Here is a 126054-nt window from a genome sequence, read left to right on the forward strand (position 1 = left end):
GATGATTAGGATAATAACATTTCTATGGGTGGGCTCACCTCTTCATACACCTCTCTGACTGCTGCTCCACACGGCTCCTCCTCAGGCTCCATCCCTCCTCCTGGGACAATCCACTGGTCTGGGTGCCGACTGCTGCTCACCAGCAACACCTGCAAAGGCCAAAGGGTAAAGTAAGCCAATGATACTCAAATAGTAGGTCACATCTGTCCCACAAGCCTCTAGTTTCTGGCCAGTGGAGTTACCTAACTACACTATCTCACAGTCCAAACAAGATGCATGAGGGATAAACTGGATGTGTGGAAGTCTAAACATATTCCCCCTTACTAGCAATGACTTTGCTGATAGCTACTTTGAGAAAACATTTACTTCCTATAACTGATGTGTGGTTGCCCCACCTAGCTATCTTAAAATGAATGCACTAACTGTAAATCAAATCAAATGTATTGGTCACATACACGTCTTTATCAGATGTTATTGCGGGTGTAGCAAAATGCTTGTGCTTCTAGCTCCGACAGTGCAGTAGTATCTAACAAGTAAAATCGAACAGTTTCACAACATATACCCAAAATACATGTAAATCTAAGTAAGGAATGGATTAAGAATATATACACTACTGTTCAAAAGTTTGGGGTCACTTAGAAATGTCCTTGTTTTTGAAAGAAACAATTTTTGTCCATTAAAATAACATCAAATTGATCATAAATTCAGTGTAGACATTGTTAATGTTGTAAATGACTATTGTAGCTGGAAAAGGCTGATTTTTAAATGGAATATCTATAGTTGAAGTCAGAAGTTTACATACACCTTTAAAATAGTTTAAAATACATTTAAACTCAGTTTTTCACAATTTCTGACATTTAATCGTAGTAAAGATTCAATGTCTTAGGTCAGTTAGGATCACCACTTTATTTTAAGAATGTGAAATGTCAGAATAATAGTTGAGAGAATTATTTCAGCTATTATTTCTTTCATCACATTCCCAGTGGATCAGAAGTTAACATACACTCAATTAGTATTTGGTAGCATTGCCTTTAAATTGTTTAACTTGGGTCAAACGTTGAGTAGCCTTCCACAAGCTTCCCACAATAAGTTGGGTAAATTTCGGTCCATTCCTCCTGACAGAGCTGGTGTAACTCAGTCAGGTTTGTAGGCCTCCTTGCTCGCACACGCTTTTTCAGTTCTGCCCACAATTTTTCTATGGGATTGAGGTCAGGGCTTTGCAATGGCCATTCCAATAACTTGACTTTGTTGTCCTTAAGCCATTTTGCCACAACTTTGGAAGTGTGTGCTTGGGGTCATTGTCCATTTGGAAGACCCATTTGTGACCAAGCTTTAACTTCCTGACTGATGTCTTGAGATGCTGCTTCAATATATCCACATCATTTTCATCACATCGACTGTGTGAAGTGCACCAGTCCCTCATTGCACCAGATATTATTTAGGGGCTTCATAGCAAAGGGGGTGAAGGGGGTGAATGCACCACTTTTCGTTTTTTTTTTTTAAATTTTAAACAAGTATTTTTTTTCATCTCACTTCACCAATTTGGACTATTTTGTATATGTCCATTACATGAAATCTAAATAAAAAATTATTTAAATTACAGGTTGTAATGCAACAAAATAGGAAAAATGCCAAGGAGGATGATTTCTTTTGCAAGGCACTGTATATTAACCAACACACTGATCAGCAGTACAGCCTTCATCTGGGTATCTGTCCATTGAAAAATACAGTATGTCGTATAGTATATCTGACACCAGCAGAAGTACCTTCCAGGGTGAGGGGGGTCCGTGATGGGCAAAGCTGCCAGCAGAAGAACCCCCCAGCTCAGCTCTGTGCCAATCACATGCCCACCCATGCCCAGGTCTATAAACATGGCATTTAATAACAGGTGGCTGAGAGTCAGATGGCAGCAGGGTACAGGTAAGGGGATCTACCCACAGTGTCTGGATCCCACATTAATATATTTCTGGTGAAACAGATGGAAATGGGTCTTAGAAAACATCTACCAGAAAGTCTTAAAAGGAATTAGAAATACACTAACTATACAAAACATTAAGGACATCTGCTCTTTCCATGACAGACTGACCAGGTGACTGCAGGTGAAAGCTATGATCCTTTACGGATGTCACTTGTTAAATCCACTTCAATCAGTGTAGGGGAGGAGACAGGTTAAAGGATTTTTAAGCCTTGAGACAATTGAAATTGGATTGTGTATGTGTACCATTCAGAGGATGAATGGGCGAGACAAAATATTTGAACAGGGTATGGTAGTAGGTGCCTGGCGCACCGGTTTGTGTCAAGAACTGCAATGTTTTTCAGGCTCAACAGTTTCCCATGTGTATCAAGAATGGTCCACCACCCAAAGGACATCCAGCCAACTTGACACAACATTGGGAAGCATTGGAGTCAACATGGGCCAGCATCCCTGTGGAACATCAGTTTGTCTCTGTGAATGGTTTGTCCTCTGACAAATCAACTGTAAATTTCGGTGTTCCTCAAGGTTCCGTTTTGGGACCACTATTGTTTTCACTATATATTTTACCTCTTGGGGATGTTATTCAAAAACATAATGTTAACTTTCACTGCTATGCGGATGACACACAGCTGTACATTTCAAATGAAACATGGTGAAGCCCCAAAATTGCCCTTGCTAGAAGCATGTGTTTCAGACATAAGGAAGTGGATGGCTGCAAACTTTCTACTTTTAAACTCGGACAAAACAGAGATGCTTGTTCTAGGTCCCAAGAAACAAAGAGATCTTCTGTTGAATCTGACAATTAATCTTAATGGTTGTACAGTCGTCTCAAATAAAACTATGAAGGACCTCGGCGTTACTCTGGACCCTGATCTCTCTTTTGAAGAACATATCAAGACCATTTCAAGGACAGCTTTTTTCCATCTACGTAACATTGCAAAAATCAGAAACTTTCTGTCCAAAATGATGCAGAAAAATTAATCCATGCTTTTGTCACTTCTAGGTTAGACTACTGCAATGCTCTACTTTCCGGCTACCCAGATAAAGCACTAAATAAACTTCAGTTAGTGCTAAATACGGCTGCTAGAGTCCTGACTAGAACCAAAAAATTTGATCATATTACGCCAGTGCTAGCCTCTCTACACTGGCTTCCTGTCAAAGCAAGGGCTGATTTCAAGGTTTTACTGCTAACATACAAAGCCTTACATGGGCTTGCTCCTACCTATCTCTCTGATTTGGTCCTGCCGTACATACCTACACGTACGCTACGGTCACAAGACGCAGGCCTCCTAATTGTCCCTAGAATTTCTAAGCAAACAGCTGGAGGCAGGGCTTTCTCCTATAGAGCTCAATTTTTATGGAACGGTCTGCCTACCCATGTCAGAGACGCAAACTCGGTCTCAACCTTTAAGTCTTTACTGAAAACTCATCACTTCAGTGGGTCATATGATTGAGTGTAGTCTGGCCCAGGAGTGGGAAGGTGAACGGAAAGGCTCTGGAGCAAAGAACCGCCCTTGCTGTCTCTGCCTGGCCGGTTCCCCTCTTTCCACTGGGATTCTCTGCCTCTAACCCTATTACAGGGGCTGAGTCACTGGCTTACTGGGGCTCTCTCATGCCGTCCCTGGAAGGGGTGCGTCACCTGAGTGGGTTGATTCACTGATGTGGTCATCCTGTCTGGGTTGGCGCCCCCTTGGGTTGTGCCATGGGGAGATCTTTGTGGGCTATACTCAGCCTTGTCTCAGGATGGTAAGTTGGTGGTTGAAGATATCCCTCTAGTGGTGTGGGGGCTGTGCTTTGGTAAAGTGGGTGGGGTTATATCCTTCCTGTTTGGCCCTGTCCGGGGGTGTCCTCGGATGGAGCCACAGTGTCTCCTGACCCCTCCTGTCTCAGCCTCCAGTATTTATGCTGCAGTAGTTTATGTGTCGGGGGGCTAGGGTCAGTTTGTTATATCTGGAGTACTTCTCCTGTCCTATTCGGTGTCCTGTGTGAATCTAAGTGTGCGTTCTCTAATTCTTTCCTTCTCTCTGTCTTTCTCTCTCTCGGAGGACCTGAGCCCTAGGACCATGCCCCAGGACTACCTGACATGATGACTCCTTGCTGTCCCCAGTCCACCTGGCCGTGCTGCTGCTCCAGTTTCAACTGTTCTGCCTTATTATTATTCGACCATGCTAGTCATTTATGAACATTTGAACATCTTGGCCATGTTCTGTTATAATCTCCACCCGGCACAGCCAGAAGAGGACTGGCCACCCCACATAGCCTGGTTCCTCTCTAGGTTTCTTCCTAGGTTTTGGCCTTTCTAGGGAGTTTTTCCTAGCCACCGTGCTTCTACACCTGCATTGCTTGCTGTTTGGGGTTTTAGGCTGGGTTTCTGTACAGCACTTTGAGATATCAGCTGATGTACGAAGGGCTATATAAATACATTTGATTTGATTTGAACACTTTCGAGTCCATTCTAAGACGAATTGAGGCTGTTCTGAGGGCAAAAGGCAGTGGTGCAACTCAATATTAGGAAGGTGTTCCTAATGCTTGGAATACTCAGTCTACATCAAAACAGAATAATGTTGAAGACCCCTGCCAACTAACATCAGCCCTTATATTTAGTTCTGGAGAAATTGTTCTGCCTTCTGTAAGTTTAAGAAACATTGCCAAACCCCCATATTTCTTTGATATTTTCGAATCACTCAGCCTCATGAGAGAGGATAATGAAAGTTCACGGAAGTAACAAGTAAAAGGTAGGCCTATCAACTAGTTTGTTTCAGTTCAGTAAAGAAAAGTAGAGTATAGTTAAGTACAGTGCAATAGAGTTCAGTACACAGTAAAGCCCACTAGAGTTGAGCACCCTCAAAACAACACAAAAAAACAAAGGAGATTTTAACAAAATTCTGTTCCTGTACTTAGCATCTGCACAGTTCTTCCAATAAAAGTGTTTTGGTAAAAATGTTAGATAGGCCTTGTACATAGTTGGATGATTTGTTCAACTTTAATATCAATGGTTTTTGTCTCAGCGCAATTCCGTTACTGTAGAATTGCCCTTATATAGAATAACCCGCAATCTCAGAATTTCTAGGTGTTATCGGGCAACCAAAATAGAACCAGTGAACATTGGAAAGATTAAACTGTGAATTGGTCAACTTTAAGATTACAACCCAAAAGAGCACAAGGAGTGACTGTTTATAGGCTGGGATTATTGAAGTAAATACTTATCATGCAACAGGGTGTGTAACACTACCTTTGAGAATTGGCACAGAAAGAGGAGTCTCACCCACAGTAACTATGTTTAAATACACAGCCCAAGATGTTTGTAGAAACAATGGCAGCAGCACTCCTACACCCAACTCCAAAGCATACACTCTGTCAAGAATTCACATGAACGCAGCGCAGAACACACTCTCTCTCTCTCTCTCTCTCTCTCTCTGGTGCACTCACAACCAAACAGGTTTTTGCAAAAGCACTGGATCAGCAGTTGCCTTTCTGCATGAAAACCACAACAGTTTAGCAGAGCAGCTGAATAACTCTGACCAGTGACCAGTCCTGATCCAACATACCAGTGTGAGGGCCTTGTCAAGACGTTTCTTGACAAGGCCCTCACACTGGGCGTTTCAGTGGTGAGAAAAACATAAACAAGGCGTTTCAAGACGTTTCAGTGGTGAGAAAAACATAAACAAGCTCACATTACTGCATCTACTTATGAGCCTGGCATCCACTGATTTTGCTATGTTTCATGCTGTTCCACTTGAACAGAAACAATGGTGAGTGAAGCGTTCAGTCTGGTTTAACCAGGCTACCTACTAATGGTACACCAGCTCAACTTGGCAGAGTGATTCAATTTAATTCATTGCATAGATTTTCATCATAGCCTTCTTTAATGCAAAAAATTGTGGCTGGGACTGTTTTTTTCTCCTGATAATCAAATGCAATGCACCATTATTTAACACCAAACTGTCGCTGTGTCTGTTTTTTAAAGAAGTGAAAAATCCATTCTATGCGGGAAGCTACAAATCTAATGTACCCATCTCTGAATGAAAATGACTCCTCAGATGCATGTATGACCGATATTTCTTACAGAATGGAGATCTATGCCACTGATGGGGGATTTCCTGTGTTCACACCTCTTCATTGTATTTCTGTGAGTAATATACGCACTCTGTCACCCTGCCAACTTGCAAACACGTCTCAGCTAAGGTTAAGTTCAGTTAAGTTCGGGGAAGGAATCTGAGGATCCTGTTGTCTGGATCCAACAACAACTCTAACTTCCTCCTCTTGTCTAGAGCCTGTTCCCAGAACTGTTCCTGTCCACCTGGTCTGCTGGGCCATATTCATGAGGGAACAATGTAGCAAAACCTTTTGTAGGGAAGACAAAAATTAGCATTTCTCATTGGACAACATTAGTCCCTCCCCGTTTCAGTCAGTTTTCTTACATTTGGTGCCTAATGAATATGACCTCTGGCCTCATCTCTGGAGAGTTTACTGGGGAAGGGAATGTAAAGCAGGCATGCAGACTGGCTGGATAGCCTACCACAGAGTGTGAGAAACACAAATCAAAGACAATATAACCTACTAGAGACGAGTACCATAGCTTACGAGAGAAAGAATGGGTGAGAGAGTGAGACTGTGTGTAGGTGAGAGAGTGGAGAGGTGGGAAAGTGAATCTGGGGGGGTCATTCCATGTCATTTCAGCAAGCCATGAAATCCGTCATCTCAGATTGTTCTGAAAGTTAGAAACAGATAAGGTAAGCATTCCAGAAACACTATTTTGTGAAAATATAATTTCATCTCTGATAAATTAAGCTAATTGATTGCACCCAAATTGGCCATTTAATTTATTGGATTCATATAATATTCTTTAATGATAGTACCTAACATCCGATTTGGACAAAACACTTTTTTCTAACAATGAGTAAGACAGGACATAGGGTGTGGGTGGTAATACATCCTCGTCCATACCCTGTAAAGAGAAATGTATCACTGAAGTTGTTGGGTTTATGTCCATCCTACATCCTGGTATTACCAGGTTCTGAACACTAGATGGTGCTGTTCTTGCTATTAGGTGATTGTTTTTGAAGAATCATGACAGCAATCCATTAATTTGCAGGTGAAGACCGTCGCTAAGAGGGCACGACAACACCTTTCCCCCATCAGGAGACTGAAAAGATTTGGCATGGGTCCCCAGACATTCAAAAAGTTCTACAGCTGCACCATCGAGAGCATCCTGACAGGTTGCATCACCGCCTGGTATGGAAACTGATCAGCATCTCACCGTATTTTCTTAACTCTTTCTTGAATTGCACTGTTGGTTAAGGGCTTGTAAGTAAGTATTTCACGGTAAGGTCTACATTTGTTTGATTTGATGCACACTTTTGAGTTGATGCACACTTACTCACACACATCCTTATAATCACAAACACACACATTATAGAGACATTGAACCACTGGACCCCTCCCGTTTCACACTGTGCATTTAAATACCGTATTCCCGACATCGCTCATTCTAAAATTTCTACTACTGTACATTGTATTTTAGTTACACTGTTTAACCACACCGCCTATTTATTTAAATAATGGGTTCTTGGTATACAGTGCCTTCAGAAGGTATTTTACAACCCTTGACTTTTTCCACATTAGTGTCGCCACGATACCAGATTTTCAAAAAAAGAAACAGCACAACAAAACTTTATGCAAAATTGTGGGTGCTACAGCTTGCAAAATAAACAATTGTGACTCTAGGTGAAAACATAATGCTTTTTGTTTATAACATAAGGACTGTTTTCCTCAAGAAATTCAAATCGGCTTCCTAGCCATGGTACTTCAGAGTGTCGCGATACTCATGACAGCCCTATATTAAACAGGATGAAGAAACAATGCTCCGAGCCACAGCGCCATACTACTTGTCAAACATACAGAACTGATACTACAGTGCCTTTGGAAAGTATTCCGTCCCCTTGACTTTTTCACATTTTGTTACGTTAGACTTATTTTAAAGTTGCTTAAATTAAAAGAAAATCCTCAGCAATCTACACACAATAACCCTGAATTTTTGCAAATGTATATAAGAAACTAAAACAGAAATACCTTATTTACATAAGTATTTGGACCCTTTGCTATGAGACTCAAAATTGAACTCAGGTGCATCCTGTTTCCATTGATCATCCTTGAGATGTTTCTACAACTTGATTGGAGTCCACCTGTGGTAAATTCAATTGATTGGACATGATTTGCAAACAAAGCAATCAGGGGAGAAGGGCCTTGGTCAGAGAGGTGACCAAGAACCCGATGGTCACTCTGAAACAGCTCTAGAGTTCCACTGTGGAGATGGGAGAAACTTCCAGAAGGACAACCATCTCTGCAGTACTCCACCAATCATTCCTTTATGGTAGAGTGGCCATATGGAAGACACTCCTCAGTAAAAGGCACATGACAGCCCGCTTGTAGATTGTCAAAAGGCACCTAAAGGACTCTGACCATGAACAACAAGATTCTTTGGTCTGATGAAATCAACATTGAACTCTTTGGTCTGAATGCCAAGTGTCACGTCTGGAGGAAACCTGGCACCATCCCTACGGTGAAGAATGGTGTTGGCAGCATCATGCTGCTGGGGTGTTTTTCAGCGGCAGGGACTGGGAGACTAGTCAGGATCGAGGCAAAGATGAATGGCGCAAAGTACAGAGAGATTCTTGATGAAAACCTACTCCAGAGCACTCAGGACCTCCGACTGGGGCGAAGGTTCAACCTTCCAAAAGAACAACGACCCTAAGTACACAGCCAAGACATGGCAGGAGTGGCTTTGGGACAAATCTCTGAATGTCCTTGAGTGGCCCAGCCAGAACCCGATCAAACATCTCTGGAGAGACCTGAAAATAGCTGTGCAGCGTCACTCCCCATCCAACCTGACAGAGCTTGAGAGGATCTGCAGAGAAGAAGTGGAGAAACTCCCCAAATACAGGTGTGCCAAGCTTGTAGCGTCATACCCAAGAAGACTCAAGGCAGTAATCGCTGACAAAGTTGCTTCAACAAAGTACTGAGTAAATGGTCTGAATACTTATGTAAATGTAATATTTCAGTTTTTTTATTTTTTATAAATGAGCAAAAAATGATAACCTGTTTCTGCTTTGTCATTATGGGGTACTGGGTGAAGATTGAGGGGGAAAAAACAATTTAATCAATTTTAGAAGGCTGTAACGTAACAAAATGTTGAAAAGGTCAAGGGGTCTGAATACTTTCCAAATGCACTTGTTGTTGGTTGTGGGATTGGCGTGGTGTGTGTGTTTGTGTGTGTGTGTGTGTGTGTGTGTGTGTTCATGTATAACTCATTGGTTGGGTCCAAATTGGCTGTTAAGTACAATATTTATTAAATATATGAATCCTCTAAATAGAAAATGGGCAATTTGGGTGATCTATTAGCTTATTTTCTCAGATATCAAATTCTATTTCAACAAAATGTTGCAGGAATGCTAATCTTATCTGTTTTATCAACAGAAACGACTTAAGAACAATCTGAGATGGTGGGGGTCAATCCTCATTCTTGTGATTTTTGAGATAGGGGATAGCTATTGCCCCTGCCCAGCGTTTCTATAAATTGCACCTGATAGGGTGTTTAGCACATAGTGTAACCCTCGCCCCCCTGGCTCTCACAATCACATGCAGGCCTGAGAGATGGAGTCTTGTCACCAGGCAGAGCAGTCATTATCCAAGATGCCCCCTCTCTTACCACTTCAGTCCCATGTTAAGTCCGAAACAGTGTGTGTGTGTACTGCATACAGGAGACCTTTAACTTTGTGGTGCCTCAGCATAGTTAGTAATCACATTAATACATGTGGTGACCAGTAGCGTTGTGTGGGCAATATCACTGAAGCTAAGCCAAGCCAGTAAAATAGCCATATTACAACCTGTTGCGTCATTTGCTCTGTAACCCATTTGTTCATAAACCACTGTGATATACAATGAGGCAGTGACAACAAAAAGACAACAGTCACACAGTAGCTGAATAAATTCAACTACACATATGTTCGTTTCATCACAAAGTCGGAGAGCAACATCTGTCCGGTGAAGTCCACAAAGCAAATATTGCATGTAAAAAACAGTTATCACCTGCAGCATGGTCAAGCAAGTTAATGTTTTGACAGTTTACTAAACAACTACTGATTTAGAACCATGGCATTACCCCAAGTCAGCACAAAGACAACAGGAGATCTGCCTCTGCTATTCCAGCACCATTTCAACTTAAACATTTAAACATCATCAAATCAACAAGGCTATAAATGCTTAGTTTAATATACTGAAAACCAACTTAAAGATACCAACAACTATTTAGTCCAATCAGTGTTGCTAAATATCATGTCCCTTGGCATCCATGAATACACGCCACTGGTGGTGACTGTTGTGTATTGGGGTTGTGCCGCATAGAATCATGGGTGTTGTATATTGTAGACAGAACTCGTTCTAGATCAGTGGTCACCAAACCTTTCTGAGTCAAGATCACTTTGAGTCAAAATGCAAGAAATGCCGAGATCTGCCACTCTGATTTTTTTTTTAACATGACTTAAAAAAAATAATCTTATTCAACATTAACTTATTAAAAACAGTACTGTAGCAATGGAGGTTTGTGCAGTAGGCTATAGGCCCAATACATTAACACCACATATTGGATTTGCTTGAATTGCCCTGCCAATGCATTGTTGTTCGGACCATTTAAAAAAAAAAAATATTCAGCTGCATTGCTGGTTGTATCGGGAGTGGTAGGAAGAATGAGCATTTCATGGCTTATAAAGGTGTTGACAGTGCTGAGTAAAAACATGAACTCACTCATGAAAACAGCAGCTCTTTGCTGTATTTGTTGACAGTCTCTCTAGACATGGTTTTAAATCTTTTGAAATCTCAACTTTGCTTTAGCTTTTTTTCATGCCTGCTACGTTACTGCAGATACGGTATTCTGAGCCATCCGATTCGCCAGCGCTGGGCCTATAGTGCACTTTACTTGCTCTCCGGGCCCCCGGAAAGGAAGAATTTGTACCTTCAGACACATGAAATGGTTCAAAATGGGAACACTTCGCCTACCTGGCACGCAGGGCAGCTGAAATCAGGGTACCTACCTCCAACAGCGCGAGACTAATACATTAAAATAGGAACGCAAGGCTTTATCGTTGTTGTTTTTTACAGAAATGTTTGGCAATCGACAAGGAATGCGATCGACCGGTGGGTGACTACTGTTCTAGATAAATGGTTGGACTAATTCCTGTCCACCTTGTGTATCATCATTAGTGAATTGTTATATAGACGTGGTCATGAAGTCCACGTGACCTAACAAAAGATGGGCGATGAATAAGTCTGAATCTACAGTGACTATTTTGTTCTTAAAAATGTGTCATTATGAAATGGTCACCTAAAGTCATCAGGGCGTTGTGTCATGGTTCGCTGGAGGTTTTGTCTAGTTCCCTGTTGGTCCCGGGGGATGCCCCCGAGGACGTTTTTAGGACTTTCTTGGTCCCCTGAACATTCTTGGGATGTTGTCTTGGACCCCTGGAGGTTTTTGTCTATTGCCCGGTTTGTCCCGAGGACGTCCCCTGATGGTCACAAAGAACCCCCCCCCCAAAAAAAGTTTTACCCAGGGCACTAGCACCATAGGTTCATTACACATCACCCCTTGTTACTGTTGCCAACCCCATCAAGGCTCTGATTCGTGAACCCCTGATCCAGTCACAGCACTTTGTCTTTTGGCAATGCTAGGGACACACACAAAAACAGTGCTTTTTGACACACTTTGACATACATGACTACATTGTGTATGTTTATTCATACAGTAGTTATTATTTACCATGTCCTCACCTAGGATTTCAACTCACAACTTCTTAGTTCACGGCATTACGATCTGCCTGCTACGCCACCATGTCTGTATCAATGGCCTGTTCCTACACTTTGCACTTCAAAGTAAATCTCAGCTCTGTTAAAAATGAATTATATCAGTGATTCAGGAGTAACATTAAAACAGAAAATTCCCCAATAACATTAGACAAATATACTGAAAACAAACTCAAAATTGCTGAAATAAGTAAATGAAATCAGTGAGAGAATAGTCATATTAACTGATAGCTAAAATAGCAGTGCAGATGGCACTCTTTTGCTAAGAGCAGAGGTGTATTGTAGGTTATGAATGTGTAGGTGACTTCTGAAGTTCTACAGACTTAGTGGCATAGCAGAAAGATTAAAATACAAAGTCCAGAGGTTGTGAGTTCAAATCCCAGGTGGGGACATATTGAAAAGTCAGTACTAAGTGATCATGTCAAATGTAATCATATTGTCACTGATTAAAGATTGTTACACTAATTTAGCTGAACAGCAAACAGTTTACCATACAACCCTCATACCATTTCATTACTTTACTTATAATGGTTTGGGACACCTGGGACCATCACGTCACAAAAACCTCCAGGGGACCATGATATAATGTCCCAAAAATGTTCAGGGGACCATAAACAGCGTCTCAAGAACGTCCTTGCGGACGTCCCCGGGATAAACAGGGAACTACTCAAAACCTCCAGGTGACTATAATACAACGTCCCAAGAACGTTCAGTGGGAATGTAAAGGGAACTAAACAAAGGTTCCCCAGAGAATGTTCCCTTGGGACCATCATGCAACATTCTTAGAACGTTTTCAGTATGTCAGTGGGATAATGTCACACCAAAACCCTCAAGGGAGAAAATGGATAACGTTGCCGAATGTCCTCAAGATGTCCCCTGTTTGCTGAGTAGGCTAATGTTAGCACAATGTATTGCTAAAAGAGGCAAGTGTGCATAGTTGAGCTAGCTAAGAGAACGTGAGTTAGCATCGTAATGGATGGTAGAAAAGGATTTAAGACGGACATCGGAGCGGGAAAACAACTTGAGAATCACGTGGCTGTGGAAAATATTGCCATGGTTGAAGACAATATTGAAGTGAGTGACAATCAGGACTCTATTGACAAATGGAAAATGTCTGGAATTGTTATAAACAAACAGTTTGGTGAAAGTATTGAGCAGTGGAGATCATATACACAGTGGTTTGAATATTTAGTTCTTGCAAATGACATTGATGAGGATAAAAAGTGTGTTATGGACCAAAGTAGGCTTGGGCGATATACCATTTATACGGGGTTATTTAAAAAATTGACGGTATGATTTTCAATACCCAGCTGGGGCTGCAGGGTAGCGTGCTACGCCACTGCGTATAACTGGAAGCTAAGTATAACTAGCAATGCTGTAAAGAGGGCTTCGAACTCGACCAAAACAATGGAATTGTTCTTGAAAACGTGAGGGGGGCCGTGAGGGAAAGATCCCGGGTCTCCTCATTGCCCCGCAGCAAAATTAGTCTATATTCAGGCTATTGTTTGTATGTGTATTTCATACTATTTTGAGGTAAAAATCAGTATAACGATTGTATAGATGTCAACCCCAACACACGTTCATGTCATCGTTAACAATAAACTGCATTACAGTTACAAATGACTGACTACCATCAACGACTTCTCTATGCCTGCTATGTTAACCAGCTTATACGAACTTGAGTTAGCATTTAGCAGTCACTTCTTCTAAACTTGAAAAGGGACAACTTCCACATGTTATGCAGTGAAAACAGCCAACTATATCAAAATCGGACTTAAGTAAGCACATTGTGGGCCTGTTACAATACATAAATCATGATTGATTTGACAAATATCGCCTTTGTTAGACCAGATTTGTTGAATGTGCGCCAATCTAGACAATGGGATGTCTGAGTTTCATTGACTCCTTTACTGCATAGACCCAGTCGGTATTAGATAGAATGTCGCGGCCCCACCCGCCTGTTGGGAAAACAACATGTGGTTACCTACAGTGTAGGTTACCCCACAAATACTTGGCTTTTTTAAACGCAGTTTTATTTTTGTCTGCAAAACTACATTGAAGCAAAGTACATCATGTCTAAAGATTACTTTTCAACATTGCTTGCTTCCGAGTGTTCTCACTACTTAAGAAAACATAATATTGTAGGGCTTCCCTCATGCCTCTTTTCATGCTAGCTACCAGCCACCCGGACACATTGAATGCTGTTGAGCAAGAGAAAACAGAGGTGAGTGATAGACAAGGAAGTCAAACTGAATATAGCTGCTGCTAGCTCCTAGGCAACTTTGCAGTATTTAGTTTTGTTGTGTGCTATTTCTTACATTATTAGCCCAGAATGTTTTTTGTGTTATTACATAAAGCTGGAAAGATCTTTTGGATATCAGAGCAGTGGTAACTCACCAACATTACAACCAGAAATACGACTTTCCGGAATTGGATCCTTTGTTCCTACCCCCCAAGGCAATTAAAAAAGTATCCCAGAAGCTGCTCCAAGATGCCGCCGGTGGAAAGTGCTATTCGGAGTGAACGTCTAATCCAACTCAGGAGGCGTGCACCCCATCCACTGCTTCCGAGTATATTACCTGCTAATGTTCAGTCTCTGGACAATAAAGTAGCTCAGGGCGAGGATCTCCATCCACAGAGACATCAGGGATTGTAACACCACTTTTCACACAATCATGGCTCTCTCCGGATTTTCTGTCCCCATCCACATAACCAGCTGGGTACTCTGTGCATTCCAGAATAAAAAACTCTCCAGGAAGAAGAAAGGCAGAGGTGTATGTTTCATGATTAACTACTCATGGTGTGATTGTGATAACTTACAGGAACTCAAGTCATTTTGTTCACCCGACCTAGAACACCTCACAATCAAATGCTGACCGTATTACCCCCCAAGACAATTATTTTCGGTTACACTCACAGCTGTGTATATCCCCCCTCAAGCCGATACCACGACGGCCCACAAGGAACTACACTGGACATTGTGCAAACTGGAAACCACATATCCTGAGGTTGCATTTATTGTAGCTAGGGATTTTAACAAAGCAAATTTGAGGACAACTCTATCGAAGTTCTATAAACACATTGCTTGTTGTAATCGCACTTCAAAAACTCTCAACCATTGTTACTATCCCTCCGGGATGGCTACAAGGCCATCCCCTGCGCTCCCTTTGGCCAATCAGAACACGACTCCATTCTGCTCCGCCCTTCCTATAGGTAGAAACTCAAATAGGAAGTACCCATGCTAAGGTCTATTCAATGCTGGTCTGACCAATCAGAATCCATGCTTCAAGATTATTTTTATCACACGGACTGGGATATGTTCCAGGTTGCCTGGGAGAATAACAATGACATATAGATGGAGACTCAGTTCATCAGGAAGTGTATAGGGGTTGTTGTTCGCACTGCGATTATTAAAACCTACCCAGACCAAAAACCGTGGATAGATGGCAGCATTCGTGCAAAACCATGGCAAGGTAACTGGGAATATGGTTGAATACAAACAGTGTAGTTATTCCCTCCGTTATGCAATCAAACATGCAAAACGTCAGTATAAAGACAAAGTGGAGTCGCAATTCAACAGCTCACACACGAGACGTATGTGGCAAGGTCTACAGACAATCAAGGATTACAAAGGGAACATCGACGTCTTTCTCCTGGACAAGTTAAACACCTACTTCGCCCAATTTGAGGATAACAACGGCCCGCTCTCAAGAACTGTGGTCTCTCGTTCTCTGTTGCCGACGTTAGAAAGACATTTACGCGTGTTAACCCTTGCAGGGCTGCTGGCCCAGAGCGCAGCCCTAGCCGCGTCCTCAGATCATGCGCAGACCAACTGTTTACGGACACTCCAGCCCAGTCTGCTGTCCCCACTTGCTTCAAGATGTTCACCATTGTTCCCGTACCCACGAAAGCAAAGGTAACTGACCTAAATGACTATCGCCCCGTAGCACTCACTTCTGTCATCATGAAGTGCTTTGAAAGGCTAGTTAAGGATCATATCACCTCCAACTTACCTGACACCCTAGACCCAATTCAATTTGCATACCACCCCAATAGATCCAGAGATGATGCAATCGCCATCACACTGCACACTGCCCTATCCCATCTGGACAAGAGGAATACCTATGTAAGAATGCTGTTCATTGACTATAGCTCAGCCTTCAACACCATACTACCTTCCAAGCTCATCATTAAGCTCAGGGCCCTGGCTTTGAACCCCGCCCTGTGTAACTGGGTCCTGGACTTCCTGAATGGCTGCAGCCAGGTGGTGAAGGTAGGAAACAACACCTCCACTATGCTGATCCTCAACACAGGGGCCCCACAAGGGTGCCTGCTCAGCCCCCACATGCACTCCCTGTTCACCCATGACTGCGTGGCCACGCACGCCTCCAACTCAATCATCAAGTTTGCAGATGACACAAAAGTAGTAGGCCTGATTGCCAACATTGACAAGACAGCCTACAGGAAGGAGGTGAGGGCCCTGGTGGAGCGGTGCCAGGAATATAAACTCTCCCTCAACGTCAACAAAACAAAGGAGCAGATTGTGGATTTCAGGAGACAGCAGAGGGATCTCGCCACTATCCACATCGATGGGACAGCAGTGGAGAAGGTGAAAAACGTCAAGTTCCTCGGCGTACACATCACTGACAATCTGAAATTGTCCTCCCACACAGACAGTGTGGTGAAGGCGGAGCAACAGCGCCTCTTCAACCTCAGGAGGCTGAAGAAATTTGGCTTGGCCTCGAAGACCCTCAAACTTTTACAGATGCACCATTGAGAGCATCTGTCGGGCTGTATCATCACCTGGTACGGTAACTCCATTGCCCGCAACCACAGGGCTTTACAGAGGGTGGTGCGGTCTGAGGACAGCCACGGCCTGTTCACTCCGCTATCATCCAGAAGACGAAGTCAGTACAGGTGCATCAAAGCTGGGACCGAGAGACAGAACAACAGCTTCTATCTCAAGGCCATCAGACTGTTATATAGCCATCACTAGCCAGCTCCCACCCGGTTACTCAACTCTTAGAGGCTGCTGCCCTATGTACATAGACATGGAACACTAGTCACGTTGATAATGTTAAACACCATTTTACTCATTTCATATATACTGTATTTTAGTCAATGCCACTCCGACATTGCTCGTACTAATATTTATATATTTCTTAATTCCTTTATTTAACTTTTCGATGTGTGTATTGTTGTGAAGGTAAATACTACTGCACTGTTGGAGCTAGGAACACAATAATTTCGCTACACATGCAATAACATCTACTAAATATGTGTATGTGACCAATAAAATGTTATTTGATTTTGATAGCTAGGTTTCCATCCAATTTGTGAGATTTTCATGCGAATATTCTAAAATCTGCATAAAGCAATATTCACATATTCCATCAAATGTTTCCATCAAACTGAATTTTTGCTGATAAAAGGCTGTGCATGACAACATAGTTATTTTTATGTGCACTTTTACAGTTAAATTTCCAAATACCAATGAAAAAAATACAGGTTAAATGGGTTTCAATTGCATTTTCAAATCTGATGGGTTTTTTTCACGAGCCAGGTAATTCATCTGCATGAAATGGATGGAAACGTGATTATAGGTCCAAAAAGGTGGTAAACTATATGTCCAAATACAGTAGCCTAATTCTCACTCTGCATCCAATTGGGGGTAGTTGTTTTTGTATATGTGTTTATTAAAACTATGGCCCGAGAAAACACGGCTTATCCATGTCAATGAAACTTTGATGTTGAAAAAAACTATAAAACGTAAGAGGCATCAAAACATGCATTATTCCTCTCTCTGTATCACTGGAAATTACATGACTGCGATGACAAACGGACCAGTGTTGTTATGGCCACTTTCTGGCTGAGTCAGAGAGCGACTGCCAGGATGTACATGAGCTCTCATAAGCATATCCTTTTATAGGTCAGATGTTGGTGCATTTATAGCTGATTCCCATTAAGCTGGACTTCCATGAATCAATAACTGCCTTTCTTCCTCCCTGTATTTCTTACTTTCTCTCTCTTGCGCACACACACTGTTTATCAACAGACCGAACACACCCACCCACCCACCCTGTAAAGTTCCCTCCCATGACATCCCATGATTAATGCCACGTACGAATTTGTCAGAGGTAGACAAAATATATTTACATGGAAAGTTTACTGAAGGTTTTCGTTATCTGAAAGATAATAAAGAACGTGGTAAAATAGGCAAATATGTTGGGATGCGTCAGTCATGTGAATATCTATACAATGTTAATGGTCGGAAAACTAAACACCTAGACCAACCATACCTCGTCCTCTTTTTCATTCTTGAAACATAAACATGCCGCTCTTCTCTTGAAACCTTCGCCATCATAAATCCTCGTCTGGTTGGGTTTAAACTTCATCATATATTCACAACCTTCGTGCTCCAAGGATATCAAGCTGGAGTGCATAAGGATCCAACCAGATCAAGTCAAGTGCCTACTTGGTCAAGAGAGGAGCAAGAAACTACGCACAGAATCTCAAAATAAACCTTCAGGCAATCAAACTTCAACGTCGTTCATCTATTCATTCACAGCAATTAAGCACCCCATATCCCCGGTGTGTTGATGAATCTGCATAACATCCTGTCTAGTTGCCGCTGTCAAACTGCATGTTCCCTACGCCAACTAGCACCATCTGTGGTCCGTGAGCACCGCATCTTGCTGACCTCACTACAACGCAGCGACCACATATCAGCGCCAGCCCCTGCGACGTTACATGCCACGATTAGACGTTCAATAACTTGGCGTTTCCCAAATTGAAACACCCTCGGTTGTCATAATCCTAGCCTACTCAATCTAATTTCAAGTTGTTTACGGTGCTACTCTTACCTGCAAGTATACTATTTAAAACTTTACATTCTGGCATAAGTGAAAGCAAAGTCCCCATTTCGAGGTCCATAAGAAAACATCACCGTTTATTTGAGCTAAAGATGCAAGCAAGTAGGCTACTGCACTCAATGCAGTGTTCAACACCAATATATTTACCTTGTAGCCAGCTCAGTCAAACCTGCACCATTGTACCTAAAATTATATCGATCTTCACTTTACTATGCTGTCCTATAATGGTGAAATGGTGAACTGAAGCACCTGGCCATCATGTGTTTTGGATGATGGAATATGTGAGCAAATTCATCTCTTTATATCACCAGGTGGTGCCTGACTTTCACACCATCAATTGAAGGATAGACTAACTAAAAATCTAGGATCAGAGTGAAGATTAAGACTGTCTGGAACTAAGCAAGTGTTACTATTTTTTCTCTACTCATCTGAGGGCAGTCATTGTTCAGTTTAATCTGACCCGTTGAGTTCAATGTATTCAATGACAGAATTGAGGATATGCCAAAAATCCTAACCTACTGTCCTTACTTCAAAAACAAAGGCTTACAATATTTTCTTATTAATCAACAGATTTTATTTACAGAAAAAAAGAATACCGGTGGACTGTTTTCATACCATTCAGAGAGCAGGTAACCATTTTTCCCCTCAATAGAAATAATTAATATACATGGAACTGAAAAGACTTTTCAAACCAAAAACAAATATTGTTCAGTAATCTCCCCATTCCCCTACCCACCCATTCCCTTACCCACCCATTCCCTTACCCCCAATCTCCCCTCACCCTCTACCTCCCCTTCGAACACAATTCCCCTCAGCACACACTACTGAACTGACAACTCCAACGCGCCCCCTATTATTTTCTGAAATAAATGCCATGGGGAGGAAGTCAACCATTGTGTCTTATAACATTAGATTGTGACAAACAGGAAGAAAAATAAGCTAAAAGAGCCATGTAGCCAGAGAGCCAGTAGTAGTAGAGACATGGTTTACATATGTTTGATACGTTCCATTGATTCCATTCCAATGATACTGTCCTCCTATAGCTCCTCCCACCAGCCTCCACTGTAGTAGGCTGATGTCAGGAAAACATTCAAATAAGGTAAGACATGAGAATAAAATATATCCCTAAAACTATAGAAAATTATGGAATTCCTGTCCCCGCCATCCCTACCGCTCTCCCACACAAAGGTTCCAAGCCTACTTTAGGGTCTCTACATCGACAGCGGTTGCAACAGTTAAACGTGATGGCAGGCTTATATTAATTGTTTATTCATTATATTGTTACTTGTATTTAATGTTCAAGTCAGAGATGTGGTTTAGCAGGAGCTAGGTTGTTGTTTTGCTAGTAGGCCTTCTATAGAGGAATGAGTCCATCTATAGTCTGTCTCAAAGGGTGTGTCTACCTGGGGTTAATCAGCTGCTTTCAATAAACAACCAGCATCACGAGCGACAACAAAGTTAAAAGAAAAGTAAAAAGTTAGGCAATCTTGGACAATAAATCTTACCCTCCCCCACGACATGGGATCAACACTTATTTTTTTTGTACGAAGCTCATTAAAGCGGATGTTGCTGGTTTCCTCCAAAATGAATGGAAAAAGAACCAGGTGGTGAGTCAGATCTGCCGATGTATCTGAACAGTAGTGAATTATGACAAAGACGACAAGTCAGGCTTTTCAATATCTCTTATGAGCATTTATATCAAATTCACTGGTCTTTTTTTCACTTTTTTTTTATTTATTACATCCCCCCCTCCAATATGGTGTCCTTTAAATGCACATGAATTAGGTAGAAGAAGAGGTCTTGGCAGAAGATGAGGAATGTGTGTTCACACTGACTTCCCGCTTGGTTTCTCTCCCCTTTTTTCACCTTTTCTACACTTCTATGTTGTTCTGAGCGTAAAGCCTGGTCCATGTCCGGGCTGCAACACAAAATAAGGGAGAGAGATGAGCTCAGAAAGCAAGTGTAGTGAGTCAGTTATTTATTGTTTTTTTGCTAGAATCCTTGAGGCTTCAAGTTGTAACTTCATCACATTTGTACTTGCTTTGCAGGATAGGCCACAGGGTAAAAAAGCTACAATATACAAATTAAATGTTTATATCAAAAGAAGTCATGAGTTCATAAGGTGTAGCATCTAAAGTTACCAGTAAGATAGAGCATCAGCACCAATATTAATCAGTGTTGGATTGGCTGAACGGTAGGCTGCATTGAGAAACTGAGCTACTGTGTAAAATTTGAACAAGGTTTTGTTCACCGGGCACCAAACACACAAGAACATGGACTGAAACAGGGAGAAACGACCTGGACTTGTCTAAAAAGAAAAGTTCATTTTCCCTTTCTGTTGTGTGCCATAACGAACATATCTGAGGCAAGTGGGTGTGGTGAGTGAGTAGAAGTGCATTTGAGGAGTTCACCGCTCAGAGCCAGGCTTCATCAAGACTCACCTGTCTCTATGGCTTGAGCTTCATTGGATTTCCACTGCTCCGCAACGTCATTCGCTAGAGGATCATCAGGGTTAGGAGCGCTTAGTAATGCCTGGATTGATAGCAGGACTGTGCGGATCTGTAAGGCTGGAGACCATTTATCTGTGGAAGGAGATTTTATAAGAAAACAAAAAAGTACAAATGAGGGGGAGAAAGTGAGTGATAAAGGGAGGAGAAAAAGGGGAGAGAGGGAGGAAGAGAAGTTTGAGCCATGTATCCATTTTGAGCGATGGGGGCATGTCGCAGCAATGGGATATGCGGCTTGAGTGAGAGGTCAAAAGTTGAATCTGAGAAGCCCTTGATCTTTTGGGCGAGATTAAAAAGGAAAATCCCTCATAGCGCTCGCAGGCCAAACATGATTCTAATGCAGTGGGTAAATGGCAGGAAACAATTCCCAGGCCTGTCCCACTAACGAGCCTGAACTCACTGATGTGTATGACAGACATACAGAGAAGCTGCAGCGGTGTGACAGACAGTTAAAGACGTCTCATCTCCCCTGTATCCGTTAGGACTGAGCGATAAGGCCGAAATATCATATCACAATATTTTTCTAAATGTTGATGCTATTTGATGTTTTTGAATAATACAAGTTCAAATTTTGCTTTGTGAGTAGTGCATGACCCTAGAGTGGCAACACATTCATTTCGAAATTGCTTAGAATGTGTCTTTCTCCATTCTGCACTCATTTGAGATCCTTTCCACACTGCCACGTAGGGCTGCACAATTTGGGCAAAGAATAATAATCTGTTATTTTTAACCAAATACTGCAATTGTAATTTAACTTTGAAATGATGGAAATAGAATAGTTGTTATAATTTTATCCACCTCATTTTAACACTTAAAATACGCACGCCAAAAGCGGAAACTATGGACAACTTCCTCAGTGCTCCCGCATTATCATAATTCATATGCAACCGCCACAAGAAATTAGCTGATACATTGTGACAAAACACACCATATTACGGTCATGCTAATGTGACCTCATAAATGGTCTTGTGTTAACACTTGATTAATAGGCAGCGTGCAGAAGGATGTGTTGATCAGTGGATTGACAGGTGTAGGACTGTAGAACAATAAACAAACTTTCCTCTAGTGTGGATGCTTTTATAGTTATGTAGCATATAGTATTTCATTATAGTTACCTTTAGTTATTGGCTTGGTGGATGGCCCGGGCCTTAACTCTTGACACAACACAACTAACGTTATCATCACAACTGAAATAGCTTACTAGTAAGTCTAGCTAACGTTAGCGAACTTAAATGAAATATAAAACCAACACATACTTATTTACTTGACTTTTATACTCTATAAAATTGACTCTTTCAAATAATTTACTCTGGCAAGTTTTCCACCGGCAGGCTTCTGTAGGGAAGTAAAGTGGAACCCGAATCCCTCACTTCCTGTTGTTTGACTGTGCCCATAGCAACATTCGAAAATGAGGTAGATAGTATATAATAGCGGGCACTTTGAATACAGTGCTGTTTGACATGATAAAGATTGAAAAACCCAGGGCGGCGTTATTGTGATAGGGTAGGAACTCATTGGTCAGTGTTTCCTAGGGGACCCTATAATCTTCAGCTACATTAACTGTTTTCTATTAGCTACTTCATGAAGCTAACATATTCATGCTTAGCCTATTCCTCTTTTATTTAGAAGATACTTTTGCACCCCCCCTATACTGCCCAGCCCTAGCTATCTGTTATCAGTCAGATGATGATATGATTAACTGGAATGTACATAAATACTTTTGATGATAAAACAGGTCAAATATATTTTTGATATTTCCAGAAAAAGGTAGATGTCTCTAAATGTCAGACCTAGAATTAGATAATCCCTTCCTAACACTAACCTATTACATGCTGACCACACCAATCGCGTCGAATAAATAAAATGTAAATATGCGTTATTCAATTATTGCGCCAACAAGCATCTGCGTTGCCAAGCGCTAAAATAGAAGTCAGTTCTATTTGTGACGCTGAACGCGGTGCAAGTCCTGCCTCCCATCTCCTCATTGGTTTATAGAAGCAGATACCCATGTGAGTGATTGAAAGATTAACTGAGTTTGGTCGGTTGTTGTGGTAACTATGAAAGTTAGACGCCAATCGCCACAAAGTCCAAAGAAGAAAAAGCCTGGAAGGAGGAGAGATGACAAGAAACGATTCGGATGACCGTTTTGTGTGTGGATTAATTGTCAGAGTACATTTCAGGTAACATAACAGCTCAACGTTTCTAAGGTCTTCGAAAGCCAAGTTAACAGATTACCGACCATTTCGAATCCCACCGTACCTTCTCCGCTATGCAATCTGGTTTCAGAGCTGGTCATGGGTGCACCTCAGCCACGCTCAAGGTCCTAAACAACATCATAACCGCCATCGATAAGAGACATTACTGTGCAGCCGTATTCATCGACCTGGCCAAGGCTTTTGACTCTGTCAATCACCACATTCTTATTGGTAGACTCGACAGCCTTGGTTTCTCAAATTATTGCCTCGCCTGGTTTACCAACTACTTCTCTGACAGAGTTCAGTGTGTCAAATCGGAGGGCCTGTTGTCTGGACCTCTGGCTGTCTCTATGGGGGTGCCACAGGGTTCAATCCTCGGGCCGACTCTCTTCTCTGGAAACATCAATGATGTTGCTCTTGCTGCTGGTGATTCTCTGGTACACCTCTACGCAGACGACACCATTCTGTATACTTCTGGCCCCTCTCTGGACACTGTTAACTAACCTCCAGACGAGCTTCAATGCCATACAACTCTCCTTCCATGGCCTCCAACTGCTCTAAAACGCAGGGAAAACTAAATGCATGCTATTCAACCGATCACTGCCCGCACCTGCTCGCCAGTCCAGCATCACTACTCTGGACGGCTCGGACTTAGAATATGTGGACAACTACAAATACCTAGGTGTCTGGTTAGACTGTAAACTCTCCTTCCAGACTCACATTAAGCATCTCCAATCCAAAATTTAATCTAGAATTGGCTTCCTATATTGCAACAAAGCATCCTTCACTCATGCTGCCAAACATACCCTCATAAAACTGACCATCCTACCGATCCTCGACTTCAGTGATGTCATCTATAAAATAGCCTCCAACACTCTACTCAACAAACTGGATGCAATCACAGTGCCAAACCCACTGGCTACAGGTTATCTACAAGTCTCTGCTAGGTAAAGCCCCGCCTTATCTCAGCTCACTGGTCACCATAGCAGCACCCACTTGTAGCACGCGCTCCAGCAGGTATATCTCACTGGTCACCACCAAAGCCAATTCCTCCTTTGGTCGTCCTTCCTTCCAGTTCTCTGCTGCCAATGACTGGAACGAACTGCAAAAATCTCTGAAGCTGGAGACTCACATCTCCCTCACTAGCATTAAGCACCAGCTGTCAGAGCAGCTCACAGATCACTGCACATAGCCCATCTACCTACCTACCTCATCTCCATACAGAATTTATTTATTTATTTTGCTCCTTTGCACCTCAGTATCTCTACTTTCACATTCATCTTCTGCACATCTACCACTCCAGTGTTAAATTGCTATATTGTAATTACTTCGCCACCATGGCCTATTTATTGCCTTAACTCCCTTATCTTACCTCATTTGCACTCACTGTATATAGACTTTTTGTTTTACTGTATTATTGACTATGTTTTGTTTATTCCATGTGTAACTCTGTTGTTGTGTGTCGAATTGCTATGCTTTATCTTGGCCAAGTCTCAGTTGCAAATGAGAACTTGTTCTCGACTAGCCTAACTGGTTAAATAAAAGTGAAATAAAAACTTTAAAAACGTTTATATCCCAGGACAAAATAGCTAGCAACAGCAAGTTAGCTAAATAGGTCAGATTAGCTAGTAACTGCAAACTTGCTAACTAAATTACCATAAATGCTTAATGCTTTCGACCTGTCCCCAAAGTAATATCATTGGTTCAGAGTTGTTTTGATATTTCAGCCTGTGTGTCGTGATCACGTTTGGTGTGGGGGGACAAAATCAATTTGCGCACGGCCGGTTTGGGTACAGTGTTAGGGGGATGAAAGGAATCTCTGTCCTTGAATCAGCTGCACCTGCTACCACATTTAAAGAAATGCTTTCAGGACATAATTTGCCATGTTTTTGCTAACAACCTCAGTCTAAATATTATGTGTTCAAGAAGCCATGTTGCATTGACAAATTAACAGTTTTTTCAAAACCTGCCACTTATTTTTTGCAAGGAGCGTGTGTGCGCCTACGTTGAACAATGTAGGCGCGCACAAAGACATTTAGGAGCACAATGAAAAACATTTTTATTTGTAGTAATGGTGCAAGCATGACTGTCATAAATGTGCTCAGTGTATTCTCAGTGGCACTAAGGGGCCAGTGAAGTAATCATTGGAACAACTATCTTGGTGATTTTTTTTCTAGGCGCACAGGCGCTCCTAAATAAAAAAGTCCAGGTCGCACAGCAAAATATTTAGGTGCATATGCAAGTAACGCAGCCCACTGTTGATTAACTAAACCTGAACAGAAACAACAGTGAAACAGCTAAATCAGTTTGGATGTCAGGCTACCATGTCGGTGTAATTTGACGCAAGTCAAGCGGCCCTTACCTTTCAATATGTCTAGACATATTCTTCCCAGCTTGTCTACGTTGGGGTGGTATATTTTGGTCATAAAGCGTACTTTTGGAGCTGCCATGGGGTATTCCTCGGGAAGAAAGAGTTCGAGTTTAAACGTGCCGCCTTCAAAGGGCGAGTCCTGGGGCCCGGCGATGACCACATGGAAGTAGCGGGCGTTACCTTCATCAGGCTCTGCCTTGATGCCTGGGACAGGCTCCGCCATCAAGCGCTGAGTCTCCTGACAAACGACAGACATACAAACAGAGTTAGGCCTAGATGCAAATCTTGTGGTGATAACCATTGTTCAGCAGGCACATTCGTACGTTTGTTCCACTGCTTACTCATCCCTTACAATACTAAGAAAATCGACCAGAAAATTCCAATTTCAGTGTTAGGACTGATCAATCTTTCAAAGACATTGCCTACAACCCAAAACATCTAACCTATCCTGGCCCACGCCTCCTACTAGGCAGCTAGCAGTGCGTCACTACGCTTAGTGGCTTTATAGTTGGCTGCAATACAGTCTAAAGCAGAATATCAGGCAGCTAAGTCGACATAATTTTGTTTTCCGATGCAAAACTTTCCAAAATGTTTTCCTAATGAATAGAACCCAGGTGACAACTAGGGTGGACTTTCCCCATCAATGTGGAGGCGTCACCAGGTGGAGCCCCCTTATGTATGTATTTTAAAAAAATATATATATATATAATAAATTAAATCTTCAGTGGTTGTCGCGTGGTAGCGCGACTGGAGTCATGTTTCTACCTGTGAGATTGAGTCTTACTAGTAGAAGTGTTGTCTTCTCTTCCCTAGCATTTGAAACTCAAAAACAGAAAAACAACCTAGTTTATGAACAAAATGTAAATAGCCAAGAAACAAAGTCTCACATCAGTAGACTTTCGTTTCAAGTAAATTAGAGTTAATTTTATACCAGTGCACAGCTCTTTAATAAGTGCGCACAGACACCAGCCAGGCAGTGTTTCAGCGCAAGGTGGGATAGGCTATATAGGATTCGTAGTTTGTGCGATTCATTTACCAGCTATGAAACAAAAACGGCAGAACTACTTTGAAAACTGCTACTGCAGCATTTATTTGACTGTAAACGTGATCATACTTGACTATTTTTACAAAAAAAAATGTGAGTGAAATGCTCACACTGTGGTGCCCCTACCCACGCCAACGTGGCTGGTGAAATAAACATTTTACACGCTAATGACAAAATCGACAGGTGGTGGGTGTTAATTTTAGGCCCTGGCTCAACATGACTGAGCAGCATAAGCAATCTGATACGGCCTTATGGTAATGCAAGAGGCAGGGGGACACCTGTGACAGGTGCAGCAACAAAGATTACTGTAGGTGCAGCAACAAAGATGGACTCTTACAGGACTAGGCCTCTTCACTAGCCTACTAATTTTCCTATAGTAGCCTAAAATACCAATAAAGTGCATTCGGGAAATATTCAGACCCTTGACATTTTCCACATTTTGTTACTTTACAGCCTTGTTTAAAAAATGCAAATTTTTTCCCCTCATCCATCTACAAACAATACCCCAAAATGACAAAGCAAAAACCATTTAGAAAGTCTTGCAAATGTAGAAAAATAAAACACCTTGTTTACATATGTATTCAGACCATTTTCTATGAGACTCGAAATTGAGCTCACGTGCATCCTGTTTCCATTGATCATCCTTGAGATGTTTCTACAACTTGATTTACCACCTGTTTTATATTCAATTCATGTTACATGATTTGGAAAGGCACACACCTGTCTATATAAGGTCCCACAGTTGTCAGTGCATGTCAGAGCAAAAACCTGGGGAAGGGTACCAAATAATGTCTACAGCAGTGAAGGTCCCCAAGAACACAGTGGCCTCCATCATTCTTAAAAATAGAAGTTTGAAACTACAAAGACTCTCCCTAGAGCTGTCTGCCTGGCCAAACTGAGCAATCGGGGGAGAAGGGGCATGGTCAGGGAGGTGACCAAGAACCCGATGGTCACTCTGATATGGCTCCAGAATTCTTCTGTGGAGATGGGAGAAACTTCCAGAAGGACAACCATCTCTGCAGCACTTCTCAGTAAAAGGCACATGACAGCCCACTTGTAGATTGCCAAAAGGCACCTAAAGGACTCTGACCATGAACAACAAGATTCTTTGGTCTGATGAAACCAAGATTGAACTCTTTGGCCTGAATGCCAAGTGTTATGTCTGGAGGAAACCTGGCACCATCCCTACGGGGAAGCATGGTGGTGGCAGCATCATGCTGTGGGGATGTTTTTCAGCGGCAGGGACTGGGAGACTAGTCAGGATCAAGGGAAAGATGAACGGAGCAAAGTACAGAAAGATCCTTGAGCACTCTGGAGCAGGTTCCAAGGACTAGTGCGAAGGTTCACCTTCCAACAGGACAACGACCCTAAGCACACAGCCAAGACAACGCAGGAGTGGCTTCGGGACAAGTCTCTGAATGTCCTTGAGTGGTCCAGCCAGAGCCCGGACTTGAACCCGATCAAACATCTCCGGAGAGACCTCAAAATAGCTGTGCAGCAACACTCCCCATCTAACCTGACAGAGCTTGAGAGGATCTGCAGAGAACCTCCCCAAATACAGGTGTGCCAAGCTTGTAGCGTCATACCCAAGAAGACTCAAGGCTGCGACCAAACGGTGCGTCAAAGTACTGAGTAAAGGGTCTGAATACTTATGTAAATATGATATTTCCATTTACAGAAATTTCTACCAAACTGTTTTTGCTTTGTCATTATGGTGTGTTGTGTGTAGATGAGGCCACTGTGTTCCTGGGGACCTTCAATGCTGCAGACATTTTTTTGTACCCTTCCCCAGATCTGTGCCTTGACACAATCCTGTCTCAGAGCTCTACGGACAATTCCTTCGACCTATTACTAGCTAACTAGCCTGCTACTGTAGGCCACTTTGTAGGCTAACTCAAGTTGGTAGCTAGCTAACTTTACACTGTATAGCTAAGTTAATCAAATATAATCAGCTAGCTAAAAGGAAGCTATCTTGATGTAATCATTGTACATTTAAAACCGTCTCCAAATGCATTAGATAACAGCCATGGAAGAAGATGAAATTGCAGCTCCAGCTGTCAGTAAAGGGAGCGTATAGGCTACTGGATAGCCTAGGCAAGGGTTTCTCAAACCCGGTCCTGGGGCACGTTTTGGTTTTTGCCTCAGCACTACACAGCTGATTCAAATAACCAACTCATCCTCAAGCTTTGATTATTTGAATCAGCTGTGTAGTGCTAGGGCAAAAACCAAAATGTGAACCCAGGGTGGTCCCAGGACTGAGTTTGGTAAACCAAAGGTTAGCTACTGGATAGGGCAGGTAACTTTGTGGGAGGACATTATGAAAATATTCTCTAGTTCCAGTCCCTAGAGGGGAAAACTTTGAGGACAGATATTAGCAACATAATATAACAGTGCTGTATAATGAAGCCTGTTTCTCTGTGATGTTTTCTTTCCTCCGATATGAAAAGCTGTGAAAGCCTGTTTGCAGATGAAGAGAGGTCCTAATTAATATCCCTAGAAAGCTTGGGTATATCCTATATGCCATGTGTTATATGTGTAGGTCTACCTATGTTAGCAAACATTGTATACAAAAATACAGTTAAACATCACACACAATGTATAAACCTACTACAATTGGAGCATGCCAACCCTGCTGGAGGTCCTCTGAATGTGCAGGGTTCTGTTTCAGCCCAGCAATAACACATCTGATTCAACTTATCAAATCTAATGAGTTGATAATCAAGTGTGCTATTGCTGGGCTGGAATAGAAGTCTGCTCACCCAGTAGATAGGGATCAGTGGAGCAAGGTTGGCCACCACTGGTATGGAGTTTTTGTTCACCTGAAATTATGCTTCAGTAATAATAGTGCACTTGTTACTACTCAATGTTCTTTTGTTGTTTAGACTACATACGAGTTAACTTATTTGTACATTTTGAAGTGATGAAGTGTTGATTCTTTGATGTGTTTAAACTGTTTTAATTGTTAAACTACTATTGAAATTGAACTAGTGTCAATGATGATCACAATCCTGCAATAAAGAGGGTAAGGGGTTCTGTCTCTAATGTGCATGTGTTGTATTCTCAAAAATGAAAATTTCCTTGATGTCTAGTTGTAAGATCTCCAATCGGTTTAATTTAATTTTCACGCTCTCTCATTATATCAGCTACAGTACCAGTCAAAGGTTTGGACACACCTACTCATTCAAGGTTTTTTCTTTATTTTTTACTATTTTCTACATTGTAGAATAATAATGATAATAATAATAATAATAATCAAAACAACACATATAGAATCATGTAGCAACCAAAAGTGTTAAATAAAAAATATTTTATATTTGAGATTCTTCAGTAGCCACCCTTTGCCTTGATGACAGCTTTGCACACCCTTGGCATTCTCTCAACCAGGTAGCAGCCAGAGTTACCACAGCTGCAGAGGACAAATTAATTAAAATAACTACACCTTAGATTGCAGCCCAAATAAGAGGAACAGACGCATCTCAACATCAACTGTTCAGAAGAGAGTGCAAAACAAACAGTACTAAAAGGACACCAATAAGAAGAGATACTTGCTTGGACCAAGAAACACGAGCAATGGACAAATAGACCGGTGGAAATCTGTCTGAGGAGTCCAAATTTGAGATTTTTGGTTCAATCCATTGTGTCTTTGTGAGACGCAGAGTAGGTGAAGGAATGATCTCTGCATGTGTGGTTAACTACCATGAAGCATGGAGGAGGTGGTGTGATGGTGCTTTGCTGGTGACACTGTATGTGATTTATTTAGAATTCAAGGCACACTTAACCAGCATGGCTACCACAGCGATTCGCCTTCCAATGTAGTTTGCGCTTAGTGGGACTATCATTTGTTTTCAACAAGACAATGATCCAAAACACACCTCCAGGCTGTGTAAGGGCTATTTGACCAAGAAGGAGAGTGATGGAGTGCTGCATCAGATGACCTGGCCTCCACAATCACCCGACCTCAACCCAACAGATGGTTTGGGATGAGTTGGACCGCAGAGTGAAGGAAAAGCAGCCAACAAGTGCTCAGCATGTGGGAACTCCTTCAAGCTGGTTGAGAGAGGCAACGGGTGGCTATATATATAACATTTATTTTGATTTGTTTACGACATGATTACATGTGTTATTTCATAGTTTTGATGTCTTCACTATTGTTGTACAATGTAGAAAATACAATACCCTCAACCTCTCCCATCCATTTCTGATGCCCATCCAGTTTGATTTTTATTTGCCATATATTTTTAACTGTGCTGTTTCACAAAAGTTCTTTACTTACATACATTTTACAGACACAACAAATGTAAAATATACTATCTTGTTGTTATTAGTCCCACCCTTCAGTTTCATTTAACCCCTCCCATCTATCTCTTAACACCATCCATATTGGATTTATATTTGCCATATGTGTTGTGATGCGTCACAAAAGTTCAGAACCTTTCTATTCTCATTTTCTACAGATTGTAAATTAAATCAATAGTCTTGCTAAAAGTATTATATTATTGATCGAAGTGACTACAACTTTTCAAATCACCCAGTATTGCTATCTGCAGCGTTAGCTCCAGGTAAATGTTGCAATTCTTCAGCCATTCCTGGACCTGTGACCCAAAACAAGCTACATATGGACAGTACCAAAACAAATGATCTAATAATTCAGTCTCTTCACAGCAAAACCTGCAGAACTGGGAAGGTTGTATCCCCCATATATAACATTCAATTGATTGGAAGAATTTTGTATAATAATTTCAATTGAAAAATTCAAAGTTCTGAATCTGGCATCGTTTTGCTTATCAGTTCATAAACCATGTGCCATTGGATCGGTACATCGAAAAACTCTTGCCAACTATTTTGTAATCTATATGGCACAGCTGTCAATGTTTTGGTCCTTAAAATAAAGTGGTGTATTTTTATATTCATCACTATTTTCTTTAACCAATTTTGGTCTTCAATGCAGGGCCGACAGACAAATTCCTTAATTTTCCCCCTCCCACAGAAACAGGGTTTATGTGAAACGTTACATACACAGCTGGAAAATATGGACACGGACGTGACAGAGCGCACCGAGGAAGAGGCGCCACGGACAGACAGAGCTGAAATTTCACTACTTGACATGTATCATGAAATCCTGGTTGAGACTGAACAAATGAACAACGAAACAGCACAGCAAGTAAGTGAAAGATATGGGTTTTGATTATGTTTTATTGGTAATGGGGACATACGTAAATGCCAACAAAATAACTTTTTGGTCAATGTGGTGTACGCGTGTGTAACCTTTACTTCACTAGGCAAGTCAGTTAAGAACAAATTCTTTATTTACAATTACGTCCAAACCCGTTGTGCATCGCCCTATAGGACTCCCAATCACGGCCGGATGTGACAGAACCTGGATTCGAACCAAGGACTGTAGTGAAGCCTCTTGCACTGAGATGCATTGCCTTAAACCGCTGCGTCCGTGTGTGTGTGTTAACTATTTAACTGTACTATAATGCTTAAAAAAGAACACAAATGTTAAATATCGGTTGTCTGTATCATTTTTTTGGCAAGGAAAATCAGATATTGGACAAAAATGTCATATTGGTGCGTCCCTAGTTACCATTCATATAACTTTAACCCATTTTATAAGAGATTCTCCAAAATGTAAATATTCCAGGCATTTATATTGAAACGCCAGTCGTACTTTATCAAAGGACTTTTCAAAGTCAGCTATGAATACCAGGCCTGGTTTCCCAGTTTTTCATAATGTTCTATTGTTTCCAGTACTTGCGTTACATCTCCAATGTATCGTCCATGTAAAAAAACCTGTCTGATTAGGATTAATAATGTCCCACAATGCCATTTTTAATTCTATGCGCTAAGCATTTTGCTAGTATTTTTGTATCACAACAGTGTAAGAGGCCTCCAATTTTGTAAATGGACTGGATCTTTATATTTACCACTTGGATCCTGTTTCAGTTATAATGAAAATCAGATGGTGGAGATGGAGGAGACAAACAAAAACGTATGCCTTAAGTACTTTACTTACTATTTAAAAAATATTGTTTTGTGAATCATGGGTGACTCCGTCATTTGTAACAAGATTCAGTTAATTATTTTTCGTAGCATTTAATAATAATTGCATTTTTATCTCCATATTCCATCCCGTTCGCTTTATTTTTATAATATATTACTCTTGATCTTTATGAATACGTTCCTCCATTTCTGTTTCCTCTAACTTATTCTGAGCCTCTATGGTACCATTTTAATTGCTATCCATCTGTACTGTTAGTCCTTCCATTTCCTTTGACCTCATACAGTGGCTTGCGAAAGTATTCACCCCCCCTGGGCATTTTTCCTATTTTGTTGCCTTACAAACTGTAATTAAAATTGATTTTTTTTTGTGTGGATTTGTATCATTTGATTTACACTACATGCCTACCACTTTGAAGATGCAAAATATATTTTATTGTGTAACAAACAAGAAATAAGACAAAAAAAACTGAAAACTTGAGTGCATAACTATTCACCCCTCCAAAGTCAATACTTTGTAGAGCCACCTTTTGCAGCAATTACAGCTGCAAGTCTCTTGGGGTATGTCTCTATAAGCTTGGCACATCTAGCCACTGGGATTTTTGTCCATTCTTCAAGGCAAAACTGCTCCAGCTCCTTCAAGTCGGATGGGTTCCGCGGGTGTACAGCAATCTTTAAGTCATACCACAGATTCTCAATTGGATTGAGGTCTGGGCTTTGACTAGGCCATTCCAAGACATTTAAATGTTTCCCCTTAAACTACATGAGTGTTGCTTTAGCAGTATGCTACAGGTCATTGTTCTGCTGGAAGTTGAATCTCCATCAGTCTCAAATCTCCAGAAGACTGAAACAGGTTTCCTTCAATAATTTCCCTGCATTTAGTGCCATCCATCATTCCTTCAATTCTGACCAGTTTGCCTGTTCCTGCCGATGAAAATCATCTCCACAGCCTTATGCCGTCACCCCCATGCTTCACTGTGGGGATGGTGTTCTCGGAGTGATGAGAAGTGTTGGGGTTTGTCGGGGTTTGTGTCAGACATAGCATTTTCCTTGATGGCCAAAAAGCTCAATTTTAGTCTAATCTGACCAGAGTACCTTCCATGTTTGGGGAGTCTCCCACATGCCTTTTGGCGAACACCAAACGTGTTTGCATATTTTTTTCTTTTTTTTTTCTGGCCACTCTGTACAGCTTAAAGTGGTCCTATGGACAGATACTCCAATCTCCGCTATGGAGCTTTGTAGCTCTTTCAGGGTTATCTTTGGTCTCTTTGTTGCCTCTCTGGTTAATGCCCTCCTTGCCTGGTATGTGAGTTTTGGTGGGTGGCCCGCTCTTGGCAGGTTTGTTGTGGTGCCATATTCTTTCCATTTTTTTTACTAATGAATTTAAATGGTGATCAGTGGGATGTTCAAAGTTTCTGATATTTTTTTATAACCCAACCCTGATCTGTACTTCTCCACGACTTTGTCCCTGACCTGTTTGGAGACGACCTTTGTCTTCATGGTGCCGCTTGCTTGGTGGTGCCCCTTGCTTACTGGTGTTACAGACTCTGGGGCCTTTTGGAACAGGTGTATATATACATTGAGATCATCTGACACTTAGATTGCACACAGGAGGACTTTAATTAGGTGACTTCTAAAGGTAGTCGGTAGCAACAGATCTTATTTAGGGGCTTCATAGCAAAAGGGTGAATACATATGTATTCACCTCTTCAGTTTTCATTTCACTTGACCAATTTTGACTATTTTATGAATGTCCATCACATGAAATCCAAATAAAAATCTACATTTAAATTACAGGATGTAATGCAACAAAGTGGTTAAAACAAAAAGGGAATGAATACTTTTGCAAGGCACTGTAGCTGGCACCCGGTTCTTTCTGCAGACATCTTTGAATCTTAATTTGGAGCAGATATTTAAGAGGTTTTGCAGAACCTTATCACATAAATCCTTAAGGGAGATTTTAATGTAATTCCATTACCACTAAATTAGTTTTTTCCGTGGACATTTTTTTAAAGTAGTTATTGTGCATGGAGTTGTATGGTTTGTTAAACTTTGAAATCAATGTTTTTTGTTTGGCATAGATTTTAAGGTAAGAAAAGATTAATCAAAGTGTAATTCTATTACAGTGCTATTGCCCTAAAGCTACAGATACCTTTGAGAGAAAGACAACTAAGAGGAACAAAAAGAGAGTGGACTATCATCAACCACTGTACATGCTGCTGTTTTTTCTTTTTCCTGAATGCACCTCCGAGCGAGATTCCTGAAATGTTTCAGATAACCCACAGACAAAAACACAGTCCAAACACAGACAAGAGAGGCTCCCGGACCAGTCGCACACTCACAGGGGCTCAAGCCCACTGAGAACAGTTCCCAGAACTTCTCAGCCCTCCAGTCTTTTCCAACCACCTCCAACCAATGTTACGTGTTCCCTCTCTTACTCAACCCCTCTCACCACCTGTGTGAATTCCCCTTTCTCTATTAGCACAATTGCATTTATTCAATGATGACTACCAACGACAGAGGACATGAACTTGGGAATATGAAGCACAGCATTCCCTATGTGGGGCACAATGTTTTTGGAGGTGCACGAGATTAGAAATTTGAAACAAATTGTAGGATAGAAGCCAACTAGTAACAAGTGTTTTATAGTTTAAATATACTAGCTACAAGACATTCTGGAATCCACAACCATAGCCTAGACTGTTTCAGCACAGAGAGCCATCAACTTGACAGGGGGATAATGAAAACAAGGCGCTGTGGTCCACGGGCTGAGCAGATGCTGGGCAGAGACAGTCATAACTTCATTGATCTGTGAATGAGTGAAGACAGTCAACCCATGCAAACAAACTGCCTAGACTGGAAGGAGAGACTGGAGAACTAGACTAGTGAGTGAGAACAAAACAATAATTCTAAACACAAAGTGATAGTACAATAGCTTAAGTTCACTGTATATAACTAATAGAATGATGTTCACCTCTGGACCAATCTTACAACTCTCTCCTGACCTGATCTTTATGCTACACTAGCTTTAGGAGTGACAATTGCTGTGTGATAATTTCTCCAAGTGCACTGGGAACATGCTGGAAGTAAGGAACCTCTAGTATACTGGTGCATCTAGGCCTAATCACTTACTCATGTGTATGTCAAATTAAATTGACGTCCCACTTCTCGTGTCAGCAAAGCTAGCCAAACGGAAATATTTGCTGCGTCTTGGCCTATAGCCCTGACAGCTGTGGTGTGACATGAGCTAGCATTCTTTCTTATCAGATATTTTGTAATGATATACTGTCTATTGTCTATATACACCACGTATTAATATTCTGGATTCTGACACATGCTCACTATAATATATCTACTCTGGATTGTTCATTTGACCAGTTCAGTCATTTCTTGATTTGTTGTTCTGATTATTTGTGTAATGGTATTGTATTTGCAAGACATTCTACTGCAGTGTTGGAACTAGATAGTGGGTAAATCTATGCGAATTCAATTACTTTTTACGGTTTCCACCCACTCTGCCCAGAGTAAGTGAAAACACACTTTGGTGATGAAATTGATAAAATACATTATATGTAGACAAATATGCTTATTCTGTATTGTTCAGTGCGGTCTTTAACATTTCATTGCCAGTATATCCAAAATGTTGAATTTCGTAACCTAATACATTCAAAATAAGCACAGAGCACTGTTTTGACAGAGTGGTGCAGCTTTCTCACAGTAACCTGAGGATTTTACATGTTGTGGTGGTCGTTTTCAAAATCTTTACCACATGTCACAAAAATCAAAATTAGCACGACACAAGCTGAATTAAACGCAAATGCATTAATATGAAAAGCGTATACTAAAATATGAAAATACTACATGTCATGTCTCAAAATCGATATCTATCTCACCTCTATATTGTTTAATGTCCTGCAGATTCGAGAAGATGAGTTCAACTGGAAAGTGAACCTGCCAGGTAGCCTTCATTCTGGCACAGAATCAAGCCTAGTTGACACACTGCTATGCAATTGTACTTATTTTAGACCACTTTCTCTCTCTGGCCTCCACTGATTTAGTCACCCTAATTTTGGCCATCGTACAAGGGTAAAAACTCCAATAACATTTGAACAGATTATGAGTGAGACATGGGGGTTGGATGAGTTGGTTTTCTTCAAGGAATATCTACACTTTTTGACAACAACCCTTTTGATTTGAACGAAACCTCCCACACATATTTCCCCATTGTAGAAGCTCAGAAAGGGACTTTTTGGACGAAAATAAGAGCTTGCTGTCAAAAAGTGACTCAATTCAAATGAACTTACCCTACATACCTAAGAATTGCACCTGCAAATCTGTCTGTGTACGAGACCAAAAAACTTTTATTCGAAGTGATGACTGGTAAGGGGAATCGTACCGTCCATTTCAATTAAGATCATAAAACTGAGATCCCGCTAATGCCCTGGCCTCTGCCTATAACATCACTTACGGTAGCTAACTAACTTAGCAACAGAGGCCTAACAGGAAATATCTGTCACACAATGGTAACGTTCTAAATGCTAACTCAATAGCCTGCTAAATTGACCCTTTAATACTTAAGCACTAAGTATCTTTATACTCATGAGCAATTTAGCCCAAAATAAAGATTGCAACCGTTTATATTGTGGCACAGTTACGGGAGTAGGCTGTCTGACTGTGCATTCATTGCAACACACATGTACGGCTAGCTATAGAGTTTGCTCGCTATATAGTGTTAGCTAGCTATGTGGAAAGGGCGGAATGGGTGACTGGCTGGCTAACGTTTAAGATAACTAACTAGCAAGCTAACGTTATATTGATTGCTAATTCTCTCAGACTCTGGTCAGTATGCTACATTCACTGTGTTTAGTGTATTAACGAATAAACAATCACAAAAAATACATTTCTTTGCCATCTTTTACAGGCGTGGGTGTATTTTAACCCACCTTTATTCCGTTTATTAGGAACAGGGTCGAAACGGAAGTAATTTCGCAGCTGCGGCAAATGCAAGCTAAATAAATTACGAACAGTGCGGAGCATTTTAGGATTAGCTAGCTAGGACATAATGAATCTGTCATAGACAACAACAATAGTCTGTGTAATTCGTAAAGCAATGAATAGTTAGTTACCTTAATGATCCTACGGGGCAGTCCTGACATCTTGTCTTTAATGAGGGGTTTAGCTGTGACTCTTCTCTTTCGTTTGCATTGACAGCGAAAGGCGCGCACACACCTCTTCCGGTGTTCTGCTCATTTTGCGTCATGAGACCATCCTGAAAGTGTAACGTAAATAAATGTAGCTAGTTTGGAAAATGTACTTTTATTATGGTTAATGGGTATGATACGTGACAGTGATTGATCGGACATATCCCAATCTCAAAGTCAGTGATGTTTGTGTAAACATCTGTGATTAATTTCGTTTCATGTTAGTCTTACTGTTGCTGTGAAATAGATATAGGTAGGCTTTGTATCCATCACACAGGCACACTGTCCCTTGATCAATTTCAAAATGTTAATAATTTCTTGGTAAGGGGGCAATCGAAAGGGCTAAATGATTTCATTTAAATTTTCAAAATGTCTGGCCTACATGGGTTTCACAATTCTTTTGTACATCTATTTCTGAGAGACCTATGATATGACCAATGCATTGTGCATGTGGTGCTCTATAATTTACAACCAATCAATCAATCAAATTTATTTATAAAGCCCTTTTTACATCAGCCGATGTCACAAAGTGCTATACAGAAACCCAGCCTAAAACCCCAAACAGCAAGCAATGCAGATGTTGAAGGACTTGCTTTTGTTGCTTTTAAGGATTATAAACAGAACACAGTGAACTAGCTGTCCTGTTCCCTCATGAGACTAAACAAACCTGTGTATTTCCTCCCCTCAATGATAAACTACCAGACCAGATCAGGATGCAGGGATCAGCATTGTATAATGGGACCCGTGGAGCTCCACCTCTTGGAGCTCCACGAGTCCCATTGAAAAGGCTGACTAGGGAGAAGGCTGACTAGAGAGAAGGTGACCAGCTGACTACAGGCATGCACACTCTGTACCAGCACATGAGAACAGGTAGGACCCACACTCTTTAGAGATGTATTTCTCTGCCATAAGCTATCAGGTCAATAACAGGCTGAAGATGTAGAGCTGAGAATTACACGTGTTCCAATACAGAAATTATTCGATTTTGTGAGAAGGCTTGTGAGAGGTAAGAGCTATGGAATTGTTGCTGTTGAAATCTGTAAGAATCCTAACTAAATCTGACCTCATTCAAATTTGAATTGTTATGATATTATTTTGATTGCCATATTTTAGTGATTCCTCACGAAACCAGGACAAAATAATAACATTATTTTGGGGATTGTTATGAAAATTAAACCATAGAATAGTCCTTTGGATGAAGGATTGTTGACATATATTTGACATTTGTATCTAAAAGCATAATTGAGAAAATATTTATCAAAGTTGCCATATTTATGACATTTTGGCCTTACTCAGGCCTCCTGTAACTCCATAATATTTCATCTGTAGGTGCTACAAAGCAAAAATATGTGTGTCATATGAAGCTTTACCGCTTGCTTTGTCATATGACCTGTTTTTTGATTTCAATAATTGTACCTTTAGATAGAAATGTCAAATATTTGTCAACAATCCTCCAAACGACCATTTTATGGATTACATTTAGTGAGAATTGGTATTTTTCTGTCCTGGTTTTGTGAGCTAAATGTTTCCATATCGTTAAATAGAAGAACAAAGTTTGACTTCTGGATTTTGAGTTTTACATTATGGCAGTTGATAAAAAATGTCCTCTTTTGCCAACTCACTGTTCTGTTCTCTCAGCATAGCTTTCAAATAGTTTAACACATTGAAACTCACAGTTTTCATAACAGTGCTTAGGAATTAACATTACAAACAACAATGGTAGACATATGAAAATAACCATGTTAAAAATATCTGGTTATAAGCCTGTAATTACTGATGTTAATGTACAGTATATTTTATTTACTAGGCACCGGTTTTCTTCTCATTTAGTGCAAGAGCAGCTATACATCATATGATTGGGATCTCTGGTATTTTGGGAGATTTTATCATTTAAAGTAAAACATTTGATAAAAATGTTTTACAAAAAAATTAAGGAAACTAATTTAAAAATATATTTATTCTGTGTTCCTATCTTGAGTGAGAATAGGCTTACTGTTTATATTCTTATATTAAGTTAGTTCATGCTAATGGCATGTTTTAGAGCAGGCATTCCTGGGGTGGCAGGTAGCCTAGTGGTTAGAGCATTGGTCCAGTAACCGAAAGTGTTGCTGGATTGAATCCCTGAGCTGATAAGGTACAAATCTGTTGTTCTGCCCTTGAACAAGGCAGTTAACCCACTGTTCCCCGGGAGGTCGTCATTGTAAATAATAATTAGTTCTTAGCTGACTTGCCAAGTTAAATAAAGGTAAAAAAATATATAATTAAACTTCCTAAACTGGAGTACGTGTACCCCCAGGGTTATGCACAATTCCATTGGGGGTATGCCAAATTAAAAAGTACAAAAATGATTCACATTTTCAAACAATCCATTTATATTCGGGTGAGGTTTTTTTCTCGCCTGAGTAGCCTCGTTTTCCTACCAAAAATCTAATTTAACAGCGAAATAACGAAATAACAACACAATGTCAAATACAGATAGCCTAGTCAAGTAGTTAACATTCAATCACATTAACCGTTACGCTCTCACGGGAATTCCAAACGTAGCTGCTGCTCATGTTGGTATCTGTACTGATGGCACAAAAGCCATGACAGGGAGACATAGTGGAGTGGTAACGAGTGTGCAATCAGTTGCTCCCGACGCCACTTGGGTACACTGCAGCATCCACTGAGAGGTTCTTGCTCCCAAGGGAATGCCTGACAGCTTGAAAGACGTTTTGGACACTACAGTGAAAATGGTTAACTTTGTTAAAGCAAGGCCCCTGAACTCTCATGTATTTTCTGCACTATGCAAAGATATGGGCAGCAACCATGTAACGCTTTTACAACATACAGAAGTGCGCTGGTTATCAAGGGGCAAAGTATTGACACGTTTTTTTAAATTGAGAGACGAGCTTAAAGTTTTCTTTACTGACCATAATTTTCACTTGGCTGACCCCTTGCATGATGATTTCTCACATGGCTGGCATATCTGGGTGATGTTTTTTCTTGCTTGAATGATCTGAATTTAGGATTATATTCAATGTGCGGGGCAAAATTGAGGCTATGATTAAGAAGTTGGAGCTCTTCTCTGTCTGCATTAACAAGGAGAACACACAGGGCATTCCATCACTGTATGATTTTTTTGTGTGTAAATGAACTCAAGCTTACCGACAATGTCGAATGTGATATAGCGAAGCAATTACGCAGGTACTTTCCCCGAAACGGATGACACAAACAACTGGATTCATTATCCCTTTCATGCCCTGCCTCCAGTCCACTTACCGATATCTGAACAAGAGAGCCTCATCGAAATTGCAAGAAGCAGTTCTGTGAAAATTTAATTTAATCAGAAGCCACTGCCAGATTTCTGGATTGGGCTGGGCTCAGAGTATCCTGCCTTGGCAAATCGTCTGTTAAGACACTGATGCTCTTTGCAACCACGTACCTATGTGAGAGTGGTTTCTCGGCCCTCGCTAGCATGAAAACTAAATACAGGCACAGACTGTGTGGAAAATAATTTAAGACTGAGACTCTCTCCAATGCAACCCAACATTGCAGAGTTATGTGCATCCTTTCAAGCACACCCTTCTAACCTGTGGTGAGTTATTCACAATTTTCGATGAACAAATAAGGTTTTATATGTAAGATGGTTAAATAAAGAGCAAAATTACTGATTATTATTATATTATTATTTGTTCCCTGGTCCTATAAGAGCTCTTTGTCAATTCCCACGAGCCGTGTTCAGACAAAAACTCACACTCATTCTTTTGTCTAATAAATGTATCGTATAGTGTGTGTGTTTGGCACGCTTATAATGATGGCAAAAAACAACATTTGAGAGTGCGCTGACCCTGGTGCTAGAGGGGGTATGCAGCTGGAGGTTGAATGTTTGTAGGGGTACGGGACTATAAAACGTTTGGGAACCACTATTTTAGAGGATGCCAAAGGATCCATAAAACAGGCTTAATCCATGAGTGAAGCCATAACTTATTCAAGCTGGGATGGGAACTCCCCACCCTTTCAACCTTGCACTATGAATTTACCAGAGCTCTATCAACAAGTTAGAAAGAACACAAAAAGAGAACATCAATTAATTATAGCAAGCTGGTGAAATACCTGCTTAGGACCTGAAATGACAACTCACTTCAAGATTTCAACAGTGTGTTTTATAACAGTCTAATCAGGATAAAATATATATATATAGATGATATATTATATATAAATTATGTTTAACATAATGATAAAGTATTGATGCTTGTTGTCCTAAAACAATCTCATTCCCCAAATTGACCCCCAACCTATCCCTCCCATGGTCCCACTGTGATCTTTCGTCGACCAATTGTCCACCATCTCGAAGGGCTTTATAGAACTAAAATAAATCCCTTCCCTGCCCCACCTTGCCCCCCTTCCAAATGTTCCATTGTCCGGGCACACAGGAACAGATGAACCAGGGTCTAATCTAGTACTTTTTCTCAGTGCACAGAGAGAACAGACAATACCAGCTGAATTAGAGGGGCTGTTGCTTCCGCAGGGCATCTGATTTGAGGAGCGGGATCTGTCCTGACAGGGCTCAACCAGACATCCTAACCCACTCATATAAGTATTTCAGCCAGCCCATCACACAATGACACATTGCACAATCTTAGCCCATAACACACAGGTTGCTTGCATTGGCCCATATTCGATTCGTCCTGGTAACCTTAACTTTTTTAACATTGAAAAAATGAAATGAAAAATGTTTACGTTGTACAGGTGTGAAATGCTGTGCAGTAAGGAAACTTTTTTGCCCAAAATCCTACAACCCTTAGAAAATCTATCTTTTCAAATGAACAAAATTTTCTTCAAAACAACCTAAAACAGTTATATTTATACCCTGGCAGTTCTATTCTGTGTTTGCTTCAGACAACTTTTGTCATTGTAACAATGTAGCTTTGTTTCTTTTTTTATAAAAAAAAACACAAATAAACAAAGCTACATTGTTACAATGACAAAAGTTGTCTGAGGCAAACACAGACTAGAACAGCCAGGGTATAAATATAACTGTTGTAGGTTGTTTTTGAAGAAAGTGAGATATTTTTACACTGTTGTTTATCTCTCCTAGTTGAGGTGGCACCATGTAGCAATCCCTGGCGCATGGCCTGTCTACTGGGAATTTTCAACTTCCTGGGGTCGGTCACACCCCTCCATGTGGCTCCCGTGATGACTGGCCTCCGCTCTGCCTTTTCAGCCACGCGGACCAATAGCATCCTGGGAGGCACTCAGAACGCTGTGACCTTCAACAAGCTCCTAGTCAACACAGGGAGTGATTTCAACCCAGACACGGGCCACTTCCGCTGCAGAATCCCTGGAGCCTATTACTTGTCCTTCACGTTGGGGAAATATCCCAAGAAGATGTTGTCTGTCATACTGGTGAAGAATGGGCAGGAGGTGCAGGCTATAGCCTATGACGATTACAAAAAGAAAGGGAGGAAGGTCCAGAGTCAAAGTGTCATGATCAGCCTGAGGGCCATGGACACAGTGTGGCTGATGCTGCAGGACAGTCCTCAGTATGCTCTATACAGCAATGCTGGACCTTACATCACCTTCACCGGTTACCTGGTGTACCCCGACATCTCCACCACTGGCTATCTCAACAACCACCTATCCCTGTCAGGGCAGCCCTACCCCAACTCCAACTGTCCCCCTCCTGGAGACCACATGTACGGCTGGAGCGGTAGTGCTGAGGCCCCTGTGGAGCCTCGCTCTGCCTTCTCCATGGCCAGGACATCCCCGGTCCTGGGGGAGAATGGTGGCGGGCACCAGGAGAAGGAGCCTCTGACCTTTGATGTGGAGTACGTCAACATTGGAGGGCACTTTAACAAGACGTCGGGCCGCTTCACCTGCCGCTACCCTGGTGCCTACTACTTTGCCTTCACTGTGGGGAAGCACCCGCGCAGGGCAGTGTCAGTCAAGCTGATGACAGGCCAAGGCGAGGTGCAGGCGATGGTGTTTGACGAGGATACGTCCAGGAGGAGGGAGATGCAGAGCCAGAGTTTGCTGCTGTCGCTCCATAGGGGGGACAACGTGTGGCTCTACAGCCAGCAGGACGAGCGCTACGCCGTCTACAGCAACCAGGGACGCTACACCACCTTCTCAGGCTTCCTGGTCTACCCAGACGTTGAGCCCACCACCACCACCAGCCAGGACCTGGACAGAACTCACTTCTGAGGGCTCGGAGTTAGTTCTTCAAAACACACTGGACCCTCCTAGAAAATGTACATGGTGCTATGGTTACAAAATCTAATTTGTGAAAGTGTGAATGTCAGTGCTAAGTTGCACTATGCTTCATAGGCTTTGTTTAGAACCGCTGTAGTCAGCTTCTGGGTGTGGATGGAACAACAACAGTAGCAACCTCTAAACAATGGGGCAGAGATGTACATATATTATACACATCTTATACACAGATACACATTTGTTGGCCATTTATTGATTTTATAGTATTATATCATTCCACAAGATGGGGCTGGGAGTTCATTTTTTGGATATAACGACAAGCTTATGACATTATTACACATAATCATGTAATGTTTCTCTTAATTACCAAATTGTCTGTGGATAAGTGGGTGATTTTCTGTTTTGTTTTTTTTAAACCAAAGTTATGGGTTATATGTTAGTATATGATGCTGGATCATTAGGATTCTTTGGATACCTCATGTTTTTTTTCTCTCATTCACCAAAAACTATGTGTTACAATAAGTAGAGCTTTCCTAGGTAATCTTTATATATACAGACTTGCTTAGGGACATAATTATTTATCCTTACTGAGCAGATGTGTTTGCAAAACTCAGAAAACCATTTAATCATTTAACTTGTGTAGTGATTGCATTGAGTAGACTACTATGTAAATACTGCATAGTTTGCCTGAATGACTGTATGGACTTAGATAACCTGAATGTGATGTAGTTATGAATGTTTGATCTATTCTGAATGCATAGTGAAAGAATATTTATTAAAGGAGAAGTTTACCCAAAATCCAGAAACTCCCAAGTGTATTCCATACATTGAAACTAGTTCAGGGAGTTTGCCCTCTCTCCCTCTCTCTCCCTGTAGGTCAACTGACTTGTGACATTGATGGATGCAGGCCTCGCTATGCTCTGTTGCCAGTTAATTCATGATTCAGAAATCTGTGAAGTGTGGACAAATTCATTGTTTTATTGAAGGCGTATGGCCGAATCAGCTATTTGTTTTGAGTCAGGATATGTGTACTTTTCCACCTAAAACATTTGCGATTATTTTACATAATTATTTCATGTAGCCGACTGCCACAGCGCATGTGCGCTCTTGGGGGAATCCCTGCACTGTATGCCCTTCTTGACAGGTGCCCATGGTGTCCTCGAACCGAGCCTGAGTATTCGGATGAAGAATTGAGGCAAATTAAGCTTCAGATGGCCGCTGCTGCTTTACATGCTGACCAGACCGGGCGTTGCAAAATAAATGTAGAAATCCATGTTATTCAATTATTGCATCCACACTGCTCGCACGAGCCAACAAGCGTCTGCGTTGCCGAGGGCTAAAATAGAAGTCATTCCTATTTCTGACGCAGAAATCTCCTCATTGGTTTATAGAAGCAGGTACCCACGTGCCATCTCCTAATTGGTAATACCCACGTGGGTGATTGAAAGACGAACTGTTTTGCCGGTCATCGTGGTAATACTATGAAAGTTTAGAAGCCAATCACCATATAAGTTCAAAGATGAAAAAGCCTGAAAGGAGGAGAGATGACTAGAAACGATTCGGTTGACCGTTTTATGTGTGGATTAATTGTCGGAGTAGAGGACCTTGTGATTTCAGGTAAAATAACAACTCAATGTTTATATCCCAGGACAAATTAGCTAGCAACAGGAAGCAAGCTAAATAGGACAAATTAGCTAGCAAGTGCAAGCTAGCTAGCTAAATTGCCATACATATTTAATGCTTTTCGACCTATCCCCAAATTAATGTCATTGGTTCAGAGTTTGTTTTGATATTTTAACCTGCATGTCATGATCGCGTTTGGTGTGGGGGGACAAAATACATTTATGCACGATGGCACACGCGTGCAGCCGGTTTGGGTTCCGTGATAGCCATCGAAGCCGCAGCAGTAGCTGGACCACAGCCCCAACCATCCTCAGGATCATCACAGACTGACTGGTGGTGTAATTGTGGCAATTGCACTCCAATGCTGCGAAGGAGGAATGTTTGTGCTGCGGATCATTTGATTATGTAACTACAATTCTTATAGAAATGGAGGAACATAATTATGATAAAGAGCAGTTAGTTTGCTTTTGAGACCACAGGGATATTGCTGCCCAGATTAACACTGGTGTCCTTGAAACATTTATCCGTATTCCAAAAACAAATTGGAGACGCACCACTGTTCCAGCTGGGACAAATGAACAGTTGTCTAATGAGTAAGTAGCTAAACTTTACTTTAATGAATGATTGCTTCTCTTAAACCTTTATTAATGGGGATATTAGTGGGTTTTATGTTTTGACATTAGCTCAAAACCCTATATAGCCTATGTTTATATATCACAGTATTTTTTGTATATTCTATTCTGCCATATAAGGTGACACAATGTCTATTGTCCACCCCCCGTCATAAATACATAGGGCACATATGCCATCCTGTAGAGTACCTAGGCCTGTACTGCATGTCTACATTATATGGTGCAATGGTAATAACACAATAAGAACACCTTGAACTTCAAGAATCAGGCTGGCAATGGAGCAGAGCAGGCCTCTATCCAGCAACGCCACGTGACCGTTTTTGCAGCTTTTTCAGTACAGCACTACGTTTGTTTATCCCATTTGTAGCACTGTGTTGTTGTTTTTGTCGCACCTCTTTGCTTTATCTTGGCCAGGTCACAGTTGTAAATGAGAACTTGTTCTCAACTGGCCTAACTGGTTAAATAAAGGTGAAATAAAATAAAAAATAAAAGGGAGAGAGAGGAGAGAGAGGACAAACCCCACTGATCTATTTTCAATGTATGGAATCACTTGGGAGTTTTAGGATTTGGGTAGACTTCTCCTTTAAGGAGCAGTTCCATGATTCAAAGGTCATCCATGGGATCCAAAAAGTCATGGCTAAAACTGATCAATGTGTGATTTAAACTTCTCTTGTATAAGAAATAAAAAATGTACAGTTATGTTATTCAATATTTTTTATTATTCTACCTCCCACACAGTACATTGAGCAGAAAACACCATATCAAAGGCCAACTTGCAAGATTCTCAGAAACGTGACATTTTAACCCAGTGTCAGTGAGTCACAAATATGTGTTCTTTTGGAGAGTATCATTGCTGATCCTAAGTAGTTGACTTCATATGCAGTTTGTTCAATTTGAGCAGGCACTCCTTGAAGGCTCATAGACTTTAGCAAAGCACTTTCTAACTTTGCTTGACATATAGCAAACACCTAATGCTTGTTCTGAATTCAGCTAGCAGTACTTACTTTGTCCTCTTCATCCCAGGTGTGGACATAAGGCTGCAACAAGGAGGCTCGGGGAAAAAAAACATAACAAATGCTATATATTTGGAGTAGAGGTCTTACTTGATCCCAAAATTGAGATCTGAACCAAATTGGATCCATTAAATTCCAGAAATTATCTGGTCATTTAAAAAATATATACACAGTATCAGTAAGAAGTTTGGACACACCTACTCATTCCAGGATTTTCCTTCTTTTTTTTCTAAAAAAAAAAACTATTTTCTACGTTGTATAATAATGGTGAAGACATCAAAACTATGAAATAACACATATGGAATCCTGTAGTAATCAGAAAAGTGTTAAATAAATCAAAATATATTTTAGACAAAACCCACCTCCAGGCTGGCTATTTGACCAAGACGGAGAGTGATGGAGTGCTACATCACATGACCTGGCCTCCACAATCACCCGACCTCAACCCAAATGAGATGGTTTGGGATGAGTTGGACCGCAGAGTGAAGGAAAAGCAGCCAACAAGTGCTCAGCATATGTGGGAACTCCTTCAAAACTGTTGGAAAAGCATTCCAGATTAAGCTGTTTGAGAGAATGCCAAGAGTGTGCGATGCTGTCATCAATGCAAAGGGTGGCTACTTTGAAGAATCTGAAATATAAAATATATTTAGATTTGTTTAACACTTTTTTGATTACTACATGATTCCATATGTGTTATTTCATAGTTTTGTGTCTTCACTGTTATTCTACAATGTAGAAAATAGTACAAATAAAGAAAAACCCTTGAATGAGTAAGTGTCCAAACTTTTGACGGGTACTGTGATAATTACGTTGTTTGCTCTATTATTGAAAGAATGGGGATGGCTGCCATTTTACGGGATCCTAACCAATTGTGCTGTTTTGTGTGTTTTAATGCATTGTTTATAACTTAATTTCTACATAATGTTGATGCTACCATCTCTTATGACCGAAAAGAGCTTCTAGATATCAGAACAGCGATTACTCACCTCGAACTGGACGAAGATTCTTTCTTTAATGAGTCTGACGCGAAGGATATAATGTTTCTCCCAGACAAGGCATAAACCCATCTGCATGAAGAAAAGAGCGAGTCGGGAGTTTCAAGTTCCTTGGTGTCCACATGACAAACAAACTTTCATGGTCCCAACACACAAGGGCACAACCTCGTTTCCCACTCAGGAGACTGAAAAGATTCGGTATGGGTCCCCAGATCCTCAAAAAGTTCTATAGCTGCACCCTCGAGAGCATCCTGACCGGTTGCATCACCACCTGGTATGGCAACTGCTCTGCTTCCGACCGTAAGGAAAGAGAAAGGGGGTTGTCTAGTCAGTTGTACACCTGAATGCATTCAATTGAAGTGTCTTCCGCATTTAACCCAACACCTCTCAATCAGAGAGGTGCGGGTGGGGCAGGTGCTACAGAAGGTAATGCGAACAGCCCAGTAAGTCACTTGGGCCAAGCTTCCTGTCATCCAGGACCTATAGTCGAGGCGGTGTCAGAAGAAGGCCCCAAAAAATTGTCAAAGACTCCAGTCACCCAAGTCATAGATTGTTCTCTCTGCTACTATACGGCATGTGGTACCGGAGCGCAAATGCTCCTTAACAGTTTCTACCCACAAGCCATAAGACTGCTGAACAATTAATCAAATGGCCACCTAGACTATTTGCATTGACCCCCCTTTTTTACACTGCTGCCACTCACCGTTTATTATCTATGCATAGTCACTTTACCCCTACCAACATGTACAAATTCCCTCGACTAACCTGTATCACCGCACATTGACTCGGCACGGTACCCCCTGTATATAGCCTCATTATTGTTGTTTTATTGTGTTACTTTTTATTTATTTATTTTGTATTTTTTAAATATTTATTTATTTTCTTAAAACTGCGTTGTTGGTTTAGGGCTTGTAAGAATTTCACAGTAAGGTCGACCACCAGTTGTATTCAGCGCATTCATAACCTGTTTGTTCATGTGCCTTGCGACCGTAATATACTGTATAGGTCTAATGGCTGGGACAAGAAGAAGCCACAGTGGCAGAATAAATTCCACCACACCTTTGTTTCATCACAAAAATGGAGGCCAACATATGTCCGGTGAAGTACACAAAGCATATTGCATGTAACAAACAGTTACATGGCCTACAGCATGGTCAAGCAAGTTAATGTTTCCGACATTTTTTGGAACACTAAACAACTTTTGATCTAGAACCACAGAGAGTTACCGCAATTTGCAATGAAAACAGAAGCTGCCTCCACTATTCCAGCACCATTTAAACTTCAACATTTCAACATAATCAAATACCCTATGCTTAATACAGTGACAACTAAAAGATACCAAAAACAATTTAGTCCAATAAGCCAAATATGATGTGGTTGTCCATGTTTCTGATGTCTGTGTATGTATGTCTGTGCGTGCGTGAGCATTCGCGCAAGTAGAAAAAACATGTTGACTCTCCCTACTTGTAGAGAAACGTCAATGCCATTCTCCTCTCGTTCACGTTGAATAAATCGCTATCGCTGTATTTTTTGTTGTCTTAGGCTACCTGGCTAAAATGCTTGCTCGTTAGCCTAACTTCCTTCCATGGGCAATATTAGATAGTTAACATTAGCCTTCTACATCTAGCTACATATTAAACTCATCCTCTCAGGCCAGGGGCACTGTATGAATTAATGGTAGGATCAGAATCGCCGTTATAATAATTGGCCAGTACAGAGAATTAAGGAAACCACAAGTCCAAATCCCTATCTCCATCCGTGGCTAATTTAAGAAATGGGCAATTTTAGCTAGCTACCTAGCCACTGGAGGTCAACAACACAACTAGATTTATTTAAGTGGTTTCTGTCAATTAAGTATGCTTTCGATGTGATTTGATAGGAGTGACGCCAAATTCCCTTGACACTTTTTTTGGTGCTCGCTCAGTTTAGCCCAAAGCTGATTGTCTATGATTTTATACTTTTTTATCAAGGGAGGCTAAATACTCGCTGGCTTCTCTTGCATTCAATGCTACATTACAGGCGGGAACAATGTCATACTCTTTCTGACCAGACAGCATCAGATAGATGGACTACACATACAGAGACAGAGGGGCGCTGTTTCGCTCATTCAAATGCTTTCTCCGGTGAGATACGTTCAGCCTCTTGCAAATTGAAGGAGAAACACAGAGAGACAAAAGGTGTTTTATTTTTGGGGGGATTAATTAATCCCCACCAGGGTAGGGCAGCACCATACAACATTCCAATGTTATAGTCTTGTGAATCTCTCAGGCATATTTTTTGATTGGAAATGGGAAAAATGGGAAAGATGGACAAACTACATTCTCATTCATATTATTATTTATTATTATTATTTAAACGTTTTGCTCTACAAAAGACGCATACGCTTAAAGTACACACACTAGTGAGAATTTTTGGGGAGAAAAATAGTCATTTGTTTTTACTTTCCGTGGATTCTCAAATGACCTCCCACAGATCCAGCTTCCACAACTGGAAGGCATTACGTCATTGGCCATAACCCCACTCCTCCTGTAGGTTAGGTTACCTGGACACAGAGTTGACTAGCGTTATCTGTAATCCAGTAGCATTGCTTTGAAGAATGTCACAGTACCTACAAACTGAAAAATGACACCTATTGTAGATGCAAGACACCAAAACCTACTTTAAACAAAAAAATCATTCCAACAAGTCCAGAACGCTGGTGAAGGAGTTGGACATTTTCAAACGTTTTTACCAAAGAGAGCTTCGCAAATGCAGGAATGGTGGATGGCAACATGCATGAAACATACAGGCTGACAGAAAAAGCGGTACCATCCATTTATCCTCACCAACAGGTAACATTACCCAGCTAGACCTACTATTTTTGGGAATGGGGTCACTCATCATTCATTCAACACTAGTCAAATGACCGCATAGCAAAGCCTGTTATCATGGTTTACAGTAGTTGAATTGTTTATATTTGATGTTGAACTGTTTTACATACACTGAACAAAAATTTAAATGCAACATTCAACAATTTCAACATTTTTACTGAGTTACAGTTCATTTCAGGAAATCAGTCAATTGAATACATTCACCCTAATCTATGGATTTCACATGACTGGGAATACAGATATGCATCTGTTGGTCACAGATACTTTTTTAAAAGAAGGTAGGGGTCTGGATCAGAAAACCAGTCAGTATCGGGTGTGACCACCATGTCTCATGCTGTGTGACTTGTAGGGTTGATCAGGCTGTTGATTGAGGCCTGTGGAATGCTGTTCCACTCTTCTTCAATGGCTGTGCGAAGTTTGGATATTGGCGGGAACTGGAACGATCTGTCGTCCAGAGCGTCCCAAACATGCTCAATGGGTGACATTGTCTGGTGAGTATGCAGGCCAAGGAAGAATTTGGACATTTTCAGCTTCCAGGAATTGTGTACACATCCTTGCGACATGGGGTTGTGCATTATGATGCTGAAACATGAGGTGATGGCATGACAATGGGCCTCAGGATCTCGCCACAGTTTATCTGTGCATGCAAATGGCCATCGATAAAATGCAATTGTGTTCGTTGTCTGTAGCTTATACCTGCCCATACCATAACCCCACCACCACCATGGAGCACTCTGTTTACAACGTTGATATCAGCAAACCGCTCGCCCACACACAGCCATACATGCTTTCTGCCATCTGGTGAGGACGACGAGCATGCAGATGAGCTTCCCTGAGACGGTTTCTGACCATTTGTGTTGAAGTTCTTCAGTTGTGCAAACCCACAGTTTCATTATATGTCCGGGTGGCTGCTCTCAGACGATCCCACAGGTGAAGAAGCCAGATGTGGAGGTCCTGGGTTGGCATGGTTACACGTGGTCTGTGGTTGTGAGGCCGGTTGGACGTACTGCCAAATTCCCTAAAACGACGTTGGAGGTGGCTTATGGTGAAGAAATGAACATTCAACTATCTGGCAACAGCTCTGGTGGACATTACTGCAGTCAGCATGCCAATTGCACACTCCCTCAAATCTTGAGACATCTGTGGCATTGTGTTGTGTGACAAAACTGCACATTTTAGAATGGCCTTTTATTGTCCATGCACATGGTTCTTGGCAAAGGAGAAATACTCACTAACAAGGATGTAAGCAAATTTGTTCACAAAGTTTGAAAGAAATACATTTTTTGTGCCTATGGAACATTTCTGGGATCTTTTATTTCAGCTTATGAAAAATGGGACCAACACTTTACATGTTGCGTTTATACACTGCTCAAAAAAATAAAGGGAACACTAAAATAACACATCCTAGATCTGAATTAATTAAATATTCTTATTAAATACTCTTTTCTTTACATAGTTGAATGTGCTGACAACAAAATCACACAAAAATGATCAATGGAAATCAAATTTATCAACCCATGGAGGTCTGGATTTGGAGTCACACTCAAAATTAAAGTGGAAAACCACACTAAAGGCTGATCCAACTTTGATGTAATGTCCTTAAAACAAGTCCAAATGAGGCTCAGTAGTGTGTGTGGCCTCCACGTGCCTGTATGACCTCCCTACAAGCCTGGGCATGCTCCTGATGAGTTGGCGGATGGTCTCCTGAGGGATCTCCTCCCAGACCTGGACTAAAGCATCCGCCAACTCCTGGACAATCTGTGGTGCAGCGTGACGTTGGTGGATGGAGCGAGACATGATGTCCCAGATTTGCTCAATTGGATTCAGGTCTGGGGAACGGGCGGGCCAGTCCATAGCATCAATGCCTTCCTCTTGCAGGAACTGCTGACACACTACAGCCACATGAGGTCTAGCATTGTCTTGCATTAGGAGGAACCCATGGCCAACCGCACCAGCATATGGTCTCACAAGGGGTCTGAGGATCTCATCTTGGTACATAATGGCAGTCAGGCTACCTCTGGCGAGCACATGGAGGGCTGTGCGGCCCCGCAAAGAAATGCCACCCCACACAATGACTGACCCACCGCCAAACCGGTCATGCTGGAGGATGTCGCAGGCAGCAGAACGTTCTCCACGGCGTCTCCATACTCTGTCACGTCTGTCACATGTGCTCAGTGTGAACCTGCTTTCATCTGTGAAGAGCACAGGGCGCCAGTGGCGAATTTGCCAATCTTGGTGTTCTCTGGCAAATGCGAAATGTCCTGCACGGTGTTGGGCTGTAAGCACAACCCCCACCTGTGGATGTCGGGCCCTCATACCACCCTCATGGAGTCTGTTTCTGACCGTTTGAGCAGACACATGCACATTTGTGGCCTGCTGGAGGTCATTTTGCAGGGCTCTGGCAGTGCTCCTCCTGCTCCTCCTTGCACAAAGGCGGAGGTAGCAGCCCTGCTGCCGGGTTGTTGCCCTCCTACGGCCTCCTCCACGTCTCCTGATGTACTGGCCTGTCTCCTGGTAGCGCATCCATGCTCGGGACACTACGCTGACAGACACAGCAAACCTTCTTGCCACAGCTCGCATTAATGTGCCATCCTGGATGAGCTGCACTATCTGAGCCACCTGTGTGGGTTGTAGACTCCGTCTCGTGCTACCACTAGAGTGAAATCACCGCCAGCATTCAAAAGTGACCAAAACATCAGCCAGGAAGCATAGGAACTGAGAAGTGGTCTGTGGTCACCACCTGCAGAACCACTCCTTTATTTGGGGTGTCTTGCTAATTGCCTATAATTTCCACCTGTTGTCTATTGCATTTGCACAACAGCATGTTAAATGTATTGTCAATCAGTGTTGCTTCCTAAGTGGACAGTTTGATTTCACAGAAGTGTGATTGACTTGGAGTTACATTGTGTTGTTTAAGTGTTCCCTTTATTTTTTTGAGCAGTGTATTTTTGTTCAGTATATTTATAAACCACAAGAGAGATCGTATGTCAAACTGATCCAGTCCAAACTCCTGTGCCTGGGTCCAAACAATATCATGACTACAAGTGTATTAGTCAGAAGATGATTTGCCAATACTAGGGATGTTATCAGATTACTTTCTACAAAATCTTTCAAACTTGACAATATAAGTCCATTATTCCGTTGGGAGATCTTTTCTTTAAATAATGTCTCCAAGTTTCTTTGGTCTGCAACGGGGGGTCACATTCAAGTAGCCCATCACGAAGGCTCACAGAACACCTGAGCAAAGCCTACACAATATCAATTTCCAACATCTGAAAGCGGTGTCATGTCTTATTGCATCGCAGTCATAAATTCTGAAATGGTTCGATGTTCAGCTTTCGAAATGGTTGCAGCTTCTGAAATGGTAGGCGTCAGGTTGAAATGTTTGTCCTCTCCTCTCTCCCATTCATCCATCCATCGATGCAGCCTCTATGTATCATTCACTGTACGTCCCAGATCTCACAGAGGAGGGGGGTGAACTTGTGGTCGCTCATGCGCCAAGAGGTAAGCATCTCGGCGTGGTGGTGATTGAGGGTTCGCAGTTCGGTCAGCCGTCCCAGGAGACGGGCAAAGTGCTGGGGCTCCAACGGGTGCTGCATTGCACAGAACCTCCTGAGCAACTCCAGCATAGGCTCCTGCAGCCTCTCCACTGCCTGCTGGTCTTTCAGGTATGGCCGGTCTGTAGAGGATAATAAATTAAAGGGGAAGTTCCGTATTTTACAACCTAATGACAGATGGCCTTTCACCCTGAAAGTAGTCTATAGGCATAGAGAAACTGTATTCCATGGTTCAGTTTACAAACTTCAGATAACTTTAGCCACCACTAGCTAAAAATGATTAATAGAGGCATGCGGCACATCAACTTTAAGCAACATCAAACCAAATAATTGAGTTTATTTCTGTTGATTGGACCATTACATTTTTACTTGTGATACATGCCCAGCAGTCAGCTCACCTGGTGACAGGATGGTAATGGCGGTGAGAAGGGCGTGTTCTTCCGGCATCATCTGGAGTTCCCCGATGCTTTTGTAGAAGTTGAACATGGGTGTAATGAACGCCTCTGATATTCCTGGAAAAGATGTGGAGATGCGTGTTCAATGCACAACCATTGGATGGCAGTATTTTCCATAGATGGCAGTATAGTTCATATATCACTGAGGGGAATGGGTTAAAACAGGTACAAAGGTGTAAGCATAGATGATGTACTGATACTTACTATAATTCCCATACAGTCCCACTATAATGCACCAAAAGATGTGATATAAGATTTGAGGTAACATACTATTGGCGTATACCTTTTGCAGATTTCAATTTTAAAAATACGCAGAGCAGAACTACCCCCACCTCCACCAAAACAATTCACCCCCTCCAGTCAGATACATCAGAGCCATAAGCTTTCAGAAATGCCAGGAGCGCACAAAGAGGGTGAGAGGTGGACAATAGGGCTCTTGATGTTTAGATAAAGAACAATAGCCTCTTTAGACACCACATCTCTATTTTCCCCTCAGACTGGACTTTAGCTTGAATATCTCTCCACCAATCCATTCACTCTGGAGAGGTGCCAAGAGACGGAGTGACGCAGTTTATGGAGGATAAATCATTGGCATAGCTCTAACTGATCCAGTCTAGCATCAGAAGGCATCCCTCTTTTACTCCCCTACCACACTGCCTGGCACAATGCCCATACGCGCTCACAACAGAATGAACCCCAACCTGGCGGGCAGTGGTCAGTTTACGTGGTTAATCCACACCTGGCCAGGGATCAACAGGTCCGTACACTGCTAGTCTGCAGTGTGTGTGTGTGTGGTGGAGGAGAGGGCTGGAGGCCCTCACAAGGTGATGAGTCAGAGAGGAAGTGTACATGTTCATACAACCACAGATTGTGGTAAAAAAAAAAACTTCATGATAATAGTGATGATAACCACCATTTAGTTCTAGTAACAGTAGTATACTTGTTGATGTATATTAGAGTATTGTCATAGTATTTTCCCTTAAATGCTCCAGATTCCCAGTATGAACATACCACTCTTGCGTATCCTGTCCTCCAGCACCTCTGTGTGTCCATGGGGTAGCTTCCTGGTAAACACCTGTGCTGAGCGCAGGAACATGGCCTCCACTGCCGAGCCCTTTAACAGAGCTATCTGATCCTCATGGTCCAGGGCAGAGAAACCTGTCAGGGCCGTATCCACGCACGCACACAAGCATGCAAACACAGTCAGGAGAGGCTATTGCAAGGAGGAAGGGAAGGAAGGATGGACCTCCTCTACAGTTTGTGAGAAATAAAAAATTATGAAACAGAAAAAATCCTGCTAGTAAATAAAACTAGGCTAAATAAAGTCACTCAGTAGAAGCCTCAACAGAAAGACATTGGTTAAGGAAGACTTTTCTTTCCATTTCAATGCAGTGTAACAGAGGTGGTTTGGTGAACTATGCTTCTGTGATGAGTAACCTTGCCTGAGACCTGAAGACTTGTTAGCTTCCTGAGTTAATGCCTAGACATTTGCTCAGTGGACGAACACAGTCTTGTGTCACTGTAATGATCCGTATCAGTACCCGCTCTGACTTATGCTATTAAGTCAAACAAGTTAATTGTTGTTATCATGTTGCTATTGTGCTGGAAATGTTTTATGTTTGTGCTTTTCTAATAACTAATTTCTGTGTTCAATTCACGTGCTTTTCTAATAACCGTTTTCTGTGTTCTGCGAATCCTCACTATCAGTAGCTGCAGTTTGGCAGAACGCCCAGACAGTACGCCCTTTGTTTTGAGAACAAAATATCTCAGTTTCAAGGTCTCAGCTTAGAGAGAAGAGGCCTCGTGAGGTACTGGTCTGTTACATGTTATGAACCAGTATTAGTCAGTCACATGAATTAGACTATTAGTATGGAGTACAAAAGGCCAGAGGTTGACTGATAATTAATAGGAGTATCCTATATTCTACTTCTTTCAAGAGAAAAGGTTGGAATGACCATTATCATAGAAGTCCAGACCTGGAATGTTTTTGGTAAACTCCACCAGCACTTGAACATGACTGGTGGCCATCTCTGTCAAAAGGAGGAAGTTCTCATCTGCATTGAAATGCTCCTGTAGCTGGAGAAACAAGGGGACACAAAAGACAATTACAGAATGTGTGTGAAGTTTTATGACACTGCTAGCTGATAAGGAGAGTTGTGCAACTGCATCTAAGTTATGAGGGAGAGAACAGTCTTGACTTCTACTGGGATAGAGAGCATGTGGTATAAGTCATTGCTGGAGTCTTACTTAGAAATCATCTACTCTGGGATATGTTACAAGGGTCTCTTATGGTGTCTTCCATGAACTGCGAATAAGTCTGAGTTGTAAAGCATATACGATGGCTTGCTGAAAGACAAATAATTTGCTCGAATTGTAGGAGATATCACATACCAGTTTTTTGGCCATGTCTTGAGGGATTCGATGTTTCTGGTAAGCTCCTACGATGAAGCTCAAAATAGCCTGCTGCTCTTGACTGAGCTCAATCTTCTCCTGAAAGAAAACCATTAGCAATCAGTTTTTAATCTATTCTGTATGACACTAAGGCTATTTATGAGTCATACTTTTAAAGTGGCAGTCTTAGCTGTGAGTAATACAATCTGTTGGTGGCAACAGGGCTTTAGAAATGTTGATATATTCATAGTTCATTTTAACACTGGGCTGTCATTGTCATGCTATTCCCATATCCAGTAATCAGTATAGGGCATTTAAAATCAAATCAAATTGTATTTGTCGCCCGTTGTATTCAGCGCATGTGTAGACTTTACCGTGAAATGCTTGCCTATGAGCCCATCCCAATTATGCAGAGTTACAAAATAAAAAACAGTAGTAACACAATAGTAATACAAGAGGAATAAACAACACAATAATTAAGTATATACAGGGAGTATCAGTACCAGATCAATGTGGAGCTATATACAGGGAGTACCAGTACCAGATCAATGTGGAGCTATATACAGGGAGTACCAGTACCAAATCAATGTGGAGCTATATACAGGGACTACCAGTACCAGATCAATGTGGAGCTATATACAGGGAGTGCCAGTACCAGATCAATGTGCAGGGGTAAGAGGTATTTGAGGTAGATACAGAGTAGCAGCAGCATATGATGAGTGTGAAATTGTCTGTGAATGTGTGTGCATGTGTCGGTATGTGTGTGTGTTATGTGTGTGTGTATGTGAATGTGTGTGGGTTTTGTGTGAGAGTGTCAGTGTAGTGTGTGAGTGAGTGTGTATATAGTGCATTTATATAGTCTTGTGAGTGTGCAAGATAGGGTCAAATCCAATCAAATGTTATTGGTCACATACACATATTTAGCAGATGTTATTGCAGGTGTAGCAAAATGCTTATGTTCCAAGCTCCAACAGTGCAGTAGTATCGAACAATTCCCAACAATACACACAAATCTAAAAGTAAAAGAATGGAATTAAGAAATCTATAAATATTAGGACGAGCAATCTCAGAGTAGCTTTGACTAAAATACAGTAGAATACAGTACATACATATTAAATGAGTAAAGCGGTATGTAAACATTATTAAAGTGACTAGTGTTCCATTATTAAATTGACCAGTGATTCTTTGTCTATGTACATATACTGTATACTGTATACTTCCGGCCCTTCTTTGGACACTGTGTTAACAACCCTCCAGGCAAGCTTCAATGCCATACAACTCTCCTTCCGTGGCCTCCAATTGCTCTTAAATACAAGTAAAACTAAATGCATGCTCTTCAACCGATCGCTACCTGCACCTACCAGCCTGTCCAACATCACTACTCTGGACGGCTCTGACTTAGAATACGTGGACAACTACAAATACTTAGGTGTCTGGTTAGACTGTAAACTCTCCTTCCAGACCCATATCAAACATCTCCAATCCAAAGTTAAATCTAGAATTGGCTTCCTATTTCGCAACAAAGCATCCTTCACTCATGCTGCCAAACATACCCTTGTAAAACTGACCATCCTACCAGTCCTCGACTTTGGCGATGTCATTTACAAAATAGCCTCCAATACCCTACTCAACAAATTGGATGCAGTCTATCACAGTGCAATCCGTTTTATCACCAAAGCCCCATATACTACCCACCATTGCGACCTGTACGCTCTCGTTGGCTGGCCCTCGCTTCATACTCGTCGCCAAACCCACTGGCTCCATGTCATCTACAAGACCCTGCTAGGTAAAGTCCCCCTTATCTCAGCTCGCTGGTCACCATAGCATCTCCCACCTGTAGCACACGCTCCAGCAGGTATATCTCTCTAGTCACCCCCAAAACCAATTCTTTCTTTGGCCGCCTCTCCTTCCAGTTCTCTGCTGCCAATGACTGGAACGAACTACAAAAATCTCTGAAACTGGAAACACTTATCTCCCTCACTAGCTTTAAGCACCAACTGTCAGAGCAGCTCACAGATTACTGCACCTGTACATAGCCCACCTATAATTTAGCCCAAACAACTACCTCTTTCCCAACTGTATTTAATTTTTATTTATTTATTTATTTTGCTCCTTTGCACCCCATTATTTTTATTTCTACTTTGCACATTCTTCCATTGCAAAACTACCATTCCAGTGTTTTACTTGCTATATTGTATTTACTTTGCCACCATGGCCTTTTTTGCCTTTACCTCCCTTCTCACCTCATTTGCTCACATTGTATATAGACTTGTTTATACTGTATTATTGACTGTATGTTTGTTTTACTCCATGTGTAACTCTGTGTCGTTGTATCTGTCGAACTGCTTTGCTTTATCTTGGCCAGGTCGCAATTGTAAATGAGAACTTGTTCTCAACTTGCCTACCTGGTTAAATAAAGGTAAATAAATAAATAAATAAACATAAGGCAGCAGTCTCTAATGTGCAAGGTTGAGAAACTGGGTGGTAGCCGGCTAGTGATGGCTATTTAACAGTCGGACTAGCTGTTTTTCAGCCTCTCGTTCCCAGCATTGATGCACCTGTACTGACCTCGCCTTCTGGATGATAGTGGGTTGAACAGGCCATGGCTTGGGTGGTCGATGTCCTTGATGATGTGTTTGGCCTTTCTGTGACATTGGGTGCTTTATGTATCCTGGAGTGCAGGCAGCGTGGTTTTGGCATACCGCACCACCCTCTGGAGAACCCTGTGGTTGCGGGCGGTGCAGTTGCCGTACCAGGCGGTGATACAGCCCGACAGGATGCTCTCAATTGTGCATCTCTAAAAGTTTGTGAGGGTTTTAGGAGCCAAATTTCTTCAGCCTCCTGATTGAAGAGGAGCTGTTGCGCCTTCTTCACCACATTGTCTGTGGGTGGACCATTTCTGAAGATTTTCACCTTCTCAACTGCGGTCCTGTCGATGTGGTAGGGGCATGCTCCCTCTGCTGTCTCCTGAAGTCCAAGATCAGCTCCTTTGTTTTGTTGACGTTGAGGGAGAGATTATTTTCCTGGTACCACTCCACCAGGGCCCTCACCTCCTCCCTGTAGGCTGTAGTGTCATTGTTGGTAATCAGGCCGACCACCGTCGTTTCGCACGAAAACTTGATTTAGTTGGAGGCGTGCGTGGCCACGCAGTCGTGGGTGAACAGGGAGTACAGGAGGGGACTAAGCAAGTTACCTTTGCTTTCTTGGGTACAGGAACAATGATGGACATCTTGAAGCAAGTGAGGACAACAGACTGTGTCCGCGACGTGGCTGACGTTGGTGTCCACGACGAGGCTGGTCTTCCCTTTATTATGCATGAGTGTCTGTAGACCCTGCCACATACGTCTTGACTGAGCCATTGAATTGCGACTCCAATTTGTCTCTGTACTGATGTTTTGCCTGTTTGATTGCCTTACGGAGGGAGTAACTACACTGTTTGTATTCAACCATATTAACGTGTCACCGTGTGGTTAAATACGATGGTTCGCGCTTTCAGTTTTGCGTGAATGCTGCCATCTATCCATGGTTTTTGGTTTGGGTAGGTTTTAATAGTCACAGTGGGAACAACATCCTCTATACACTTCCTGATGAACTCAGTCACCGTGTCAACGCAGATAGTCTGTAACACTTAATTAACTATTTAGCTGTCTTATGGCTATTAAGTAGTCGTATGGCTTGGGGGTAGAAACTGTCTCAAAAAGCCTGTTGGTCGGAGATCCGATGCTCCAGTACCATTTGCCTGATGGAAGCAGAGTGAACAGTCTATGGCTGGGGTGGCTGAGGTCTTGCAATTTTTGGGCATTCCTCTGACACCTCCTGATGTAGAGGTCCTGGACGGCAGGGAGCTTTGCCCCAGTGATGTACTGGGCCGTCCGCAACACCCTCTGTAGCGCTTTGAGGTATAATGTTTTGAGGATCAGAGAGCCCATGCCAAATATTTTCAGCTCCCTGATGGGGAATAGGTGCTGTCATGCCCTCTTGAAGAGGACAATGTGGACAATGTTAAGTCCTTAGTGATGTGGATGGCAAGGAACTTGTGGATGGAAGCTCTTGACCCGCTCCACTAAAGCCCCGTCAATGTGGATGGGGGCGTGCTCTCCCCTCTTTTTCCTGTAGTCTATGATCAGTTCATTGGTCTTACTGATGTTGAGGGAGAGGGTCTTGTCCAGGCACCACACTATCAAGTCTCTGATCTTCTCCCTGTAGGTTTTCTAATCAATGACGTGATTAGGCCTACCAACGAGTCGTGTGTGGCCACGCAATCATGGGTGAACAGGGAGTACAGGAGGGGACTAAGCACGCACCCCTGAGGGGCCCCCGTGTTGAAGGTCAGCGTGGCAGAGGTATTGTTGCCTACCCTTACCACCTAGTCCAGGATCCAGTTACAGAGGGATGTGTTCAGTCCCAGGGTCAAAAGCTTGGCGATGAGCTTGGAGGGGACTATGATTTTTAACGCTGAGCTGTAGTCTATGAACAGCTTTCTCACATAGTTATTTCCCCTCTTGTCCAGGTGCGAGAGGGCAGTGTGACGTGCGATTGAGAATGCGTCATCTGTGAATCTATTGGGGCGGTACGAATTGGAGTGGGTCCAGGGTGTCTGGGATGATGGTGTTGATTTGTCTCATGACCAGACTTTCAAAGCACTTACAATTGACAGATGTGAGTGCTACAGGGCGATAGTTATTTAGGCAGGTGTCATGACTGTCCTGTGAGGATCCGAATGCGTCAGATCAGCTTGGCAATGGACGACAGTAACAAGACCCTCTCTCACCCACAGAGGGGGGAGGATGGAGCTGGTGGGGGGTTGACAGCTCACACCCTGTTGTAAATTAAAGGAGATCCAGAGAACATCCCTCTCCAAATTAACACAGAAATGTTCCTTTGTCTCCAGAGACTTTTCCCGCCAAAACTCTAACACGTTCTAAAGCGAATACTAGAAAAATATTCCTAACAGAGAACGTGGGGAATGGTCAGTAATGATCTAAATAATAATAATGTCATATGGGTTGTTATTTTGTGATGTTGTAATTGTTTTTATAAAGGATATACTGTAATTTGAAAAGTATATACACTATCCAACCTTAATGTTGTATTTAAACAATGATGAACATATTTATGTTAGGTTAGGAATGTGCTTTTAGGATCCATAAGAGAATTTGTCTCTTTTAACCTTTGCAGAGTAAGTAGTCACACCCTGAGTGAGGTAAGAGAGTGTGTCAGCCTGACGGAACTACCCCTTTCAACTAGAGTGCATAAAAGGATTGGTAAAGAAACTTTTAGACCAGAACATCGCCAGGCTGCAGCTGTGTGTGTAAAGTGGTTTGAACCCTGAATACCAACACGAGATGAGGAAGAAAACTCCCCTCTCAGACAATCACTGGTACGGCTGTTTAGCTGTCCTAGGAAAGTATCTAGAAAAGCACATTTAAGTGGGACTATTCTACTACTCTTCAAACCAATGTATTCTGCTACTCTCATCACCCCACTGGTACCATCAACACGGCCTATCTTCCAAGGAGCATCTTCCAGAGTGAACAACAGTAGAAGCCGATGGGGAGGCCACCCTTTGGACAATCAGAGCCTAATAGGCATGCCGCTGAAAGGCCCAACACCCTTCCTAAGGAGGGCTGGTTCCGACAGAGATCCACTGCGAACGAAGGCCTTTAAACGTAAATACATTAATGATTTCTTACTCCAAATGGGCAGCCTGTTCGTGTGCAAAGTATATGATTACTGTGAGAGTAGTTTCCTAAAGTGTATCAACGATAAGTGTCTCTTTCTCTCTCTCTTAATCTCTCTCCATGTCATTATGTAAGAAGCAGCCATATGTTGTGTCAGTCTGCTAAGGACCTTTTCCTAATGTATTAAGTGTGTATATTTATCCTGTGTTACAATTTAGTTAGCTAGTAAATAAATAATTAAACCAATTTGTGTTGTACTGAATCAGAAGTAAGGCTGTTTTTTTTCAGATGCAAGAGGTTATGACTTCAGAATGATGATATGATAAGAGGTTGTGATTAATGTGTCGACTGTTTTATGGATGTAATAGGTAATTATTTTAACAGCTGCTAATGAGTTAATTGTTACATGATTAATTTAATCAGGTAACAATTAAACATAGTTAGTTGATAAGATAAATAAGTCATCAGATTAATGAAAGTAAAGTCACAACACAGGTTATCTTAGAGTTCTCGAGAATATAGACCATCAAACAAAAGCTACATTTCTAACTTTTTTTATCTATTTTTTTTTACAAAGGAAGGTCATTCAGGAAATGGTTAGTTTGTCTTAGTCTATAAACATCTAACACCATTTTGTAGTAAATCATTTTCTAATAAATAGTGTTCTGTATTTATATTCCTTCATTGGGAATCACTGACACTCAAATTTTGAAGCACAAAAACATTCTAAAGAGCAAAAAGGGGAGCTTTTACCTTTGACAGTTTGGTGGTGGAGGTGACCTGCTTGCTGTCTCCACCCTCTGTCTCGTCCCAAGTGGACTCTCCTGGTGAGGCCTTGGTGTTTTTCCTCAGCCTTTTAGACTTACACTGGATCTCTGTCAGCAGACCTGTGGGCAGTGATGAAGGGTTCAAACACAATGTGTTGAAGGAGAATTTCATCCCTACTTGTTCAATAGTGATTCTCTTTGTGAACGCACCGTAGCCAGCCAGAAAAAGCCTGATGCCCAATGATACAGCAGGGCGTTTGATATTTTAAATTGGCTTTATAGTGTAACTATGGGTTTGAGAAAGTTATTGAGCAAGTTTTGAACATTAATTCTCACCTAAGGTAAGAGGTTAGCTCAGATGTAGAGTTCAGATAATTAGGGAACTCTTTTAGACATTATAACAAATTGAGATATCCCCAGTAATATTCTAAATTATAAACCAGGTGGTTTGAGCCCTGAATGCTGATTGGCTGAAAGTCATGTTAGTGATGCGCGGGTTTACTCCTAACCCACAGTCCCTGTGGATATGGGTTTAAGGTCATTAAATATTGTGTGGATGAAGGACGGGTGGGTGGCGTAAAGAGAAATAAAGAGAAAGCAAAACCTTTAAAAATAGAAAAATGTATAATTCTTGTGTTGTAGGCTATATTGAGGTTTTTCTTTCATTATTTGAGGCTATTTGGCATTAGTGCATAAGCCTAAGTTAGGCCCTAAAGCTTAGGCTTATGCACTAATGCCAAATAGCCTCAAATAATGAAAGAAAAACCTCAATATAGCCTACAACACAAGAATTATACATTTTTCTATTTTTAAAGGTTTTGCTTTCTCTTTATTTCTCTTTACGCCACCCACCCGTCCTTCATCCACACAATATTTAATGACCTTAAACCCATATCCACAGGGACTGTGGGTTAGGAGTAAACCCGCGCATCACTAACATGACTTTCAGCCAATCAGCATTCAGGGCTCAAACCACCTGGTTTATAATTTAGAATATTACTGGGGATATCTCAATTTGTTATAATGTCTAAAAGAGTTCCCTAATTATCTGAACTCTACATGCCAAATTATTCTACCCACCAATCACCAAATTATTTTGGGAACAGGCAGAAAAACTTAACATCAATCCACGGAGGCAAAAATGACAATGTCGGAGTTTAATTCAATAAGAGATAAGCTGTGAAAGGACAGTTTAAAATAAAGAGAAAGGAGGACCAGAAAAGTAATGGTTTGGTGAAGTGGTAAAAGAGGATGATAGCAGTGCTGCTATATTATGTGTGTTGATTGTGAGGCGCTATACAAATTTAACAGTCACAAGACAGGGACTTCCAATCGGCCTATGGCACGTCAAGGGAACTGTAGCCTACTGTTCAGATGGGTTAAATGGAAACTGAGATCTGGACACTGACTGTAGGTCTATAACCCCTCACATAGCCTTAATATGAACTCCAGAATTAAGCAGTTCTTGCTGTAAAATGATACACCAAATGTATGCCAAACATTGACTCGTGAACAGGAGTGGAGAAATATGATTCATTTCTTTCAGCATCTTGAGAGAATGTGAATGCTCAGTTAGCACCTCTACAGACGGTATCTATCTTTATCAGCATCATAAAAGCTGATAGTATTTCAACCACATAAAATATGCATCCATGCCGAACTGAAATCTTATCAGAAACATGTTGGGTCGTTTTCACAGCTTTCTATTTCCTTACAACCGGTCAAACTGATGTCATCTGCAGATTTTACACAGAAAACCTTTCCAGTATTTTTTTAGTTATTGCATTTTCTCCCAGGCCCCTAAACATATTTTGATGAGAGAGAACTTTACCGATGTCAAATAAATTGAAGCATTCATTTTAGCGATTTTACATTATTCTGGTAAACAAGGGTTTATTTAGTCTTCTAGGGCAACATATAATGACAGAAGAGAAGCTGCGTGTATCTAATTATAGACAAGTTGCCTACCAAAGCAGAAGCATATCTAAATCAGGCCCAAAAATCGTGCACCCCCTGTCAAAACATTGTTCTGCCGTCTTTGACTGTAGCCCATAGCGCATTTTCTATATTTGCGGTTTAGGGTGGGGTGCAAGCCTCAGATTTTCACTTTTTCACATATAGTCGGACGGTTGTGGATGGCTTATTAGCAATTGTGCGCAGGTGTGGGTGAACAAACAGCTAACTCCCCGGTAAACAGTTTGTGGTACTGTATACAGTATGTCCAATATACCACAGCTAAGGACTGTATCCAGGCACTCTGCATTGTACGGTACATAAGAACAGCCCTTAGCCATGGTATATTGGCCATATACCACACCCGCTCATGCCTTATTCCTTAATTATACAACTCCTGTATTTTATGCAGCGAGTATGTTAATGCAGCGAGTGTGTTAATGGTGAACTCCGTCCTCCTGCTCCCCTTGCCTGATACTCCAAATACACCCACCAATTGGGTCTCCTTAGTGGTAGGATTAGGATAGAGGGAAGGACACAAAGATTTCATCATGACCATGTCTTTTTGATCAAGATTTACACCTTAATTTCCCCATTCTTCTTTTGTTTCTGCAAAAATACCTTATCTTCCAGTTGACTCTCTCTCTGCCTCTCCCTCCCTTGAATAGCAACAACGGTGAGACCTTTCTGCTGTGAGCGGTAATGACACAACTGTCCCTCAGTGAAATTCAAAGCAGTCGTGTCAGAATCCAAAATGAGAGTTCTCTGCTATGATCTGAGAATGTCCCCAGCGCATTGAAAGAATATTATGATGATATCATACAGTCTGAATAGATAGTCAGGCTCACAGCTAGACACATGCCAATCTGAATTATATACTGAGAGTGAGTGACTGTTTAACAATTTAATTTATATGGATACATGAAAGGTAAATGGATACATGAGTGGTAAAATGCAATACTATTGAAGATATGCCCTGCAATTTGTTATATTGGGAAATAACAGGTGCACTTCTTCTTAAAGGTCCTCTGAGATCTGCCAGTGCTTCAGTTGAATTAAAAGAAAGCGGTTGAATATTATTTTTTGTACGGGCAGGTACTATGGTACCATGTATCATACGTTATTAAAACCTGCAGTGTCATCTCTCAAGCAATAAATGCACATAGTAGTAAATCAAAGAGCTGGTGTTATCACCAAATTCATTTCCTGTCATTGGCAAGATAATCTGTTGCACATAAGAAATAGCAATATGCTTAGCGATGCAATAGCAGATCTATGCATCTGCACCTACATGGATTCTGGAGTAAAGGCCATCAAGAGTGAAGAAACATGGAGGTTCCTTCAAATGTCATGACCACCTTTCTTGTTGAATCTTTCAGTAATGATGCTTTATGGTTTCCCTTGACTCTTGGTCCCTTTTCTTATCAATAATACCAGTTCCTCACAGACTGTACCATCAAGTGTGACATAATAGGTGCACTATCCCATGATGATCAATGGAGAGATGCCAACAGCTGTTGGCGTGAGTGCTGATATACTCACATTCTGCCAGCATGCCCATCTCCTTGCACTTCCGGAGACGACACTCCTGGCACTTCCTGCGCATGTACATGTCCATCTCACAGGTCCCTTTACTCTTGCACTTGTACACGGCGTTCTTTGTGATGCTCCGTCTGAAGAAGCCTAAAGGCAGTAATCAGAACAATTACCCAGTGACCTCAGTCTTTGGTCATATGATGAAATACTAGTGGTATTATGTACTGTAAAGCAAATAACACCACTACAGATGCAGGATCTTAATTTGATCACTCTTTTGTTGCCGAGAATTTGGAGATGAGCTTTGTGATTTAATTAAATTCACTGAAAACCCACACAAACACAGTTATATTTACTGAATTGCACTTTACATGTAGCCTACTTTTGCCCAACTATGTAGCCTAACCACCGATCAAGCAACATTATGGATTAATGTTCAAATCCTGTCGCTGGATTATTTTCCTGTAAAATATAGGTTGAATTAGGATCTGTATGTGGTAGAGGTGGACCGTGCCTTGGATCTCCCATAAATAAAACCGCTAATGGAGTGATGGCATTGGTTTGTGGCTGATCTATGCCCTTGGTCTTGACCTATTCCCAATGGGTGCTTCAAACCATTAACATTAACCCCTTTCAAAAGGGCCACACAGTGTACAGTCCAGCTATGTCCTCCGTAAGGCAACCAAACAGGCAATTCAACTGCTCAGACACGAGACGTATGTGGCAGGGACTCCAGACAATCATGGATTATAAAGGGAAAACCAGCCACGTCATGGACACCGATGCATTCGCCCGCTCCAAGGAAAACACAGTGCTCCAGGCCATCAGACTGTTAAATAGTCACCACTAGCCGGACTCCGCCCAGTATCCTGCCCTGAACTTCAGAGTCTTGGTGGTTCCAAACTTCTTCCGCTTAAGAATGATGGAGGCCAATGTGTTCTTGGGGACCTTCAATGCTGCAGACAGGTTTTGTTAGCCTTCCCCAGATATGTGCCTCGGCACTATCCTGTCTCGGAGCTCTACGGACAATTCCTTTCGACCTCATGGCTTGGTTTTTGGTCTGACATGCACTGCCAATTGTGGGACGTTATATAGACAGGTTTGTGCTTTTCCAAATCATGTCCAATCAATTGAATTTACCACAGGTGGACTCCAATCAAGTTGTAGAAACATATCAAGGATGACCAATGGAAACAGGATGCACCTGATCTCAATTTCGAGTCTCAGAGCAAAGGGTCTGAATAGTTATGTCAAAGTATTTATGAGTTATGTTGTGTAGATTGATGAGAAAAATGTCTAATTGTATCCATTTTAGCATAAGGCTGTAATGTAACAAAATGTGCAAAAAGTGAAGGGGTCTGAATACTTTCCGAAAGCACTGTATATATTTATATTGCGTAGTCTGACATTGCTCATTCTAATATTTCTTTATTTCTTAATCATTTTATACATTTTTGGGATTTACGTGTATTGTTTTGTATTGTTAGGTATTAGTGCACTATTGTAGCTAGAAACATCAGCATTTTTCTACACCCGCAGTAACATCTGCAACAGCCCAATAACATTTTATTTTATTTTTACACTAATTACCAGTGTGAGAAAGATGCCCCCTAAGAGCCTTATTGGACTGGTTCCATACAGTGGGCACACACTCGATAGCTTGGAACAGGTAACTAGACATTCAAGTGCAAGGAGATGAGTACAACGACACACATTAACATTGCTTAGCTCCTGGTTCCCTACGCCATTATAGAGTGGAACGCGTAGAGGGAGTTATATCTGGAGGGTGAACCGACGAGAGACAACCGAACCTCAAACCTACACTCAGATACGAGGCAGAAGAGCCCAGTGACCCCAACCATAACATCCATTCACCTGAGGATTTACAAGAAATAGAGCAGAAATGCTATCATTTAGAAGGTGAGGGAGGTGTTGTTGTGATTCTTCATGTTGGGTGTCACTGAGCTCGTCATTTTTACATGGAGACGTTCAGTAAAGTCATGCTGCTTACTCCTGACACTGAGTCCAGAGACAGTTCATTCATTCATCCTCGTCATGACGAAATATCTTACTGATCACCTTCTGGATGTTTGTCATACCAGTGGGCTACTCTGTAGACATCATATTACATTATAGAATATCCCAACTATATTCAGATTACGATACTGTTCTAGCAATAGCTACAGAGCAAAACCAGAAGTGATCAACACAGGCTTTTAGAAGAAGTGAGCCCATCCATAGAGTGGTTTCTCAAGTGTTGAATGTAGAAGTTGCTCTTATTTGGATCTATGTTGTAGAAGACGGTGAAGACCTGTAGTCCGTAACACTTCAATGTCTACAGCTATGATAAAGATGTAGCACACTTAACCACTGCAATTACCTTTACACCCCTCACAGGTGAGAGCGTTATAGTGGTACCCAGATGCCTTGTCCCCACACACCACACACAGCTCCTCCCCTTTGATCCTGCCTGCGTGGGAAGTGTGCCTGGTCCTCTTGCACACCGCAGGCACTATGGCGGATGCCTCTTCCATTTCAACATCGTAGCTACCCTCCAGGGGTTCTTTCCTCAGTTCATACATCTCTGTGGGTGAGTACCACTCCTCAACGCTGTATTGGGGGTAGTAATTCTGATTGGAGTAGTATGGAGGGGAGGACATGGTGGGCTCCACCGAGGGGTATTGCATGCTGGGATAGTTGGTGAAGGATAAGACCTCTTGGTCCTGGAGCAGAGGGCTCCCTTGATCTGCCAGAATATCTGAGAGGAGAAAAGAAAGACGCATAGATTAACTTATCGTATCACTGATTAGAAGTGTTGGCTAAAGTTTCTTTAGCCAACTAAAAAGTCAGCTTGGCTTCAGCATGGTTCAGAAAATCCACAATAGCTACACATTTCACAAGCCAATAACTCCTGTGCTCTCCCAAGGATAGTGTAGTACGACTGTCAAAATCACTTTCCAGCTGTTACAGTAGTATTAGATAGTGACTTAATCTGAGTATTTAAACATTAACATAACAGGGGATAGTAACCTACATAAACCCAGGCATAAATAACCTCACACTCTTACAGAACACACTGTCACAGCAGATTGACGGGACGGCTTGAGCTTTCCAGCTATTCTCCAACGAGATAATAGTACTTATCTTATTTATGTTTTACATATATTGATATTTCACAATGCTTTATCATCAGTGTCATACATTATAATAATGATATTTATATTATGTGGGCATGAACCCTTGAAGGTCAGCTAGCATTGGAACCATTTCATATCACTTTTATTCATTCAAATACATTAAGGTAAAAGGAAATACTGGAACACAAAAATAGCTGCTGGACTGTAGCCGTACAGTTCTATAGGGTTGAGTTTATCCAAACTCATTTTATAATACACATAATCCAAGCTGACACAATAAGATCGACAGGCATGAGATTCTGACCTGAAGATTTGTTCTAATCTAGACCATGGCCATCTCAGGGTGACCCAGCACACCCAGGTCTCTCTCTCTTTCTCTGACCACCTGAAAAGTAACCCCCCTCTGCGGCTCTACTCTTACCTTTTACTTCTTCTACCTCAGCATACCTCCCTCTATTATCTTTGTCAATGGAACTTCTCCAGAAGAATTCGGTACAGGAGTCCTAGAACAGAACACCTTGGTGCTTGTTTGAGGTCTGACTTAGGAGTGCCAAATGGGAGCAAAGGTTGCCATGGCTACTTATTAACCTGACAGACATTTCTGCCCATCATTACAGGTAGTTGGTCCCGTAATGTGTAAAGTCACTTTGACATCTGGCTTGTGTGACTGGCTGCTACTGCCTGAGGTGTAATGTGTGTCAGAGCTGGCCACTGGATCACCTGATCCCAGATCTGCATGTTCCAACTCTCCTAACAATCATTGCCATGCCACATGTACTGTGGTGACCAGCAATTCAGGGCAGGTTATGCAAATCTTTGAGTTAATAAAGTTGCATACAAATATGGTCTCTTTTTTCCATTCCTGAGAAAGGCAGCTCCAAAATGCAGGTGTTTTAGCCTAGCTTAGTGCTTTCTGTGGTGGTGATGGGGCAGCCAGTGGAAAATACAGAGCATAGGGGTTAGTAATGTACTCTAGTTGCACCATGATTGGCTCAGAGTTCTATCACTCATGTGGACACTGCGTCACTGCAAAATCTACAGGGAGAGCTCGAAAATTCAAGCCTCTTGGTTGCTACCATAGATATACATTAGAAGTGCCCATCCAAGAAGGCTCAAGTTAATTGGCCACAGATAAAATGACATTAAATCATGTTATATCTACCGTAGCTTTGATTGGACTGATCATGTCAACATCATTCTTTCAAAATCTTAGCTTGCAAGATAGACAAGCAGTCATCATCATGAATCAAGTTGAAAATCGACTGGCAAATCCTTTTCAATCCTTGTCATCAAGAGAAATGATAGATAAAACAGATCGGTGCTCATCGGCCATTGGACATAAACATTACACAACAAGTTGGAAATCACAAATTCAACAATGAGTGGTTTGGAAGGAATCAGTGGCTAACTGCAAGTGTTGCAAAGCAATCACTAGTCTGCTGTTCAGTGGACTGGGTGTGTGGTCCAAGTCTAAGAATAAGGGTCTCTTTTCCAAGCTCAAAAGGATAAACATTCACATGCAACACCATGGACTAGAAAGGTTGAATACATTGGCTATGCTGTCAATCCAGTATGACTTCTGCCACGTTTAAAACAACTGGAAACTCGGAACTGGGAAATCTCAGACGTCAGTGTGTTCAAGACAACTCTTACTGAGAAAATACGTTTTGAACTGTCATCCAACTCAGAATTCCAAGTCGGGAACTCTGGCCTCTTTCTAGAGCTCCAACCTGAAGATCACTGAAGTCAGGATTCAACCTTGTTTCTTTCCCAAATGTCTAGAAAGCACCAAGAATCCAGAGAAAGACAGACTTTGATGACTAAATTTGCCAACGAAGGACCTCCGCACCACCTTCCTGTTCAAGTGAGCACAGCACAACAAGGTGAGTCCAAAAATGTATTGTATGCTGCTGCAAAAATGATGTTATACGCCAGGGAGATATGTATACTGTAGCTAAGAAAGTAATACTAAGTGTATATCGTGTAGTAATAGCCCATGTGTCTCACCCTAATAATTTGGTCCCTTTCCTCCTCATAACTTAGCCTACTGTTCTGACTTGGTGGTGCACATGTAGCCTATAGCCTGGTTTAGAGAAATGTCATCATTGAATATTGTATGAGCTCTCATTGTCTGCTTATAGGCCCCCTTTATTTATCCTTTGTACATCTCAATTGTCAGTAGAAACTACATTTGTTTAAGCAAGTCAGCCATATCAGCTATATTTTTTAAAAAGGCAGTAAATGAGGCTGAATGAACTGTTTTGCTGCCAGACGAAGCTCCGTTGATAACCAGGTGTAGCGGTGGTAAGGATTCACTCCATGGTGCTGAAAAGAAAGCTCTGCTGTTGGGACAGCTTTATGTAGGGCCTAAAAGTTTGTGGGCACCGTTTGCCACCGTTATAGTGCAATTCATGTATTGTTTAGTGTTGTGTTGTGTAGTGGCTTAGCTGGCATGCATAAAAAAAGAAGCCTTTGCCCCACCAAGGGGGCAAAAATCGCCATTGCATGTGCATATACTGTTACAGTTGAAGTCGGAAGTTTACATACACAGGTTGGAGTCATTAAAACTCATTTTTCAACCACTACACAAATTTCTTGTTAACAAATTATAGTTTTGGCAAGTCGGTTAGGAGATCTACTTCGTGCATCACACCTGTATTTTTCCAACAATTGTTTACAGACAGATTATTTCACTTATAATTCACTGTATCACAATTCCAGTCGGTCCAAAGTTTACATACACTAAGTTGACTGTGCCTTTAAACAGCTTGGAAAATTCCAGAAAATGATGTCATATCTTTAGAAGCTTCTGCTGGGTTAATTGACATCATTTGAGTCAATTGGAGTTTAAAAAAAAAAATGTTACCTTTATTTAACTAGGCAAGTCAGTTAAGAACAAATTCTTATTTTCTATGATGGCCTAGGAACAGTGGGTTAACTGCCTGTTCAGGAGCAGAATGACAGACTTGTACCTTGTCAGCTCAGGGATATGAACTTGCCAACTTTCGGTTACTAGTCCAACGCTCTCACCACTAGCTTTAATTGAGTACCCTGCATGTGTGATTTAATGAAAGTTTGAGTTTTATCGCGTTTTATTTGAATTTGGCACTATGCATTTCCCGAGGCTATTGGCCAATTGAGACGCTAGCGTCTCCCCTATCCATAAGAGGTTTAAGAACAAATTCTTATTTTCAATGATGGCCTAGGAACAGTGGGTTAACTGCCTGTTCAGGAGCAGAATGACAGACTTGTACCTTGTCAGCTCAGGGATATGAACTTTCGGTTACTAGTCCAACACTCTCACCACTAGGCTACCCTGCCGCCCTGTACCTGTGGATGTATTTCAAGACCTACCTTCAAACTCAGTGCCTCTTAGCTTGACATCATGGGAAAGTCAAAAGAAATCAGCCAAGACCTCGGAAAGAAAAATGTAGACCTCCACAAGTCTGATTCATCCTTGGGAGCAATTTCCAAATGTCTGAAGGTACCATGTTCATCTGTACAAACAATAGTACGCAAGTACAAACACAATGGGAACACGCAGCTGTCATACCGCTCAGGAAGGAGACGCATTCTGTCCCTTAGAGATTAATGTACTTTGGTGCGAAAAGTGCAAATCAATCCCAGAACAACAGCAAAGGACCCTGTGAAGATGCTGGAGGAAACAGGTACAAAAGTATCCATATCCACAGTAAAACGAGTCCTATATCGACATAACCTGAAAGGCCGATCAGCAAGGAAGAAGCCACTGCTCCAAAACCGCCATAAAAAAGCCAGACTACAGTTTGCAACTGCACATGGGGACAAAGATGGTACTTTTCGGGGAGAAATGTCCTCTGATCTGATGAAACAAAAATAGAACTGTTTGGCCATAATGCCCATTGTTATGTTTGGAGGAAAAAGGGGGAGGCTTGCTAGCCAAAGAACACCATCCCAACCGTAAAGCACGGGGATGGCAGCATCATGTTGTGGGGGTGTTTTGCTGCAGGAGGGACTGCTGCACATTCCAAAATAGATGGCATCATGAGGATGGAAAATTATGCGGATATATTGAAGCAACATCTCAAGACATCAGTCAGGAAGTTAAAGCTTGGTTGCAAATGGGTCTTCCAAATGGACAATGACCCCAAGCATACTTCCGAAGTTGTAGCAAAATGGCTTAAGGACAACAAAGTCAAGGTATTGGAGTGGCCATCACAAAGCTCTAACCTCAATCCTATAGAACATTTGTGGGCAGAACTGAAAAAGCGTGTGGGAGCAAGGGGGCCTACAAACCTGACTCAGTTACACCAGCTCTGTCAGGAGGAATGGTTCCAAAATTCACCCAACTTATTGTGGGAAGCTTGTGGAAGGCTACCCGAAACGTTTGACCCAAGTTAAACAATTCAATGGAAATGCAACCACATTCTAATTGATTGTATGTAAACTTCTGACCCACTGGGAATGTGATGAAAGAAATAAAAGCTGAAATCAAACATTTCTCTCTACTATTATTCTGACATTTCACATTCTTAAAATAAAGTGGTGATCCTAACTGACCAAAAACAGGAAATTTTTACGAGGATTAAATGTCAGGAATTGTGAAAAACTGAGTTTAAATGTATTTGGCTAAGGTGTATGTAAACGTCTGACTTCAACTGTATATAATACACTGCATATTATGTATTGCTTGATGAAAATAGTAGGAGGAATTAGATGAAGCACAGTACTGATCTGGGTCCAGGCTCGTCACTGAAGGTTGCTTACCAAAGAAGTGTGAGTTCTCGGACAATGGGAATCCATCGTTGTGTGGGATCTGTAGTGGTCCCACCACATTTACTTCGGGGCCCACCCACTCATTCATTCACAAATCTGGATGGACCTCAGCTCAGAATAAAGATGATGGAAGTAAATTATTTCCAGTCCAATCCTGTAAGAAATGTAGATACACCTAGACATAACGTTAGTGTGAGTTTAACATTTTGTTAAGCAGCTTTGTGATACAGTAGCTTACCTGTTAAATACCTCACAGACAACTCTTTAGCCCTTGCAAAAGTTTGCGGACCCCTTGGATTTCTTCACATTTTATTGTTTTACAAAGTGGGATTAACCAATTACAGTCCAAGCCCTGCCGGATATGTACAGAATAAAAATATTCCAAACATGCATCTTGTATGCAACAAGGCACTAAAGTAATACTGCAAAAAACACAACAAATGTATACACTTTTTGGATTAAATGCAAAGCCTTCTGTTTTTGACAAATCTAACACAACACTTCAATGAGTAACTGACTCCTTATTTTCAAGCATGGCGGTGACTGCATCCTGGTATGTGTATGCTTGACATCAGCAAATACAGGCAGAGTTTTTATTTTATAAAAAGAAATGGATGGAGCAAAACACAGGCAAAATCCTAGAGGAAAATCTGCTTCAGTCTGCTTTACACGAGAGACTGGGAGAGGAATTCACCTTTCAGCAGGACAACAACCTACAACACAAATCTACACTGGAGTTGCTTATCAAGAAGACAGTGAATGTTCCTGAGTGGCCAAGTTACAGATTAAATCTGTTTAAATCTGCCAAGGTACAGATAAAATACATTTTATGCAACGGGTGGCTCTAATCCTGAATTCTGATTGGTTAAAACCGCATTCCATCCGATGTCTATTGCACAAGTTTCCCATCGGCTAAATCTATGATGTTAAAATGTCTATTTACTCTGTTCCATCTGACTGTGCAATCTACTGTCTCATCAGCCCAGCCAGGCTACTTATAAACTTGATCTCCACATTTTATTGTGTTACTGCTTGAATTTAATTTGGATGAAATTGAGATTTTATGTCACTCGCCTACACAAAATACCCCATAATATCAGACAGGAATGATGTTTTTAGAACATTTTTACAAATTAATAAATAATGTAAGTATTCAAACCCCTTTGTTAAGTTAAAGAGTAAACATTTGCTTAACAAGTCACATAGTGACTTGAATTGACTCACTCTATGTGCAATAATAGTGTTTAACCTGATTTTTAATGACTACCTCATCTATGTACCCCACACATACAATTATCTCAAAGGTCCCTCAGTTGAGCAGCGAATTTCAACCTGCTACAGTATTTATACCCCTTGACTAATTCAACAATTTGTTGTGTTACAGCCTGAATTCAAAATTTATTACAAAAATGTTTTCCTCACCCAGCCATTTTCAAGTCTTGTCATATATTTTTAAGCTGCAACTACTGTAGGCCACTCAGGAACATTCAACTATCGTCTTGGTAAGCAACTCCAGTGTATATATTCCCTTGTGTTTTAGGTTATTGTCCTGCTGAAAGGTGAATTAGTCTCCCAGTGTCTGTTGGAAAGCAGACTGAACCAGGTTTTCCTTTAGGATTTTGCCTGTGCTTAGCTCTATTCCATTTATTTTTATCCTAAAAAAACTCCCTAGTCCTTGCCTATGACAAGCATACCCGTATGACACAGCCACCACCATGCTTGAAAATATGAAGAGTGGATTTTCCCGAAACATATCATTTTTTGGCTCCAGAGTGGCGCAGAGGTCTAAGGCACTGCCTCTCAGTGCTTGAGGCGTCACTACAGACACCCTGATTCGAATCCAGGCTGTATCACAACCGGTCATGATTGGGAGTCCCATAGGGCGGCGCCCAGCATCGTCTGGATTCTGCCCAGCATCGTCCGTCATTGTAAATAAGAATTTGTTCTGAACTGACTTGCCTGGTTAAATAATTAATAAAATAAAAATTATATTCAAGACATAAAGTTAATCTCTTTGCCACATTTCTACTGTTTTACTTTATTGACTTATTGCGAACAGGATTCTTTTGTTTTGGAATATTTTTATTTTGTACAGTCCTTCTTTTCACGTTGTCATTTAGGTTAGTATTGTGGAGTAACTACAATGTTGTTGATCCAGCCTCAGTTTTCTCCTATTACAGCTATTAAGCTCTGTAACTGTTTTAAAGCCACCTTTGGCCTTTGGTGAAATCCCTGAGCGTTTTCCTTCTACTCCGGCAACTGAGTTAGGAAGGACGCCTGTATCTTTGTAGTGACTGAGTGTATTGATGCACCATCCAAAGTGTAATTAATAACCTCACCATACTCAAAGGGATATTCAATGTCTGCCTTTTTTATTATTAACCATCTACCAATAGGTAACATTCTTTGCAAGGCATTTGAAAACCTCCCTAGTCTTTGTGGTTGAATCTGTGTTCGAAATTCACTGCTCGACTGAGGGACCTTACATATAATTGTGTGTGGAGTGCAAAATCATGTTAAACCAGGGTCTCCAACAGATTGATCACAAGCTACCAGTAGCCCACCTATGATTAGCTCCCCAAACAATTCTGAAAGTACATGCAATTTTCACATGTTCCACTGCAAATTGTCATTAACAAATCTCACAAGTATTAGACACTGCAAGCTCCCAGCTACTATCTAATCAATGCAACACTGACATTATCCCACCCCCGCTATTGGCTTAAAATGCCAAACCTAACACAATAGCTGCCAATTCATTTCCTGCAATATTTCCCCTGTATGTCTGTGTGGTGCGCATGTATTTCTTTCACTTATTTCTGTGTGTAGCCAGCTGATTGTGATAACCATCTTGTGGATTGACAGACAGTAATTTCCCCAAAACCTTCTCAGTTTAATGTTTACTGTAAAGTTGGAATACCTGGCAGAAGTATATCATCAGGAAGTATATCATTTTGATCTATTACTTGGTATTTGCTAACTTTGCCATGAAATGAGCAACAGCATTACAGAACCATCACTAGACTGACACATTAGACAACACATTCCTCACCTGCTAAATTCACAATTAAAGGGGAATTACACAAAAAACTCCTAATATTGATGTTTATCTTCCAGACCTAACAATAAATACTCAGATGTGATTTAAGTATTGACATGGACTCAGACTTCTTGTCTTGTGTTATGTGATGTTTCCCTTATTGCTGTAACCATAACCACAATGTACCCAACACAACAATTCCAAAACAATTATTTTGACAAGTATACCCTTTAGGTTATATTCTGTATTAAATGAGGTCTGTTCCTGTGCTGTACATTCATAATTAAAGAGATCCTTGAGTTGCTAGTCTATTCCTCTGTTATCACAGTAAAATGAACACAGTGATTTCCCCAAACTTTTCTATGGTCTCCCTGAATATGTTACTGACTAACAGCACCCATGGTGACGTTAACTGACACCATCATGCAGTGAGCAGAGAGGAGGTAAATCACCATGTGAACCACTGCTTTTATAAATCACACCTGACATAGCTTTAATTAATTAGCCAGGGCTAATTTCCCCAGAGATTAAACAACAGCCCACATGAAGACCCCAACAAGGGCCTCCAGGCCAGTTTGTCAGCCCACACAAAGAATTAACCTGTCCCTCTCTATCATTCGCTCTTACCGTATTCTTTCCTGTTGATTTCCCCAGTGTAAGTCCAGTCTAGTCCCAGCCTTCACCCTCTCTCTCTGATCTCCACATTGTAAAGTACAGCACCATCAATATTTGCTCATGAGCATCTAGCTGCTCCTGGCTGTCTGGGGTTGCAGGGAGAGTATGTGTGACTGGCTGGGGTCATGGAGAAAGGGGACAGTGGTTATTAATTAAACTGTCCATTCCTCTCCATGAACGCACTACCCCTCTTCCCCCTCCTCCCACCTCCTCCCATCCCCCAAAATCCTCCTCATTCAGCAAAGCAATCTGGCAGCCATGTGTACTCCCTAACACTGAGAAAACCAGACCAGAACCCCCCCCACCAAAAGCACACACACACACACACTAACACACATTAGTCACAGGCAACTTGGTCTTGGATAAGGCACAAGTGATCAAGCAGAGAGCCAACCCATTGGGCAAAAACTAGTCAAATCATTTCAACCAAAGAAATCTATGAGATGACCTTGAATCAACGTGGATAACTGATTGGATTTGCAAAAATGAATCAACTTAATGGCAATTTGTATTTTTTTCACCCAACTTTTAACCTAAATCCAATGACATGGTGATATTTTTTGTTGATTTCATGTTAAATTCACATTAGTCGAAAACTTAACCAAATATGAAACAAAATGTTACAGTTTTCTAGGTGTGAAGGATAGTCGGACCAAAATGCAGCGTGTAGATTGCAATCCATGTTTAATGAACAACGTAAAACACAAATAAACACAAACACTACAAAACAAAGAACGTAACAAAAACCAAAATAGCCTGTACTTGTGTAAATAAATAACACGATAGGAACAACGACACTAAGGACAATCACCCACGACAAACTCAAAGAATATGGCTGCCTAAATATGGTTCCCAATCAGAGACAACGATAAACACCTGCCTCTGATTGAGAACCACTCCAGACAGCCATAGACTTTGCTAGATAACCCCACTAGCTACAATCCCAATGCATACACACCAAAACCCCAAGACAAAACACACCACAATACAAAAACCCCATGCCACACCCTGGCCTGACCCAATACATGAAGAAAAACACAAAATACTTAGACCAGGGCGTGACACAAAACTAGATGTTGAACTGAAGTCTGTGCCCAGTCGGGAAGGCATTCATTAGATGGATCATGTTTTTCATAAATCATAACTAACACAAATATTATATGATGCTGTGTTTACAAGTGAAAGTTTAATCTACACCTCAGTACAATGTCTATAGGTAGCCATAATGGAATTGCTCTCCTGGCTAGGCCACCTAATTGTCAGGTGTACATGTAGTATGGCAGCAAGAGCACTCTAAATTTTGATGGATTGCAAAGAGAACAGCTAAAGTAGGAAAATATAACAGTATCGGGAAATAGCTATTGTAGTACTGAAGAAAACTAAGATTTATTTTGCAGGTAGACAGGTTAGCAGTCTCTATTCTGATAAGGGATCCTCTTCATAAGACATTGTTCTTAGAAGGGTATCTTGCTTTGTGGTCTGGTTTTAATTTGTTTAGCCAATGTGTTACAGTAAGAAGCCATTCACCTCATTGCTTGACCATTCACAACTGGATGTAGTAGGAGGAAAGCTTTGATGAGAATAAAGCTGGGAATAGGCCCCAGTGTTTCTATAAGCTTCTATATATCCAAAAACAAGTGTTTAATCATTGATGGGTCTGTTGCTCCATCCAAAGAGGCCCTTCTGAGTCAACAGAACAGACAGTCAATCTGAAATAAACAGGACCTTTGCCATTGGCTGCTGTCTGCTTGTGGACTAAGTAGCTGCTGTGTGTCCGAGGGCTTTGGGGTGGACTGGGTTGTGGTGGCCTCATGAGAAGGACACGTAGTAGGACTGAGAACCTTGTAACATGTACAGTAGGCGACTGTATTTTCTTCACTATCAAACAAATTGTATTGCTTTCTAGTGGTATTTTTGGTATGGTTACCACTTATCGGTAAGGGTACAATTTCAGTTGATTTATTGTGGTGGACATGTTGTAGTGTGGTCACAATCAATAAACACTAACAGAATAAATGGTGCTACATTTTCTTACGTGTGTCACAGCACAGCACAGACAAGGGTTCAGCGGCTCGCTTCATATATGGCCCTCAAAAAACGCAAATGACATTTACTTTTTAGCCGTGTACGATAGCCTTTCCCCTCTTACTCAGTGATCACTATTGTCTTTTCACCTTTTTAGCTCACATTTGGTTATTGATTGTGAATAGAAAAGCTGACTGTTTACAGTTTTGAACCACCTCCAACTTGTAAAGGGAGAGGAGGAGATAAGTTGATCAAACACTGGGCTGCAACCGGGCAGCAAAGAGCTGCTCGTCTTCTCTAACAAGCTCTCAAAGACTGTCACAAAAATTATATAAACCAATAGCAAGGTCCATAACCTTGAACCCTTCCCAGGCCTGTCTGTGAGAACAACTCATTAACATACAATGGCAGATACGAAGAATATACAGTAGCAAGCTGGTCTTTAAGGACCAAATTGTAATTACACAATAATTTACCTCCTCTGGAAATCACTACAACTGGCCTTACAGTAAACATATAAAGGTAATAGGCGGCCATCTTAAAAAGTACATGGTTTCATTCATTATTTTCAATGGATTATATTCACCCTGAGTTACCTCTTGAGCATGATGGTTCCACTTATGGTAACCAAGTTTAAATCAGGAATTACGATAAACATAGTATTTGCCTGCACAAATGACTGTAAATTAGTGTCCCATGAATTTGCTAGCTTACTGGTGGATCTAAGTGTTTAGGAACAGAACAGATAAGGTGAAGGATGTTTACTGAGAGATGATGGGAAGCAGAGCGGTCTGTGTAGTTGTTACAATGATTCGGAAAGCTAATTGGAGTAAACACACAGCTTAGTGTTGATTGTAGAACAGCCATTTTGTCTCAAAGTAGTGGCAGATAAAGACAGTCAAACGGTATGAATATTGTTTTTATCCACGTGTTCAAAAACTCATGGCTAATGATGTTTACCTTCCATCCATACATGGAATTTACTGTAAGGCCATGTGTTTTTGTGGACAGTTTGAGGTCTATAAAAAGTTTGAGTGTATATAATCAGTTCACACAAGCCTGACTGCAGCCCCCCGTTTACAAGAGGACAAATTGGGGGTTTCAAACTGTAAGATTTATTTTGAGTTAGAGCAATTGACATATTGCACTTGATGGTGGATTTGCCTCAAAGAACTTTGAAATGAACAATCAATGGTGGAATAAAGAACAACTCAGTTCACATTACTCAGTGATCCATAGTTAAGACTTGTTCAGGGTGTTTATTTTTTTAAACAAAGTTCTCAATACAGAATAGACAATATTCAAGTTAAACGCTGGACAATCTGAAAATAGTAAAGTGCATTTATCAAACAATGGAATGACAAATAATTATATACTATACAAAAAAACAGAAAAATCACTGTCCCATAAGTCCTATAAATAGCAGTAATAATTTGACACTATATACATCTTTTTTTATATATACAGTGCCTTGCGAAAGTATTCGGCCCCCTTGAACTTTGCGACCTTTTGCCACATTTCAGGCTTCAATCATAAAGATATAAAACTGTATTTTTTTGTGAAGAATCAACAACAAGTGGGACACAATCATGAAGTGGAACGACATTTATTGGATATTTCAAACTTTTTTAACAAATCAAAAACTGAAAAATTGGGCGTGCAAAATTATTCAGCCCCCTTAAGTTAATACTTTGTAGCGCCACCTTTTGCTGCGATTACAGCTGTAAGTCGCTTGGGGTATGTCTCTATCAGTTTTGCACATCGAGAGACTGAATTTTTTCCCATTCCTCCTTGCAAAACAGCTCGAGCTCAGTGAGGGTGGATGGAGAGCATTTGTGAACAGCAGTTTTCAGTTCTTTCCACAGATTCTCGATTGGATTCAGGTCTGGACTTTGACTTGGCCATTCTAACACCTGGATATGTTTATTTTTGAACCATTCCATTGTAGATTTTGCTTTATGTTTTGGATCATTGTCTTGTTGGAAGACAAATCTCCGTCCCAGTCTCAGGTCTTTTGCAGACTCCATCAGGTTTTCTTCCAGAATGGTCCTGTATTTGGCTCCATCCATCTTCCCATCAATTTTAACCTTCCCTGTCCCTGCTGAAGAAAAGCAGGCCCAAACCATGATGCTGCCACCACCATGTTTGACAGTGGGGATAGTGTGTTCAGGGTGATGAGCTGTGTTGCTTTTACGCCAAACATAACGTTTTGCATTGTTGCCAAAAAGTTCAATTTTGGATTCATCTGACCAGAGCACCTTCTTCCACATGTTTGGTGTGTCTCCCAGGTGGCTTGTGGCAAACTTTAAACGACACTTTTAATGGATATCTTTAAGAAATGGCTTTCTTCTTGCCACTCTTCCATAAAGGCCAGATTTGTGCAATATACGACTGATTGTTGTCCTATGGACAGAGTCTCCCACCTCAGCTCTAGATCTCTGCAGTTCATCCAGAGTGATCATGGGCCTCGTGGCTGCATCTCTGATCAGTCTTCTCCTTGTATGAGCTGAAAGTTTAGAGGGACGGCCAGGTCTTGGTAGATTTGCAGTGGTCTGATACTCCTTCCATTTCAATATTATCGCTTGCACAGTGCTCCTTGGGATGTTTAAAGCTTGGGAAATCTTTTTGTATCCAAATCCGGCATTAAACTTCTTCACAACAGTATCTCGGACCTGCCTGGTGTGTTCCTTGTTCTTCATGATGCTCTCTGCGCTTTTAACGGACCTCTGAGACTATCACAGTGCAGGTGCATTTATACGGAGACTTGATTACACACAGGTGGATTGTATTTATCATCATTAGTCATTTAGGTCAACATTGGATCATTCAGAGATCCTCACTGAACTTCTGGAGAGAGTTTGCTGCACTGAAAGTAAAGGGGCTGAATAATTTTGCACGCCCAATTTTTCAGTTTTTGATTTGTTCAAATTTTTTGAAATATCCAATAAATGTCATTCCACTTCATGATTGTGTCCCACTTGTTGTTGATTCTTCACAAAAAAATACAGTTTTATATCTTTATGTTTGAAGCCTGAAATGTGGCAAAAGGTCGCAAAGTTCAAGGGGGCCGAATACTTTCGCAAGGCACTATATATGTTTGAGAAGTAGTCAATCAACCCCTTATTCAGACAATAAAAAAATGAGTAAATGAACATGAATATCAAATAGATCAATAGTAGATGATTACATGATGATATGTGACTTCAACCCACTTGGAGAATATGTGCACAGTTTTACATTCCACAGTATATTTGTCCTACTGAGAGCTTACAGCTCCATAAATACACATAGCAATGCTGAAACTAGTGTATTAAAGGGAAACAGTGGGACCAGGGCCTGGTAAGGCATGGACAGCAGGCTGAGAGCTGTGGTAGAGTATTGTCACTAAACAGTAGCAAATTGTTACAAGCAACAACAAAAAAGGCCTATACTTTTAACACGGTGGTCTACTTCAATAATGCTGAAAGCAAACCAGTCACATTCATGATATGCACGTCCCCTTAGTTGCATAACTGACACAAAACAAAACTATTCACATTCAATTAAAGGTAAGCCATACTCCAGTATGTTTCATCTGCCCATACTGTGCAAAGAACATTGGTCAGCAGTTGTGGATAATAGCTAGTTTGACGTTATTGTCGGCTACGTCATCACGCTAGCTTACTTTATTATTAGCAACGTTAGCTAGCTCATCTAGCTAGCTAAAATCTCATTGGTTGGATAATTGTTTCCGACTTCAGAACTTGAACACAATCGTGTTGTATTTACAACTTCACAAATGGAAAATGAGACTCCAAGGAGCATTTGAAGGCAGCATTATACCAACGTTGCATACATTTACATTGCTGAATAAATATACAGTACCAGTCAAAGTTAGGACACACCTTCAAGGGTTTTTCTTTATTTGTATTATTTTCTACATTATAAATAAATCCCTAACAGTGTCACCAGCAAGGCACCCCCACACCACCACGCCTCCTCCATGCTTCATGGTGGGAACCACACATGAGGAGATCATCCGTTCACCTACTCCTACTCTCACAAAGCATTTATTTGGGCTGCAATCTGAGGTGCAGTTAACTCTAATGAACTTATCCTCTGCAGCAGAGGTAACTCTGGGTCTTCCTTTCCTGTGGCGATCCTCATAAGAGCCAGTTTCATCATAACGCTTGATGGTTTTTGCGATTGCAGATAAAGAAACTTTCAAAGTTATCGAAAATTCCAGATTGACTGACCATCATTTCTTAAAATAGTGATGGACTGTCGTTTTCTTTGCTTATTTGAGCTGTTCTTACCATAATATGGACTTGGTCTTTTACTAAATAGGGCTATCTTCTGTATACCACCTCTACCTTGTCACAACACAACTGATTGGCTCAAAAGCATGAAGAAGATAAGAAATGTACTTTTAACAAGGCACACCTGGTAATTTAAATGCATTCCAGGTGACTACCTCATGAAGCTGGCTGATAGAATACCAAGATTGTGGAAAGCTGTCATCAAGGCAAAGGGTGACTAGTTTGAAGAATCTCAAATAAAGAATCTACATTTTTTGGTTACTACATGATTCAATATGTGTTATTTCATAATTTTGATGTCTTCACTATTATTCTACAAAGTAGAAAATGGTAGCAATAAAGAAAATCCCTTGAATGAGTAGGTGTGTCCAAACTTGACTGGTACTGTACAGTATATATATATTTATTTTTATATTATACAAATTGTAATGTACCTTCATCTGTGAGTTCCTACCAGAAAAATGTGTCTAATTTCTTTCTCAATTGACACCACTTACTCAGCCTCAGACGCAACACCTGGTTAGTGAAATGTGACATCATCAGGGACCACACGATAACGTAAAGATGTCTCAGTACGAGGTAAAACCGTCAAATGGACAAAATGACCAAACAACAACAAAAAGCAAGTTTGTGGTAATTGACCAATTGCTGCTGAAACGTATTTAGTAACTTCTCAGAAGAATGACCACTGATAGTTCTGCCGCTCTGTGTGAATTTGACCCTTCTTCCTTTACTGGATGTTGACGTGAAGGCAAAGTCCTCTCAAATGACCCCCTTTCCAAGAGTCAATTATTTTTGAACAGCGCCCTAAGTATGTCACTATACCCTTCATTCACTTGATGTCGACGAGAAGGGGAAGTCCTGCAGTGCTTCTCAAGTGACACCCTATTCCCTGTAGTAGTAGTGCACTATATATCGAAAAGGGAGGGGGTCATTAGAGATAATTTTGTGTCTCGGTTTTCTACCCTTTTCCAGAAGTGGGTATTTGCACACGCCACATGGATATTAAAGCATAGGATTGGTGAAAGGCTTGGCTGGAGGGAGTTTCCACCATTGTTGAAGCCATGTGAGAAAGTGTGCAAGTGCACGCTTCAGGATAAAGGTGAAGAACAAGGACAGCCAATGCCCCTGATACTTAGGGCACATCACTGATACTGCTCCTGGGAGTTCCCATCATCCTCATCCTGCTGCATGGTGACTCCACTCTTCTTCTTCCAGCTCGATGGGTTCTCTGCGGTTCCATAGCTCTTCTTGGGTGCCATGGCAATCTCGCTGTTGAGCTCCGTCTCTTCGGCCAGCTCATCTTCGTCGATGATGCCAATCTTATCGTCGCTGGTGCTCTCTGGGTCGGCCCAGTCCTGCTTGTCGCCCGAGGCAAAGACAGCATAGAAGATGACCCCCGTGTAGTGCACCATGGCGGCAATCACAAACACGTGTTGCCACTCCAGACGGGTCTACAGAGGGAGAAAGACTTGAGTCAGTGACCAAACTGTCACACTTGTCTGATATAACGTTTGATTTCATTGACAATGTTATAAAACCAGTATCTCATTGTGTCATTCACCAGTCGTGTTAGTCGTGTCCTATACGGTATTCATATTAGGAAGTCCCTCGGGGGGAGTTTTGTCTGACATCTAAGGGACTTCCTAATATTGATGCCATAGTCTTATCCTGGCTCATTTTGCTAATCTCATTGACAGCTGTTAGAATTTGTCTGTAATGTTGAATGCTACAATACCTTGTGTTTAGTCAGTGCTCCAACGATAAGGGGGCACACCATTCCAGACAGTGTACCAACGCCATTGGAGATGCCCATTAGGATACTGGCATAGCGAGGGGCAATGTCCAAGTGGTTTACGTTGAACCCTGGGGATACAGTAACAAGTACAGTCCATCAGAGTAAATTGTTTATGCCACTATCAAATTATCTTTGGGTAATTAAAAAGCACTACATGAAATCCCATAATGTATTATTTATTATTAGATATTGAATACCATACACTACTCATGATGTCTCTTAGAAATGTTTTTGGGATCATCCATTTGGATGAATAAATAACCATTTAGCCAAACAGTAATGTATATGAATACATTTTATTAATGTATTATTATATACACTACCATTCAAAAGTTTGGGGTCACTTATAAATGTCCTTGTTTTTGAAAGAAAAGCAAAACATTTTGTCCATTAAAATAACATCAAATTGATCAGAAATACAGTGTAGACATTGTTAATGTTGTAAATGACTATTGTAGCTGGAAAAAACTGACTTTTTATGGAATATCTACAGAGGCCCATCATCAGCAACTATCACTCCTGTTTTCCAATGGCACGTTGTGTTAGCTAATCCAAGTTTATAATTTTAAAAGGCTAATTGATCATTAGAAAACCATTTTGCAATTATTTTAGCACAGCTGAAAACTGTTGTCCTGGTTAAATAAGCAATATAACTGGCCTTCTTTAGACTAGTTGAGTGTCTGGAGCATCAGATAGCTTCCAACACTCTACTCAGCAAACTGGATGCAGTCTATCACAGTGCCATCCGTTTTGTTACCAAATCACATTATACCACTCACCACTGCGACCTGTATTCTCTAGTTGGCTGGCCCTCGCTACATATTCGTCGCCAGACCCACTGGCTCCAGGTCATCTATAAGTCTATGTAAAGTCTATGTAAAGTGCCGCCTTATCTCAGTTCACTGGTCACGATAACAACACCCACCCGTAGCACACGTTCCAGCAGGTATATCTCACGGATCATCCCCAAAGCCAACACCTAATTTGGCCGCCTTTCCTTCCAGTTCTCTGCTGCCAGTGACTGGAACGAATTGCAAAAATTGCTGAAGTTGGAGACTTTTATTTCCTTCACCAACTTTAAACATCAACTATCTGAGCAGCTAACCAATCACTGCAGCTGTACATAGTCCATCTGTAAATAGTCCACCCAATCTACCTACCTCATCCCATACTGTTTTTATTTCATTTACTTTTCTGCTCTTTTGCACACCAGTATCTCTACTTGCACATCATCATCTGCTAATTTATCAGTCCAGTGTTAATCTGCTAAATTGTATTTATTCGCTCCTATGGCCTATTTATTGCCTACCTCCTCATGCCTTTTGCACACACTGTATATAGACTTTCCTTTTTCTACTGTGTCATTGACTTGTTTGTGTTATTGGCTTGTTTATTGTTTACTCCATGTGTAACTCTGTGTTGTTGTCTGTGTCACACTGCTTTGCTTAATCTTGGCCAGGTCGCAGTTGCAAATGAGAACTTGTTCTCAATTAGCCTACCTGGTTAAATAAAGGCGAAATAAAAAAAAATTTTAAATTCAGCATTTGTGTGTTCGATTATATGATCAAAATGGCCAGAAACAAAGAAGGCTATTCCATGGGAGAAATTGCCAAGAAACTGAAGATCTCGTACAATGCTGTGTATTACTCCCTTCACATAACAGCACAAACTGTCTCTAACCAGAATAGAAAGAGGAGTGGGAGGCCCCGGAGCACCACTGTGCAAGAGGACAAGTACATTAGAGTGTCTAGTTTGAGAAACAGACGCCTCACAAGTCCTCAACTGGCAGCTTCATTAAATAGTACCCTCAAAACACCAGTCTCAACGTCAACAGGAAGAGGCGACTCTGTGATGCTGGCCTTCTAAGCCGCGTTGCAAAGAAAAAGCCATTTCTCAGATTGGACAATAAAAATAAAAGATTAAGATGGTCAAAAGAACACAGACAATGGAAAGAGGAAGATTGGGAAAAGTGTAATGGACAGACACATCTAAGTTTGAGGTGTTCAGATCACAAGGAAGAACATTTGTGAGATGGAGAAAGAATGAAAAGATGCTGGAAGAGTACTTGACACCATCTGTCAAGCATGGGGGAGGCAATGTGAAGGTCTGGGGGTGCTTTGGGTTGGTAAAGTGGGAGATTTGTACAGGGTAAAAGGGATCTTGAAGAAGGAAGGCTTTCACTCCATTTTGCAACGCCATGCCATACCCTGTGGACTCTGCTTAATTGGAGCCAATTTCCTCCTACAACAGGACAATGACCCAAAGCACAGCTCCAAATTATGCAAGAACTACTTCGGGAAGAAGCAGTCAGCTGGTATTCTCTCTATAATGGAGTGGCCAGCACAGTCACCTGATCTCAACCCTATTGAGCTGTTGTGGGAGCAGCTTGACCGTATGGTACGTAAGAAGTGCCCATCAACATACCGGCGCCGACAGAGATGGCCGCCTCGCTTCGCGTTCCTAGGAAACTATGCAGTTTTTTTTTTTACGTGTTATTTCTTACATTAGTACCCCAGGTCATCTTAGGCTTCATTACATACAGTCGAGAAGAACTACTGAATATAAGAGCAGCGTCAACTCACCATCAGTACGACCAAGAATATGACTTTCGCGAAGTGGATCCTGTGTTCTGCCTTTCACCCAGGACAACGGAATGGATCCCAGCCGGCGACCCAAAAAAACGACTTCGTAAAAGAGGGAAACGTAGCGGTCTTCTGGTCAGACTCCGGAGACGGGCTCATCATGCACCACTCCGCAGTATACTTCTCGCCAATGTCCAGTCTCTTGACAACAAGGTTGATGAAATCCGAGCAAGGGTAGCATTCCAGAGGGACATCAGAGACTGTAACGTTCTTTGCTTCACGGAAACATGGCTCACTGGAGAGACGCTATCGGAGTCGGTGCAGCCAGCTGGTTTCTCCATGCATCGCGCCGACAGAAACAAACATCTTTCTGGTAAGAAGAGGGGCGGGGGTGGGTGTATGCCTTATGGATAACGAGACGTGGTGTGGTCACAAAAGCATACAGGAACTCAAGTCCTTCTGTTCACCTGATTTAGAATTCCTCACAATCAAATGTTGACCGCATTATCTACCATATAAGGCCCTGCCCCACCCTCCTTTCGGAAAAGCTGACCACGACTCCATTTTGTTGATCCCTGCCTACAGACAGAAACTAAAACAAGAAGCTCCCACGCTGAGGTCTGTCCAACGCTGGTCCGACGAATCTGATTCCACACTCCAAGACTGTTTCCATCACGTGGACTGGGATATGTTTCGTATTGCGTCAGACAACAACATTGACGAATACGCTGATTCGGTGTGCGAGTTCATTAGAACGTGCGTTGAAGATGTCGTTCCCATAGCAACGATTAAAACATTCCCAAACCAGAAACCGTGGATTGATGGCAGCATTCGCGTGAAACTGAAAGTGCGAACCACTGCTTTTAATCAGGGCAAGGCGACCGGAAATATGACCGAATACAAACAGTGTAGCTATTCCCTCCGCAAGGCAATCAAACAAGCTAAGCGTCAGTATAGAGACAAAGTAGAATCTCAATTCAACGGCTCAGACACAAGAGGTATGTGGCAGGGTCTACAGTCAATCATGGATTACAAAATGAAAACCAGCCCCGTCACGGACCAGGATGTCTTGCTCCCAGGCAGACTAAATAACTTTTTTGCCCGCTTTGAGGACAATACAGTGCCACTGACACGGCCTGCAACCAAAACATGCGGCCTCTCCTTCACTGCAGCCGAGGTGAGTAAAACATTTAAACGTGTTAACCCTCGCAAGGCTGCAGGCCCAGATGGCATCCCCAGCCGCGCCCTCAGAGCATGCGCAGACCAGCTGGCTGGTGTGTTTACGGACATATTCAATTAATCCCTATACCAGTCTGCTGTTCCCACATGCTTCAAGAGGGCCACCATTGTTCCTGTTCCCAAGAAAGCTAAGGTAACAGCTAAACGACTACCGCCCCGTAGCACTCACTTCCGTCATCATGAAGTGCTTTGAGAGACTAGTCAAGGACCATATCACCTCCACCCTACCTGACACCCTAGACCCACTCCAATTTGCTTACCGCCCAAATAGGTCCACAGATGATGCAATCTCAACCACACTGCACACTGCCCTAACCCATCTGGACAAGAGGAATACCTATGTGAGAATGCTGTTCATCGACTACAGCTCGGCATTTAACACCATAGTACCCTCCAAGCTCGTCATCAAGCTCGAGACCCTGGGTCTCGACCCCGCCCTGTACAACTGGGTACTGGACTTCCTGACGGGCCGCCCCCAGGTGGTGAGGGTAGGCAACAACATCTCCACCCCGCTGATCCTCAACACTGGGGCCCCACAAGGGTGCGTTCTGAGCCCTCTCCTCTACTCCCTGTTCACCCACGACTGCGTGGCCACGCACGCTCCAACTCAATCATCAAGTTTGCGGACGACACAACAGTGGTAGGCTTGATTACCAACAACGACGAGACGGCCTACAGGGAGGAGGTGAGGGCCCTCGGAGTGTGGTGTCAGGAAAATAACCTCACACTCAATGTCAACAAAACTAAGGAGATGATTGTGGACTTCAGGAAACAGCAGAGGGAACACCCCCCTATCCACATCGATGGAACAGTAGTGGAGAGGGTAAGTTTTAAGTTCCTCGGCATACACATCACAGACAAACTGAATTGGTCCACCCACACAGACAGCATCGTGAAGAAGGCGCAGCAGCGCCTCTTCAACGTCAGGAGGCTGAAGAAATTCGGCTTGTCACCAAAAGCACTCACAAACTTCTACAGATGCACAATCGAGAGCAGGGCAAACTACCTGCCCTCCAGGACACCTACACCATCCGATGTTACAGGAAGGCCATAAAGATCATCAAGGACAACAACCACCCGAGCCACTGCCTGTTCACTCCGCTATCATCCAGAAGGTGAGGTCAGTACAGGTGCATCAAAGCTGGGACCGAGAGACTGAAAAACAGCTTCTATCTCAAGGCCATCAGACTGTTAAACAGCCACCACTAACATTGAGTGGCTGCTGCCAACACACTGACTCAACTCCAGCCACTCTAATAATGGGAATTGATGGGAAATGATGTAAAATATATCACTGGCCACTTTAAACAATGCTACCTAATATAATGTTTACATACCCTACATTATTCATCTCATATGTATACGTATATACTGTACTCTATATCATCTACTGCATCTTTATGTAATACATGTATCACTAGCCACTTTAACTATGCCACTTTGTTTACATACTCATCTCATATGTATATACTGTACTCGATGCCATCTACTGTATCTTGCCTATGCCGCTCTGTACCATCACTCATTCATAAATCTTTATGTACATATTCTTTTCCCCCTTACACTTGTGTGTATAAGACAGTAGTTTTGGAATTGTTCGTTAGATTACTTGTTGGTTATTACTGCATTGTCGGAACTAGAAGCACAAGCATTTCGCTACACTCGCATTAACATCTGCTAACCATGTGTATGTGACAAATAAAATTTGATTTGGTTTGATTTGATTTGATTGAATTTCAAGCCAATCCAACTTGGAGGAGGTGCTTCAGGAAGCATGGGGTGAAATATTTTCAGAATACCTCAACAAATTGACAACTAGAATGCCAAAGGTCTGCAAGGCTGTAATTGCTGCAAATGGAGGATTCTTTGACGAAAGCAAAGTTTGAAGGACACAATTATTATTTCAGTTGAAAATCATTATTTGTAACATTGTCAATGTCTTGACTATATTTCCTATTTATTTTCCAACTCATTTCATGTATGTTTTCATGGAAAACAAGGACATTTCTAAGTGACCCCAAACTTTTGAACGCTAGTGTATATTATTATTACTATCCCTGCATTGTTCAGAAAGAGCTCTCAAGGTAATCATTTCACTGTACTGTTTTACACCTGTTGTATTCTGTGCACGTGGGGAGTAAACTTTGAAACTAGAACTGAGGCTTATCAAACATAGTTCAGCAGCAGTAAGAGAGTGATACACCTCCAGACTCAACATTTATTCTTGGATTCACAACTTTACAACAGAGGCACACAAATAATTATGTCTGTAACCTCACTTGACTAAATGAGGTTTTTAAACTTTATAAATACATCTAAAGTGATGCTGAACTGAAGCTTTTATACCTGAGATGGCAAAGCCACTGAAGCCCACAGCCAACACCAGGAAGGAGATGGCAACACCACGTGTGTGACTGAAACCCACCACCAGCAGCAGAGTGGCTTCCATTCCAAAACCTGCAGGGGTCACAGGGCACACAAAGATCGAAGGCTACCGTACCAAATCCTGATTTGTATGCAATGCTTTACTAGCTTCATCAACCCTGATACAGTATAATACCCAGGAAACAGTGAACATTCCTACAACATTAGGTAACGTTCCAAGGGAGTCTCAATTTGTTTTCAGTTAACGTTACAAATTAACCTACAAATGTTTTCAAAATGTCCTGGAATTGGATATTAGTAGAAGGACATGAACATTAGTAGAAGGACATGCCATAATGGTTATAAGAATATATAGAGTCAAATATACAAATATACATGTGCGTCCTTTCAGTTGCCGGAGAGGAAGAGATTTCACCATGCCAATAGTGACTTTGAAACAGCTACAGAGTTTAATGGGTGTGATTGGAGAAAACTGAGGATGGGATCAACAACATTGCAGTTACTCCACAATACTAACCTAATTGACAGAGTGAAAAGAAGGAAACCTGTACAGAATTTAAAAAATTAAAAAACATGCATTCTGTTTGCAATAAGGCACTAAAGTGATACTGAAAAACAAATTGGAGTTAAGTACAGGCAAAATCATAGAGGACAACCTGGTTCAGTCAGCTTTCCACCAGACACTGTACCTTTCAGCAGGACAATAACCTAAAACACAAGCCAAAATCTACCCTGGAGTTGCTTACCAAGAATACAGTGAATGTTCCTGAGTGGCCGAGTTGCAGTTTTGACTTAAATCTATTTGAAAATCTATGGCAAGTCCTGAAAATGTTGTCTAGCAATGATAGACGACCAATTTGACAGAGCTTGAAGAATTTTGAAAATAATAATGGACAAATGTTGCACAATCAAGGTGTGTATAGCTCTTAAAAGACCAATCCAGAAAGACTCACAGCTGTAATCGCTGCCAAAGGTGCTTCTACAAAGTATTGACTCAGGGGTGTGAATACTTATGTAAATGAGATATTTCTGTATTTCCTCTGCAATAAATTTGAAACAATTTCTAAAAACATGTTTTTACTTTGTTATTATGGGGTATTGTGCATAGATGTAATTTAATCAATTCTGAATTCACAACAAAATGTGGAATAAGTCAAGGGGAATGAATACTTTCTGAAGGCACTGTAGGTACAATGTAAGGGAAATTAATTCCTTCTGTCCTGGGTACTATACCTCCGCAGTTCATGATTTTCCGGACATTTGTAGTTGACATGATTTTACGACTGCGTAGGAAGTCGGCCAGCTGGCCACCGATTGGCACTACGATGGTCATCACCATGTGAGGAACAGCAGACAGGAGCCCCACCTTTGAGAACAAGACAACACCCAGAAATGATGGTAAGAGCATGATGCTAGATGATGAGTTGATTATTTTAATCTGCTAGGGCAAAAAACAAAATGTGAACCCCTTGGAGTTCACAGGACAGAGTTTGGGAAAAGTTGCTCTAGACCAGTGTTTCCCAAACCTGTCCTCGAGTAGCCCCCAGAGTACCCTCCTATTTAATGTATTCCAGAACTAGCCCAGCTGATTTAACTAATGAGGAGCTTGATGATTAGGTGACCTTTTGAATCAGCTGTGCTAGTTCTGGAACACATCAAATGCGTGGACAGGCTAGAGGTTTGGGAAACAGTGCTCTAGATTGTACTGTAGATACATGTGTTATGCAGTTCATTTTGACGTTTTCTTTTCAGTATTATGTCAAACATTTCTCTAACATACTGTACTTTTTCTGATGAAAGAATCTCGAAGTTGAAAATAAATGATGATCCACTTGAGTCTTATGATAATAAGAGTGTTGTTCCATTTACTATGGATAACAAATTGCAAAGAGATGTGTTAGATCTACACCACACAGAGAAGACCTACCTTGCCGATAGAGAAGCCGAACACCTCCTCGAAATAGGCCGGCTGGCTGATCAGGAGCAGATAGAAGGTCCAGCTACGGCAGAAGTTAGCCACGATGATGGCATAGACAGGCATGGAGGTGAAGAAACGGAGCCATGGAGTCTTGAATTTCTGTGGTGGGACGGAAATAGGGGATCTGATCTCACTGACAATCTCAGGGCTCAATTTCAGGGGTCAACCTGGGTTATGTATTGGGTTATGTTTTCATTTTCAAGCGTGCCATCGATTTCAGGGGTCAACAGCACTCAAATAGGAAGCCTACTGTTGTTAACCTGGCTTAAGTCTCTTGTCAATCTTGATTATATCTTACACATGTGTCACAAAACTTCTATAAGTACTCACAAGAGCATGATATTTGAAATAACATAAATCTTTATTATACTACGATAATGTATCTGACAGCAGCCAGAGTGAGTAGCAGCATACCTCAGTGGCGCTCAATATTTTGACCCCCTCGCCAATGGTGGTCTCTATGTAGATCCTCTCCTCATTGCTTATAGTGGGGTGGGCGGCTGGGCTCCCATAGGCAAGCAGGAGCCAGAAGATGTACCATATGATCCCAAATACACCTGAATGTACAGAAATAAACAACACAGGTCATCACCAATGCTCTTATTGTTATATGGGTATAACACAATAGTCTGTTTTTACTAGACTTCCAGATTACGGTTCATATTGTAACTATGAAGCACTTAGGGACAGATTCCTGGTCACGGATTAAGCATAGTCCTGCACTAAAAAACAAGCTCCATCGGGAATCTGCATTGAAAATGTTTTTTAGTCAAGGACTAGGCTTAATCTGTGTCCAAGAAACCGCCCCTAAGGGCTTTGTTATAGATCATAGAGATGGAAAGACGGCACACCTCATTCATTGGATCATCTCTCCCGCTGACTAGGAATGAATTCCATGAACCCATAGGAAGTCTCCCCCAGTTGTCTACTTTAAAATTATGAAAGCCTTCAATGATGCTGCCCATGCTAAACAGGCTTTGTAGCAAGTGCACCCTCTATCCATCTCAATGTACATGTAAGTGATATGGCAGCCTAGTAATAACTGGGCATTGACCAATTCTAGACCAAAAACAAAAAAAGATGCTTCATTAGTCAAACAAAATTAAAGATTACAGTGCCTTTGGAAAGTATTCAGAATCCTTGACTTTTTCCACACTTAGTTACATTACAGCCTTATTCTAAAATTGATTAAATAATTTGACATTTTAAATTCTCAGCAATCTACACACAATGACAAAACAAAAACAGGTTTAGAGATTTTTGCAAATGTATAAAAAAATAAAAGGAAATATTTAGTATTATGATCCTTTGCTATGAGACTCGAAATTGAGGTCAGGTGTATCCTGTTTCCATTGATCATCCTTGAGATGTTTCTACAACTGAATTGGAGTCCACCTGTGGTAAATTCAATAGATTGGAAATTATTTGTAAAGGCACACACCTGTCTATAGAAGGTCCCACAGTTGACAGTGCATTTTAGAGCAAAAACCAAGCCATGAGGTCGAGGGAATTGTCCGTAGAGCTTCAAGACAGAATTGTGTAGAGGCACAGTTCTGGGGAAGGGTACCAAAAAAAATCTGCAGCATTGAAGGTTCCCAAGAACACAGTGACCTCCATCATTCTTAAATGGAAGAAATTTGGAACCACCAAGACTCTTCCTAGAACTTTCCGCCGGGCCAAACTGAACAATCGGGGGAGGAAGGCCTTGATCAGGGAGGTGACCAAGAACCCAACGGTCACTCTTACACAGCTCTAGAGTTCCTCTGTGGAGATGGAAGAACCTTCCAGAAGGACAACCATCTCTGCAGTACTCCACCAAATCAGGCCTTTATGGTTGATTGGCCAGACGGAAGCCACTCCTCAGTAAAAGGCGCATGACAGCCCGCTGGAGTTTGCCAAAAGACACCTAAAGACTCTCGGACCATGAGAAACAAGATTCTCTCGTCTGATGAAACCAAGATTGAACTCTTTGGCCTGAATGCCAAGCGTCACGTCTGGAGGAAACCTGGCACCATCCCTACAGTGAAGCAAGATGGTGGCAGCATCATGCTGTGGAGATGTTTTTCAGCGGCAGGGACTGGGAGACTAGCCAGGAACGATGCAAAGATGAATGAAGGAAAGTACAGAGATCCTTGATGAAAACCTGCTCTAGAGTACTCAGGACCTTAGACTGCGGCGAAGGTTCACCTTCCAACAGGACAACGACCTTAAACACACAGCCAAGACAACGGAGGAGAGGCTTCAGGACAAGTCTCTGAATGTCCTTGAGTGGCCCAGCCAGAGCCCTAACTTAAACCCGATCGAACATCTCTGGAGAGAACTGAAAATAGCTGTGCAGAAACACTCCCCATCCAACCTGATAGAGCTTGAGAGGATCTGCAGAGAAGAATGGGATAAACTCCGCAAATACAGATGTGCCAAATTTGTAGCGTTATACCAAAGACGACTCGAGGCTGTAATCGCTGCAAGTTGCCTCAAAAAAGTGCTGAGTAAAGGATCTGAATACTTATGGAAATGTGATATTTCAGTTTTTAGCGGGGGAATAAATGAGCAAAAATGTCTAAAAACCTGTTTTTGCTTTGTCATTATGGTGTGTTGTGTGTAGATGAGGATTTAAAAAAACTTATTTTAGAATAAGGCTGTAATGTAACAAAATGTGGAAAAGTCAAAGGGTCTGAATACTTTCCGAATGCACTGTAATTAGGTAGGAATCCCAGACAGGAAAACTTTAATTTCAGTTAATTAATCATGTGATTAGATCACAAGAGAGCTAAGGAAATGATACTGAAACGCAGCAGGCACAAAGTGTCTTATGAGATTGTGTGAATATCTTAATCAAACATTAATTAAAATGAATTTGATAAAACAGACGAAGCAAAGAAATTAGAGAACAATCTAAGACTGGTGTAATACTAATGACATAATGACCGTGGTGCTTTGCATGTCACACTGGTGACAACTAGTGTACTGCGTGGAATGTTGCTCAAATGGGAATCACCCACCTACTGTACTTTATCATAGTTGGGCCAGGTCTTGTGAAAGCTGTTCTGAAGTCATATAAGTAATTAAGTTGAGAATGAATATACATTTAGAAACTCATGACACTTTTCCCCCCTATCGCTAGTTAGATCATAGACATCTCCCTGTTTTACAAAGATCACTATCTTTGGTCATTTCCGCCATCTAGAGTATCTGAACATCAGTGCATGCATTTCAATGATTTTCCCAACCAAATCTCAATATGCAAACCACACCTATATAATGCACATGGGTTCAATTTAGCAATTTAATATTGATTTTTTAAAAAATCTTACCATAGATATAGAAGACTGAGGGCCATCCAACGAACTGAACCAGTACTCCTGCTAAAGGCATGGCAATCACAGCACCTGCATATGAACCTGGAGATAAAGAAAATGGAAAACATGAACATGCCAATGTCGTAGTTCTCTTTGGTCAGCATCTAAATGAAACCCCAATAAAATGACTAAGTAGTGATGCCCTGGTATCAAAACTAGCTTTGACTGAAAAAAGCTTTGACTATTACATGATCATTACTCCGCAGCACCTCAGCAACTCTTCTTCATCACTAGAAAAGGACTACTAGAAAAAAGTATGTCATGCAACAGCAACCCTATTGGATTCATCAAATTTGGACTTATTGGTACCATCCTTGGGAGAGGATGTTTTAATGTATATTTTATTATCTGATGGCCTTATAAACACTCTCCATTTGAATAGGCCAGGGAGCAAGCTCCTTCAGAGTGAGCAGGTGAAGTGTGTGAGGGCAATCTTTCATTCAGAAGTGATGTCAAAAGGGTTTGAAAGCACCGGTTGTCATGGCTCCAGTTTATTATGAAAGATGGCTGTTTTAATGCATTTTCAGGGGAGAACAACAGCCGACTTCTGCAAAACGAAACCGCCTCTGTAACACATGATTTTAAGGGGTCCTTATTACAGTGTAATTACATATGTAAGTATTGTAATTAATTGTAATAATTCCTAGTTACACTGTACTAACAACATGTACCTGCAGTCTGTAATTACAGAGATGTAAACTAAGGCTTGTTACCATGCTTATTACAAATGTTCAGGTTTCCGATAAGATCTGAACACACCATTTTTCACCTGAACAAACCACATTATAAATATTAGCCAATTTAAAACCAACCACCTCATTGACAACATAAGCTATAAAGGGCTCTGGAGTATGATGCCCAGGCCCAGGTCCTGCTTTCTTTTGAAATGCATGGAAGCTTATGAGCACTATGCCAAAAACAGGGTTTTACATAAATAAATAGTTTAAATAGTTAAATAGTTTAAACAGTGAATTTGACATGTAAAGCAATGGTAGCTAAGGAGGGTGGGGCTTGACAAAGGATGAATTACTTTATCAAGCATCAATCAAACATTTTTACCACATTAATAAACAGTTACGGCAAAAATGTAGGGATAGTCATTCAGTGCTTGCCAAATTGTAACCTATTAAGCTTGGTTAAATAATGGTTTATAAATGCACTTAAAAGGGTCATAAGACAACCCCTTATTTCATCATGTAACCTGGCAAGGGTTTCACAGTTGAAGAACATTCTCACTTCGGATGCATTGGGGAACTTATTTATTTATCCCAGGAATTAAGGCATTTCATTAAGGCATTACAGAGGGTAGTGCGTACGACCCAGTACATCACTAGGGCCAAGCTTCCTATCATCCAGGACCTATATACTAGGCGGTGTTAGAGGAAAGCCCCAAAAATTGTCAAAGACTCCACTCACCCAAGTCATAGACTGTTTTCTCTGCTTCCGCACGGCAAACGGTACCGGAGCGCCAAGTCTGGGACCAAAAGGCTCCTTAAAAGCTTCTACCCCCAAGCCATAAGACTGCTGAACAATTAACCAAATGGCCAACGGATTATTTACATTGACCCCCCCCCCCATTTGTTTTTTACACTTCTGCTACTCACTGTTTTATGCATAGTCACTTCAGCCCTACCTACATGTTCAAATTACCTCGACTAACCTGTACCCCCACACATTGACTCTGTACCGGTACCCCCTGTATATAGCCTCGTTATTGTTATTTTATTGAGTTTCTTTTCATAATTTTTTACTTTAGTTTATTTGGTGAATATTTTTTTTAAACTCTTTCTTGATCTGTACTGTTGGTTAAGGGCTTGTAAGTAAGTAAGCATTTCACGGTAAGGTCTACACATGTAATATTCGGTGCATGTGACAAAGTTTGATTTGATCACATCAATATCTGCCCACTGCACTCGAAGTAACAACAACCTCTAACGTGCCCACAATTTGTGTTGACTCTGACTCATAGTGACAGTGGTACTGAGATTGAGATGAAAATTGTGAGCAAAATACAGACATAAGAGATTGGTCTATAGGAGAGGTTGTATAGGAGACAAAAGGTTATATAGGAGACAAACACGTCCACATAGGAGAGATAAGGTCGGTTTTCCATGCAATTTGTTTTGCTTTTTGGATACAGAAATTGAGCTGGACAATTTAGCATAGGTAGTTAGCTAGCTAGCATTCTACCTATGCTAAATCATCCTGCAGAATACCAAAAACTAGCTAGCTAATGTTAGCTTGCTAACTTAATTAACATCCACAGACTTTCCATGCCTTGACAGCTAACTTTATCTAGCTAGCTACCTACAGATGGCAAATAGCTAGCTAGCTGGGCTCGATCATGGTCTTATCTTCCCTGAACCTTGTTCTCAGGGTATCCATTACCAAGGTTATTAAATGAGACACACCCAGCATGTTAATGTTAGCTTGTGTCAACACACCTATGAATAGTTCCTTTTTAAAGTAAACACTAGCTAGCTTATTCGTTTTGGCAAACACCATAAGTATTATGCTAGCAGGATAACACAACAACTAGGTGGGTAGCTAGGCCTAGCTATAGGCTTAAACCCTAAAAAACTTCTAATAATGTTAGCAGAGAAATATGAGGAAGTTTTCTGTACTGTCTCTGATGATAGTTAGCTAGTAGGCTAATTGTCTTAGCAATATTCCCATATACAGTAGCTACATTCTGTTTCTCTATGACACCTTTCCCATTGGGTCTCAGACTCCAGGATTGGAAAACACAGAAACAGATGAAAAAACAGACATTGTCGATTTCCATTGTTAGTTGTAATGTTAAAAAGGGGAGAAAAAGACAATCCCATTCTCTCTGAATTAGCTAGCTGGCTAGGTTGCTCAACATACTATACGCTGCAGATTTCAGTCACCACCACAAAAAAAAGTATGTTATTGAGTAGGCCTATATCTTTGTTTATTCTAGTTAAATCAAATTATGAATCCAAAAATAAAAAGCTGTACTATTTTGTAGTCTTTTTACATGTTACAATAAAGTTGACTAAATTAGAAGCTCATCTTTTGGTTGTTTTGACTTGGTAATGAGTAGTAAGTATATATATGGTATATGGTTGACCTATATCTGATCTGTTTTTGTAAACTCAACCAAATTGACGCAGATTATACACTTTTTTTTTGGGGGGCTGCTAGCAATAATATTGTGTTGACAGGTAAGTTATTAGAGCCTATTGAGCCTCCAACCTTTCTAATCTTGGCCACCCAGCGCATCTGTCCATGAGAGATTACCACGTTGTGACAGTTGTTACTAAATTGGATGCAGCTGAGAAGAAATGAAACACAATATTTGTGAATTTAGTGGAAACTTGCCCATTTGTAACAAGCAAGGCAACAAGCATTTGTTGTTACAGATCTATCAATACTGACTGCAAATGCCACCAGTTACATGTAGTTATTACAGTGTAACTATGAGTTATCACAATTAACTACAATACTTGTTAGTGTAATTACACATGTAATTACATTGTAATAAGGACCCCATAAAATGAAGCGTTACTACAACCTATCCCATCCCCATTTGACCACAATGCTAAACATCTCTGGACAGAGAACAATGAGACATATATTCAATGGCTCGATTAGGGTTGATTGTGGGTATGGGTATAACAGAAAGGCAGGCAGGTTATTTTTGAATATCCATTCGATTGAATAAATTAATTCGATTTTTGCACTTTCACCTGTGAAGTTCATCATAATTTATTTAATCTGTAGCCTAACAAACTGCATGGTTACCCGAGTCGTAGTGGGAGGACCACACACCATATAGCATATTATTGATATATTTGCAAGGGGAAAGATGGTGGAGGCCCATATTATCAATATTTGCGCATCACCATTTCACACATCATTTATTTTACAGAACAAAAAGATCCCACCATGTCGAACAAACAAATGATCTGTCGGTGTTTATAAAATTGTGCCTTAAAATCTTGTTTCCATTACAGCTCACATGTTTGTTTGTTTATACGGTATGACTTTCCTCAAATAAAAACTGGATGGAAACGTGGTTAGTGTTAATTTCACTTACCACAGAATGAGGTGGTGGCCAGACGACTTCTCTCTAGGGGAGGAGCCCATTTGGCCCACATCCCATGGCATGCTGGGTAGGTAACACCCTGTATAGGAAGCATTACAGGGCATCCTTATTCTGAATGGTCAAATAATCAACCTGAGTAAAGAGATACAGATATATACAGTACCAGTCAAACATTCTGAATGGTGTGTCCATCTTTTGACTGGTACTGTATATGTGTCCCTGTACTGTATATGAGCTTTGTCAAATGTATCAGTCATTATGATGACTAACGTTGCCACCTTCAATTTGGCTACATTTAGAAGATTTGGTTTAAATTTGGCAATGAAAGTGTCAAAATCCAGCAACACTGAAGACGACGCACCTCCACCAAGCCTTGTAGGATGCGGACTAACATGACACAGCCGTAGTGCCTCCTGGCTGCTGACGGGATGAACATATTCAGTATGGACGTGAGGAAAATGGCCGCCCCAAACACTCTGGGGAAACATTACATTATAGTGTAACTAGGTTATAGACAACAATGGTGAGCAAAAATTACTACAAAGGGTAGCATTTTCCAATATTTGCATACAGGATCTTGTAGGATCTTAGTTTGAGCCAGCTTGCTACAGCAGGGAAATAATCATTCAGCAACAGGAAATGTACATTTTTGTAGGGGTTGATAACTTTTTCAAAAGGGAAAGTCAAGTCTGACAAAGTGGAAACTTCAGAAACCAAAGTACAAAGTACAAATTTTAGATTTCCTGCATTACAGAAAAGTTATCCTGCATCAGGGTGATAAAATTAAGATCCTACATCTGTACCCTCCCCTATGCACTTATTTGGACAGTTAAGCTAAAACTTTGAATTTGACGCTATACTCCAGCATTTTGGATTTGAGATCAAAGGTTTTATAGGAGGCGACAGTTACAAAGGCAAAACGCAGTAACTATGCCAACAGTCAACACCAGCCATATGCAGGACCTGCAGAAGGAGCTACATGAGCTAATGCAGAAATTTCTCAGCCACCACCATCCACTCTACAGCGTCCCACAAAAACCCAGGACCAAGCCAACAGCTGAATCAGAACGCACCAACCAGCCAACCCAACCAACCAACTAATGCACCAACCCAGCTGAGCCCCTCCATCTCACGACCTGTAATTACTCCCATCATTCCTGCCATCCTCTACAGACCTGACGAGAAACCAGATAATATATTAATTATGGAAAGTTTATACGAGAATAAACTTTTCCCAAATAAAAAGGTGGCAAAATTATTGCGCCTCACAACAGATAGAGCTATGAGGCTCTTGACTGTGGCCCAGCTTGGCTCCCCCAGCCCTATCATCATTAACACAGGGACTAATGACCTGCCTGCCCAACAGGAGAGGGTGGCCAAATCACTAAGGGGAGTGATAGAGAGGGCCTCCACCATCTCCCCCTTGCGAAGATTGTAATATCTACAGTAGACTGCTCCAGAGAAATTTCCACCCTGCCACCACCCAGAGGGTAAATGCCAGCATCTCTCGGGACTGTATGCTATGGCCCAACATACACCTGGCCCACCATCCCACCCTCAGCCTGGTCTTTCTTTCTGACAATGTACACCTGTACAAAGAGACAGTCCCCACCTTCGCCAGGATGTTAAAGGATGTTGCTTTGGGTGGCCAGTTCAACTCACCCCACAGGAGCAGTAGACCAGCCACCAACTCCCTGAGACAAATCAGTTGCTCCTTTAGACCTGCATCCGTTGGCGCCTCACAGAGGCTGGAGAACAGCCAGCAACACTGTCCCCCACACCCACCCTCCATTGCTTTTCTGCTGAGGAACTGCATGCAGATACACTGAGCTATGCACAAGCCGTACGCAGTCAAAGAGGCCCCACGCAGAGTTTGCAAGATCACAGGCCACACTACCCTCCACACACCCCTCTTTAATTCCCCCTACAACCTCCCTCCCATGCTACCAGACCAGGCCCGCCTCAGCACAGCTCAATCAGACTCAACAAATAGCTGCAGATGACCCTATGCTTGATAACTGTTATGGGAATAAGCTGAACATCCCCTCAGAATTTAAATATTGTAAGGGGCTTGGGCTATGTACTGTACCTTAGTGTGTGATGTATGATAAAACAAATGTTTACACAATTGACATTTGTGTACAAGACTCGTGTCCTGACAATTCTCAGAAACATGGTTAAATGGTTTGTCTCTGATAAATACATTTAAGTAAATTATTATATTGTATTTAGATGTGACAGATTACAGAAAGGGGGAGGAGTGTCCATATATGTAAAATCTAATTTCATGGCATCCCAACCTTAAAATAATTCTGTTACTTGAATTTGAGCTCCTGGTTGTACAATGGTTCTCCCTTTAAAAGTTGGGTTTGGTGGGCTATGGGAGAGGTGACATGCCTCGCAAACATCCATTAATACTGTACATTTAAAGTCCCTAAACTCGGCAAGTCTATTGTCCTGCTGATAGCCCATCAAGGGTGGATGGCTTCTAGCCCATCAAGGACATGTTGTTTGCAGAGTCCACAAACAGGAGGTGGAGTTCCAGAGCTTACAGATGTGCGTGGCATGGATTGTGACTCCATCTCGTTCCTCGCCCTCTTCAATGCATCATTCTCCACCTGACTCTCCGCCAATGCTGCCTGACTCTCCGCCAATGACGAGTAACTCTCCGCCAATGACGCCTGACTCTCCACCAATGATGAGTGACTTTCCACCAATACCACCTGGCTCTGGACCAATGCATCAGCTGATTAATTTAACAATCACAGATAAAGCGATTTAATTAAGGGTTTCAGTTAGGAAAATATGGCGCTGTACAACGGGACCGGTCGGGAGTAGTGTAGGCCTAAGCTATTAAGGGACTGCAAGTGAAGAGCATAAAAATCCTAACATTTCCAAATAAAAATCTGATTGATTTATCAAGACCATTCCCCATGCTCTGTGATTCAGTGATATTTATTCCTTACTGTCCTGCTGATAGTTGAAAAAACCATCAGAATTTTGAAATGGTATTTTTATCATTATTTTATTAATGAAAGCATAAGTACTGTACAGTAACAAAAGCATACATACTTTACAGTATATGCTTGATCTGACATTTTGCAGTTGCATGAGGTTTGTAGTTAGAAATGTAAAACTTAAGAGTATTTATTTTCTCACACCTACAGTAGCTGAGCTATTAGACCAGGCTTACTTGACAGTAAGAAGTAAATGCGTATCTATGGATGGTGTTAAATCAGACTTCCTGTATATTACAAAAGGTGTTCCACAGGGGTCGATTTTGGATCCTGTACTTTTTACTGTTTACATTAGCCATGCTGGCTAAGTGTGCCTTGAATTCTAAATAAATCACAGACAGTGTCACCAGCAAAGCACCCCTACACCATAACACCTCCTCCTCCATGCTTCACGGTGGGAAATACACATGCGGAGATCATCCGTTCACCCACACCACATCTCACAAAGACACAGTGGTTGGATCCAAAAATCTCTAATTTGAACTCCAGACCAAAGGACACATTTCCAAGGATCTAATGTCCATTGCTCATGTTTTTTGGCCCAAGCAAGTTTCTTATTATTATTGGTGTCCTTTAGTAGTGGTTTCTTTGCAGCAATTCGACCATGAAGGCCTGATTCACACAGTCTCCTCTGAACAGTTGGTGTTGAGATGTGTCTGTTACTTGAACTCTGTAAAGCATTTATTTGGGCTGCAATTTCTGAGGCTGGTAACTCTAATGAACTTATCCTCTGCAGCAGAGGTAGTAACTCTGGGTCTTCCATTCCATGGACCTCATGAGAGCCAGTTTCATCATAGCACTTAATGGTTTTTGCGACTGCACTTGAAGATGCTTTCAAAGTTTTTGAAATGTCCATATTGACTGACCATCATGTCTTGAAGTAATGATGGACTGTCATTTCTCTTTTCTTATTTGAGCTGTTATTGCCATAATATGGACTTGGTCTTTTGCCAAATAAGGCTATCTTCTGTATACACCCCTACCTAGTCACAACACAACTGATTGGCTCAAATGCATGAAGGAAAGAAATTCCACAAATTAACTTTTAAAAGGGCACATATGTTAATTGAAATGCATTCCAGGTGACTAACTCATGAAGCTGGTTGAGAGAATTCCAAGAGTGTGCAAAGCTGTCATCATTGCAAAATGTGGCTCTTTGAAGAATCTCAAATATAACATATTTTTAGATTTGTTTAAAACTTGTTTGGTTACTACATGATTCCATATGTGTTATTTCATAGTTTTGATGTCTTAACTATTATTCTACAATGTAGAAAATAGTTTAAAAAATAAAGAAAAACCCTTGAATGAGTAGGAGTTCTAAATCTTTTGATCGATGGTGTATATGATTGAAATGACATCCACCCTGTATTCAAGAGAATGCTGTGTCTCAACCTGTAGGATCTAAGCTACAACATATGCAAATATATTTTTACAAATTATGCATTTTTAGATAATTTATATTAAAGTAAGAAAAAGGTCATTTTAAAAGGAACAAAAACTACATCCTGAAATTATTAAATTGTTTGACAACCCTGTTTGTAAGCTTTACATTTATATCAAACTCAACCGTTTATCTTTTCCAGCAATGAAGACATGGATGTTTTGGTAGTGTGGGGTATGGGGTATGCAAAATGTGTCACGTTCTGACCTTTATTTCCTTTGTTTTGTCATTATTTAGTATGGTCAGGGCGTGAGTTGGGGTGGGCAGTCTGTTTGTTTTTCTATGATTTTGGGAGATTTCTATGTTTCGGGCTCGTATGGTTCTCAATCAGAGGCAGGTGTCATTAGTTGTCTCTGATTGAGAGTCATACTTAGGTAGCCTGGGTTTCACTGTTTCTTTGTGGGTGATTGTCTATGTTAGTTGCTTGTGTCAGCACAGTTCTTATGATAGCGTCACAGTCGTTCTATTAAATGATGCATTCACACCACGGTGCGCTTTGGTCCGCTTCTTACGACGATCGTGACAAAATGGGTAAACATTGAATGCCTTTCTCCTGAATGTTTTGGCATTCAGGTTAAAAAGGTGACTTTCTGACCACTTCTACCATGGGAAAACATGTCTGGAAAGTTGTTTAAAACAAAAGTGATGCTGTCAAAAAGTGAATGAATTGAAATGCATTTACCCTTGACACCTTTAAATGGGGGGACTAGATACATAGTGCATTCATTTCTAAACAGTAAAACATATGTATGAAAATACCCTAAAATAAAAGGTGACATTCTGTACTGTCGTTTCATATAACACATTTGATCTCAAATCCAAAATGCTGGAGATATAGAGCCAAATAAAACGTGTTTGCTTCACTGTCCAAATAAACACGCAGGAGAGTGTATGATACAGTAACAGCTACATATAGAATTATAAAATCTTAATGAACACTTGACATACAACAACCAGGTCAACAACAACCCACCACAATTACTTTCATGGCCTGTACTGCTGTAGATCTAAAGGTTAAAACCAGTCACAGGTAAAAGAAAGTGAGCACCCAAGACTATCTTCTAATTGACTCAACACCAATCATCAATGTCCCTGAAATAGTCGGTCCCTCCCAGGTCTCCCCTAGCCTCGACTCCAGATGTTCTAGATTTAGGAGAATATGGTGTGATCTCTGGCATTGCAAGAATGGGTCTCCTTCTGACAGCTCAAAATGACCAATCCAACATAACAATATGACAGTTCTAATACATCTGCCTTTGAGGGACAGACAGAGATCCCATACGATTCTGCTTCATCCCCATTGCTTTCTTCCTTTCTTCCACCCCTCCTTTTTTCCAAAACAAAGTGTAAGTGACACTCGTAATATTCCAGTGGCTGGCGTCTCAGGGAGAAATCAGATGCAGGATCTTTCATTATTTACTCCGTCAATGGCGTGTTCTCTTTTCCTGTGAAGATTTTATTACAGGACTACTATCAGCCCCATCAGAGCTGCACGCTCACCACACACACACACACGCACCACACACACACACCGGACGGCATTAACCCTTACCTAACACACACACAAACACTGCATGACTTTTTCACTTAGGTACCTGAAACCTTTCAGTTATAGCTCTAACGCCACACACTGACTACCAATGCCAAATATCCCGTCTTTCAGTTCTAATCCTCACCACACACATTGACTGACTGCATATTTCAGACACCCAATGTGTATGTTCCTGCACTTATTTTTTTATATTTTTTTTACAATTGCTAGGACCCATTTCTCAATACTTAGGTCACTTTTTCAAAACTCTTCACACAGTGAGCATAACAGCAGTCTATGTGGGCTAAACTGTGGATCATTTTTCATTGCTTTGGCACAAAATGCATTCAATGACTACATCTTTCAATGAACTCTCTTCTCACTCAGACACAACCACCACCAAAACACTATGTAACTACAGGCCAATTTGCACATGTTTACATACTCTTTTCAAAACTGTTAAACTTAAGTTCAAAACCTAAAATAACACAAAATTGAATAAGACATAAATTTCCTACATTTCTACAGTAATACCGTATTGAAATATTTTCCAAATCTAAAAAATGAAATACTATCAAAACAATTTGACCAACCACAGCGGATTCCCTTTGTAGCTGAACACCTACACAGGTGTTAGTCTTTCAATTACAATACCATCTATACAAAAGGGGACATCTTAGGAATAATGCTGTACTATAATGTAAACATGGACCCAGTCAGAGATAGAGAAGTGGCCGACAGAGGAAGAAGAGTGGCTGGGAGAGGGAGAGGAGTACGTACGCGTGGTGAAAGAAGACTGAGAGGAAGATCAAGAGCTGTAGTCTCAGATGAGATTAGGGCTACTATAATTGATCATGTAATAAATCATGGTCTATCAATGAGAGAGGCTGGTCTAAGAGTGCAGCCAAATCTGCAACACTCAACAGTGGCATCTATTCTGAGAAATTTCCGGCAAAACAACAGGTAAGATGTGCATTCTGCAAGGGCATCTGACTGAACTGCACATTACAGAAGTAAATTGACCAAAGCCTCCAAATCTACTTGTGTGTAATTGTTTTTGTATTTCTGCTTAGGACCCAACGGTTACCTTCTACAGGCGGGAGAGGTAGGATTTTCACTGCTGTGCAGGAAACTGCAATCGTTGATATGGTCATCAGAAACAATGGCATAAAACTCAGAGATTCGGGACGAGTGTTAGCAGACAATGTAAGCATAACAAATATTTCTAGAGTCCTGAAACAACATCAAGTCAGGATGAAGCAGTTGTACACTGTCCCCTTTGAGAGGAACTCTGAATGAGTCAAGCAACTCAGGAACCAATAAGTCCAGGTAAGATGACTATAAAATACAGAACTGGTTTTGAACAAAACCAAACAGGGCAGAGGCACACAATGGCATGTTTTAAGGTATAATGTAAACTTCCGTAATAGCCTAACTCTTATGTTGCCATGTGGATTTATTTTAGAGAGTCATGGAGATTGAAGCCATGCAAACACCCCACATACAGTATTCATCTTTGTGAATGAGGCTGGTTTCAACTTGGCCAAAACACGGCGGCGAGGAATGAATGTGATTAGAAAAAGAGCCACAGTGGATGTCCTGGGCCAGAGGGGTGCCAACATCACAATGTGTACAGCAATATCCTCTGATGGATTCCTGTTACACAAACCACTAATTGGGCCATACAACACCGAGCGTCTCATTTCATTCTTGGGTGACCTCTATGGAAGGGTTGTGCCAGGTGAGGAAAGGGTTTCAGCGAGGCGAAATCGGCCAACGTTTGTAATTGTATGGGACAATGTGGCATTTCACCTCTCCCGTGCAGTCACAGAGTGATTTGCATTCCATCCCAGGATGATGTCACTTTTCCTCCTTCCTTACTCTCTATTCCTCAACCCCATAGAGGAATTATTTTCCTCATAGAGGTGGAAGGTTTATGACCACCATCCACATGATCAAATGTCCCTCCTGGACGCAATGAATGCTGGATGCCTGGACATATCTGCAGAAGATTGCCAGGGATGGACCAGGCATGCCAAAATATTCTTTCCTCTGTGTATTTCCCAAGATGGCATAAGATGTGACGTGGATGAGAACCTGTGGCCAAATGCATAAGACAGAGTTGACTAGTATTGCTACTGTATCTGTATTGGTAGATGGTGTATATACAAATTATTGTATTTTGGAATCCTTCAATGCCATAAAATGACATAAAACATATTGAAACGTATTGCATCATGTCTGATATATTCCTGTAACATAAACTGCAGTGAATTCTAAACAGTAGAGATGTGTCATTCTTGTTTTGTAAAGAAAACATTGTGTAGTGCTACAGTGCCTTGCGAAAGTATTCGGCCCCCTTGAACTTTGCGACCTTTTGCCACATTTCAGGCTTCAAACATAAAGATATAAAACTGTATTTTTTTGTGAAGAATCAACAACAAGTGGGACACAATCATGAAGTGGAATGACATTTATTGGATATTTCAAACTTTTTTAACAAATCAAAAACTGAAAAATTGGGCGTGCAAAATTATTCAGCCCCCTTAAGTTAATACTTTGTAGCGCCACCTTTTGCTGCGATTACAGCTGTAAGTCGCTTGGGGTATGTCTCTATCAGTTTTGCACATCGAGAGACTGAAATATTTTCCCATTCCTCCTTGCAAAACAGCTCGAGCTCAGTGAGGTTGGATGGAGAGCATTTGTGAACAGCAGTTTTCAGTTCTTTCCACAGATTCTCGATTGGATTCAGGTCTGGACTTTGACTTGGCCATTCTAACACCTGGATATGTTTATTTTTGAACCATTCCATTGTAGATTTTGCTTTATGTTTTGGATCATTGTCTTGTTGGAAGACAAATCTCCGTCCCAGTCTCAGGTCTTTTGCAGACTCCATCAGGTTTTCTTCCAGAATGGTCCTGTATTTGGCTCTATCCATCTTCCCATCAATTTTAACCATCTTTCCTGTCCCTGCTGAAGAAAAGCTGGCCCAAACCATGATGCTGCCACCACCATGTTTGACAGTGGGGATGGTGTGTTCAGGCTGATGAGCTGTGTTGCTTTTACGCCAAACATAACGTTTTGCATTGTTGCCAAAAAGTTCAATTTTGGTTTCATCTGACCAGAGCACCTTCTTCCACATGTTTGGTGTGTCTCCCAGGTGGCTTGTGGCAAACTTTAAACGACACGTTTTATGGATATCTTTAAGAAATTCTTCATTCTTCATTCTTCCATAAAGGCCAGATTTGTGCAATATACGACTGATTGTTGTCCTATGGACAGAGTCTCCCACCTCAGCTCTAGATCTCTGCAGTTCATCCAGAGTGATCATGGGCCTCTTGGCTGCATCTCTGATCAGTCTTCTCCTTGTATGAGCTGAAAGTTTAGAGGGACGGCCAGGTCTTGGTAGATTTGCAGTGGTCTGATACTCCTTCCATTTCAATATTATCGCTTGCACAGTGCTCCTTGGGATGTTTAAAGCTTGGGAAATCTTTTTGTATCCAAATCCGTCTTTAAACTTCTTCACAACAGTATCTCGGACCTGCCTGGTGTGTTCCTTGTTCTTCATGATGCTCTCTGCGCTTTTAACGGACCTCTGAGACTATCACAGTGCAGGTGCATTTATACGGAGACTTGATTACACACAGGTGGATTGTATTTATCATCATTAGTCATTTAGGTCAACATTGGATCATTCAGAGATCCTCACTGAACTTCTGGAGAGAGTTTGCTGCACTGAAAGTAAAGGGGCTGAATAATTTTGCACGCCCAATTTTTCAGTTTTTGATTTGTTAAAAGTTTGAAATATCCAATAAATGTCGTTCCACTTCATGATTGTGTCCCACTTGTTGTTGATTCTTCACCAAAAAAATACAGTTTTATATCTTTATGTTTGAAGCCTGAAATGTGGCAAAAGGTCGCAAAGTTCAAGGGGGCCGAATACTTTCGCAAGGCACTGTACCTGTTGTTCGTGTTGTTTAGGTCATTATTTTATGAATGACAATGTGTGCTTGTTGGGTGACAACCTTTGCTAGTGTTATGGAAGAAAGAGTTGATTTGAGACATGTATGAAGTGTTTTGGTAGCTATAGGGTATTTTGAACGTATTTTGGACGTGAAATGAACTGCTGTGCCAAGCTGAAAGTTAGTTAGGAGAACTGTGTGAAGAGTTTTGAAAAAGTGACCTAAGTATCGAGAAATGGGTCCTAGCGATGGTAAAAAAAAAAAAAAACTTAACAGAGGTATGCATTCTAAACCTCCATTATCAATAGTCAATGATCTTGAGCCACCCCAGTCACCTATTTAACACTCTCTAGTCCATCCACAAACCAGTTCTATTAAAATACCTTCTATTTCTTGAATTTCCTGAGTTTTTCAGTATAGTAAACAGTGCCCATATTGGGACAGCCCCAGGGTCACAAGGAGTGAGAGTGTTAGCAGTGGGAAGGTCTCACCTGTTGGCGGCCAGCTTGTTAGAGATGAAGCCTCCAGGGATCTGTGTGACGATGTAACCCCAGAAGAAGGAGCCATGGATCAGTCCCACAGTCTCTGGGTCCCAGTTGAATTGAGCTGGCTGGTGAAGAGGGATAATATAGGGTATTTAACTGGTTCTGAGTTATTTCACATAAGAAGCATTTGTGTATGTGTCCGGGGCTATTATGTTGTTAGAGTTTGAAAATAGAACCAGAGGACTGTTTGGGGGATGCTGCTGTCCTTCAGAACAACACTTTAACATTTCCATCCAAATATCAGCTGTTGAATAGCAATGGCACTATAATACAACATAATACAACATTCAAGGGTGTGTTTACCTGATCCCCTGTATCAGGGATGGATGATTGATGTAGATAATTAAGAGGAATAAACTCAAGATTTACATATGCAATCTTTTTAGTATTTTGACTGAAGCCTATAGGCCTACATTGATGACTGCTGGCTAACAGGTGATGATAGATGAATCACTGATGATTCAAGTGTTAGCCTATACATGCCCATTTAAGCAGGTTCACACTGAGCACATGTGACAGAGATGAGATCCTCAGACCCCTTGTGCGACCATATGCTGGTGCGGTTGGCCCTGGGTTCCTCCTAATGCAAGACAATGCTAGACCTCATGTGGCTGGAGTGTGTCAGCAGTTCCTGCAAGAGGAAGGCGTTGATGCTATGGACTGGCCCGCCCGTTCCCCAGACCTGAATCCAATTGAGCACATCTGGGACATCATGTCTCGCTCCATCCACCAACACCACGTTGCACCACAGACTGCCCAGGAGTTGGCGGATGCTTTAGTCCAGGTCTGGGAGGAGATCTCTCATGAGACCATCCGCCACCTCATCAGGAGCATGCCCAGGCGTTGTAGGGAGGTCATACAGGCACGTGGAGGCCACACACACTATTGAGTCTCATTTTGACTTGTTTGAAGGACATTACATCAAAGTTGGATTAGCCTGTAGTGTGGTTTTCCACTTTAATTTTGAGTGTGACTCCAAATCCAGACCTCCATGGGTTAATAAATTTGATTTCCATTGATCATTTTTGTGTGATTTTGTTGTCAGCACATTCAACTATGTAAAGAAAAAAGTATTTAATAAGAATATTTCATTCATTCAGATCTAGGATGTGTCATTTTAGTGTTCCCTTTATTTTTTTGAGCAGTGTATATACAGTGGGGCAAAAAAGTATTTAGTCAGCCACCAATTGTGCAAGTTCTCCCACTTAAAAAGATGAGAGAGGCATGTAATTTTCATCATAGGTACACTTTAACTATGACAGACAAAATGAGAAAAAAATCCAAAAAATCACATTGTAGGATTTTTTATGAATTTATTTGCAAATTATGATGGAAAATAAGTATGCATGGAAAATGATGATGGAAAATACGTTGCAAACTTTCGTTCATAGGCAAGGTCATGATGGGTATAGGGAAATCATGTTGTAGCCAAAACTTTTCGATGTTACACTGAGCTGGGTGAATGGAATATGAATGACAGTCATCGAATATGCTGTAATAGAATAAGGCCATGCTCATCATCTTAGACAGCACCGACCGCCACTGTTGGGCATGCATATTTCTCTCACTGTACGGCACGTGCAATTTCAATGCACCTTGAGATTAAGATTGTTTTCTCGCATTGATGGGACAGGCTGAACAATTGAATATTTAAACTATTCTACTATGAGGATGTCTGATTTGGCTGAAGCTTACTCGTGTTTTTGTCTGTGGAAAATGAAATGTGGACAACAATTTGTCATAACTCAAATAACCAAAGCAGGTACCAGGTCTCAGCTCCGTCTGGCTCTCATTTGGATCATAGGTGCCGACCGACTCAATTTGACCCCTGCCTCTACCTGCCTACCTCCTGCTGCTTCATTGCCCTAACAACTGCTACAAAGTTTTACACACTCCATAATGCACACCTCAATCTATGGAGTCTTGTTTATGTCCGTGAGATATTTCTTTCTCTCTCACCTGGAGTACAGGTGTCCCATTAATGTAGACTGTGTTGTTGTTGACCATCTCCACGATGGCCACCCCCAGGTTGCAGCGGATGCCAAAGGAGATGCAGAAACCCAGTCCACTGAGGATGGCGATGATGTAGCGCTTGGGCAGGCCGCAGCACCCGCAATCAAACAGAGGGGCACTGTGGCGAGGGGTCACCTGTTCCGCGTCCTCTGTCAGCTCCATCTGGTCCTCCTCGTCCGCATTGGTGCCATCGATTTTCCTGTAACACAAAACATGCAAGTTGAGACAGATACCCAGCAAACAGTCAATTTTCCTACAATGTTCAACAGGAGGACATTGGTAAGTGTTTAATTGGTGATGTTGTTATACTACACTACATAGTCCTAATACTCTTAGAAAAAAAGGTTCCAAAAGTTCTCTTCGGCTGTCCCCATAGGAGAACCCTTTTGGTTCCAGGTAGAACCCTTTTTGTTTTCAGAACCCTTTTGGGTTCCACGTAGAACCTTCTGTGGAAAAAGTTCTACGTGGAACCCAAAAAGCTTCTACTTTGAACCAAAAATAGTTATTCAAAGGGTTATCCTATGGGGACAGCTGAGGAAAACTCTTATGTTCTAGATAGCACCTTTTTTTCGAAGAGTGTACAACAAATAAGTATTGTGTATACAAAAATTATGTATACCTAATTCCCTTGAATGACACTTCATGTTAAATAGTTAAACAGTCTTTAAAAGACACAAAGACCATTCCTGATCTTACCCTTTCTGTCTTCAATACTATTATTATATATATTTTTTAACTGAGGAAGGAATTGCTTTCATCTGGCCGCCTCAGATCTCTACCTGAGTTCCTCTCTCTGGGCAGATATGATAATGGTGTTCAAGGGGTCTGTATTTTATCATGTATTTGTTCTCTCTTGCACATACTGTACATCCATTGTTAGTGAATGGCATGTCCTAACTATATATACTATACGTTTTCAATCCATCGAATACGGACAGCTATAGTGATTCACAGGGGAATAAGGTCAGTATTCAAAGCGTCCTAACATTCATCACAAATGGATTGAATGTGAACAATATAAGTATTTTTGTGTTACATTGGTGTGTGGAGTTTGCAGAGCGCCACCCTCAGTGGGGTCGGGAAACACCCTGATGCATCTCGTTTTCAGCGGAAATGGAAAGAGAGCCTGTGACATGACTTCCACTTTTGGATGTTAACAAGGCAACACTCCACCTTAACAAATTCAATGGTTGACAGTGTAATAGATATCCTCAGCACTCCTCCAGGCAGCTAACAGACAGAGTGTTTGATAGACAGGTGGGCAAACAGTAGAGATTCTTGCAAACTTCTATCCATAAAACAACCTGAAAAAAATCATTTTTGGTGTAATTATATTTAAAATAATGGTTCTTTGCAGAACCTTACGAAAGGGTTATAGCAACATGTGTTCCATTTAGACCTTGTCAAAAAGGGTTCTGCATAGCACCAAAAGGGGATCCGCTACTGTTACAAGCCAAATAACCCTAAATTAGCACTATTGTAGACTGAGTCAGTCATTTTTAAATTTGCACCATACTCAGGTTCCTTAACTAATGCACATGTTATTTGCTGCAGAACAGGCAAAGTGCACATAAAGAGAACTGAAGTGTCAAAGCATTAGCTGAAGCAAAACAAAACAGCCACACATACAATACAAACATATCCCTTTATTAGTCCCTTGATGTCAATGATGCTGGGCTCCATTCCTTTTTTCCAGGCACTCTTCAGAGGTCTATAGTATGTACACTTCATTCACTCCTTCATTCATTCACAAGTCTTTCATGTGCAAGAAAACCTTTATGATGTCTTGCTTGAAAGGCCCACATTCGTAAAAAAATCAAAAGGGTATTTTATCCCATGATCTATTAGCAAGCAGAATCTTACTCATCCCTGTCTCCCACAGACTGTCACCACTGTCTTTCCCAACTCCCTAAGCCCCCATCCTTCCAATCCAACTCAGCCCTGTCTCCCTATCCACTGATCCCCCATTGAAATTCCACTGTACCCTCAGATGAACCATCAAACAGGCAAAGCGTCAATACAGGACTAAGATTGAATCCTACAACACCGGCACTGAAGCTTGTCAGGAGTGACAGGGCTTGCAAACCATAATAGTTGACAAAGGGAAACCCAGCCGCGAGCTGCCCAGTGACACAAGATGAGCTACATTTATTTTATGCTCGCTTTGAGGCAAGCAACACTGAAGCATGCATGAGAGTACCAGCTGTTCCGGAAAACTGTCTGATCACGCTCTCCGTAGCCTTGTGTGAGTAAAACGTTTAAACAGGTCAACATTCACAAGGTCGATGGGCCAGATGGATAACCAGAACGTGTACTCAGAGCATTCACGGACCAACTGGCAAGTGTCTTCACTGACATTTTCAATATCTCCCTGACCGAGTCTGTAATACCTACATGTTTCAAGCAGACCACCATAGTCCCTTTGCCCAAGAAAGCAAAGGTAACCTGCCTAAATGACTACCTCCCCGTAGCACTCACATCGGTAGCCATGATGTGCTTTGAAAGGCTGGTCATGGTTCACATCAACACCATCATCCAGGAAACCCTAGACCCACTACAATTCGCATACCGCTCCAACATATCCACAGATGACACAATCTCAATTGCACTCCACACTGCCCATTCCCACCTGGACAAAAGGAACACCTATGTAAGAATGCTGTTCATTGACTACAGCTCAGTGTTCAATACCATAGAGCCCACAAAGTTCATCGCTAAGCAAAGGACACTGGGACTAAACAACTCCCTCTGCAACTGGGTCCTGGACTTCCTGACGGGCCGCCCCCGGGTGGTAAGGGTAGGCAACAATACATCTGCCACGCTGATCCTCAAAACTGGGGCCCCTCAGGGGTGCATGCTTAGTCCCCTCCTGTAGTCCATGTTCACCCAGGACTGCGTGGCCAAGCATGACTCCAACGTCAACAGTGGTAGGCCAGATCACCAACAATGATGAGACAGGACATAGGGAGGAGGTCAGAGACCTGGCAGTGTGGTGCCAGGACAACAACATCTCGCTCAACATGAGCAAGACAAAGGAGCTGATCGTGGACTACAAGAAAAGAAGGGCCGAACACACCCTCATTCACATCGATGGGGCTCTAGTGGAGCGGGTCGAGAGTTTCAAGTACATTGGTGTCCACATCACCAACAAACTATCATGGCCCAAACACACCAAGACAGTTGTGAAGAGGGCACGGCGACACCTTTTCTCCCTCGGCATCCAACCGTAAGGCGCTACAGAGTGTAGTGCGTACGGCCCAGTACATTACTGGGGTCATGCTTCCTGCCATCCAGGATCTGTATACTAGGCGGTGTCAGAAAAATTGTCAAAAGACTCCAGTCAAACAAGTCATGGACTGTTCTCTTTGCCACCTCCAACTCATCCAATGATCCCACATCCCTCCACCTCCAACTTCCCCAACCCCCCAGCCCCCATCCCTCCATCCCAACTCACCCCTGTCTTCCCCAAACCCCCAGCCCGCATCCCTCCATCCCAACTCACCCCTGTCTTCCCTACCCCCCAGCCCCCAGCTCTCTTCCCCAACTCACTCCTGATTTCTCCAGCCCCCGTCCTTCCTCTAAACTCACCTATGTGTTCTCCAATCCCTCATCCAGAGCTGGTGTTATGGGTAGGCCTGCCATACCCTACCTCCTTGCCCGTCCAAAATAAAATGTTTAAATATTGACAGAAAGACTCATCAGTCACAGATAAAGCATCTGAGCAAATGAAACAGAGCCCTATCTGTCTCAGTATTTATAGGCCATGTACTTTATCTGATGCTGTCTGGCCAAAAAGAGTATGGAATGTCATACTCTTTTTGGCCAGACACAATCAGATATATGGTCTACATATAGGAAGACAGAGGAGCGCTGTTTCGCTCGATCGGATACGTTCTCCGGTGAGATTGTATCAGCCGGGTGCATAGTGCACTGTTCAGATTCTAGAATTATTTTGGACAAATATCAAAGGTAACCTACTTTTTGAAGTGATTTGTTTGACAATCAGATGAAAACATTATGACTGGTTATGTTCATGCCACATTCAAAGGCAATACATTTACAGTGACTCAACTGACTCATTCTGGCACCGGCTCTGCCCTCATCCCAACTCACCCCTGCCTTCTCCATCCCCAATCCATCATACCAACTCACCCCTGTCATCCCCAGCCCCATCCCTCTTTCCAAACTCACAGATCGTGCTCTCCACTATCTAAAGTAGACTGGACAATGCTATGAGAATGGTTGATCATTATCAGTGGAAAGTATTTACGCTTGTCTTGTTTTTTTTATATATATTTTTTAATCCTCAAGTAGACCAAAATTATGTCATCCTGTCTGCATTAAGTCAATGACGTCATTATGTCTATGAAGTTCTATGACTGTTGAGAAGTCAGATCATACTGAACAGAAGATGTATTTGTGTTTGTTGTTCAATGTCATTATTATCCAACCTTTTTTGTACCAACGATAGCTTACATTTCAAGAAGTAATTCAGAATGGACTAAAACAGTGTCAGTTTACTGACAGACTGGTCAGCAACATCCTAGAGAGACCCTATTAAGAGAACATGTCATTCCCATAGATGTTTGTATTTCGGCCAATAAATTTAGTCTCAGTGAAGTATGACAGACAGACAGACAGATAGACAAAAAGACAGAAAGACAGATAGATTTATTCTGCTCAGACTTAATTTCTCTTTTCCTCTCTTGGTCTCTCTGGATTCACATTTCTTAGTTTCACCTGCTAGTAATGATTTGACCAGTTTGGTGGGATTGCACATGGATCCTTGTGGACTTTGATGAAAGATTTCACTTTGCCTTTTCCATGTGTTTGTATAGTGTTTAAAATAAAACTGATAAAATAGAAAGTAAGCTGACAACATCATTCATTTTACACACATTTAATGATGACACATTTTCATTGTACTGATATTACAACCATGATATAAATGATAATCGCTTGTTGGATAAATTTGTCCAGTTCACTTTTTTAAATATACTTTCAAATGTATCTATTTCAGACGGCACAGTGAACTCTGGAACTGAACCTGAAATAATTCCCTTTCACAGGAAATTGCCCACTTACTTGGTTTATCTCTTTTCAGACAACAATTCACCTTCCACCTATATGTGGAAGTTCCATATTTATCATCCTCCCCTTGTGAAATATATATCAGATATGAAATATGCATCACATATGCATCACATATGTCTTCAGATAAAACTCGTGATAACATCACTTGCATTGCCTGGCAAGCAAAACAATTAAATATTTAGTTATCTCTAAGATCTCTGGGTACAGTAAATGGTGAGCTTAATGTTCTTCAATCCTCCTGTTTTCTACCACTGGCTTTGTTCATAGTCCTTCATAGAAGTTCATAGAATTTTGATAAAATTATCTGAGTTTGGGATTATAGCACTGCAATCGTTTTGCCAGTGGATATAGAGATTTTTATTGCTAGCCTATATGACTATAATTTGGATTAGAATATTGACCAAGCTATATAAAGATCTTTAAATACAATAAGATAACTAAGATAAAATATCTAACAGTACTCAGAAATAAATAATATATCTGAAATTATCTGATCTGTTGCTTCAAGTAGATGTCAAACTTGCACTGTGTTGTTTTTACCCCATTGAGTCACACACATATCTCAGTCAAAGAGCAGAGATTCACACTCATTCAATCCCAGTTCCCCCAACACATTCCAGACAGTCTCAGACTCACCTCTGCAGGTTCCCCAGGCCGTCTCCTACCATATTCTTCACCTCCTCCTTCCCTGGTTTCAGAATCTGCTCCTTCAGCCCTGCAAACCCCCCAAAAGGCATCTTCCTCTGCTTCTCCCTGTCCTTCTCCCTCTCTTTATTTCACAGGAGTATGTATCTCCCCCTCTCTCTTGCGTGCTTATCTCTGGGAAAGACAAGCAAATATCTGCTAGATGTGGTTGCTCATTCTTCCTGAGATTTTAGGCACAAAGGGGCTTGCTCCGCCTTTGTGTGGTGCCACGGGTCCCTCAGACGTTCCTCAGATGTGAGATGGGCTTCTGCTGTCTGCTCCTCTCTGGCGTGACCAGGGACTGGGAGGCAAGGGGATGATGGTCAAAGTGAGGAGGGGCTAGGTGGAGGTGAAAGGTGATCGTGTTGAGGCTAAGGGTGTGTCAGATGAAGGTCCAAGGCACCAGATAGAGCTCCTAGCATGGCATAGTTCAGCTCACCTCCAGAAGGTTTGGTGGGAAGAGAGATGGAGGGAGAGTATCACCTCAGTATCTTGGCATGGTGAGCTGTGTGTGGATGGGTGCAGCAGGACTGAACAGCCCCCTTTACTTGCCTCTCCATCTGATAGCTCCAACACTAATGGCTAAAAAGAGGGTCTGGGGTACCTAACTGCTCTAGCAGGTACCTCTAGCCCTACCTCTTTAGCCAAGAATGTTCATCTGATACCAACCCAGTGGATGAATGATTTAATATTGACAAGCCGCATTCAGAGAGACCAGAGAAGCATGTGCGCAGGTGAAACGTAAGACGCAACTATCATCAGGTTCGCTGGTACAACACTCCCATTCTTTGCCAGCATTTCCATAGCACTATCATTTGGATTAGCTGTCAGCAGCAACAGAGTTAGCTACCCACGAGCTATTCAGACAGATGCACGTTTACCTATTCACAGTCACACCAAATTACACCTTTATGTGGGTTTCCCATAACTAAATGCTTATTTAACTGGTACAGGCAAGCCCCAGAACCCAATCTTTGTCCAGTGTGAATCTCTTTTTTTGCCGGGTCATTAAATATGCATGGGATTTTAAGAATTCCAATATAGACATTTAAAAAATGTATCAGTAGAATGTTGGTTGGTGCAACGAGCTCTCGGGCTCTGTTTTACTGATGGGTTGCTCCAGAGTGACGGCTTGGGGCGGTGCTGCTACTTCACTAGTCTGTGAGCTCCATAAATAAACTGTGGATCCGGCTCCTGAGTGGGCTCTCTCTCAATAAATAAGGCCCTTCATGACAGAAATATAACAGGCCAGTTGTCAGTGTAACATGGGATAAAGACAGTTTTCTTTCTCTGTAGGCATTTACAGTAAATGCATGTATTGTACTATGTATGTATATGTTGATACTCACATGCTGTGTGTGTGTGTGTGTGTGTGTGTGTGTGTGTGTGTGTGTGTCGTAAAATTTCCCTGCTAACACTCTTTCTGCAAGGACCCAAATTCCAGACCCTCCAGGGGATGAGAAAATTAGGGAATTCTGGATTTAGTTTTCATTGAGGTGGTGATGATGCTCTAGTAGTATAGCTCAGTATGTTGATGGAGATGCTATCTGGGATGACATGATAAGTTGGTTGTGCTTTCATGTGATGGGTCATTGATAGGGCCCGGAGTGTGGTCTCATGTCGGATAAAGTAACGCCTCTTAATGTCTGCGTTGTGACATGTCACGTTAAAATTATGCCACCTGTCAGAGACAATGGGGCCCGGAGTATACATTCAACTCCATGGGGGTTCTTCTCAATACAATTTCAGGAAAAGTCTTGCCTACCATCTAGTGGCTAGAAGGGGGTACAGGCCCCGACCAAGTTGTGGTACATACTGTACTTCACACTAAAACCATATCTATAAACTGCCAAAAGTCTATGAGGCTTTATAAACTTTTTTGAGGGGTGCTTTAATGTAAAGTGGTACTACTAATATTGCCTCACGTCTTTGTCAATAATTCCAGAAGGAACAGAGAAGATGAAAGAAGTAGTAAATAAGATATCATGTTGTACACTATGTGTGTGTGTGTGTGAATATGTTGCATTTGATAGTAGCCTACGTCTGTTTATTTCCATGTTATAGCCTCAGCTATTCAAGATTACTCAGATTTAAATCCATCAAAACATATGCTGGATGAATGTAGGGGGCCTTAAAGCTGTTGTCAGTGAGTCATGGACAGTCATGGCTTTGCACTGCCATTATAACTACTGTAGACCAGTGCCTCGCTGTTAAATATACTCATACGGAAAACTAAGCTAATATAATATATCAACATATATCAAAGTACCAGACAAAAGTTTGGACATACCTCAAAAGTTTGGCTATACCTACTCATTGCAGGGTTTTTCTTTATTTGACTATTTTCTACATTGTAGAATAATAGTGAAGACTACAACACTACGAAATAACACATATGGAATCATGTAGTAACCAAAAAAGTGCTAAACAAATCAAAATCTATTTTATATTTGAGATTCTTCAAAGTAGCCACCCTTTGCCTTGACAACAGCTTTGCACACTCTTGGCATTCTCTCAACCAGCTTCACCTGGAATGCTTTTCCAACAGTCTTGAAGGAGTTCCCACATATGCTATGCCAAACTGTCAAAAGAATCACTACACTAATTCCGCTGAATTCAAATGAAAAGAAAACCACAGCTTTCTCGGATGCCTTTGTTTTGCTGTTTTTGAGGTAGTACAGTCAGTAACAATTTTGTAATTCACGTTTCAATTGGTTTTCCTTTAATGACACTAAAGTAGAACATCAGGTTAATTTTCATTAGGATACACATTTTACAACAGAAAACAAAAATGCACCTTTCTTATTGGACAAGTACAGGTAGTCACGCGCTGTTTTCGTCCATTTGATAGGTTTCCTAATGAATACAACCCTCTTTCCCTTATTTGTTGTTTCCAATGTGAACAGAGATAAAATAATGTCAAATAACATCTTCACACTGCTCATGTGCTCCTGACCTCTCCCAATTATTATCTTTTAAGGAGTCTTGATTTAATTAGTCAAATTGTAAGAGGCACCCTTATTTGCCTAAGATCTTTGAATGCTGTCTAGTGGTTGTAACTATTTGTGTACTGTCCTACTTCTCTGGGACCTTGTGCTTCCACTTCCTATTCCCTGTCCTTTCTTGTTATGACGGCATCATCCCGTGGCCGGTTTTCAAAATCCCATTTGACCCTGTTTGTGCAGCCTAGTTGCCTTGTTTTGCTGTTACATATTACACAGCTTCGATCACTGCAGCAGGAATTGAAGTAGGCTAATATGAACTTCAGTATGAATCAGCCTTTTTTTCTTGTGTAAATGAATAGGATGTTACATCTATTTCTATTGGCCTACATTGTAACAGTTCATCCAGTTTGAAGGCTTGATAACATTCATTCCCTTAAAGATGAAATCCTTAATAGTAAAACAGTCCGTTTGCGATATTACAACAACAAAGAGCTTACTGCAAACAACAAACACAGATTCTCCCCCCTCTGACATCATTGCACGCGTGATAGAAGAGCACAATATATACTGCAATTGTTTTTACCACGCTGCTCCTCAGCTCAGCAATAAAAACAATAACAATGTGGTGCGGCGGCCAGAGGTGCTGTTTCCCCTTACTGAGGATTCCAACTTTAAACATACCTTCAAGTACATATATATATGCACTTAATTATAATATAAAATAACTATAACAAAAGCAGGTTTTAAAGTCATGTAAGCCGTCATTGAATCCCTCTCCCTGTTACCATTGAATGGCCTGTTCTTCTGTGTGACGTCTGCATCTAGTGCTCATGTGAGTGAGCATTGGACAGGAGGTTATGTGAATGCAGGAAAATGATTCAGGACGAGAGTGAGTTAGTGAATGAATGTGAATGAGATGGAAGGGTGCGTGCGTGGGGACTGAGCATTGTCCCCTCTCCAAAGCCTGGTAATCCCATTGCAGATCTTCAGTGGAGAGAGCAGGATTAAACATCTGATCTGGTAATGGGGCTATTTGGGTCACTGGGTCGTTGGGTCTGTGGAACAGGCACTGGGTAATACATAGGAGACAGGGACAGGAGCTAGGCTTGGCCTATCCTGTGTTCTTGTCTCATTGCCTGGACCTATCATGAGTCATGACTGGACACGCACACACACGCACACAGCCCAGTGAGCAGCTTATGGTCAGGTCATATATTTGAAATAGTTCTGTGTGTGTTTGGATATGTGTGCTGGTGGAGAAAAAACAAAGCCACTCTGTCTCTGCCCAGCTTGATAACCCCCACCTCAGCCGCGGGCATGACCTCAGGTATGGAGCTGCCCCAGGAAAGGCAAGGGAAGCATGGACATGTAAGTGTGTGTGTGCACTCTACGCGCCCGCGTTCGTCTGTGGCTCTTTTCCTGGGGTTTGAGACCTCTTGCTGTTTGGATTTGAAAATCCAACAGTTGTAATGGAAGAGGGCTGCGCTTGGGGGATGTGTGTGGCTGTCCCACCATGCTAAGGATGGCTGTGTAGCACCTCAAATCCCTCAAGGGTCACCTACAAAACAGTTGCTTGGCCTGCTAACCCACTTGTGATGAGTTAATGAGATGGACTAGTTCATTATTTAATTTAGTTAATTCTTTACCTTTTAAAAAAAGATGTATGTTTTCTTTATTTAATCTTTATTTTGACAGGGAGTCAATGCTGAGCCCAAGGTCTCTTTTCCAGATGAGCCCGGTTAAGCACAACAATATATACATGTTATTATAGACAACAATTAATGAAAAGC

At 41.5% G+C, this 126054-nt stretch overlaps 5 protein-coding genes and 1 long non-coding RNA gene across 9 annotated transcripts in view; 2 read left to right on the forward strand and 4 right to left on the reverse strand.

The window, feature by feature from the left end:
* LOC112232088 (diphosphoinositol polyphosphate phosphohydrolase 3-beta) overlaps positions 1–18518 on the reverse strand; it is a 32645-nt gene extending 14127 nt beyond the window's left edge. Inside the window, exons 1-2 of the mRNA XM_024398883.2 lie at positions 18130–18518; positions 39–149 (exon numbers count right to left, since the gene is read on the reverse strand). Coding sequence (XP_024254651.1) covers positions 39–149; positions 18130–18273 — 255 coding nt within the window. The 5' untranslated portion in view covers positions 18274–18518. The remainder of the gene's footprint in view (positions 1–38; positions 150–18129) is intronic.
* A 735-nt stretch (positions 18519–19253) lies between these two features.
* On the reverse strand, positions 19254–38089 carry LOC112232089 (ubiquitin-conjugating enzyme E2 N). Its single transcript, XM_024398884.2, has 4 exons — positions 37947–38089; positions 25767–26013; positions 21144–21284; positions 19254–20620 (listed from the first exon to the last, which is right to left on the reverse strand). The coding sequence occupies exons 1-4, from the start codon at positions 37974–37976 to the stop codon at positions 20574–20576; spliced, it is 465 nt and encodes a 154-aa protein (XP_024254652.1). The 5' UTR covers positions 37977–38089; the 3' UTR covers positions 19254–20573.
* Positions 38090–38781: 692 nt separating this feature from the next.
* c1qtnf13 (C1q and TNF related 13) lies at positions 38782–45553 on the forward strand. The gene is made up of 2 exons (XM_024398885.2): positions 38782–38891; positions 43102–45553. Exons 1-2 carry the CDS (start codon positions 38861–38863, stop codon positions 44205–44207), a joined length of 1137 nt encoding a protein of 378 aa, XP_024254653.1. The 5' UTR covers positions 38782–38860; the 3' UTR covers positions 44208–45553.
* Positions 45554–54234: 8681 nt separating this feature from the next.
* On the reverse strand, positions 54235–79397 carry LOC112232092 (bile acid receptor). Of its 3 annotated transcripts, none has more exons than XM_024398889.1 (10): positions 79246–79397; positions 75570–75753; positions 70067–70444; positions 67693–67833; positions 64184–64317; positions 57750–57845; positions 57335–57434; positions 56370–56516; positions 55302–55415; positions 54235–55025 (listed from the first exon to the last, which is right to left on the reverse strand). In XM_024398889.1, exons 2-10 carry the CDS (start codon positions 75664–75666, stop codon positions 54787–54789), a joined length of 1446 nt encoding a protein of 481 aa, XP_024254657.1. In that variant the 5' UTR covers positions 75667–75753; positions 79246–79397; the 3' UTR covers positions 54235–54786. The 3 variants fall into 3 exon arrangements, with proteins under 3 accessions (XP_024254657.1, XP_024254656.1, XP_024254658.1); XM_024398888.1 differs by having other exon boundaries at positions 57750–57848; XM_024398890.2 differs by lacking the exons at positions 75570–75753; positions 79246–79397 and adding an exon at positions 71245–71461 and having other exon boundaries at positions 57750–57848.
* LOC112232093 lies at positions 70188–86913 on the forward strand. Its single transcript, XR_002950603.2, has 3 exons — positions 70188–70276; positions 72606–72706; positions 86835–86913. It is a non-coding gene; the product is annotated as an uncharacterized LOC112232093 (long non-coding RNA).
* Positions 86014–121372, reverse strand: LOC112232091 (vesicular glutamate transporter 3-like). 2 transcript variants are annotated; one of them, XM_024398887.2, is made up of 12 exons: positions 121272–121372; positions 115488–115740; positions 113475–113593; positions 103391–103505; positions 103021–103108; positions 98913–98999; positions 96013–96155; positions 95548–95697; positions 94854–94986; positions 93582–93692; positions 87355–87482; positions 86014–87070 (listed from the first exon to the last, which is right to left on the reverse strand). In XM_024398887.2, the coding sequence occupies exons 1-12, from the start codon at positions 121370–121372 to the stop codon at positions 86762–86764; spliced, it is 1737 nt and encodes a 578-aa protein (XP_024254655.1). In that variant the 3' UTR covers positions 86014–86761. The 2 variants fall into 2 exon arrangements, with proteins under 2 accessions (XP_024254655.1, XP_042179185.1); XM_042323251.1 differs by lacking the exon at positions 95548–95697.
* Positions 121373–126054: the final 4682 nt, after the last annotated feature.

This window comes from Oncorhynchus tshawytscha, linkage group LG06 (genome assembly GCF_018296145.1).
Source record: "Oncorhynchus tshawytscha isolate Ot180627B linkage group LG06, Otsh_v2.0, whole genome shotgun sequence".
Classification (NCBI taxonomy): Eukaryota; Metazoa; Chordata; class Actinopteri; order Salmoniformes; family Salmonidae; genus Oncorhynchus; species Oncorhynchus tshawytscha.

What these genes read in the sequence shown, in the direction of transcription:
- LOC112232089 (XM_024398884.2), bottom strand. Translation starts at nt 37,976, where the DNA reads ATGTCAGGACTGCCCCGTAGGATCATTAAG. An exon ending in TGCCCCGTAGGATCATTAAG is followed by an intron (nt 26,014 to 37,946) that starts GTAACTAACTAT and finishes GTCGTTTGTCAG; the next exon opens with GAGACTCAGCGCTTGATGGC. An exon ending in AGCTCAAGCCATAGAGACAG is followed by an intron (nt 20,621 to 21,143) that starts GTGAGTCTTGAT and finishes TTTGTGTTGCAG; the next exon opens with CCCGGACATGGACCAGGCTT.
- c1qtnf13 (XM_024398885.2), top strand. Translation starts at nt 38,861, where the DNA reads ATGCACACTCTGTACCAGCACATGAGAACAG. An exon ending in GTACCAGCACATGAGAACAG is followed by an intron (nt 38,892 to 43,101) that starts GTAGGACCCACA and finishes TATCTCTCCTAG; the next exon opens with TTGAGGTGGCACCATGTAGC.
- LOC112232092 (XM_024398888.1), bottom strand. Translation starts at nt 75,666, where the DNA reads ATGAATGAGTGGGTGGGCCCCGAAGTAAATGTGGTGGGACCACTACAG. An exon ending in GATGGGCATGCTGGCAGAAT is followed by an intron (nt 64,318 to 67,692) that starts GTGAGTATATCA and finishes CACTGCCCACAG; the next exon opens with GTCTGCTGACAGAGATCCAG. An exon ending in AAGACATGGCCAAAAAACTG is followed by an intron (nt 57,435 to 57,749) that starts GTATGTGATATC and finishes TTGTTTCTCCAG; the next exon opens with CTACAGGAGCATTTCAATGC.
- LOC112232091 (XM_024398887.2), bottom strand. Translation starts at nt 121,372, where the DNA reads ATGCCTTTTGGGGGGTTTGCAGGGCTGAAGGAGCAGATTCTGAAACCA. An exon ending in GGCCACCACCTCATTCTGTG is followed by an intron (nt 99,000 to 103,020) that starts GTAAGTGAAATT and finishes CTTTATCTCCAG; the next exon opens with GTTCATATGCAGGTGCTGTG. An exon ending in TCGGCTTCTCTATCGGCAAG is followed by an intron (nt 94,987 to 95,547) that starts GTAGGTCTTCTC and finishes TTGTTCTCAAAG; the next exon opens with GTGGGGCTCCTGTCTGCTGT.